This window comes from Perna viridis, chromosome 12, assembly GCF_037379345.1.
Source record: "Perna viridis isolate PV_CMFRI_1.1 ecotype Kerala chromosome 12, ASM3737934v1, whole genome shotgun sequence".
In the NCBI taxonomy this organism is placed as follows: Eukaryota; Metazoa; Mollusca; class Bivalvia; order Mytilida; family Mytilidae; genus Perna; species Perna viridis.
In genome coordinates, this window is record NC_142456.1 from 3,273,464 (window position 1) to 3,384,488 (window position 111,025).

The 111,025-nt window shown below is 32.7% G+C and overlaps 3 protein-coding genes across 7 annotated transcripts; 1 reads left to right on the top strand and 2 right to left on the bottom strand.

Annotated features, from left to right (window-relative positions):
* Positions 1-2,130: 2,130 nt before the first annotated feature.
* LOC148600786 (ubiquinone biosynthesis protein COQ4 homolog, mitochondrial-like) lies at positions 2,131-12,259 on the top strand. Its single transcript, XM_088556616.1, has 6 exons — positions 2,131-2,531; positions 4,814-4,963; positions 6,876-6,972; positions 8,566-8,668; positions 11,038-11,261; positions 12,071-12,259. Exons 1-6 carry the CDS (start codon positions 2,234-2,236, stop codon positions 12,240-12,242), a joined length of 1,044 nt encoding a protein of 347 aa, XP_088412742.1. The 5' UTR covers positions 2,131-2,233; the 3' UTR covers positions 12,243-12,259.
* An 8,003-nt stretch (positions 12,260-20,262) lies between these two features.
* On the bottom strand, positions 20,263-50,130 carry LOC148600787 (uncharacterized). Of its 4 annotated transcripts, none has more exons than XM_088556606.1 (13): positions 50,045-50,130; positions 48,167-48,225; positions 43,858-43,966; positions 43,378-43,548; positions 41,225-41,353; positions 40,826-40,901; positions 37,771-37,871; positions 35,409-35,466; positions 33,849-33,928; positions 29,966-31,327; positions 29,388-29,744; positions 28,625-28,758; positions 20,263-26,547 (listed from the first exon to the last, which is right to left on the bottom strand). In XM_088556606.1, exons 2-13 carry the CDS (start codon positions 48,197-48,199, stop codon positions 26,506-26,508), a joined length of 2,652 nt encoding a protein of 883 aa, XP_088412732.1. In that variant the 5' UTR covers positions 48,200-48,225; positions 50,045-50,130; the 3' UTR covers positions 20,263-26,505. The 4 variants fall into 4 exon arrangements, with proteins under 4 accessions (XP_088412732.1, XP_088412730.1, XP_088412731.1 ...); XM_088556604.1 differs by having other exon boundaries at positions 50,015-50,071; XM_088556605.1 differs by lacking the exon at positions 50,045-50,130 and adding an exon at positions 49,706-49,996 and having other exon boundaries at positions 35,409-35,463.
* A 3,315-nt stretch (positions 50,131-53,445) lies between these two features.
* On the bottom strand, positions 53,446-95,681 carry LOC148600788 (uncharacterized). Of its 2 annotated transcripts, none has more exons than XM_088554514.1 (12): positions 95,429-95,681; positions 88,227-88,337; positions 85,229-85,331; positions 83,509-83,655; positions 81,321-81,452; positions 77,018-77,090; positions 74,725-74,810; positions 74,391-74,442; positions 73,408-73,505; positions 69,555-70,475; positions 65,596-65,988; positions 53,446-64,292 (listed from the first exon to the last, which is right to left on the bottom strand). In XM_088554514.1, exons 2-12 carry the CDS (start codon positions 88,257-88,259, stop codon positions 63,973-63,975), a joined length of 2,358 nt encoding a protein of 785 aa, XP_088410640.1. In that variant the 5' UTR covers positions 88,260-88,337; positions 95,429-95,681; the 3' UTR covers positions 53,446-63,972. The 2 variants fall into 2 exon arrangements, with proteins under 2 accessions (XP_088410640.1, XP_088410638.1); XM_088554512.1 differs by lacking the exon at positions 95,429-95,681 and adding an exon at positions 88,745-88,801.
* Between the last annotated feature and the right edge of the window lie 15,344 nt (positions 95,682-111,025).

The following is a 111,025-nucleotide window of genomic DNA, read 5'->3' on the forward strand; positions in this document are numbered from 1 at the left end:
TTTTAGCCACATAAAATGATTTCTTATTATTTTTGGCAAAGGATGATCTTTTCCCTTTGTATCATCTGGACACCTCATTAACTACAGAATCAACTCGGCATCAACTGAATATGAAAACATATCAACAAAAATCAAACAAATAAGATGAAAAGAATTTACCAATGTCCAAGAGGCCATACTTGCCAGTACAATGTGAGATCAGGGGCTGGTTTCATAAAAAATCTCAAATAGAGAATTTCCTCAAATCCTTTCTCAATTCAAATTCCAACCTACCAAAATGCTTTTACATGAACATGATGAAGATTTGAAGAAAATTCTTCAGGATTTGATGAAAATCACAGTATGAGATGTACATGTTAACTGTGAAGATCATGGTAGTGATGTCACTTATAGTGAATCTTAGAATAAGGAATAAATATTTCTTTGTAAGAAGTAAATTTATACTATATACTAAATACTAAATTGACACAAATACATCAACATGCAATAAATGGGTAAGACCCAGTACAGACAATTGTTGTACATTTTGAACAAGGATAAACATTATTCAATTAATATCGTAATTAAAACATCATTAGTATTTAATGCTATAGTATAGTAAAACAGTTACATATGAAAGAGGAAGTCAGTCTGAGAGCTTCACTTAAGTACATGTAGGTTTTTGCCATTTTTCAGTGTCCCTATCAACTTGCTCCTTATTAATACCAAAAAAATGAAAACAAGTTATAATCTTATATTAATCTTTTGCCAACAAATTCATGTCATTCTTCTGATTTTGGAATCAGCTCCAGTCCTCCATCTAACACAACTTTCTGGACATTTTCTCCCTTATTTGCAAGTATCTCTTCTATTGTTCTGAAATAAGGAAAGATAACTTGTTCAAATGGTCCACCAGAGGCATTAACATGTATAACCACATGATTAGAATATTTGTGATAGTTTTAGACTGGATTAAACAAATTTACATGATTAAGCATATGCCTCATAACAACTTAATGTGAAAATACTGTTGTTCATGGGGTACCAATTTTTTCTGGTTTTCATGGGTGAGCTAGACTTAGGTTTCTATGAAAAAGGAGATTCCTATTGATGTGTTTACTGAAACCCTCAGAACCACAAAGTCAAGAATCCACTAACTTGTGTATATTCCCTAATCCACAAAAATTGGTATCCACAAATAAAGAACTTTCGGAGTAATTGGTAAATGTATTAATTTTCATCCTGCAATCATGGTCTCATTTCATAAATACAAGGTGTTGGATACAGCTGTACATGAATAAGCCACATCACTAATTTTCTGGTAATACTATGAAGCCACTGTTTGAAATTTCCAAATTATTCAATGAAACAATGTCAAATTGATTATGAAGGGTGTAATAGGGATAACAATCGTAAATCAAATAAATTCAATCTATATTTAAAATTTTCAATGCAGGATAAAAACAATATCTAAGGTATTGTGAAAAGGTGACAATATTTGATCATGTACATGGATCAGAAAACGGACTATTGACAATGAGCATAAGGTATGCAATGTGTTATCATTGTTAGCTAGTCTATTTGCTGTAAAAATAACATTTCTGCATGAATCTTTAATAAGTTATTTTTAACTCATAATTTAGTGATTAAATGAGTTAATAATGTAACAAAAATTATTTAGTGATATATTCTTAATTTAAAGCCACTGGCTTTTTGAGCTATCAAACCATCAGACTATTGAACCTTCGGCTTATCAGACCTTTGCATTTATGAACTGACACAATCAATATAACCCTGATATTGTATACATTTTTTGTATTTCTAAAATGCACATTGTATACTTCTCATGTTAACAGAATCAAATCCCCATGATATAGATCTAGGAGAACACATTCACACTTACTTTCCTTTGACGTCTTTAAACCAACCAAGATGATCAGCAATCAGATGATTATTTTTGCACCCCTTACAAGTGACTATTACAACTCCCTTGGTGTAGGCAAGTTTAGAAAATGTCTCTTGATTAGTAACATTGCATACTTTACATTTGTAAGATAAAAACAATCGTCCTTCCAAAGTTCCAAGTGGCAGTCCAGTGTCTTTGTTAGCGCTGCTTGTACAGTATGATTTAGAAGAACTATCTGAAATTAACCAAGATTTTTGAATAATTGAACACTCAATGTGTCCTTGATCTAAGTACTGTCCGCAAATTCCAGACTTAAAAAGAGTCAGTTGTCTTGAAGGGCAGTTTCTTATGCAGGATAGATCTCGGATCACTAAATATGCTCTTTTAGGATTAAGTGTACGATGCAATATCCTGCATAAACTCATTTTTCTGTTACATCATTTGCCTATGATCCAACTTTCGTTTTCACTCACATGCAAGTTCCGGTGTCATGCGCATGTGCTCAAAGTCAAAGTGAAAGTAAGGATGACAGCAGTAGCTTTGACATTTACAAGATACAGATTCCTGCAGAATGTGACGAAGAGGTGTTCAGCTGTTTACCACAGCAAACGACAAGCATCAACAGAGACTTCAAAGGAGCAAATAGGTTATCTCGGATTATGTTAATTCTTCAAAATTTTGGTTTTTTTTCTCTTAGTCTTACACTTCTTGAAGTTCTTCAGATCAATACCAAATGGTGAACTGCATAATGGGGTTCACCTCTGGTTCTCCATACTCTCGTTGAAACGTTGGCGTTTCCTATGTTGGACTTAATTTATCCTGTATAATGTGTTTGTTTACCATTTGTTTAAATACACAAAAGGAGCATTCATTGAAAGAGTAATCAAGGGAACCAAGGTTATAGCGGTAATCAAAAGAATGTAATCCAGGGACAAAGACCAGACATGGAAACTGACACACACAACAAAGAACACAAGCAACCAAAATCACACATACAAAGTAACAAAAGCAAATGAGCAACTCGGACGCCACTAAAAACTGGGAGCATGGACCAGGCGCACCGGTAGGGTAAGCGTCCTCAGGTTTTCTAGAAACTCCCGCCAAGTTGTTCATAAAAAGTCAAGTCCGGGGTAGACAAACGAGGGAAGGAAAACTATGACCCGTTGAATAAATCAGTTTTCATGGTGCTGATGGATACACCATAACGATCCATGAGTTCATGATAACGACCATAAAACTTCTGTAGTGATGACTTTGAAACACGTCATTAAAATGTTTTTAAACACCAACATTTCATTGTACAATAGAAGCATTCGTTTATTTTTGTTAACTCATTACTTTTTTCAGCAATTATTTTTGATGCTTTTACCATTACTTTTTTTAATATTATTTCCTCTATCGAAAATATTTTTTTTTATTTTTTCATTATATGTATGTAAATATAAGTATTAATATTTATCATCATTCATATAGGATGCTGTTAAACACGTGCTATGAACATTCATTTATCATGCGTTTAAATGCACCTTAAGAGCCTTCGTGTATAGTGTGTTTAAAAGCATGCAAGGAGCATTTGCATATTCACATGGCAAAGTAATCAAGGGAATAAAGATTTTAGTAGAATTCAAAAGAATGCAATCCAGGGATAAATACAATGGCAGACATAGAAAACAGACAAACACAACAAAGAACATAAAATAACCAAAATGATACATACAAAGTAACATTTAAGTAAATGAACAACACAGACTCTATTAAAATCTGGGAACATGGACCTGGTGCATCTGTATGGTATGATACAAGCATTTGTTTAGCATTTTGCGTTCGTTTATGTATTGTGCATGCATAAACCCTCAATGTCAAAATGAGTGAAGAGCATAAATTTTACAGTTTATAGTACTTTTTGTTATGTATTGGGTTAACTATGGGTCAGTAAATAGTAAATGGTAATTTATTAAGCTAGATTTGTATTAAGATTAATGTTGTATGCACAGACTTTCTCTCAATCATATGTTGATTGATCCCAGCATCACAAGATAAAGATCTATAGTTTTATTTTGATAACATTTTATGACACTATCCCCTGTTGAACATTACACTGATTTAATTAATTGTTTTTGAAAAGTAAATATTTTGGTTTGATTGAACTTTAGAAAGTTAGCCATTGGTCAGAGTTTGAATTTTTAATGTTTTATTTATAATTTGTGGGAGGAGTTTTTGGTGTGTTATATTCTCTGCACCTTTTGTATCTTTAGCTTACCATCATGTTCCGCTCTTCTAACAGCAAGCGTTACTTATGTTATTTGTAAAATATTGTACCATATTCTTAGCATAATAAAAGAAATGATATATTTAGAACAATGGATAAAATATTTGAAATTGTGGAATGCCCAGCTCCTGTTCATTATTCAGTTGACTTTTCCGGACTTATAATTTAATAGTTGAACAATGTGTTCCCAGTTGTTTACATTTCAGCTTCAGATAAAATTCAGATATCAGTGGTGGTAATCCCTTGGGAGTTCAGTGTACGAAGCTATTTTTAAATTTCCTGCCACTCCTTCTGGATACTGTACCAAACTTTTCAAGCATAAGAGGTCTCCTGCCCCTCGTCCACCCTCTTGCATCCATGTGAGGATACATGTATATGTACATGTATATACAGATACATGTTTGATTATAATTAAATTTTGGCTTGTATATTCCTTAGAAATCTAAAAAAAGCTTAAATGTACAGATATAAGTTTTATTTTAAAAAATTTAAACATTTTGAATTTTGATTACAAATATCTTCTTCTACAAATGTATGTGTATAGTTTAATCCAAGATCTTCTCAATTTGATAAACTTAAGATGCTATTGATTTATATTTATTAGTTTTTTAGCTAGTTGACCAATGAAAATTTCATATATGTAATACACGAATTCACAGGTGAAGAATTTGAAGAAGAGATGTTAAGTGAAAGGAGAGAAATCCAGTATGATCAGATGTATTCAGGTCACATTCCAACATCTCTGTTCCAGAAAGTCTTACTCTCAGCAGGATCAGCCGCAATGTCTTTGTACAACCCTGCTAGAGATGGTTAGTATACAAGGATACAAGGATATATACTAATACTTAATTCACAAATCAGTTGCCCACTGGGGGCATTGTACAGAGTAAACTTGTAAATACAACAATTACAATAAGAAAATAAGAGTATACAGACTATTAATGCACATACAGAACATATTGTTTATATATACAATTAAATTTTTCTCTAAGTGTGTAACAGTTATTTATATTGGTTTGATAGACACAGCCTCAGATGCTATTTTTAGCTCACCTGACCAAAGGCCATATCTCAGATATTGCCATCACTTGGCGCTTGTCATTGTCATCATAAACAATTTCTTCTTTTCAAACTCTTCTCCTCAGACACTACTTGACCAATTGAGACCAAACTTGGTATGAATGTTCCTTGGGGTATCCTGCATAGAACTGATGTGAGAATTTCAGATCTGTTGAAAAACATGGCCACCATTACTGAAAATATAACATAGGAGTCAGACAGCAGTTCTATCTTCAAAACGGTTAGGTTTAGCCAAAGTCTGACACGACTAAAAGTGTTCAACCTGACGAGATCTATCTGTGGTCAATTTTTTATTTTTAGCCATTAAGCCATGTTAAAGTTATTGCCCTTTTTCAACATTTTTTTGTTATTTTTAATGTTATTTCTTTCCAAAATTTTCTCCTCTGACACTACTTGACCAATTGGAAGCTAACTTAGTATAAATGTGACATGGGGTATCCTGCATAGAACTGGGGTGTGGATTTTTTATCCAACAAAAAACATGGCTGCTGTTACTAAAAATAGAACTTGGGGGTCAGACAGTAGTTTTTCTCGTATATATCCCAAATAATTAGGTTTAGCCAAATTCTTTCAATTGCTGAATGATCATTATCATTAGGCCCACAAAAGTTTCCAGGGATCAAAGATGTCTGACAACTCCATGTAAGAGTAATTGCCCTTGAAAGGTGAAAAATGACAGTTTTTTATCAGTTTTCAGCCAATATGTTGAAAACTATAATAGACAGAAGAAAACTTTCCATTGATGAAATGTTCCTTATGATACATGTAAGTCCTACTAAAGTCTCCTTGAGTGAAAATTGTCAGACAAGTCCTTGTAAGAGTTATTGCCCTTGAAAGGGAAAAATTTAACCAGGTGTGTGATTCAGGCTCCATGTGAATGGCAGCAGATCAAATTATAGTAGGTTCAAGGTCAAGGACCCTTAATATCTGACCTAGGAGCTTTGAAATTTCAGTTACTTAGATTATATACCGTCAACAATTTCATTGAAACTGTTTTGAGGATTTACTGTTTTTCTCAAGTGGACTGTGGATTTGATACTTACCCAAATCCAGTACCTTCATTCTGTGAAAGTAATTTGAACTCCTGAACAATCAAGAGGCAAATCCTGAAAAACTGCAGTAGATTTTTCTTCTTGAATGAAGTAGCCATACTAATTTTCAAGTAATTGTAACCTCAGCTTGGGATATAGTTTATTTTTTGCTCCCATACCTGAAATTCTTGATCCACTCTTAAGAGTTAACGCATCATTCAGTGTTCCTAATGATAAACCTAAGGCAGAGATGAAGTTAGCATTACTCAAGGTCAATAAAAATTTCTGTTTTTTTTTTAGTCTTCCAGTATAAAAAAATCAAAATTGCTCTTCATTGTATGAACATGTACAGATCGAGAAATGTACATGTCTGTAAAATGTAAATTAGTCCTTTTGTTTGGAGCTGGTATTAGAAATAACAGAGATTTAGGGCATTTTTTATGGATACCTATATTAAAATCCTATTGCCAAAATTTATATTTTTCAATCCCCCCTAAAAAATTGTGACCCAAGTCATATGTTGCTACACTCTTTGATATTTAATCTGAATCTTGATATTTCAGACTTTATATACATGTATATTATTTATTATTATTTTTTTTTTTTGTAGATATGATAGCCACTCTAGGGGAGACAACTGGTCATTTTGCATTAACAAAAATCAAACAGAAAATGTTGGATGATCCTGTTGGTAGAAAAATAATTGAGTAGGTAGTGAGTATTAATACATTGATGATAAAGACAGATCCATGTCAAAACTATAAACACACAAAGTAGTTAAATTTATAAATTATTGGGATGTTTTTATTATTGCAAAAATATTAAATAAGTCACTGACTGAAAATCACAATACTTTGTATTGTGGAAGCTTTGATTTTTCTTGACCTTGTGATCATTCTTGTATGGCTATATAAATGGGCATTTCAGTGGATTTCAGAAAGGTATAATTGAACATTTTATTGACAAATAAAAAGCTTTTCTGAGCACAGCATGATACAACCCTTAAAAGTTGGAGCAAGTGTGGACACAATATTAGTTTTTGGCACACTTAACCATAAGGACTTACAATTCATTATGTACACATCAAATGGTTTATACACTATATTGCACAAAATTTTCAATTAGATTAAAATTTTCAAAATCAGACCAAAAATAAAAAAGTCACTTTTTTTTCAGGTGAGGCCCCTTTGACACCTTAAAACTAAAACAATGTAAGAGATATCTGAAGTATGATTGTAAAATGCAGTTACAGATTTTTATGAGGAAGCAAATGAAGAAAAAAATTTGAAATCCAACGAAAAAGTTAATTTTTTGAGCTGTGGCCCCTTTGACCACTTATAACTGGAGAACCGTAATAGACATCTGAAATCTGATTGAGCAGGGATACTTATGAGGAATCCAATGAACAAAGAATTTTCGAAATCAGACCAAAAATTAAAAAAACTTGAATTTTTTGGACATTGCCCGACTTTGACCCCCTCTAACTTGAAAACGATTCAAAACATATAAAATCTGCAGACATTTTTTTACCAGATTTAATAAAGGAACAGAGTAAAACAGAGTAATTGAAATCGGAAAATATATACTACATGGGTTTATTGAAAACACATATTTTTACCCCTTTTGGCCCCTTTTTCTAAAATGGCAGGGGTTACAAAGATCAGTTTTAATATAAACCTTCCTGTAGTGGTAAGTAAAATTTCAGAACATTTGGTCAACCACAACTAAAGTTGTCGCATGAAAACAAAGTGTCCCCTGACATATCAATTTCCAAATAAAACAGAAGGTTTGCAGAGTCAGAGGAAAATTGGACTGTAGGTTTCTTATTGTGGATCTGAGGTCTCAACCCCAATTTCAGATCTATCCTGTAGGAACTTTTGAATTTCATCTACTTAGGTCCTGGATATTTTAGCGTTTTACATTGTTCAAGTGGACAACTGCTTTTGAATTTGGAAAAGTTCTGAACCTTTCACTCTTTAATGTAAATTTTAATCAGGCGGGACAATTTGCTCTTTTTATTTTCATGCACAATTAATTCTCCAGTCCTGTTACAAGGAGAAAAAGAATATTTTGTTGTAGATGAATATGTAAAAGATTTTAATGGAGAATAGCTTATCATTTTTATAGCCTTTTTGGTGAAAACCGCTGGTTACAGGTATAAAAGATATTTTGATTCTATATTGATGCTAAACGTAGTTTATAAAGATTTAAAAAAAAAAAAAAAATTAATTCTTTTTCTGCTGAAATTGTTTTGCCAAATCATATATACACGAGCTCTAAAATTTAAACTTTGCTTGCAGAGAGGAGCCAGAAATCAACACTGACACTGTAGATATAGATTATCTTGGCAGTCTGCCAGAAGAAACATTTGGTAAAAAGTACTGGAATTTCCTTAGTAAAAATGTAAGCTTTTTATATAAACAGGACTTCAAACATCTACTTTCTTGGAGACAACTTATCAGTGTTCAGTAATGCTTCCCACTATAAATGATACTAAATTTCTTTGTGTTTTAAAAAAAATGTAGTGCTTATTAGCTCACCTGGCCATTTCTTAAAACAATATTTTTCTATATACAAATGTACCAATACCTTGATTTATTTATACATTCCCATGATCTGAAACAGGCTATTTTGCTAAAGGAAAACACTATCAAGGGAATATAATAAAATGGAGAAGTGAAGCCTAGAAGGGCTAAAGAATAACTGAATTAACTCAAGAACCCCGTGCAGGTCTGGGTGTCAAAAGAATAGGCCTGCAGTAGCGCAAAGCTTGTCATATAAGGCGACTAAATAGTGCTCATAAACCTAGCCGGTGGCTAGGCACTCTGCCCACAGAGCAACTGGGATGTGTGCCCCAGGTGGTGGAATGGGGTACCCCTGGAGTGTCACATGTTGGGGTTGTCAGACTAAAACACCTGACCGCAAACTATAGTGGTGCACTGTGTTGGAAATGATGCCACGTTCCTCGCACATTAAAGAACTCTGCTGTGGTATTCGACAGGAGTAGGAACTTTTGCGCCCCGCCACAGGAGGCTAAATTGCCCGACCCTACCCATCCCTCTCTTTTCTCTTGTGGCAATCAAAATTTCTCGACCCTATTATCCTTGTGTCCCATCCCTTGTTTCATTTCATCATTTCATGTTTATCGTCTGAATATAGCTGAAATATTGCTGCTCGGGGGTTAAACCCCAACAATGAATCAATCAATCAACTCAAGGCAGTAAAGCAAAAATATTTATGTTGCCATCTTATTGAATAACTTTTCACCTAGATGTTTGATAAAAATTTCAAAATTTAAAAAAGTTATTTCCTTTTTTTACAATATTAACTATATAAAAAAACAAATATATCAGTTCTTACTCTTTGTCTTTTAACTCAGCAGACTTCTTTCTAGTCTTCTCATTAAAATTGTCAAAAAGGTTAAAATCAGACCAAGATTTTTCATGGTAATGTCATCATGGAATTTCACATTTTTTGTAAGTCCTTTCTTTTTCCTCATGATGTTGATCTTGGCCTGCTATAAAAGGTAAATTTGGATACTAAATTTCATGGTTTTTTAAAAAAAAAAATTTGGTACTTATTAGCTTACCTGGCTGTAGGCCATGTGAGCTATTGCCATCACTTGGCATCTGTCATCGTCATCGACGTTGACGACAACATCATTAACAATTTCTTCAAAGATCTTTTTGGCGTCCAAATTTTGACATGGTTAAAAGTATTCAGCATGATGTGATCTATCTGTGGCCAAAATTTAGTGCAAATCTGTTGACCCATGTTGGAATAATTACCCTTTTTGGACATTTTTTGCTGTTTTTTTTTATGTTATTACTTTAAAAAATCTTCTCCTCAGAAACTACAGTACAGAATTCAGTGAAAGTTGGTATTTTTGTGTTTTAGGGTATCCTAATTAAAATGACTGCTTGGATTTTTGTTCAGTTAAAAAACATGGCCACCGTTACTTAAAATAGAATACAGGGGGTCAGACAGTAGATTTTTTGCATATATCTTCAAAACTTTTAGGTTTAGCCAATATCTTTCAATTGCTGAAATGATCCTTATTATAAGGCCTATAAAAGTCTCCCAGGGATCAAAGTTTTCAGATGACTCCATGTAAGAGTTTATTGCCCTTCAGAAGTGAAAAATTACTTTTTTTTTGTTTTCAGCCAATATCTTGAAAACTATGATAGATAGAATGAAACTTTCAGTTGCTGAAATGAGTCTTATTATAAGGCCTACCAAAGTCTCTAGGGTTCAAAGTTGTCAGATGACTCTATGTAAGAGTTATTGCCCTTGAAAGGCAAAAAATTACATTTTTTAGCAGTTTTCAATTATTATCTTGAAAACTATAATAGATAGAATGAAACTTTCATCCTTATAATAAATTCTACCAAAGTCTTCATGGAGTTGAAATAGTTGGACAACTCCCTGTTAGATTTATTGCCCTTGAAAGGCAAAACTTAAACCAGAAGAGCAATTTTGGCTCCTGGGAGCCTTTTGTTTTTAGTAATTTTCAGATACTGTGATTTTATGGCGTTTAAAAAATTGAGGTACTTATTTTACTGTATATGAAAAAAGTATTTAAAGGTATTCAGACCTTACAGTTTGCAACATTGATTGGTGTCTTTAATGGAAAATTTAAGCTTCACTAATATTTCCCTTTATACAGTATTTCCAATGAAATCAAATTCATATTGGCATACTACAATGTCTCTGTTGATACATGTACCATTTGTTTATAGTCAGTGATACTTATATTTGTGTTTTTATTCTAGGGATTTTCACCTGACACTAGATTACCTGTACACTTCGTAGATGATCCAGAGTTACGTTACGTAATGTTACGGTATCGACAGACTCATGACTTATTTCATTCTGTTCTTGGCATGCCACCGCATATGTTAGGAGAGGTTGCTGTGAAATGGGTGGAGGCTATTCAGACTGGTCTACCCATGTGTGCTCTTGGAGCATTCTTTGGACCCTTAAGACTTGGCCCTGTGTAAGTGATGTTTTAATTTTTTAAATTGACCAACGGTTCACAAACACATATTCAGCCACTGTAATCTTCTGTTTACATTCATGGATGTTACTCTCAGGACTTAAGATAGTAACATCGACATCAGTGTTGTTAGCAATATTAGCATTCATATAAGTAAAGTTCCATGGTGAGTGAACCCAGGCTCTGATCTATACATACTATATACAGTGTAGATAGGTGAGGCAGTTCAGTTGTACCATGGGCATTCCGATGTGTTGCCCATACAAATATATACACACATACAGTATTATGTTTACACTTCTGATCAAGGCAACACATTTTTCTGATTCTAATGTCATCACGCTGGCTAAATGACTCTTACATTTTTTGTTGGATTTCCCGCCCAACTGTGGATGAAGTATTGGTAGCAATAAAAGCTTGAATGATTTTTATTTTCACACAAGTCTGTTAACAGGGACAGGGGCATCACCTATGGTGTAAGCAGGTCTAGTTTAGGAAGGAACAATCATAGACTAATGATTATTGTCTGAAAAGGGCCTTAACTCTTTGTAAGATTTCCTTCAAACAGGATAAAGTGTTGATAACCATAAAAGCTTGGATGTGACGTTGGAAAGATGATCATGCTCAATAAGGCTTACTTATAATGTTTTCTCTTCATTTTTTTAAACTATTTCTACCTCCTTGTACTGAGATAAAAATAGAAAACATCTATGTCTATTGTATAATAATCTTCATATATTTGTTCACATTGTTGCATGCTTGATACATGTAATGGACTCTATATGTAAACTTTTTTTTTATCTTTTCAGAAATCGACAGCAGTACATCAATACATATTTACCCTGGGCAATAAGATGTGGAAGGAATGCAAACTTTCTTATGGCTGTGTACTGGGAAAAACATTGGGATAAGAATTTATCAGTGCTGCAAGCAGAACTCAATATAGAACCTGCTCCTAAACTTGAGAAAAAGAAGAAATAAATGCTATATTCATGTTACCATATCTTATATGTTCTTAATTACATTTAGTTGCATTCATTGGGAAGGAATGACTGTAGCATCATATACAGCTGCATTCATTGGAAAGAAATGACTGTAGCATCATATACAGCTGCATTCATTGGGTAGAAATGACTGTAATGATATACAGCTACATTCATTGGGTAGAAATGACTTTAGCATCATATACAGCTGCATTCATTGGAAAGAAATGACTGTAGCATCATATACAGCTGCATTCATTGGAAAGAAATGACTGTAATGATATACAGCTACATTCATTGGGTAGAAATGACTGTAGCATCATATACAGCTACATTTATTGGGTAGAAATGACTTTAGCATCATATACAGCTGCATTCATTGGAAAGAAATGACTGTAGCATCATATACAGCTGCATTCATTGGAAAGATATGACTGTAGCATCATGTACAGCTGCATTCATTGGAAAGAAATGACTGTAGCATCATATACAGCTGATTCATTGAGAAGAAATGACTGTAGCGATATACAGCTGCATTCATTGGAAAGAATTGACTGTAGCATCATATACAGCTGCATTCATTGGGAAGAAACGACTAGCGTCATATACAGCGCATTCATTGGAAAGAAATGACTGTAGCATCATATACAGCTGCATTCATTGGGAAGAAATGACTGTAGTGATATACAGCTACATTCATTGGGTAGAAATGACTGTAGCATCATATACAGCTGCATTCATTGGGAAGAAACGACTGTAGCATCATATAATACTGCATTCATTAGAAAGAAATGACTGTAGCATCATATACAGCTGCATTCATTGGGAAGAAATGACTGTAGCATCATATACAGCTGCATTCATTGGATAGAAATGACTGAAGCATCATATACAGCTGCATTCATTGGGAAGAAATGACTGTAGTGATATACAGCTACATTCATTGGGTAGAAATGACTGTAGCATCATATACAGCTGCATTCATTGGGAAGAAACGACTGTAGCATCATATAATACTGTATTCATTAGAAAGAAATGACTGTAGCATCATATACAGCTGCATTCATTGGGAAGAAATGACTGTAGCATCATATACAGCTGCATTCATTGGAAAAAAATGACTAGCGATATACAGCTACATTCATTGGGTAGAAATGACTGTAGCATCATATACAGCTGCATTCATTGGGAAGAAACGACTGTAGCATCATATAATACTGTATTCATTAGAAAGAAATGACTGTAGCATCATATACAGCTGCATTCATTGGGAAGAAATGACTGTAGCATCATATACAGCTGCATTCATTGGAAAAAAAATGACTAGCGATATACAGCTGCATTCAATATGATAAGCCTATTCTCTAATTTTGATGTACTACTCCCCATTACTGAACTAACTAAGAATACTGTGAGCCTACACAGGGAATATCATCATTACAAATAGACATTTGTATTGGTATAGCATGTACATTTGTATCTCCTTTGCAGTCACTGGACAATAGTTATCCCACATCATATATATATTTAATGCCTTTCTTTCCTATCAAATATCACTAAAATTGATTTAGCAAATTAAAGTGACTTGCATTTTAATTTTAAAAAAACTCGTAGTGAAATGGCAGGGATAGTTGGAATATCCTTTCTTGAAGATAAATATTTAGAAAATGTTAAAATTCTTGTATATAAAACAATTATTGTTGAAATCAAAGCAAGTATAAAATCAGCTGGAAAATGGATGCCCAGAATGATCTTTTGTCATCACCATTCAACTTAAAACACCTATTTTCCTGAAGGAGCTAAAATCATTGGGAACATAAATAATAATTTCAATACTGCCAGTCAACTCAGAATAGCATGTTTATCTTATGAGTAGCTCTCATTTTCATTATTCTTCTATAGTTGAGGAAAATATAACCAAAAAAAAAAAAGTATTTTGACGCCTTTAGTAAGGATGGCCAGGCTTTTTGGCTGATGAAAAATTTTAAAGAATCAGTTTGTGCAGGAAACCCCCCAAAAATTATGCTAACTTTTAGGTTACAGACCACCAATTCAACCAATGAGCATTTGGAACGTACGCAAAAATAGTCCTACGCAGAAATTACCCCTGTTCCTCATAGTGCTGTGAAAAAAGTTCTCATCTTGTTTAAAAAAATTTCTGAAAGGAAAAAACATTTCTGTACATTTTATAGGTGCATTTTGCTTCTTGTGATGTGAATCCTAATCTCCATAATGATTTGTAAATATACCCCTTGTGAAAACACTGGGATTTCCCATGCTATTTATAGACACTTCAGTATTGCACTGTAAGTCTGCTAACCTCACATGCCATTCTGAGGATTGTGAGCTGACATATGTAGAATCATGCTGATATATAGTCCTCTGCAGATTAAAGTTAAGGTAAAGTCCAGAGAAGCCATTGAATATTGTGAAATTTGCATAGAAGCCTATGGGAAGTGGAATTAGTGGTTTCTAGCCTTAAGCTGAAGCCATGGCAAAATGAAAAGTTTCTTGGAATAGCTTTAAAATACTTGAAGATCTTGTAAACTTTGCTATGAGAGGAATACACTACAAAAATCCTTCATAATATGCATTTTTTTAAGTTATAGGTCCAAATTATGGAAAATTGGTCTTTTTGGCTGATTTTTATGTCCTATCTTGTGAAAAGTGTAGAAAATTTAGTAAAATATCAAATATTAAACTTTGAGGGCTATGTTTACATAAATATGGTGGTAATCAGCACTTGAAATCAAGTTTTGTGTAAATTTGAGCAAAAATTTGGCTTGAAATGAGGAAAAACTCACTTTCATTACTGCGGTTAAGGACATATAAGCATTTCCCTATGGCAACATGGAAAATCCATTTTTGAGTACTTTTTTTGCTTTAGGTGCCCTTTACTGGTCATGTTTTAATGTGAAAACACTGTATTGACAAATTTAAAGCCAAAGATATCACCTTTTATGAAAATTTAAAGATTTAGGGTTTTTGACATGTGATCAAGAAAAAGGGGGAGGCATGTCAGACCATTTTAAAAATAGACCAATTTTTCAGAAAATGATTACTTTTAAAGGCTATCTCTTTATTAATATTGTTAAAAAACAAGTCCTGATTGATTTTTTTTATTTGAAAAGTCAGAAAAAGTTCTTTGCAAATATTCAATGCATTTAAGTATGGTAGAATATTGTCACTTTTTTGCTCGTGCAACTTGGTTACCCTATATTTAAAAATCGAACATTTTAAAAAGTGCTTGTCACATTTCACTGAAACTTTGCAAATGCATTCAGTATGTGTATAGGAAGATACTTGTATAGTTATTTATTTTTTCTAAGACAGAAAGTGACTCTTTATTAAATTTTGTTGCAATTGGTTTCAGAGAGTTGTACACATTAAAAAAATGACAAAAAATTTTATTTCAGGGCCATAACTCCTATCTACAACAGGCAACATGGTTATGTTGCTATAAGATTGAAGTTACACTACAGAAGTTTTCTGGTCATCATCATGAACTCCTGGGTCGTTACAGTATATCCATCTGCACCATGAGAACTGATTTATTCAAGGTGTCATTGTTCACCTTTCCCTTTTCATCTACTCAGGACTTGACTTTTTTTTAGCAGCTCGGCTAGTGTTTCTAGAACAGCAGAGGATGCTTGCCCTATTGGTGCACCTTGTCCATGCTCCCAGTTTTCAGTGGACTGCACGTTACTCATTTACTTTTGTTGCTTTGAACTTATAATTTTGGTTATTTTAAGTTCTTTGTATTGTTGTATGCGTCTGTTTTCCATGTCTGGTCTTTTCCCTGGGTTACATTCTTTTGACTTCCACTAGAATCTTTGTTTCCATGATTACTCTTTCAGAAATTTTTATATGTAGATAAGACTAAAAACATAATTACCACTTAATCTCAAATTAAAAGCATTACAGTGTTTAACCAAGACTGCTTCTAAAAAGGTTCCATTAGCAACACAAGAGTAGTATAAACAAAAGTGCTCCAGTAAAAATTACGAAAATCTGAAGATTTTTTGTGTAGTATACATTAATTACACACAACGTTATTTGTGAGTAGTGAGACAAAAGTAGAAGCAGTATGGGTATCGATGTTTGCCAGTGGAGGGCTAGAATCGGTCTTTTCACCCACCCGATGAGTAAAGTCAAATGTCCCGCCATTTTGTCAGTACGCACGAACAATTTACATTTGACTATGAGACTTACTTTACTATTTAGTGTATTATAACTTTGTGGGGACATCGAAGCAAACCCGGGTCCACGTACACAAGACTCCGAAAAGTCAGATCGTCCTGGAACACGCTCATTCTCTCAATCGTCTTTGCACCAAAACTGGGAAAAGGTGAACAACTCCAGTGATATTGAACAAACATTACTCGAAATAAAAACACAGATGATGTCGATTTCACAGGGGTTAAATGACGTTAAAACTGAAATGTCCAGTGTTAAAAACAGTGTTGAACACCTAAATCAAAAGCTTGATAATAACATTGAGAAACTGAAACATGAAAACAAATCGCTTAAGTTACGGGTTTCAAACTTAGAAAGTCAAGTTGAGAAGTTTGAAGCAATTCACCGTAAAAACAATTTGATTTTTATCGGTATAGACGACAATATTACAAATGACAACAATGAACCAGGTTCGACCGTAAATACACAAAACTCTGATGGAACCAAAGAATCGTGGTCTGATTGTGAACGTAAAATTCGAAAATTTATATGTACCGTATTAAATATGGGCACAGATTTTGCTGATGGAGTGAAAATTGAAAATGTGTATCGTATCCAAGGTTCAAGAAAAAAGCGGCCTATGATTGTGAAATTTTTGTCCAACTACGACCGTAATATTATTTTGAAGCACGCAAAGAAGTGTCTCCGTATCGGTGATAAATTCCGTGTTAATGAAGCTTTCTCTCCAAAAGTTAAAACTGCTAGAAAAAATCTTAGTCCGTTTCTATTAGAAGCAAGAGAAAGAGGATGCAAAGTTTCCATGCGATATGATAAGCTTATGATAGACAGCAAGCTGTACACTTATGATGACGAATCTAATGGACAAGGAGCTTCCAAAAAGATAGGAAACAGGCCAAGGCCCACGGTTGTGTACATATGTTCATGATTCTAGTTTTTTTGTTACTGAACCTTGTATAAATGTTATTAATATTGTTTCATGGAATATTGAGTGTTTAAAGACGAAGCTTTATAGAGATCGTAACTCAATTGACCAAATACTTGTGTCACATGATATTATTTGCTTTATAGAAACATTCCAAAAGTTTGAAGGTGAATTTATAACTGTTTTTTCCTGAATTTGAATGTTTCGAAAATTTTCGCAATGTAGATAATCAGACTTATGTTAAAGCTTCAGGTGGTTTACTTGTGCTGGTAAAGAAGTCACTTTTAAAATATGTAAAAATCAAACAAATACTTGAAAAATATTCAGACATGATTATTTTACATTGTCAAATGGGAAAAAAATGATGTTATTTTTCTATTTTTGTACATCCCACCTGAAAACTCAATTTTTTATAATTACCAAAATACAGATAATGGTATAACTATTATTGAAGATGTATTATTTGAAATTCATACTATGTATGGTGATATAGAAATTGTTTTAGCTGGTGACTTTAACACTCGAACAGCAGAAATATTTGAATTTGCATCTGAAGACAATGACAATTATAATCCTGGTCTTCAATATATTTTTGGTAATGGCATAAACGAAGAATCAAACATGCCCAAACGTAAAAACAAAGACAAAATTGTGAACACTTTTGGTAAACCTTTAATTGATTTATGTAGTATGTATGATTTGTGTATTATAAATGGTCGAAATAATGGTGATATAGATGGCAATTTTTATACTTATGTTTATTCAAATGGAGCTAGTACAATAGACTATATTATAACTAGCAATAGTTTGTTCAAAAGAGTCACAAATATGTCAGTTTTAAATTGTGATTTATTTAAGCATTTTCCTATATATATATTGTGCTTTAAAACTTTTTTTTGTAATGAAAGCATGAAAACGTGCACAGAGAACACAGATGAGTTGATAAGATTCAGATGGAATGTTGATAAAAGCCAATTTTGTAAGGAGCTTTATGAAGATACTGAATCTGCAGAAGCAGTTTCAAATCTATTAGATTTACTTGATGTAAATGTAAATGAGAGTGTCAATTGTTTAACAAGTCTTTTGCAAAACATTTGTAAAAAAGCTGGTTTGTTATGTATTAACAAAGGTGGTAAAAAGATGTGTAATCAGCCTGATTGGTTTGATAAAGAATGTCAAGACTTAAAGATTAGAAAATGTAAACTTCTAAATGATTTAAGGGCTACTTCTGATAAAAAGATATTATCTGAGTACATAGAAACAAAACAACATTTTCAAAAATTATGTGATGTAAAACAAAAAGATAAAAAACAACACAAGAAAGAAGAAATTATTAGTGCAGCTTCTAGTAATGATGCATATAAATTTTGGAAACTTGTAAAGTTATATGTAAATTTTCAAGGTAAATCTGAAACTGATATTTCTTGTGTTGAGTGGAAACAATATTTTAATGATCTGTTAAATCCAAATACTACAGATAAAGATATTGATTTTTCAGACTTTGTAAATTTTTTTGTGAACAATCATGACAATAATTGTCAATTATGTGACGAGGAGTTATCTTTCTTAGACAATGACATTACTGAAGATGAAATTATATGTGAATGGTTATTAGGAATTGGTATGAAAACGAACAATAATATTGCTAGAGGTGAATGTGGTCGTTACAAACTTTTCACAAATTATCTGTGCAGACCTATAAAGTACTTTTTATGTTTACAACGACTTGAATCCAACCGATTGCCTCAATTGTGTTATAAAATGATGTATGAAGCAAACAGTCATGGGCGTAAAAACTGGTGTACAAAAATACAAACTGTATTATTTATCTATGGTTTTGGTGAAGTATGGGAAAATCAAAGTGTAGAAAATGAAGTATTATTTTTTGAGATTTTTAAACAGAGGCTTAAAGATGTATGTTTGCAGAATTGGTCAGAATATTTATCAAATTCCTCTAAATGTGAGTTTTATACAAAAGTTAAAGATGGAATATCTGTAAATGAAAATATTCAAAAGTTGTCTTATAATCTACGTTGGTGTATATATTCTATTTTATGTTCAAATCATAAACTTGCCATAGAAAAAGGTAGACATGAAAACAAACCATGTGAAAATAGGCTTTGCCAATTATGTAATTATCAAGTGGTAGAAGATGAATATCATTTTGTTTTAATATGTCCAATGCTAGCTGATATTTGAAAATGTTTTTTACCTTCTTGGTGTCAAAACCATGTGTGTACAGAGAAACTTGTAACTTTGTTCAAGTCAAAAGATGTGAACATTTTAAGAAATCTCGCAATTTATATAAAAAAAGGCATTGTAAGTTCAAGAAGAAATGCTGTCAATTTGAAAATACTTGTCAATTTGATATTTTGTATTATGTTTTTAATTTTTTTTTTTTTTTTTTGCAAACATAAATAATGTTATGTGTACTGTCTGTATGAGCTTATAAAGCTATTGTATAATATGTTGTGTTAAATATTGTTCAAATGATGTAGTTGGCATAAATTATTAATTACTTATTGTAAATTGGTACCGTGGGCTGGAGGCCTTTATAGTACAATAAAACATATCTTATCTTATCAAGAGTAGTATTGATCAGTATAAAATGGCAGACTAAAGGGGTTAGGGTTCTTATGTTAGGATCCTTCCCCTTTTTGAATTTTTGTTGATTATTCAAAGGGCTAATTGATTACAGATATACAGATCTCAAAAGGGTATTCATGACATTAAAAACCCCCATAGTTTGGAATCCTCCCCCACTTTTTTTTGGAAATGTTAGTTAATTGTACAAAAGTCAGCAAATGATGGCATATAGAATTCTACATGTACACACATGATCAAAGATAAGAATATTCTTCGGAAATGCAAAGAAAGGGTATAAAAAACAACTACAAACTGAAAGCACTGTAGTTTTATTTTATTAAATACATAGGCAATACATGGATATAGATTAGTTGATGACACTACAATCATTTGTTCTATTCATGGCCTATCTTTGATTTAAGCCATCTTGGGAATGAAGATAAATAAGTGAATTATGAACATTTGCAAAGTATGCTTCAGAAATTGGCACTTATTTACTAAGGCTAGAAAAAAAATTTAAATATATATTTCAAAATTTAAGTAGAGTTTTTTACCTTGCTTCCATCATGCAATCATAATGTTTTAACCAGTGCACACCCAAAAACAAGAATAAAATTGTCATAGTTCACTCCCAGAATAGGGAACCCCAAAACACCCATTTTTTCCAAAGAAAGCAAGAACTATAAACAATATGTGGAGATATGAGCAAAAGATCAATAACATACCCGGTACATGTATATGAAGTTATTAAGCAGATAAAACTATTGTTAAAAGTTCCTTCTAGGGAATGAAAAATCAAGAACTTGAGAGCTTTTCCTGAAAACTAAAAAACATCATCAGTACAGAAAAAGATGATGAATGAAAAATTAGGCAAAGAATGGAGCATATCTATCCCACCTGTTAACCCTCCAACATTAAGGGGAGACTCCAAAATCAATGAAAAATTTAGAATCTCATACATAAATATGTAAAATTTGTTGCAGAGTTTTGGTTAAAAATTACTACATTTCCTGTGAAAAATACTACATAATAGTTATTTCCAATTTCATTTATAAAATCTCCCACATGAGACTTTTCAAAAGATTAACTGTCTCTAAAATATGGGGTTAAATCCAAAAACCCAATAAATTATAAAAGAGGGGTTACAGGCTATCATTTGCTTACTTTTTAAATATTTCCCCTAACTTTGCACAAAACTAAACCAAATTTTACAACAAAACAAATTCCTACCCCAAGAACCCTTGCCTGGACCCACCACTGTAGCCAGAAGTAGTTTTTGTCCCTTTGAACTTTTCTCCCTCACCAAACATCAACAGAAAAATCTGTGTTGAAAACAATGCAAGTTCCATCACTGTATTTATTCCAACAGAGTATCATACAAATAATATGAGACTTAAATAAGTAGTGCTCATACATAATCATATAGAACATAATATTACAGATGCAAAGCAATAGTTAGATATAAAACATTAAAAAAAGCTACATCTACTCTCGCTGATAATTTATTTTACATTTAACATTCATTATCTGTTTAGCAGGCAATTTTCAGTGTTTTTTGTTGATAGTTATTTTTTTTTTTTTTTTTTTGGAGGGCTAATTTTTAGTAATAATTCATTTTTGTGTTTCTGAGATTTTATGGGAAAACAAGAATTTAAAAATTGAATTTTGTACACAATGAAATAAATAGTATTGCGTAGAAAAATAATTTATGACATTTGAGATTTAGTTTTTTATACCTCTAAAAAATGTGTCAATTCAGAACTTGGGGTTATGTTCATGCACCAAAATTGCAATTGTAAAAATGCGTTCACTCTTATGTTAAAGAAACGGTACTTGTAATGCCATGGTCTTAAATGAGTACTCAATAAAGCATCTAACCAATATTTTCGCTTAATATAAACTTGATTAATAATAATTATTAAAGCTATTGTACCTTCTACTTACTTTATATATAGTTAATGACACAACAGCAGTAAAGACCTCACAAATTGAATATAAAAAATACAAGTGGTATTCCACCCCATATGGCCAAAAGGAGTAGGTCCCATAAGGGCAAAATGTTCCCTCAAAATCAAAGTGTACCAGAAGAAAGTTGTATGATGTTTCTCAAACTCTTCAATGTATATTTAAGTCAATATGATTGGGTCATAGTAATCAGTTGAACATACATGGTCATATAAACCCTTCAAACTTGGATAAAACTGATAAAATCTGTGAAAATTGCCAAATACTGCATAGTTTTTGCCTTTTTAACATTGGCTGCATATGTGTTCACTCTCAAGCTTCGTATATTTTGTGTATAACTCATATGCAAATATCTTGAGTGAATACATGTCTGGCCACTTCTATTTAACACAAAAAAACATGGTAAAATTGCACATACAACAAGGTCAAAAAGGGTCCTTACAGGATCTACTCCTTTTAAATGGAATAGCCCTGATGGCTTCATGTGAAAAAATATTTTAATACAATTATTTAAATTTAAACCAAATATCTAGACATACTGATTTTTGAATGCATTTCTGTTCTATGGTATATTTTTGATGGTGAGGGATTACAAATCTTGTGGATGTACAAGTTTTCATTGAATAAATAGAATTCATTTAGTTACTGAACTTTACAATAATATTACTTTTTGAAAGTAACTGGATCACAGTTAGTTACTATAAACATTAAATTTTAAAATCAAAATGATCTTTTTATTTACATAAAGAAATTTTTATCACGGTTTTCAACTTCAGTGAAGTAGGAAAGTATACTTTACTCTAATTTCCTAGGGGAAAGACAATTTCATACTCTGTTTTCTTTTTATATTTTAATCTCAATTTGAATACATTTATACAGTTATATACATGACTTTGAAATATAAATCACACAACATAATTTAAAACTTTTTTGACATGATTGTGTCTACACCATTGAACATATAGGTTTTGATTTTTATATTTTACACAATGTATCAATTTCTGAAAACAGTTCATAACTGGATAAATCATCTAAAATCATCCTTAAACTAAGTGACCAACACCAATTCTATTTTGTTTTTAAGGGGTTCTAGTTCCAAGTCAATTTATAGAAAGATAATTGATTCAGAATTCATTAAGAAGGACTTTAATTTCTATATTGTAATAAAAATTCATCTTCATCACAAAGCCAATATATAATTGCAAAAATTTTAGAATACAGATCTACTGCAAAAATTAAAAATTCCAACCAGGAAAAAATATCCAATAACATTTAGATATAAAAATCACAAAATAAATACAAATGTACCACACGTAATTCAATATTATTCAACTGGTCAATTCACTGCAAAAAAAAGAAAAAAGAATTTTATTTATGTATTTGGCAGGAAATTTTCCCTACCTGACAATAGTAGAATTTAGCAAAAATATTGATGTGAATATTTGCATAACCCAACTTTCACTGACACTTTCAATGTTGAAAACATTGTCTATTAGAAATTCCAGTCAAAATATTTTTGTGAAGAGATTAGCATGTATTAGATAAAACAAAAATTTTCGAGCATTAAGTGGGAATGACCTGTTTTAGTCTCATAAATACCTGAACAGGCCAAGTACTATTACTAGGATTTATGAGTAATAAACTATAAGACATTCAACAGTTACTAAGTATTGCACGTCAACATACTTATTACACAAAAAAACCATTACATACCTTCAAATAGACTACATGAGGCAAGATTGTATATGTAATGTGTACAGGGACTATACAACATGATATTGCACTCTTGGCAACACATTTCTTTTCTGTTTACATTACAATCAAGAAAAACTGATTTTTAATGAGTACATGTTTAGGACCTACAAACATTCTAATTGCAGCTAATTTTCCATAGGCCAAAAAAAAATAGAACCTGTAAAATTGATCTTATGCACAATGATAACTGATTTAATTTGAAAAATTAGGAAGTTAATGACAGAATTATAGAAAGTAAACATATTTTCATAGTATAATGTACTAATAATAATGTACAAATAATAATTCACAGGATAACTCATATAGACTGCATTGATTTTATCTATCTTTTAAACATCACTTGAACAACCAGGCCATGATGTTTATTGGAAAGCATACATAAACATGACAAGACTGTGTTATTCAATGAAAATGATTAACTTAATTATAATGAGATCTACCACCAAGAGCTACATATTTACCAATAGAAGAAAAAATTGATCAGGTTAAATGCAACAAATGCACAAGTATATAACTTAAATCCAAAACAGTTAATATCTTCAGAGGTCGTCTTAAGGCTTCAACAAGTGTAAACACACCTCTGAAAGGCTCTAACAATAAAATTAAAAAATCCACAGTAACAGAATGATAACAATTCCTAATGATCAAGTTTAAAACACAAGTTTCACCAAGACAAATTTTGCATTCATAGAAAGTAGGAATGTATTTTTTCCTTGGCACATTGTAGATTCATCTCCATGGTAAAAAAAAAACACTCACCAATCAATGGTTGAATAAATAATAAGTGTTTCAATTAAATACATTCAAAGGTAAAATGAAGACTAGAAGTACAATGTAAAACAAATAACGCTAAAAAACAATATGAAAACCATTTCTAAAATGGATACAAACTTTTACATCATGAAAAGCATACTTAAACAAGCAGAAACTTGGTTGAACAAAGCATTAAAAAGCAACATTACATTTAAATACTGTTATGTTCATGGATACAAATTTTTGTGGTTAATATTGGGTATGATGATCTATCTTAATTTAATGCATGACTTAACATTTGTACAACCTTATAACTATTATATACATGTACAACAGTAGAATGAGTACCAGATATAGGCATGTTTTACTACAATCTGTGTTTTTTTAACATTAACATGATATTATTTTAGCACTGTAAGGAAAATCCTACGTCTGGCATACTATAGTATTGAAGAAAAATAAAAAAAAATGAGTTTCCATTATATTCACAACCTTATGCAATTGATTGTATTTGTAAAAACAAAACATTAATCTTACAATAAAGAACAAACTTTAACAGTTGGGTTATAATCAACTACATAAAAAAACATACCTTTTTCATATGCAGTGAAACAGTAAAACCTTTCTAAACTGAACTCTGAAAAATCTGAAAACCTGTCTAAACCAGACAGTTTTAAAAGTTCCTATTTAATATCAGTTTAAATGTGTTTTTAACCTTGATAAAGCAACCATCTGTCCTCACCAAACCACCCATCTGTACTAACCAAACCAATTCTAACTGTTTGATTTAAACAAGTTTTACCATACAATATATGTCTAAAAAATGAAGAGACAAATGAAATCTGGTGATTCAGTCTGATTTTGTTTCTGAATTACAAATAAAAGTGAATTTCAGGTTTATTGAGAAGCATGTATCACCTCCTGTCATATATTTACAAAGCCAACTTTCAAATATAAGTATATCTCTAAATACATCACAGAAGAGACAATTTGTCAAGTATTTTACAATCACATACAAAATAAAAATGCCCTTTTTTCAACCTTTCCTTAAAACTGTAACTAAATGTTAATCTTTTAAGAAGAAAGGTTTGTAAATCATCAGCTTATTCTCCTAGGTACTCTTTATAAACCAAGTAGAAATCTTTATCATTTTCAACAGCAAGAAATGTCATATTTGAATTGAAAAATAAACTGAAAGTATTTCATGTGACTTATCAGTATACACAATGGAAAACTGTTCAAATGTTTACAGTAAACATGCACAATGTATTTAAACATACATGTAAATCTACATTAAAAATTCAACTCAGACCAACATTTGTTAATTACTAGAATTTCATCCAGTCCAAATAATGGAGCATGAACTGGTTCAATGTTTTATATATAGTTAAGACTGGGTGATCTAAACCTTGAATTCACTCAGAACCTTTCTACACATGACACTTTTTAATAGTCTTTCCATACGAGTTTAAATGTACTTTAACCTGGATAAACCATATATCTGTCTAAAGTAAACACATTAATCAGTTCAAAATTAATCAGATCAAGAGGAGTTGAGTTCAGACAGAATTCACAGTACAAAACATTACCAACTTACATTTCAAAGAAATTATAAATTAAACAAAATTCATTTCAAACCAAAGATCTATGATTTGTAATGGTCCAAACAGTGATGAAAATGTAAGATTAAACTGATCATTTGACCTTGTTCTATAAAAATAAATACAAAAAAAAAGATTAATTGGCAAAAAAAATTGTCTGTTTAAGGTTATTTTGGATGATAAAATAGGATAGGTAGGAAGGTTAAAAAGTTTTAGTCTTTTTAAATTATCTTATACAACATGTTATATCACTTCAGGGAAGATTTCTTCACTTTAATAAAGACCAATAAAAAATGATAGTTAAGAAGAATTTCATAAAAAAAGTTCCAAAAAAAGGTATACAGGGTAGGCAGAAAAAAAAGAGTACATATACCTTTAAACAGACATTTTTTCTCTGGCCTTAGCAGCCTTACACAAGTACTATACATTTACGTAGGTACAACAAATGATGATCCTTGAGATTTACATGCATAGTCCTGATATCATGATCTTTGTTCTTCGTCATTATTAAGTTCAGCTGAGTTCTGAAATGAGACAAATGTTTCTCAATAACAAACATGAAGTTGCATGCGTTATTGTGCTAGGTATACCTCCACTTATACATGAGGTTGATATCGGACAGTACCTAAAATCTGTTACAACATAAGCCCCATCTATGTAAAGCAGCATACCAAATATGGAACTAATCTATCCATTGGGAGCAGAGATTTTTATGACGAAAACAATTTCTATATCATTCCATTAAGTGAAAAAATGGCAAAGTCCCATGGAACAGGAAGTTGATATGTAAAAAAAATTCCAAAATTGCTTACAACTTATGCCTTATCTATATAAAACCACACATCAAATAAATCAATCCATTCATTTGGAGACGAGACAATTGCAAAGAAATTTGAATGGACAGAATTACTGACAAAAAGATTCCAACATACCATCCACTCTTGGAGTGCTGTAGAAAAGAACATAACATAATAGTAGTGCTATGAATTACAGCTTATAAAATGGTGATGTTCAGGCGATAGAGTACGTCTTACTTTGATTAAATGACAATCACATGAATGTATGCTAGAAAGTTTTAAAATCTTCCTGTCATTTGTCTATTTCATTACCAAAGGCAGCTTATCAGGAGAGTGTCATTTATTCAAGAAAAGACCAACTTTATTCCTCGAAGTTAAAAACATTTACCTATTCTTATGGGACCCTTTATTCTGATCTCCCCATTTTGGAAGTTCAATTTACTTTTTCTTATTTTATCATAGATAGAAAAACTCTATCCACTGAACATTACCATGGTATGTACTATAAAGAGGCAAGCCTATTTCAAACTTCGCCTTGATATGAGTTGTTGCATTACAACTATGGCCACCTTGGTTATGTCAGGAGTCAGATCTTTGTAATATAACTAGAGGCTAACAGTTTTTGAACAGTTTTTCAAAACATAAAATGTCACTAATAATTTTCCATGAGCCCTGGTGAACCAGAAATAGTATTATATTGTACTGTGCTATTTTTCTAATGCATTACTTGTATGAAATGTCAAAAATAGTGTTAAAACCTTTAAATGGTAATTTTTTGTTAGATACTTAATGTTACTATAATGCTGAACCATTATACTGTTAGGTACTAATTATTGTGGTTTTCATACGTAGAGTTGAAATCCAAGAAACAATGATTTTCGTAGCGTAACACAGAGGAAAGAAGCCATAACGAGCTGTCATCCTGTCACCCTTAATTGTCTTATTAAACATGATAATAAAGGTTGTATAGAACCAAATAGCCTTGGGGCTATCTGTGTTATGTAATTTCAGAGTTTACCAAAAATTGTACAAGTGATGTTCAGTATTCTCTGCTCTTTTTATCTTTTCACTGATAGTGGTTGTTGTCAAAGTGTCATTCAGTAAACTAAGGGTTTCACCACTTCTGTTTATCATACAACTAGCAATGGCCCTCAAGTTTTCATTTGCAAAAATTTAGACTTGGTGAAACTTCATAATAGGGGAATTCCCTGATAAAGGTATCATACATTTTTTATTCATAATCAAATTAATTCATGCACCAAAGCACAAATGTATTTCAATGCCATTGTGGTAAAACACCTGCCCACAAAAAAATGTTCAAATGTTTAAATGCTTTCTTTAAAATATTGAGCACAATTAGCTCTGCTTTGTGATGATTTGCTAAGAAGGCAAAGGAATTTAAAAGTTTGTCTATTGACCCACAAACCATAAATTCAAGTACCAAACAAATTGTTGTTTTTCCTCTAACATGAAAATTGATACTAACAAAAATAACTGAAACCAAAATATTTACTTTCCACAAGTTTTACTTTTTTACCAAAAAAATTCTTAAAAGAACAGCTGTGCCATTAACACATAATATACCAGTCTTCATGATGGAGTTACAGAAAAAAAACTAAAACTGGAACTTTTTCCTGTTAAAAGACCACTAGATCATCAAAACAAACAATTGTGTGAAGTTTGAAGTTTACTGAACAAGGGATTCTCAAGTTACGATGTGACATGTTTACCCGAGCAGAGAGATATTTGAATACTAGAACACAACCTGATAGGGTACAAAAATAATTATTTTAATAATGCATACAAATGCCTGTGAACTGGTATCTGTTCCTAGGCTGCTCTCTTCACTACTGGTATTTCCCTGCGATGCGGGGGTACAAACAGGATGACCTCTTGAGGTAACATTACTCCCTAATTGGCTTGTGTTCAATCCTTCATCTAAAATACAAAATTATGGTGCTTACTTCTTTCTAAACTACATTGTATACCAATTCATAATGTTATTATTTAATTCTATACAAATTTTGTAACATTCAAACATATAATACTATTTTGCACCTCAGTTTCAGATTTTTCTTTACTTGTTCAATACTTATCACCATCTTATTCATAGTCATATCAGTATTCTGTATATAAATCAACATCTTCAATGATCCAAATACAGTCAAATGCTTTAACTACATTCTGACATGGGTTTGCAATTCGTGTCTTTAAAACAAAAAACAAAACAAAAAATTTAACGTCCTGTCATCCTTTTAAGAATTCTTTTACAATCTTGTAAAGTGTTTTTATGTTCAATAGTAAACAGCTGAGATTTCACTTCCTGTCACCAGGGGCAAGTGAGATTTGGGTGTGGGAAACTAGTTCATAAATCTCCACTTTACCTTTGACAAGTAGAAAACGACTTTTTGAAAGGATTTATTGGAAAGCAAACTTCAAATGTGGGAAAGTTAATCTTCATTTTAGAGTTTGCCTAGAGTTTGTGGAAACTTAGAATTGTGAAAAATTCCTTGAACACTGATACAGTGTGCAGAAAAAGGACAAAGCTATTAGACACAATAACTTACAGGAAACTTGTTCCTCTGAAGTATCAGCTGTATTTCCAATATTTGGTACTGCTTGAGGTTCTTCTAAAGTCACTGAGTCACCAATACCTTCTGATGATGACTGTGTCTCCTCACTCATACCCTGACCATCTTCAGATGACTTGTCTAAACTAGGCATATTAACAACTAATTCAGCCGGAGTTGTAAGTGGCTCCAACTCATTACGAGGAGTATGACTAGGTACAAATTTTTGGTCGTCCTCATTAGTTGCCTGTTGTATATCCAAGCCATTAGCTGTAGTGTTGGATGGTGGGAAATCTTGGTCTGCATTAGAATTGTCCTGGTTCGGAATAGAATTAGTTCTAACCATTGGTGGAACTGAAATCAAACAAAATGTCAATAAACAGCTATGCCAAAGGTAATAACTGTACCCTAATCCTCAATTCATTAAGTTCCATATCTCTGACCCCAAAAGCACAGAAAAATTACACAAGGGAACTTTGTACCATCAATACAATCATTTGATCAATAATAACTTAATGCCCAAAAATAATTCAATAATCATTTCTCTAAAAATGGTTCAAAAATTTAACACCAACCTTGACAAACTGGTTTAGTAGTCTTTGGAGATTCTTTCTTGTCACGACCTGCAGTCTGGTTATCAGATGCTTGTCTATTACCTCCCTTTGTGTCATGGCTTTTGGACTTTCCCTTTCCTGCAGAATCTCTGCTACTTGGAATTTGAGGAACTACAGGGTGACCAGCAGTTTTTGCACCAACTGCAGCATTGGAAGCACTACAAGGAGAATTATGACTACATGAAGCAGCAGAGTTAGGTTGTTCTTGTTTTTTTGAGACAGGACTACCTGACCTTGCTATTGGATTTCTTGTAAAGGGGGTGATAGCAGTGGATTTGCTGGTTGGACTAGTACTATTCTGTGTTTCTTCTTGATTTTGTGGCAAGTTATTTCCCTCTGACTTGCATGGATTTTCTGAAGAGCTGGCATCACGAGGCAAATGGTTGGTTATGGCATTGAAACATGATGCAGGATAAGGTGTCTGAACATTTCTCACTGAGGAGTTAGTTCCCTTTGTCATTTCTAAATTTCTGTTTGTTGAATGACCCACATTTTCATGTTCAGAAGCTTCTCTAGTGTTTCCAGGAAGTCTGGTATCAAGTGACTGAATCAAACTTGGACTAGGGAAATTCCCTTGTGAACTTTGGTTTGGCAATTCACCTTCTAACATTGTAGACATTGTTTCACGATAATTTGCACTAAAAATACTACTATCTGCAAGAGAATTGAACTTGACAGAGTCATCATCCTTTGTACATGTATCATGTGTTTTACTATCAATTCCAGGTTTACTATAGCGGTTTGATTCTTTTATATCTGTCTTATCTGTATCTGTAGTAACTGTAGGTTTTATACTATCCTGATTCCTTGCATTTACCATGGGTTTACCATGGCGATTCGGCTGTTGCGGATGGTGTTCATTTCCTATTTGGTTGCCAGGGCCATTAGGCTGTTGAGGAGGGTTACCATTTCCTATCTGGTTGCCAGGGCCATTAGGCTGTTGCAGATGGTGTCCATTTCCTATATGGCTGCCAGGACCATTAGGCTGTTGCAGATGGTGTCCATTTCCTATATGGCTGCCAGGACCATTAGGCTGTTGCAGATGGTGTCCATTTCCTATTTGATTGTGAGGGTCATTTTTATTCCCTATTTGATTGCCCTCCACATTTTGTTCTAATTTCTCCTGAATAGTTCCATTAGAACTATTACTGTTTGGTCCAAAACTGGTCTCAGTTTTATCATTTTCAACTGAAAAAATGGTACGTTGATTCTCCATCGATATCAAAGGATGTTCTGATTCATTTCTTATCACTCCATTGGCATGAACATCATGACCGTGTTGGCTAGATCTGCTGTGACGCCTTCGACATTTATGAACTAAATCTACAATAAGCAAACAATATTATCATTAATATAATTTTAGGCTTTGCTCATGAGGGAAGAAGCTATTTACACTATGTAAAAGGCTTTGTTGATAATGATGAGGGATGTCTCCACCCAAAGAGGAATTTCTACGCCATCCAATCTTTGCCTGCCAAAAAGTTCAAACGATTATTTCTGAATTACCAATGTCATTTCTGATAGAATGATTTAAAGCCAATCATATTTCAGACCTTCTACATGTATATGACGTTGCTCTGATGTAATGATATAAAGGGTTTGGTACTGAGTGATTTGGGCAAAATTGTTACCCTGGGGTTCAGACAACACTAAAATCAAAGTGTGGTTTCCCTCTCATTTTCAGACTTAGCCAGAGATTTGGACTGTACTCTGTCTTTTTGCAGTATTTTGACCAGGGTTATCTCTTTTCTAACAACAATCTAAATAAAAATGGCACCTGATCAACCAAAAAATATTGTTTAAATCTACAACATCTATTAAATATTCAGTATTTTTATCAACTTTTCATAACAAACTCTGAATACAGAATGCAGAATGAACATTCTCCACCCTGCATACAATAATTGATGTTTTATCATTCATATCTTATAGGGAAGATACAAATAATTTGGTCATGCCGTTGATTGGGGTAGATTTATCTCAACGGATAAACCAGTAGAAAAAAACAAAAAAGCATTTTACCAGTATTTGATGCTCTTGTATCATGACTTCTCTAGTACAATGGAAGATTTGTTAAGACAAGTTCATACTGACCGCTGCAATATGTGTCAATAAAATTTCAATCTTGATTTGTCAGTAATAAATTTTGAACATGAAACTGACACTCATCTATGGACAGGACATATGACTAAGAAAATGATATGGATTAAGTGGAGCCAGGAAAAAAACTAGAGGCTCTAAAGAGCCTGAATCACTCAGCTGGCTTATAATGGTGTTGGAGATATATACAAAAAACTATTGTTTGCCCCATCCTAGTATGTTCTATTTTTAGTAACAATGGACATTTTTTTTATCAGGGATAAAAAAAACCCAAAAAACATACATTTAATTTGTGCTGGATACCCTATTAAAAATTATATCAATTTTCATGGAATTTTGAGGAGAAGATTTTTTAAAAATTGAGACAAGACCACGATGATGGACGCAAGTGACGCCAATAGTACTTTGGGTCAGGTAAACTAAAAATCAAACAAACAGTAGCTAATGTATTAAATACTGAATCAATAAAAATGTTTTCTAAATAAAATCATAAAAAGCCCTATTCTTTATATATAAGGATGCAATACCAAAATTATTTGTTAAATATTAAGTGGGTGGGGAAATTTTTTAAATTTCAAAGAATGGGGAAAATGTGTTCGAGGAGCTTCACAGAGTAACATCGTTCTATCACTATGGATTTTATTACTTTTATTTTACAGCCTTTCAGAGCTTACTTGAAAGTGTTTACACTTATTGCAGACTTTTTGGTGATTTCTGTATGTATTTACAATTTTTATAGAGTTATACAGCAGTGCGTTTGTTGTTCTAAGAATTCCCCACTCAACCATTTCAGTCAAAGCTGGGAAAGTGAGATACAGTACAAGTCATCAAGAGAAAGCAATACACTAAATATTTAAGCATCCCTCATGCTCACCTGCATAAATTTTTGCCTTTCAAGGGCAATAACTCCAACAAGCAGTTGTCTGACAATTTTGACTCAAACAAAAATTTGGTAGTATTCATCAAAAGGATCATTTCATCAACTGAAAGTTACTATTATCTATTATAGTTTTGAAGATATTGACTGAAAACTTCTAAAAACATCATTTTTAACCTTCAAAGGACAAGAATTCTAACAAAAAGTTGTCCAACAACTTTGATCACACACTTTTGCAAGCCTTATCATAAGGAGCATTTTACCCAATAAACGTTTCTTTCTAACTATCATAGTTTTTAAGGATACTGATTGAAAACTGTAAAAACATCATTTTTCACCTTTCAAGGGCTATAACTGTAACAAGGAGTCATCTAACTTTTTTAAGCCTTATAATGAAGATCATTTCAGCAATTGATAGAATTCGGCTAAACCTATGGGTATTGGAGATGCATGCAAAAAAAACATGTCTGACCACTATGTTCTATTTTCAGTAACAGCTGCCATATGTTTTGAGTGATCGAAAATCCCCACATCCATTCTATGCAGAATACCCTAAGGAACATTCATACCAAGTTTGGTTTGGTTTGGTCTTGTTCCAGAGGAGAAGAGTTTGGAAAATTCTTAATGACAACGGACACCAAGTGATGGCAATAGCTTACGTATTATATGGCCAGATGAGCTAAAAAGTGTAACAGATGGATGGACAAAGTGACCGCAATTTAGCCCCAACTCATTAGAGTGGGAGTAAATATTAGACAACAAGTTCTAACACAGTAAATCAAATATTTATGTTGATCGCACACCAGAGCCATCAAGAAACAAATACATGGATATAAATATTTTTGTCTTACATACATAGGTATTTACCTTTGATTCTGTCTCTGAATATACAAGAGAAAAACACAGCCAGAACCAGAACAATAGCCAAAACAATGCAAACTATCACCCTGTAAATTAAAAAAAAAATATGTACATTAAAACAAGTCCACACTTTAAAAGTATAAGATTATAACTTATGAGAGCTTTATATAAAAGGAAATTAATCAAAGGAAACGTCATACACATTCAATGACTTTGTTACAACAGTGCTCTAGGACTTTTGAAAATTTTTCTAGTGGGAAACTTAAAACAAAAATTTAACTTTTCCACAATTAAACATGCTAAAGTCTATTCATCCTTAACAAGTCTTTCAGAAATTCATGTTTTCTATCTGTCAAAGGTAAAGTGAAACATACTGTTTCCCTAATTTTTAAGTGATTTTCACACCTCCTGACTGGTGTGAGAAAAATAGTTCTTGTCTCCAGAGAAATTCAAGTTCTGAGACAGTGATTGGATGAATTTGTTGTTCTGTAATTGTACCAAATTGTCTATAAAACTATTGGTTGATAGTGACATTGTGATGTTTATAGTTTTTCTCCTGTAACAACTGTTGACATTATACACAGAGGATAGCTAATATTTCCACCTTAACACAGATGCTGAATGAAGCTTAAGTTTTTGCTTTGAAAAATTAAAAGAAATAGAATCTACAATTTTAGCTCACCAATTATTACATTTATCACATCTGGGAAATAAATTTTCATACTCAACTCACTTTCATTGTTGATTCATTAACAACCACACTAAATTTGACAACACATAACATGAATAAACCATTTAGTGCAAGTATCTGAAAGTTTCAGGCAAAGTGGGAAAAATCAGAAACATGTATATCAAATCCCTACTGATCTGACAAAATAATTTCACTCAAGAATGCTTCCTCCATTTGAAAAAGATCAGTATTTGATCACTGCATCATTGGGTTTGCTTGTAGATTTTTCAATAGAATGTTAGAAAAATTAGGTTTTGAACAAAGTTATTTGCCTTTTAAATGTTCTTTTTCAGTACATTTCAATGAAATTATATCTTAATGCAGCAACAAGATATGGAAAATATAGTTTTTTTCCTTGATTCTGCTTGCGAAAATAGTTGAATTACGCTATCAAAATGATGATTTTTTTCATACCATGTTTCACCCACTGCCTGATTCTTACAGAGACTGACACTTAAGCATATACTAGTCAGCCATGAAGCTTCAGTGAATACTGTCAAATATTGATTCAACCAAGAGTGCAACACCTTTTTTAAAACTTTTTCAATTGGATCCTATAACATTAAAATGTACACTAACAATCAATTTTAGAGTATTTTAACCATGATTACTTTCCATGTCCATAGTTATCTATTTTCAGCTGTTTTTCACGCTCAGATGAATTTCTAAAAGCATGTCATAGAGCGTCTCGTATACCATTGATTGCCAAGACCATATGCTGTTCAGAAAATATGCATATGGCCTGGACTGGGCTGTTCAAGTCAATTTGGTTGAATTACAAATTACAGTACTTATATGGCTAAGTTATACAAAAGATTAAGAAAACTATTACAAACCCATCAGATAAAGAACTGTCCTCTATATTTACTGTTTCAAGTACAGTTGTTTTCTCTTCTGAAAAAAAAATCAAAATGTGCATACTTTGATGTTCTGAGACATTGTGAACCCTGAAAGTTAAACAGTCATAAATACAATGTAAGTTAAGGGAGCTGGAATCATCAAATATTTTTTAAACTGATATTAGACTACTGTGAATTAAATTTATGGAATGATCAAATTTAAGTTATATTATCCAAATTGATAGAACAAAATTTGTAAAATTTAAGAACATACACATAGTTATTCTGTTTAACTGAAACATTCAACTGATTAATCAAATATAGATTCTTGAATTCAAGATCTTTATATGTTTAAAGTTGAAAATAAAGTGAACCATTTGTTAGAACTTCTCCATACATTATTCCTGTCAAGTTCGGAAAAGGCCAAATAAGTAATAGTCTTGTTTCCTGCTACCCCCCTATTTTTTTGTATTTTCCATAATTGTTATTACTCTCTTACAGATTTGGGCATTTATACATATAACATAGTGGTAGCCATGTCAACCACCAGTGCACTTTCGATTGCCATGTTAATACATGTAAATTGAACTAGCCCAATATATGAATTTAAAGAGAAGTAAATTGGGGGTATGTAACAAAAGATAAAAGACATTGTGTCAATAAAATCACATTACCGTGGTAGAGCACTTGTATAAAAATGTCAAATCAAGCAATTTTTAAAAGATGAAATTATTTTCTGACCTACATACCCTATTTTTTTATGGCTGGTAGCAAGACTATTTTTATTTTATTTTAGGCCTAAGACTAAAATTCCTGTAATAAGGGACAGACAGACAGGGTGGTTCATATATACCTCCCAAAAATTTTTTGCAAAGGGCATACATTTTGTAATTAGTGCAGCTGTTTTCATGTAGTTAAGTAAAATGTAAATCAAAGTACTGGAGGTTTTTGATTCTTGTGAAAATGTAGCATGAACAAAATTCTAAAGATTGCAACTGGAATAATACTTTTGCATTTTTCATATCATTTAGAATTATTTTTTTATATTATTTTGAACTGTTTTTTCCTAATATGTATAAACTGAATGTCAATCTATACTACTGAAGAACATGTATAAACTGTAATCAATACCACAGCAGGACTTTTATTCCTGGGTACCAATTTTAATGGTTTAGGGAAAAAATATCACTTCCTGGATTCTTTAATTCATAGATTTGAAACTCTATCAAACAAACGAATGGGAAATTTCCTTTTCGTGGGAACTAAGTTTTGTAGTTTACCAAGCCCACAAAAGCCATAATAAAGAGCTGTGCTTTAAGCGGATGATACACCCGTTCTCCCTTTTAACTTGTGCTTATGCTTTTAATGAATTCATACGATCAACTAGAAATACTGTGAGCCCTGTCAAATACCCCCCAAAAAAGTAAATAAAAAATGCATAAAAAATTTGGCACTCTCAAGGCTACCTCAAGTTTAACTAAAGTTGTTGTCTTGATTTTTCACCCACACATTTCTATCTTGTTCAAAACACATTTTTCTGAGAAGGTTACTCAGTACCTTTTATATTTATTAGTCAATCATCATAACAAATCGTCCGTTTTCAACAATTTTTCAAGTTTAAACTTCATAGATATGAACAATTCACCAAAGTTCCATAGATGTTAGTGAAAGTGTTTTTGAGTAATTGTACGAAAATTTGAAAATCCCCCCTTACTTTTAGTATAAAAATTCAAAACATGGAAATGAAATTTATAAAAATTGAAAGGGAGCCTATGTCAATAGATATGAACAATTCATCAAAGTTTTATAAAACTTGATGAAAGTGTTTTTGAGTTATTGAGCAAAAACTAGAAAATAACTCTTTTATTAAGCATAAAATTCATAACATGGAAACGATAAATCTGAAATTTATAAAAATCGAAAGGGAGCTTACGTCCATAAATATTAACAATTCACCAAAGTTCCATAAAAGTTGGTGAAAGTGTTTTGGGGTTATTGTCTGAAATGTGGACGATGGATGGACAGACAATGTTATACTATAATACGTCCCATATTAGATCAATTATTTGATCTTTGCATACTTGGATTTGCTCAGAAATTTTTCAACAGAATCTAAGAAAAATGAGATTTTTGGAAGAGTTATCTGCCCAAGAAATGTTCATTTTCAGTACATTACAATGAAATTGTAACTCAATAGTCCAGCATGACATGGAAACTCTTGTCTGTTTTCCTTGATTTTGATTGTGCAAATAGTCAAATTACACTATCAAAATGATGGTTTTTTTTTCATACCAAGTTTCACCTACTGTCTGATTCTTACAGGGACTGACACTAACAGTAATTTTATTTTTTAAGTCACCTGGTTTCAGAGTTGTAGATGGTTCTGCAGTGGCACTTTTCTCACATATCCTATTACTTGTTGGAGATCCATGAAAGGTCACTATTTCATTTGACTTACAACTGAAACAATACAAGAATTTGCGAATAAAATCTGAGTCATCCTAAAAGTGCTCTCATCTGTTTATATTTATCCTTAATAAATAGGTATTGAGTAAAATTTAAAACAAGAGTTTTCAAAACTAAGCAGACTATGAGCAATGCCCTAACTCCCCCATTTGAAATCATGCACATTCTGACCTCAAAATTGATTTGATATCATATTAAAAATGAGAAATGCACAATGGATAAATGTAGTAAATATTCTGTGAAAGTGCAAGCAGGGGGTATAGTAAAGCTAACCTGAGATGAGCTCGTCCATTTAGTAAATTTCTAGATGCTCAAAAATCTGTGAGGACTAGTTATCCAATAATTACAATAAAATGCTATGCAGCTTGATGCAACCACAGAGGTCGAACCCAGAACAGTTTGAGGTAAGTATGGACACACCATTCAAGACAGCTCTGAATTTTGATTGCAAATAAATATTTGACACAGGAAAATAATTGGAACAGATTACAGTGGCCGCTTCTCGGGTGCTTAACAAGCACAGCCCCAAACATCAACCCCAGCCTTCATTTGGAAGTATGGCAACTTCGGAACGATTTCAAAGAGATCCATTCACTTCCAGTCAAGTTATTATCTGTTCATCAAGATAATGCTTGTTTCTGACCCCTTTTTGAACCCCCATTTTTTATCAGTTCAAGTCATAACCAAAATCAATCCCAGCATTCCTTTTGTGGTATGGTATCTTGTACTACAATTTTGAAGAGATCAATTCATTTATAATCAAGATATTGTCCTTACGTCATGAACATGCTTGTTTTGACACTTCTTTGGCCTCTAATTTACAAACAGTTCAAGTCTTCACAACCAAAATGAATGCTTTGGTGATATGGCACCCTATGATTCATTCACTTATAGTAAAGTTATTGTCCACATATCATGAAAAAGCTTGTTTCTAGACCCTTTTTTGGTTCCTAATTCATAGTGCTAAATCTAGGATCAGAAAAGGGCATGGTAATTTTTTTTTTTCAAAGGGCACTTTTTGTCGGGATGTTTGATTTTTAGGGCATATTGATTTGTTTAAAAATTGTTATACAATTTAAAAAATCAAAGACACATCTGAATTAATACCTTTTTATTTGAACTAAAACTTAATTAGAGAAAGTCACATACCTCTCAACTTTTGAAAATCCCCATGGGGTTTTTAGGTGGGACAATGTGTGAATCGACATTTTCAAGACGTATTTTGCAAACTGCTTGGGTTTTATTGTAGTAATGTATGAATGAGACAATCACTATAACATTAAAGGGCCTTTTTCAGTTGAACAACATGTGCATGCACTATGATTGGAGGTTTGTAAGCCCCCCCACCCCTACATTGTGTTGGATTCCTCCAAACCTATTTAAAATTCCTAAGTTTTTTTTTTTCAAATTCAAAAATGTAAATGAGAAAACTTTTATTTAAATTCAAATTCATTTCTACTATTTGAAAATTGATACAATGAACATGTTTCCTTCTTTCTATTTATGTCAGTTGAAGAGGAGTTAGTATTCATATTGTGAACTTAAACAGTTCAACAAGTATTTTGGGACCTAAATAAATCTTAAGTAGAATATATGACAGCAGGATGCTGCACAGTTTCTAGAGTACAGTCTGAAGAAAACTTGGGCAACTCGTACTTTTTCAATAAATGCACAACATGAGGTGCAGTATATGAGGAATATGCAAGAATGTTCACTATATGAAAGGAATACTATTTCTTTTAACTATTGCAAACAAAACTTGAGAAAAATACTGTATTGTTGAAATTTCAGAAAATGTGAAGACTGCAGGGGAGGTAAGTCATTTTGTATAATTTTAAAATTTGTTTACACATGTGGTTCTTCAAATTTAAGATGTGTTAAAAAAAATGACAGTATTGTCAAATTAATTGTGGAGTAGAATTTAAGCTTTAGAAAATTATTAGATGTTCATAAAATAGTAGTAGATCCAACCAGGATTCATTCTCTAATCAGCTGGTTGCTCCTTGGCGATTATTTACCCATCATAAAACGTACCCTTACCTGTTTAGACAGCAATTATCACTTTTTGTCAGATTAATTACTCTTTTTATTTAAAAAAATGAGATTGAAATGTAAATTAGGGGTTTGATTTAGGAGTTTTTAGATAATTTTGACAGAAATCAGGAATCAGGAATCAACAATCCCAATGGTCATTTTGTGTGGGATTCCCTAAGGAACATAAACTCCTACATCAGTTGACCAATCGTTTTGAAAATTTTGGCATAGGTCCGTCTCATGATGTTCAACAATTTTACCCTGCAGAAATTTGCTAAAGGCAACAGTTTTTGAGTTATTTGCAAAAAACTGTAATCTGACCCCTATGTTCTATTTTTAGTAACAGAAGCCATGTTTTTTCATGGATCAAAAATCCCAACAGTCATTTTGTGCAGAACACCCTAAGGAACAATCCTGCCAAGTTTAAAAGCTGTCAGTCCAGTAGTTTCAGAAGAAAAGATTTTTAAAAATTTGTCCACGACGACAACCACGACGGACACCAAGTGATGGCATAAGCTCACTTGGCCTTCGGCCAGGTGAGCTAAAAATGGTCCCAGCTTTTCTTTTGTGGTATGACACCTTGTGGTTCAAATTCACAAGTAACTGTTCGTACATTATAAAAATGCTTGTTTTTGGCCACTAATTACTAAACGGTTCAAGTCAAAACCCCTAAAATCAATCCTAAGCTTCATTTTGTGGTATGATACCTTGTGACAAAGTTGTGGTATAATTTCATAATGATCTTTATACTTATACTAAGTTACTGTCCAGACATTAAGTGGCTATGAACAACGAAGACAATCTCATAATACCATTATACAACTGCAATTTTTTTAGGGTGGTATGAAAACATTTAAATTTGTGGGGTAAGATATGATTGCAGACACCTAACTGCATTAATTATGCCCACTTACACAGTCCTATTTCTACACTGTCTGTACAGGCCATCCTCAGGTTTAAACTGGTGAGAAGGACATAACTGACATTTACCTACAAAAATCATTTGTACAAAACAATACACGTATATGTGGCTGACATCCAAATAGGGTCAAATTATGACATCAACAATTGTTTTAAGGGAGGCAACTCTGACAGCAATATTGTGTTTGATATGAAAATCAATGAACAATTTTTTGCAAACATTATTTACAAATTTTATGCTCAAGCACATGTTTTGATATCTACACTCTGCTTTTGATTATATTTGACACCTAACTATGAAGGCTGTTTAATACTCACTATTTTATAATTTCCTTAATACACTACTACTTGGTCTAATGTATATACATGTACATCTAAAAATAAATTCTTACCATTAATATCAAGCTGATGGCCAGCTTTATTACAGTTCAACTGATCAAAGCGGCAGTTATATCTGTCTGTACCATAGAATCCTTTGTCTAAATCACACACACATTGGTAATTTACCAAAGTCACCTCATCTGCAACAAAACACAAAAACATTCCTTATAATTCAACTTCTAATGAATTCCAGCCTAAATAGTAATCAAAATGTTATTTTGCTGGGGGGTAATTTGAGCTGTTAATGGTGGACCAACTGAGGGAACAAAACCAAGTAACAAGTTAAACAAAACAAAAGTAGTTGGTTCAACGATAACCAACCAAATAAAAAGCCATTCAAATATTATATATATATATATATGTTTGTGTGTGTCTGACAAACATAGGCACAACATGAACAAATGAAATGAAAATGTAAATGTAAATGTATATATATCGGAGTCGTACTAATCTGGAATATAATTTTTGTTCAAGTAAATTATTTGATCCATCACAGATGATGACAACTAATTTCTGAATTTGCAACTATGGATCCAGCACAAAAAAATATGTTCTGACAGGACAGACATTTCTGGAATGCTCAAAAACTCACAGGCCAAATAACTTGTGTGTACGAGAAAAATTTTTGCAATAGAAAGTATAATTGTCATTCATTAATTTTGAAAATCCTTGTCCCTTAATAATGTATCATGGTAAATAATCCAGTAGAATCATATAAACTACTACTGAGTTAATATGTCTTAATTATATAATGTCAATTGGATATTTATATCATATGTTAAAAATAACAGTAAAAATGAGACCTAAAAATTAACCTGTACAGTTAACCAAGCAGTGTTTTCGGTATTCAATATTCGGTACTGCCAATGGTCAACCAGTGAACCATTTCCATCCCCTAACAGAAATTGATTTAAGATATGAAAGTTTAAAACCAGATAAATTGAAAAGTAAGTAGCCTGTGCCTTTAGCCATATGAACTAATTGGGTAGAAACAAGGTGTTGTATCCTATATACATGTTGTGCTTAGAATATCCCCACTCAATCATGTCAACATTTTATGCTAAATTAAGTTATACAGTTATTAGGAAGACAATAATCATGGGTCCTGGAAAGGTACACACGGTACACAATTGGGTAAGTCATCATGCAAAAGCAATATACCCTCCTAATAGAAGCTGAGGAATCTGTTAAAAAGTCTCTATTATGCATCACTTAAAAGTATTAAGTCACACAGTAAACAGGAAGTATAAATGTAGATAATCATGGAACCTAGGAAGGGGATACACACTAACTGTCACGCATAAATGTAGATAATCATGGAACCTAGGAAGGGGATACACACTAACTGTCACGTATAAATGTAGATAATCATGGAACCTAGGAAGGGGATACACACTAACTGTCACGTATAAATGTAGATAATCATGGAACCTAGGAAGGGGATACACACTACCTGTCATCATGCAAAAACAATATACCAAACATCCAAAAATTCCCTCCAAGAGAAATCTGTTATAGAAAAGTATAACTGACTGATGAACAGATGGATAAGTTAATTACACTGAAGCCCTTTTGTAATGAATGGGAGACCATGTATAATTAGGAAAGTTATTGGGTTAGTAGCTGTAAACGTTATTGTTAAGAACTAAAGTAAGACATAATAGACAGGCAGGCAGAGGGACAGATATACCTGAATTTTAATTGAACTAAAAACCAGATTCAATTTACATAAACTTTCCTTTTAAGGTAGGTCATTGTTCTCAGAGATCCACTCTCCTTCACACAGGCAAGGTACAATTTTGGTGTGGGAAAGTTAGGTTATTACATTGTAAGTTTCATTTTCTATTTGAAAAACACATAATTTAATTTCTGAAAGAATTTGTTAAGTTCAGAAAGCAGATTTTTTGTAAGGGAAAATTAATCTTCAATTGGAGTTGTCCCAGTAGAAACCTAAAAATAATTAAATCCTGGAACACTGAAAGTTTTTGCTTATAACAAATGAATTTTGTAGCAAGTTTAGCTTTAATTTCTAAATACTATAGAAACTAATGCAATATACCAGCAAAGATTTTTCCTGCAAACTCAAATAACACCAATTGGAGGCATGTAATGGTTTCTAAATGCATTATAACCATATTTCAATGATACTTTTACATAGCATTACCTCCAGTGCAGCTTGGTATAACCACACATATGTCTGGCACTTCTTGATATGTGGCTGGATTACCATATGGAAGTTTGCTTGTATCTATAGGATCATTTGTATATGTCCCAGTATCACAGGGTATACATTGATCTGAACCTCCATCATAGTCACAGTATTCAAATGTGTGACCTGTAAAACACATATAAAAAAAAAGAAATATTGTAAATGAAAAAAAAAAGAGTTATTTTGAAGCATTATTGAACTAGTACAAATCAGAGCCTGTTTGATTGGTCAACCTTTCTCTTCCTGAAGTGTATGATATATCTGCTACAGGACATTAAACCACTTTTTTGTTTTGTTAATTGTGCATGTAGGTTTTTTTTAATATATGCCTTTCTCTTTATTTTTTTGTGTTTTAAGTAAAATTAATCCAAAACAAAAATCTGGAGAACAAATGAAAAAGATAAGGACTCCTTCATTCTACTATAATATGCTTACTTTTGTTGCAAATAGTTGTTTTACAGCATACTTCTAATCCATTTTTGGTAACCCTACTCTTCTGACCTACTCCACACTGCTTACCTGTTACACCAGCAAGCACAATGATCTGAAAGACAAAATAGATTGCAGAAGAGCTTAGAAGACTACTTTCCAGAATTTGCTTGATTTAGACGGGTGTTAGATTTAGACTGGTGTAAAATGTAGGTTTAGACAGGTGTAACATGTAGGTTTAGACAGGTATAACATGTAGGTTTAGACAGGTATAACATGTAGGTTTATACAGGTGTTTGGTTTAGAAAGGTATTGGGTTTCGACAGGTTTTTGGTTTAGACAGGTGTTAAGTTTAGACAGGTGTTTGATTTAGACAGGTGTTGGGTTTAGACAGGTGTTAGGTTTACCATTGCACAGGAACATTTAAAATCACTTTGTAGGCCTTTTGTAGGACTTGTTTTTAAAAATTAGAATTTTTCTTTACTTCTGAGCCAGCACTCCACAGTTTAATTTAGTTTCATACTTTTGGCTAAGGATGAAAAATGACATTAATGGAAACCGGTGGTTGCTATAGTGATAAAAACATTTTCTGAAAAAGGGGACTTTTCAAAGTATTTTCCAATGTTTTATATATTTTCAATGTTGAAGGGGCTTTTTTCAATGACAATTTGACTTCATTATGAAAGTGAAAGTAAGTCAATTTTTTACCATGCTATAGTTATGAGGACACAATTAATTTTGTAGTGCATTTCAACAGACCCATCTTGACATATAAAAAAATTCCACCACTCCAAACTCATTCAAACTTCATCAATATGTAAACATGTATAAAAGCAGATTTCTATAAGAGTGCCAGAAAAATTTACCATCATTTTTTATTTTTAGCAACTTTGCTTCGGAGACCCCGTAGACATAAAAGTGACCACTGCCAAATGTCCTAAATTTTGACCTTTCATAGGACCAAATCATAACTTCCACATAAAATTACAGAATGAAAAAAAATCCCTTGTAAATTTGATCCTTGCCCTACATTTCTGCAGTTAATACTAAGCAATAAAGTTTATCACAGTAAAGAAAAAAAATCAGGAAGAAACACACTAAAAAAAACAGAACTATATTCGTATACAACAAAAAGTCAAGGGCAATTAATTGTGATCTCGTACCTGCTAAATTTAGTAAGTGGATTACAAAGTGAAATAGCTCAAAATCTAACCGGCGATGCCCATACGAGGATGGAGTTTTCGAAGGAAAAAGTTTGGACAGTTTCAGGGGATGAAATAAAAATTTAAAGATATTTTGCAGGAAATTTTATATTTTTAAACCTGATTTTATGAACTTTTTTGCAAATTTTTGCATGGTTTCTATGGTAACCCTATTTGCTGTGGGTAATTTTTTCCAGAAAATTTTTCTGCATCCTGAAGGCCTTCGCTTGAGCTTTTTCTAGATATATAGATTTACAGATACTTGACAATTTTTTAAAGTGATAAATGTTATAAAAATGTTATCAAGCATCAAATTACAAGACCAAAATTAGGCAGTTCTACAATACTGTGGAGTGCTGGCTGACCGACAGCCATCTCGGAATGGAAGCCATTTCAAAACTTCATTACTCTCAATCAAAAGCTCATATAGTGACCTATTTCTATTCCAAGTGTGATTTTACTATGGCGTAAAGTTCAAAGGGCAGCCATATTTGAAATTGTAAAATCATGGTCACATCTACAATGTACAAAGTTAAGGTGGATGATGTTTGTGCCCAATTTTGTTTTATTCCATTGAACTGTTTCAAAAGAGTTCTGCGAACAAGACAGGTTAGACAAAAAAAAAAATAATAAGAAAGAGAGTAAAAAAAAATATTTTCCCCAATGAGTGCCCCAACATCCTTATGGAACATAAACATGGGGCTCCCAGTAGCCTGAATTGCCCACCTGGTTGAATTTTGCCTTTCAATTTAAATTAAATTTAACAAGAGGTTGTCCAACAATTTTGACTCGAGAAGTCTTTGGTAGAGCTTATCATAAGATCATTTCAACAACTGAAAGTTTTTTTAATCTATCATAGTTTTCAAGATATTGACTAAAAACTGTTAAAAAAAGTCATTTTTACTCTTTCAAGGGCAGTTACTCTTACAAGGAGTCATCTGAAGTCTTTCGTAGTCCTAATAAATTATTAGTAATAATAAGGATCATTTCAACTATTGAAAGAATTTGCGTAAGCCTAATGGTTTTGGAGATATATGCGAAAAACTACTGCCTGACTGCTATGTTCTATTTTTTGTAACAGCAGCCATGTTTTTTGACGAATAATAAATCCCCATAACAGTTCTATGCACCATACCCCAAGGAACATTCATACCAAGTTTGGTTTCAATTGGTTAAGTAGTATCAGAGGGGAAGATTTTTGAAAAGAAATAACATTAAAAATAGCAAAAATCGTTGAAAAAGGGCAATAACTCCAACATGGCTTAACGGATTAAAACCATAATTTGACAAGAAATAGATCTCATCATGCTAAATACTTTAACTTGTGTCAGAATTTAGCTAAACCTAATGCTTTTGGTGATATACAATGCATGCAAAAATCTGCTGTCTGACCCCTATGTTCTATTTTTAGTAACGGCAGCCATGTTTTTCGACCGATCAAAAATCCCCAGACCAGTTCTATGCAGGATACCCCAAGAAACATTCATACCAAGTTTGGTTCCAAATGGTCATGTAGTTTCAGAGGAGAAGAGTTTTGAAAAATTGTTAACGACAACAACAGACGACAAAGACAACGACAGACGACGACAACGGACGCCAAGTGATGGCAATAGCTTACATGGCCTTCGGCCAGGTGAGCTAAAAAAGAATTGTAATGGTAAAATCTGGATTTGAAACAGCAGAATTCCACAAAAAAGCATGCCTGTTAATAGGATTTCTGACAAATTTTCAAGTTGAAATGGCAAGCAAATTTCTCAGTTCAAAGGGCTTTAACTCCAACAAAAATTAGGGGATAAAATTTTCCTGATAATATGCATAATTAAATATGATGTTCTTGCTATAAACCATATTTCTTAAAATTAGGTTCAATAGTTTCAGAGGAGTTGCACTGTCAAGGTAATTTATGAGGATTTTTTGGCAAATTTCTAAGTTCAAAGGGGCATAACTACTAAAAAAACTGGGGGATCAAAATTTCCTGGTAACATGCACAACTTATGATGTTCTTACTACATACCAAGTTTTGTTAAATTTGGTTCAGTAGTTTCAGGGGGGTTGCGCTGACAAACTTTGTGACGGACACGGACCCACGGCCAGACAGACAAGCCAAAAACAGTGGGGGGAGACATATTTAAAGATGTGATGTGCAGAACATGAAAATTGATACAACATCCCAGTGTTTCAAAAGGGCACTCTAGTGTGCTGTTGAATTTTCAAAAAGGGCATGTTAAGCAAGGCCTAATCTAGGTATTGATGACAAGGAGAAGTTTTAGTAAATTCTGTTTGAAAAAATGTAATCATGACATTTTTGTCTATATAGTCTATTATAAAAACTTCTCCCTGTCAAAGTCAAATGGGAGAAGTGAGCACAAACAAAGGGAAGTTTTTGCTCATTTTTCCCTCTAGATTAGGCCCTGTTAAGTGAAATACATGTAAGGTTTACTCTAACTTTTTTTATTTTCACAGAATTAGTAAAAGGGTATTAAAATTTAAAAAATAATCTGACAGAGCTTCATGACACTTTTTGTTGCAATCAAAATATTGATGATTGTGATCTGTCTGTTTCATCTTGTTTCTACATGTATGAAAACATTTCACCACTTTGACCTGAGAAAACATCTCTCTACTTCTGTTTAAAGCTGCATTAGCTGCCAAATTATTTTGAGTCAGTTTGTCTTCCTTCAATCCTTGCCATAGATTAACCACTTCTGCTTTGCAATCAGATTTTTTTTAAAGAATAGACCCTTACAGCACATGCACAGATTAAAGTCACCAGAAGTTACATGCACACTAATTTATATAGATCGATTTTTTTGTCTTGCAAGACAATAAATGTATGGACACCTATTTCACGTATTTAATGCATTTTATTTGGGGATATCAATTAAAATTATACAGGAAAAGTACAATTAAGTAGAAATAATTCAAAGTTAAGGCATATTTCAACAGGAACACAAAATTACGAAAATGACAATTAATGCAGCTTTAAATATGTGGCAACACAGCAGCTGTACTCATTAATGGTCCAGAGAAGAAACATTTCTTTTTCATTTGGTGAATTAAAGGACATAATTCACATAACTTTTAAATTAAATATGGAAAAAAAATACACTTACCAAAGTAAAAAAAATGGCAAGACTGTGACCCATCACATGTTCGCAATTTGGAGAAAGACCTGAAAAATACAAGATCGTTGTACCGGAATGGATATTGTGCTACAGTGTCAGATTCAAAGAGGGAGGTTCCAGGCTATTTTTGGTAAACTTTTACAAATGTGGGACAATCAAGTAAAAATGACAGAGGAAATGACCTGATTTTAAAACTTTGGAAAAAATCAGCAAAGCAGAATGAAATGTAGATAGATTTACAATGTACGTTTGTACATACTAAAGTCAGCTCAATATCTGCAAGCATTAGGAAAAAAGTGTGAAAACTCAAAATTTTCCATAAACTCAAGACCCATAACTCAAGACAAAAATCAGCAGAGCAAAACGAAACATAAACTTGATCTGTAACTCATCAGGGTAGACTCACACACTTAAAATCAGGTCAAAATCTGCAAGCCTTTAGAAAAACAGTATGGAAAACTTCAAATTTCAGTAAATTTTCAAAGTTCAAGGGCCATAACTCAGACAAAAAGCGAAGTGGAACGAAATCTAAACCTGATTTGTAACTCATCGAAGTTGACTTATATACCAAAAATCAGTTCTATATCTGCAAGCATATAGAAAAAAAGTGTGGAAAACTTACATTTCAGTTAATTTTTCATAGATAAAGGGCCATAACACACACAAAAATCAGAGGAGCGAAATGAAATGTACACTTGACCTGTGACTCATCAGAGTAGACTCACATACCAAAAATCAGCTCAATATCTGCAAGCAAATTTTTCAAAGTTCAAGGGTCACAACTCAGACAAAAATCGGTGAAGTGGAACAAACAGTTAACTTGATCTGTAACTCATCAAGGTTGACTCATATACCAAAAATCAGCTCTATATCTGTAAGTGTTTGAAAAAAGTGCAGAAAACTTCAATTTTTTTCTGGACTAACAGACAAACAGAGTGCAAATCTAAAGTCTCCTTTAGCTAAAGCTGATAGGAGACATATAAATAAAAGTTACTTTTATAAAAAAAAATTAATAAAGTTCCAATATCGATGCATTAGATATGTGTAATCAATTAATCAATGATTTGGTTCTAATGCTGCTGATGAGAGGTTACTCATTGATAGAAACATGTGTACAGCATACTGAAATACATATGTAAGCAATATTTGCATGTATTTAAGGTCTTATTGTCTTATTATGAAGAACTAACAAACTTATTTAGAAATTTTATCACTCAGCCAAGGGACTGTCAGTGTTTCCACTATTTGTACAAAATGTATGCTTAGCACGCATCTTCAAAACGAGTTAACAAAAAAAATAATCTACACTACACCCTTTTGAGGCAATGACTGAAAATGAAAGCAGACACAGTTCTATGGAAATTAATGCATGTTACATCTGAGGGGGTCACGGTAGGTACATATAAATATGTAAATATAAAGAGGGATATCTCAAGGTTACAACCATACAAGTGGATCAGGCAATATTCCAAATTAAGGTAAACATTTTAATCTGAATTTGACATGCAAAAAATGGCAGATATCTACCTTTTGTTACAATAGAGGTGGTGACCATTTTTTTTAAATGTAATAAATGTCTGAGGCTGTGTAGTGAAATCAATCCAAACCTTGCTTTTAATACATTTTTTTTCTATATGTTTTAACTTTGAATTGCTTGGTCGCGTCCGTAAGTGTGGCATAAACGTCAGATTAAAAATAAATGCCTCGATCAGCGAACGTCATTATATACATTGTATCATGTATGTGCTTTGTACTTGTTCTGTATATTATAACTGGTTGTAATCTTATTATTTGGATACCAATACATAATCTGACTTTGTCTTTTTGATAAAGAACCTAGCAACACAATTTCAAAGAGATCCATACACTTGTAATCATAGCAGTTGTGTATTTTTAATAAAATGGTGAGTCAAGGGGTTCCGGGTCGTTTCGCCCTTTTTCCCCTTCGTCCTTCGCACTGAGTTGTTTCGCCCTTTATGGTGGGTCGTTTCGCCCTTTCCTTATTAATAAGGAATTTCTCCTTATAAATATTATTTACTACTATTTTAGCCTTCGTTCTCGATGTGAGTCGTTTCGCCCTCTCTAATTCGTTTATAATATTCACTCCCTAATAGGTTATAGGTATAGTCTAAAAAGTGTAACCCGTACCCGTACCAAATACTGTTTTTGGCAATTTCTTCTTTATTACATGATATTTCCAACTGAAAGTTGGTACATATTTACAAAATGATATGATGGTTGGGCTAGATTTAATGATTTTTAAAATGTTTTTTTTTTCGATTTTCTCATTTCAAGAGGTCTAAAATGTGTAACCCGAAATTCCGGTAACCAAAAACCAAAGTCTGGTATTTTTGTTATCTGTACAATTTAAATGCATATTTGACATTAGAACATCATGATATTATTAAAATTATCATTGACGATAAATTGAAATCGCATCAGACCCTGTTTATGAGACTGTTTTTTTTTTCATTCTGGATAAGATTGTATCCATTCATCGCTGGGACTGTGATTGACGCTAGATACGCTACGGAATTCAAACTTAATCATTTCTTTTCTAAAACAATATCAAATATTTCAAAACTTTATCCAAAATCTTAAAGTGAAGTTTTAACCTCTTAGTGATTTTAGAAACCCGTAATATTTGGATAGGAAAGTGAGAAATAGTCAATAATTAATTTGTTACACATCTAGACCTTTCGACTTCAGAAAACCGATCTAACAAGAAATATTAGACAAATATACATCATTTTCTTTATTAGAAATTAATTTAAACGGACTTTTACACATCTCATGCAATTTTCAGTCCTTAATATATCGTAAGAATGAACATTTTAGCAAAACATCGTTTGGATACGGGGGGGGGGGGGGGGGATTGGTACGGGTACGGATACAAATTACACATTTTAGACCCAATTTAGGTCATAGGGGACACCTCACCCCACGTAAAAATAATCGGCCCAGGACAACTCGGACTGTCCTCAAGAAGGCCAACAGTTATAGGGCCATAGTGAAAATTTAATAAATCAAAAAAGAAAGTGAAATATTAGAAATGAAAGGAATCATAAATGCACAGATGTTGTAACAATGAATTGAAGACCACTGAAACCAAATAAGGAACAAAACAAAACAAAACAAACATACAAACAACACAACAAAACAAAACACAAAATTTACTTGTTTAGTGACTCAATTTGCAAACTTAATAGCTTTGTTCCTTTATATCCAATTTTAGTTCTGTAAAGTATTTCATTTAGATAATAATTCATATTTTGTATGTGGACTCATGACTCATTTACTTGAAAAATAAATTTGAAATGATATTAAATGTAAACTTCTATTTTCATATAAAATTATTTTTAAAGTTCTATGCTAATATGGCCTAATTACTGACTATTTATTTCAAAATTCCATGGATGAAAAAAGTTTTATTGGCAGTGTAGTGAAACCTGAATTTTTCAATTATCTAAAAAAAGAAAAAGTTATGAAGATTTAAGTTTGATGCCCCAATGCCACTCAATGGATTTTTGCCAACTAAAACCAAATCACAGGTGAGTGAAGAACTCTCCTATTTGGGTCCAACAATTTGCCAGTAATGAGAAAACCATATGCCATTGCTTGCACCAATAAAATTGAAAAGAAAGGATTAAATTATAACCCAAAAATAGTACTATTTCACATTGAAACCCGAGATATTGTTTCTGTTAAGACACAGGCCATTTTCTATTCGAGGGGTGGGGGGGGTGGGGATATGTCGAGTTTAGAAAATTTTAAAATATTTCTTTTTTACATTTTTAGTATTAAGAATGGATTTTTTTTTTTTTTTTTTTTTGCAAGTTTGTTATTTGTACTTCAACCTTTGTTCCTCAATAAACATACATTAATATTGTAAAATATGCATGTTTATCTTTATGCCAATGTGTCTACATATGTTTAGCAGAATTAGAAAACACAGACTAGGATTTTCATAAGGAATGAAAAAAAAAACTACAAAATAAACTACATTAACATCCTAAAGAGCCTGAATCACTCACCTGGCTTGATAAGCAACATTCTATTTTTTGTAAGAGCAGTTTTGTTTTTTCTTGGATAATAATTCCTAGTGCCCATAACTCTATGAACATTCACATCAATTTTTATTCAATTCTGTCTATTACTCTTTGAGGAGAATTTTTTAAAAAAAGTAATATCACTAAAAGTAGCGAAAAATTGTCAAAAAGAGGCAATACCTCCAACATGGTGAATCATCAGAATTCAACCTATAACCTAACGGTTTCTGAAATATACATGAAAAACATCTATGTTCTATTTTTAGTTACAGCAGCAATGTTTTTCAATGGATCAAAAATCCCCACATCAGTTCTTAGTTGCACAATAACCTAAGGAATTTTCATACTAAGTTTGGTTGTAATTTGGTTTTGTAATTTGAGAGGAGAAAATTTTGAAAGCAGTAACACCATAAGTAGGGCAAATATTTTAAACGTAAAAAAGGACAATATCTCCAAACATGGCTAAACAGATTTAAAATGAAAATTTGACCACAAATAGATCTCATCATACTGAACACTTTTCTTCTTGTAAGAATTTGACATATATGCGAAAAACTTCTGTCTGACCCCTATTTTCTATTTTTAGTAACAGCCACAATGTTTTTCAACAGATCAAAAATCCCCACATCAGTTCTATGCAGAATACCCTAAAGAAACATTCATACCAAATTTGGTTCAAATTGGTCTAGTGTTGTCAGAAGAGGAAATTTTTTAAATGGCAATAGTTCCAACATGGCTTAAAAAATTAAAACGAAAATTTGACCAATGTTAGATCTGATCATGCTGAACACTTTTTCCCAGTCAAAATCTTGCTAACTGGAATAAACTTCTGTCTGACCCCTATGTTTTATTTTCATTAACAGCAGCCAAGTTTTTTACGGATCAAAAATCCCCACATCAATTCTTTGCATGATACCTTAAGGAAAATTCAAACAAAGTATGGTTCTAATTGGTTAAGCAATGTCAAAGGAGAAGTGTTTTGAAAAACTGTTAACAACAATGGACGTGGACAATGACAGATGATGATGTACGTCGACAACAACGGACACCAATTAAGTGATGGCAATAGCTCACATGGCCTTTTTAACTAGGTGAGCTAATAAATTGTTAATTTGTTAACGATGACGATGGAGGCCAATTAAGTAATGGCAATAGCTCACTTGGTCCCATATGTTGCTGATTGGAAACTAATCCAAAATAGAAAAAAAAAACTCATCATGAAGACAACTCATATTTACTGAGAAAAAAATTATCACAAGTTTCATAAATAGAAGCACAATTACAGATAAATTACATAACAACTCAATCTCTCTAGCAACCCAAAAAATGTGTTTCCTAATCTTACAGATTTGTACGCTTAATTTCGTTTGGGAATATGGATGCATTTTCCAAAAAAAAATTTAAAAAAAGTCATTTCATAACTTCATATCATTTTACATCATTTGGGTTACATAAATACATTTGTAATGTTCAGCGAAAAAAAAATCTGGTAAGGTTAGCAGAAACATATTTTTTTCAACCCTGCAACACACACTTAAAACATACTGGCACTGGCATGTCAACTTAAAATATGGCACAAAACAAAATAAACAATGTTAAAATTACATTTTTTCACTATCATTTAATCTAAGAATCATGCATAGACAGAAAACAGGCTTCAGAAATCAACCTTTCTAGACAATATGGACATGGTTATTCATGGTGGTTAAAACTGATATATTCTGGATTTTACTATTGGTATGAGGCAGGAGTTATTTCTACATTTCGTCATGCAATAAATTGTTCTTTTCATATTCGAGAATTTTGGCGTAATATTCCAAATACAGAAGAAAGTTACGGACAGCAGAAATTTGCACACACCCATATACTGTGAAAGTTAACTTTAATTTGTGGATACTAATTTTCATGAATAAGGGAAGAAACACAAGTTTGTGGATTCTTGAATTTGTGGTTTTGAGGTTTTCAGTATACGCATCAATGGGATTCTCCTTTTCATTGAGAACCAAATTCAGTGGTTTGGCCTACCCATGAATACAAAAATTGGTACCCCACAAACAATACAGTTCTTTCACAGTACATGAAATACAAGAAATAAGGACAGATTAGACAACAGACTCTCAAAATACCTGAATCGCTCACCTGGCAAACCATGCCAGATTAAGTAAGTAATTGGCATCATGCTTTGTTGCCAATTTGTTTGACCAAATAATTGCAGAAAAAGAGCATATTTTGATGAATGCCGTTCAAGTTCAACTGAGTACTTAAGGCACTGTAATATGTTGGAAATACTTTCAAAGTGCTTTTAGAATCTCTTGAAAAAATTTAGGCAGGGGTCTCCTATGCCCAGCTATCCCATTGGGTCAAAGGTGTCGGGACATAAGCCCACTATATATTTGCCGCAAAAGAACATAAAATGAACTTAAATTATGGCTATACAATATTTTCATCATCTGAACATTCAACTCAAGAGACCACTATATAAACCAAATAACACTGAAATCAAAGCAAATATAAAATATAGTGGGATTATGACAGCCATTTTGAAAATGACCATCCACAACAAACTTTCGTCATCACCATTCAGCATAGAATGCCATGATTCTTACCGAAACAAAAATTCATTGGAATCTAAGCAAGTGGTGTAAATAGCCAAAAAATAGCAGCCATTTTGAAAATGGCCACCTAAAAAAAAAATTATACTGCCAGTCAACTCAAAATATCATGTTGATCTTTTGAGTAGCTTTTATCTTCATTATTCTTCTAGTTGAGGAAAAATTAGCAAAAAGCATTTTGACCCCTATGTTCTATTTTTAGTATCAATTAAATTTTAAACAACCAGCTTAAGCAGGACACCCTAAGGAACAATTATGCCAAATTTTATTAAATTTTGTCGCATAGATTCAGAGAAGATTTTCAAAGTTGTACACGTGAAAAACAACAAAAGAAAAATCTGTTTCAAGGGCTATAACTCGTACATTAGGTCACAAATTATTTTGAAAATTTTTGCATTGGTCCATCTTCTGATGGTGAACAATTTTAACTGATGTCAGAATTCTGTTAAATCTAAAAGTTTTTGAGCTTTTTGCAAAAAACTGTATTCTGACCCCTATGCTCTATTTTTAGTAACAACAGCTATGTTTTTCAACCGATGAAAAAAATTTAAATGATCAGTTTGTGAAGGATACCCATAGGAAAAAATTGTGCAAAGTTTCAGTTCAATTGGTCAAACAGTTTCATAGGAGAAGATGCGACAACAGATGACGACGGATGCAATATGATGACATTAGCTCACAAGGCCTTCAGGCCAGGTGAGCTAAAAAAAAGACCAGATATGGTGAAATACAACAAGTGCACCAACAAATAATCTAATACAAAATAGTAAATAGACAAAAGCATTTCTAAAAACACCCAAACTGTTTGCTGGAGGCTATTAAAATTGAACTAATAATATATCTACTAAGAAAAAGTTTCCAGCAGTCCTGGAAAAATAAGTTAGGGTGGTTGTTAAAAGGTCTAATCTATCAAAAGATGAAATCACAAGATGACTGAGCTTCTGAATGATTTTAGTTGGAACCATATACACAAAGCATGGCCAATTTTCTTTTCAAGGAGTGAGGGCCTAGGATTTTATGTAGACTCAAACATTTGAATTTGAATGACTCCTTTGTTATGTAAAGGAGGAAGTATTGAATCATTTTTTTCTATCCACAGCTGAGTAATAAAAATGGCTAGTGCCAAACACTTTCATTTTAATTTTTCTTTTAGTTTTTGTGTATACACTGAAATAACTCAAATCAAAATGATACATGTATATGACAATATTTGCCAACTTGATGTTAACAGATACAGAATTCAATATGAGTAAAAGAAGTACTGTGAAATAAGTCTTTACCAAGTAAACCCTGAAAATTCCAAAAACCTGTCAAAACCAGACACTCTTTAAAGTCCCTTAATATCACTTTATATGCACTTTGAACCTTGGTAAATTAATCACCTCTCTTAACTGAACAGAATTTAAAGTAAAAAGGATTTCAGTTTAGACAGGTTTTACGGTAGATTACTGGCTATATACCACACAACCTCATAGGATATGATATTTGTCAAATTCAAATCAAAATGGTCAACATATCAATACAATCATTATACTAATAGGGAAAATAGGAACATTTTACAAAAATGCAATATAGGACACTGACCAGTGAATTACAGTAGAATTCTGCTTGAATTTCAACCGAACTCCAGTTGAATTCCACTGGAATTTCAACTGAATTACAGTGAATTCCAGTGGAAATTCCATTGGACAATTTTGCCCAAATTTTCACTGGAATTTCAGTGGATTTCACTGAAAATTCAACTGAATTACAATGGAAATTTCCCTGGAATTCCAGTGAAATTCTGAAGAAATTTGGGCAAAATTGCCCACTGGTATACCAATGAAATTCCACTGGAATTTCAGTGTTTATTTTCACTAGGGATGTAAAATGCAAGAGGCACATTTTAAAAATATAAATTAAGGATGTAGACCTATGTTAAGGGACATAACTCTTGAAATCAGTGGTATGTTGGTATCACATTCAATTTCACCAAAGCCTAACAGGCTTTCATTTGAAGCAGAATGAAATCAATCTAAGTTACTTTGATGCTTACATGTGAATGCTGAATACAAATCCAATGATTTGTAAGAGTTGTATCCCTTACCTTAGTTCTACCTCCTTAAGTCAAGTACAAGATTAATCCATCAAATATGAATTTCAGACTAGTAATGTGACTTCTGATATACTGAAAGTAGATGATGTACACAGCCTGTATCATACAAACAACTACATGTAACTTATAGAAAACCATCTACATTATATAAGGAATGTAACTAATATCTGAATTTATCCTGCAATGAGGTAATTTGTTAAACAAACAAAGGTATACGGTTATATTTTCATTAGCAGGTTATCAACTTTCTGGCTCCTCCCACTCACGTGATCGGCGGAACTACTTTTTTCTGGTATGCATAAATTAATTATGGCCACCACCAGAGATAAAATATGAACAAATTGCGATTGCGTATCCCGTTAATCTTTTTTTTCACTGTTTTGTTTCATTTTCACTTTTTTTGAATGAAATAAAAGGTTTTATGTAAACCAAATAATGATTTTGTTTGTATTTTTTTCACCATCATATATATGGCAAATCCCAAATCGTTCAGATTTGATTCATTATCAGTTTGCAGACGACTTCCCCTGTCATTTCAGTCATGTCGGACTCGGAGCCAGAGTGTCCGTCACAAGTTAACATAAACTGGTCCCCACTTAAAGAAATTGTAGCATTACAATATGATAAAACTCTTGAAGAGACAAATGACCAGGAAACTGTTATGCTCTTGGATTTATTACTGCCTAAAACCCAAGATAATGAATCAGAGGAACACTACATTATAGATCTGCCCATACAACTGCCTCCTCTTTTTCAAAAATCTCAAACAAATATTTCAAATCCCAAAGAAACTTTTGCACAAATTTCACCCTTGAAATCTACTGCCATATACCAAACAGAAACAAGTCAACTTCCACCTCGAAATTCAAAACCTTAATGTTCTTAAAATCGACTTTACAACATTTAAAATATTTGTATTTATTGTTCATTTTACTTATTTGTCTCTTGGAATTAAATAAATTTTGATACATTGCTTATTTTCTTCAAACAGCTTTGACAGATTATATGGTGCAGATTAAATTTCAATATTTACTGAGTCATGCGCCATGCGTATTAATTTTTTTCTTCCCATTTAACGATCAGGGCTCCTCAGGGGATATGCATTTTAAAATTTTATTTTAAAAATGTACACACACACAAAACTATTAATATAACAGGATAAAAATAATATAGGTACATTGTCGAAAATTATTGAAGATATGTGATGAGGCGACGGAACGGGTAGGAAATGTGAGGCTCCGCCGACACATAGCCTGTATCATAATACAAACAACTACATGTAACTTATAGAAAACCAACTACTTTATATAAGAAATGTAACTAATATCTGAATAACTTTGGTTTGATTTATGCAGAATAAACCGCTTATTCTGCGTAAATCAAATAATTTTTTTGCAAAAACTATGATAAATTCATATCAATATATTCCAATACACATCCTTTTTATAGACATGATTATTTCATTGGTGAAAGTAGTCCAGTAAAAAAGGACACTGTTTAAATTTCATGACCTTTTTTATTGATCAGATGATAAGATAATTTAGTATCCAAGATAAAATAAAATGTTGGAATCTTTTCTTACGGTAAAAAAGGTCATATTAAATCATACATGTATATACATATTCTTATAATTACATCATTAAACAATTAAAATATACCTAATTGAAAATTTGTAGAGTATTTGTACACTATTAACAATATCTAACAACTAATAGGGAGGTAAGTTTTTTAAACTAAGGTCTCACTAACCACTTCTAACGTTTCCATTACTTTACATCTTAAAAGGTAATTTTCAAAGTTTCACTGTGAATTCCCAGGACAAATGACATCTTAAAGTTGCATACCATTGTGAAGCTTGGAAAATAAAGCTGTCAAAATAATTATACTAATTTTATGATGATTTTAGAAATTCTTCATAAAATTAACTTGCATAAATACTGAAAATCCACATTTTACCTTTGTGCTAAATGACAGCATGGAGGCGCATTACTCACACATGTAAACAATATTCATACACTTTTTTAGTAAATTACAAATAAGATTTTTAAGTACACATTCTCAGCATTATTTTGACTACTTTTAATCAGAATACACACAAATAATGCACTTAAAATGTGTATGTCTACGTTCAGTGTGTTTTTGGTACTACATAGCAGGATGGCCATTTGACCCAGAAATATTTAGTGACACCTAATTAGGCACCCCATCAAGATTGGGGATTCAAATTACACTAATTTCAGCACCACTTTCTGAGCCCCATTCTTTATGGGGTTAGTCTTTCACTTGAGGTATAAATATGAATGCCAAATTTCCCAATATGAAATGTCTTGATTCACATAGGAATTTGTTAAATGAAAATAAGGACATTCAATAAAACATATATATAATAAAATGTAAAATGTAAATTCAATATACCGGTAATAAGAAGCACATGTAACACTTCACAACACAGAGTGGCATCTAAACAGATAAATTTTGGTTTAAGTTAATGTTTATAAATTAAAAAATCTTGTTTCTTTAAAATGAATATAATTCAGCACTTAAAACCATAATGAGCATTAATAGAGAGAATTTCCATTCGTTTTCATGGCACATCTTGATACAAAAACAGCCTGAACAATAGGGACAAATATGGACACACCATTCAAACTTAATGCAGTTCTGAATATTTGGCACAGGATAAGAATTTGATTTAGTAAGAATTGTATTGGCCCCTTTTTGGCCCCTTTTTGGCCCCTTTTTCTTAAAGTTTTCAGACACAGCACCCAAAATCAGTCCTAACCTTTCTTTTGTAGTATGGCACCTTGTACAGTTTTATAAAGATCTGTACACAATCATTTTGAACTTATCATTCATACATGAAATATCTATAAGTAAAAATGACAACAGCATCATACCATTATACAACAGCATCATACCATTATACAACAGCATCATACCATTATACAACACATACCATTATACAACTGCATCATACCATTATACAACTGCATCAAAATCAAAAGAAAATAAATGTATCCTTTAACTGTCTTTGTAAGAATCATGCAAAATCTGAAAAATATGATACACCCCCAAAAAGGCTACACATTTCTATTTTTATAATTAAGTTGTTTTATGGGTCTGTATTGTGAGATGTGTAATTATTTATTCATATCTGCCTGCTCTTAGGAGATAATTAACATTCAAAATCCAACAGATTCTATTGTATTTGAGTGTCATTTACAGAGTTATCTCCATTAATTTTGAACTCTACAGTGCAATCTATATAATTTTCATCTCCTATGAATATGGGTTATATTAAAAACCACATGTTACTTTCTGTTTACTATGACATATTAAACAAAATATCAAAAATAAAAATATGTAGGCTTTCCAACCATGAATCACATTGTGCATGATTCTTATGTGGAGTGCTACTTAATAATTTTTTCACAAAATTGTAGAAATAAAAGGTATAAGCATAAAAAAGGAAAATATGAAAAATACAAAAACAGAAATTTCCAGGATTTTGAATACAGAATATTTTAACTTAATATGAAACTAAAAAACAAAATACACATAAACAATGATTGATTTGAAACATCACTTGAAATTAACCAATTTATTAAGACATATTTACATTGAATGAAGTATACATCATACATGCAAATCTCACGTTTTCAATGGTTGCCACCTGTTCTTCCACTTGGGGAATCAAACTCCGACTTACAAAAAAAAAACATACTGTTTGATATCCAATTCAGTTCACATCTGACACATTACACCAACCAGTTAAAGGTAACAAACAATACAGTTTTTTAGGTGACCTTTTCATATGTGACGTGTTTATGCCACACTCCAAGCAATGATCACTTTAAGATAATTAAGAAAGTTGAATATTGCTTTCAAAACACTTTAGTTAAGACCCTTTGAAATCTCTTGATCTGAGTTTCAAGGTATATAATACATGTATGATATATACTTTGTAAAATCTCCAAGGAAAATATATGAAAGACTATCAATAACAAATTGCACACACCTCTATAACTCATAAGTGATTAAATTTCTTTTTCCCATTTTAAGCCGGTAATGAAAAATGCAAACAACTTTTTCACCAGCGGTAAGAAATGAAATTTCTACTAGAGGTTTCCTGCCATTTTACATTTACAAGTTTTCTACCTGTTCTGAAAAATTGATTCTCCATGAGCCTATTCTTAGTTTAAACTATTTCTCTATGGTAAAAATTTTTGATCATGTTCACTCAAACTAACATATTTTGTGGGAAAAACTTATTCTTCAGCCTATACTAGATTTTTAAAAACTATTTCTCCACTCAATATGGTAAAATTAAAATTTTAACATGCTTGCTAAAGCCTGCATGTTGAAAATCTTCATTTTATGTTTAGTAAAGAATACTGTTCTTCGCTCTGTGTAACTGAACGAAGAACAGACAAAAGGAATGGAAACCTCTACAATTACTGTGAAAGTACTTTAATTCATGGTTTTCAAGGATAAGGGAAGAACAACAAGTTCATGGATTCTTGAATTTGTGGTTTTGAGGTTTTCAGTATATACATCAATGAGATTCTCCTTTTCGTTGGGAATTAAATTTCATGGTTTGGGCTACCCACAAACAACAGTCCTTTCACAGTATATACCCCTACTCATCACAGTCCTGTCCCATCATTCTCATCAGACATGACCATGTGAATAATTTTGATCCATATAAATTGTTATACATACCTATATCTTACATGTTTTAATTTGATTCCCATGTACACTAACAAGCTCAAACCAAAATACCGAAATACAAAACAAAAACTAAAAAAAAAACAAATTCAGATCTTAAATTACAACAATTCTATAAAAAAGTTGGTCTACATATAGTGACAGAACTTATCTGGCTTTGTTCACCTAAAGCTGTATAACATCAACTCAAGACTGCTAAAGCGTACTGTAAACGTATAAATTTTCACTGTGTACAAACTTTTGCTATTTTTGCAGAGGATAGAAAAGCCATACCTGTATAAAAGCTCCCAAAAAATCTATGAAAAGAAAAGCTTTGCCAAATGCAGCTAGATAGGCCTGCAAAAGTCAAACCCTGAACAGATGGGACAGATATGGACACAAAATTCAAGCTTGATACAGCTCTCAATTTTGATTGTGATCAAATGTATGATACAGGATAATATTTTGACCAGAATGGAAGCATACAACTTTTATACTTATAAAGATAACATGAACAGACAAATAGATGGGTGGACAAATTTAGACACTCCCACAAAAAAAATGTAAGATTTGAGGACGGTTTTGTCTAAAATTACCATATTTTCTCTGAAAAACACTAAATAATTGTAATTTCCCGTGTCAGTGAGGGAGAATCTTCCACATGAACTGTTCCAAAGGTTATCAGGTATGCAAACAGTGTCAGTGAGGAAGAATCTTCCGCATGAACTGTTCCAAAGGTTAACAGGTATACAGACAGCGTCAGTGAGGAAGAATCTTCCACATGAACTGTTCTAAAGGTTAACAGGTATATTAATCTACCTAAAGCTGTTTAACAACAAATCTGGTCGGTTTTAACATACTAAGTTATTCATTACATCAATTTTATCTCACAATAATTTTACATTTATGTATTTTTTGTTTAAATGTAAGTGGGTGTCATTGGGTTGCACATACCAAATTTTATTTTTTTTAAAAATCACCCATTTGAGGTATCAAAATCCATCTTTTCTACAGAAATGGATGTTCTAATTTACTAGAATGATAAAAATAGATTAAATTGTATAAAAAGGAAAACAAAATTGTAAAATGAAGATAAAAAACTCTTTGATCTGTTCATATTTGTGTTGATTCGTTAGGGAATTGTGAACTTAAACTCTGAGTCCCCTACTTTTAATATAGTATGGGCCCCCTATCTCAAAAATGGTGTATGAAAGAGTAAATTTGTTAAATACTTCTAAAACCCTTGTAAAGATGAACATTTGCAAACAAAATCAATAAAATTGATGTAACATTTCTTAAATATGATCATTAAAGGATGTTTTCAGGCCTTTGACCCCTTGTAACTTGTAGAAATTGGTGAGAAATATTCAAAAACTGATAAAAAAAAAATGGAGGCAATGATTTTCATGAGGGTTTTCCTTTACTAAAACATAATTTTAGTAATAATTTACCCTACCGGTGCACATGGTCCATGCTCCTAGTTTTTAGTGGAGTTCGAGTTGCTCATTTACTTTTGTTACTTTGTATGTATAATTTTAGTTACTCTATGTTCTTTGTTGTGTATGTCTGTTTTCCATGTCTGGTCTTTGTCCCTGGATAACATTCTTTTGATTACTGCTATAACCTTGGTTCCCTTGATTACTATTTGTAAGAAAGAAATTTTAATAAAATTGTCAAAATTCAATGAAAATTGGCTAAACCTTCCACATCAACTTTAGATTTATGTTGAAAATAACAATAAATTATGGAGAAAATCTATAATCAATTCTCTATTGTAAATAACAAAAAAAAAACATAATCACTTGTGCCAAGTTATGAAAGTTTTAATATTTACTAGTAAATAGTACTTGTTAAATCAGGACATTCTTCATTACTCATAATCATAATTTGGTTGTTCCCTCTTTCAAATTAACTATCCTATAAATATTGAAAATATTACTGATACTTAAATAAAAAAAGAAATGGGTATATATTTTGAAAACACACTCTTTCCCACTACATAGTACCATTTGAAAATTATTTTCAACTACCTACTGTGAAAATACTATTGTTTATGGGGTACTAATTTTTGTGGTTTTCTTGGGTAGGCCAAAACATTAAATTTGGTTTCCAACAAAAAGGAGAATCCCATTGATGTGTGTACTGAAAACCTCAAAATCACGAATTCAAGAATCCACAAATCTGTGTTTCATCCCTAAACAACAAAAGTTGATATCAGAGAATTAAAGTACTTTCACAGTAACTATTACTGTTCTTGAAGCCTGCCCTTGGAATATCCTTTCTTTATCTAGTATAAAAGTGTAAACCAGTTTATAACTAGATCCTTAATTATCAAAAAGGAAACTGTCTTCTTTGTGTACTTTCTTCAGATACAGGTGAAGCCAAGGGGTTTCCACCTTCTGAAATAGGTGAATTAGTAATTATATGCATTTCCTGAGCAGGGTCTTGATGAGCAATTTCTTCATTTTCTTGGTTTTCATGCTGTGGAAATGAAGGTGCAACTCCACTAACATCCCTTTCTATAGACAGAGCAGTCCTGGTGTTGGTTGTCTCCCTTTGTACTGAATTACTATCACTTTCTTCTCTTCCTGAGGCAAAAGACTGGTTTTGCTGGCCTTGTGCCTGATTGATAACATTTTCTTGTTCGGGACCTGTAATAAATGGACAAGAAGTTTAATTTAGTAGAGAATGTTGGCTTGTTTTCAAGTACCGTATAGCAGGTTATTTTGGCCAGTGTAAAAATTGGCAATTTTGAGGCAAACAAATTTTGGTCATTCTAATTATGGCAAATGCTAAGTTGTCCTCTAAGTACCTAAGATCAGAGATAATTTTCACGGAATTTGTTTTATCGTGTTTAGACAGACCGCTAAAATATACCAAAATTAGCACCCAGCAAAAACTACCCACTATACAGTATTGGTTTGAACTTACTCTCTTAATTCTACAACCCTTCACCAGTTAAAGTGAACAATTTGGTACAAACTAATAATGGAACACAGATCAGTATTAAAACTAGAACAAACTGCTTAATAGAAAGCACCATTGACCTATTGATCATAGATATTCTGATATCTCAGAACCATATAAGCCTATATGCAACTCCTATTTCTCATCCCCTCATCCTAAATGCCAATGATTTATGTGAGTCATTTTGATTAAAATTTTGTTACTGTAATTGTACATATTTAGTGAGTACATGTACTTAATTTCGCAATTATTGGTCAATGAACAAATTCACTGGTACTTATTTTTGTTGAAATCATAGGTTTTGCATAAAGAATAATGGTAGATATTCTCTTTCGCATGTACTTATTTTCGTGGACAAAGAATGACTATGAAATTTTTGAAAATAAGTATCACACAAAAATAAGTACAATTACAGTATTTGGTTGTTTAATGCATTGAAAGAATTGGGATTGATACTGCATACTTTTTTTTGGTTTAAATTGTTGTAGAGCTGGCATGCTGGTTTTAACTGCTAGTAGTCTTCTGTTTGTACATTTGCATAACTTAATCATAATCAATTTAGTTATTTCTATTCTAACAAGGGGCTCAAACCTTTTTGAACTGATTTTTAGGTGTACTTAATTGTGTAATATTTTTTTCCACAGTGGCCAGATATAAAAAGAGGGAGAGTTGTAATCATGCCAAAGTAATTTAACCCTGCCACATCTTTTGTGCCTGTCCCAAGTCAGGAATTTCTGGCCTCTTATGACTTGTTTAGTTTACTTTTATATTGCTGGAGTCTATAAGAGCAACTATTTCACTGAAACAGTGTACAATGCTGTTTTGCGGCCAGCTGCCCTGTAGTGTGAGGGTTCCCTCATCATTCAATGAAGACCCATGGGTAGCCTTGAGCTGACATTTTTCTTCTCGACGGAATATTGTCTCTTTGACATGTTCACCATATTCATTCTCTTTAAATGAGCAGGCTTTTTTGCTTCATGTTCTTACCTGGAAAATTTGCAGATTCTGGTTGCTGTGACAAAACTGGCAAACTCGGAGTACTTGAGGAACCCCTTGCAACTTCAGCACAATTAGGATTGGTTGGTTGTTCCACAACAGCTTCAACATTATCATCTGAACCTTCCTCCTGATTCAACAGCCCCTCTTCATCTTCTCTTTCTATAGGAGTTACATGTTCTACAAATGTTTCTGGGAATTCATTTAATACAGTAGGTCTTCGTGAATTATACACTGCCTTATAGTTTTCATTATTTAAGGCTTGAGCAACTTCATCTCCATTCTGTGATGTTGGGTTGTTCAGCATGTCTGCTTGAGTTGATATTTGGTGAATAAGAGGTGCATTGCCATTACTTGCTGTCGAACTACTCCTAATTGGTATTGCTAGAAAAAAGAAATTGCTAGTTACTGATTTTTCTTCTTTTAGGGAATAACCATTTGACTTTTATGTGGGTCTAGGATCAAATTTTGAAATAAAAAAGTAGAATTATGATATATCCAGAATAAACAACAGGGTAAACTAAAAAAACAGGATGTAAGTGGTAAAAAAAGATCAGGATATAAAATTAATAATCCAGGACAGGCTAGAGTAGAAAATAAAAAGTAATCTCAGAAATTATACTGAAAAATAATCCAGGACACAAAATATGATCCTAACCCCCACCCAAGTCAAATGGTAGCTCCCTTACTACACCTAGCTTACAATGTTAATTCAGAGTCATTAATTATACTCACAACTGTCTGCAGTCCTACCATAACACTTTTTACTCCCGTAGTGGTATTAATTCAATGTGGATCCTGAAAAATTTGAAAGATCTTTTGGAGACAATCAGTTCAAGACTATTATCAGAATATAATAGCATTAAAACCTATGATTTTTCAACACTGTATACTTCTATTCCCGACTTAATAACATTATACATCGTTGTTTTTTTTTTAAAAAAGATGGTACACCTAGATACAAATATATAGTTCTTGGTAGAGATTCCTCATACTTTGTAAGAAATATTTCCAAATCACCTACCAAATATACAGAAGATGTTTACAAAATGCTGGAATTTTTAATCAACAACATGTTTGTGCAGTGTGGTGGACGTGTTTTTCAACAAACGGTCACCATTCCAATGGGAACAATTTGTGCTCCTTTACTTGCTGACCTATTCCTTCACTCTTATGAGGCTGACTTTATAGCTGATCTGATCCGAAAGAAAGAATATCGTTTGGCTAGATCCTTTAATCTCAGTTTCCGCTATATAGATGACGTATTATCTTTAAACAATCCTAATTTCAGGGATTTGATACATTGCATATACCCCAAAGAACTTGAGATAATGGATACTACAGACACTGTGAAGTCAGCCTCATATCTTGACCTACACTTAGACATTGATGGTAAAGGAAAACTACTGACCAAACTACGACAAACGTGATGACTTTTCATACAAAATTGTCAACTTTCCTTTCATCTGTGGCAACATCCCTGCAACACCTGCATATGGAGTGTTCATATCACAATTTATACGTTATGCCAGAGCTTGGCAGGTGTTTCTAGAAAGCAGAGGATGCTTACCCAACCGGTGCACATGGTCCATGCTCCCAGTTGTTAGTGGAGTCCGAGTTGCTCATTAGCTTTTGTTATTTTGTATGTATGATTTTAGTTACTTTGTGTTCTTTGTTGTGTGTGTCTGTTTTCCATGCCTGGTCTTTGTCCCTGGATTGCATTCTTTTGATTACCGCTATAACCTTGGTTCCCATGGTTACTCTTTCATACAATAGAAAAAGTTTTATATAAATTGTAGGGCCAAATAAAAAATTGTGCGTGTTTCTGGTTTCACTACCTACCCTATTTTTATTGTCATTTTGGTTTGAGCACTATTAAACTTGAGATTCTGGCCCCATCAACTCAAGGTAAAAAAAAATTCGTAAAAAAAAAGAAATCATTACCTACATTTACCTACCCTATTTTTATAAAAGACATACATTTTTTTGGCCTACCAGTAAGTGCTGACAATGATGGTAATGCAGGTCCAGAAATATTGCAAACACATGCCAAGATTTAAAACCTACGTTTAATGACAAAAAGATTATGGTTCAGACAACTGATAGAATAAGAATGATTACATGACCTGCATTACCATATAATATTTGTCAGTACTTATACATCTTTAATATGAACAGTAATTGAAAAAGAACAGATATGTAGAAACACGACAAATGTGTAAGTGTCACACCTATATATGAAATAACGAGAATACATATGGTGATTATGTCAAAGAGACAACAACCCCACCATGGTGAAAATGTCTGCCCAAGGCCACCCTGATGGGTATTCCTGACAAAGACTCTTGAAATCTTATTCAAAATGTTATCTGAACTGCAAAATTATTAGCACATGAAATGCACTGCAATAATTCATCATCTAAGAAAGATAAATGTAAAATAATTTGGTTGAATGCATTATGAAGAATAAAATTACATTCTCCTGGGATTTGTCATTATAGTACAGTTTAACATATTCATGTATAGTTTTCCCGATTTTCAGGGGTATTTTTTCACAGGTACATGTATCTGTAGTCACTCATAATGACTACTTCCTACTGTAGACATTGTTCAATTTTATTTGAAAGCATTATGTGTGGAGCATTAATATTTCTGTGTATGTTGTACATAATGTTTTCTGTATATGATGTTATATACCCGGTATAAATTAGGTCATAGCCACATTGTCATGTCTGGCTCTCCACTTTCATAGTACTTATATTCTTCCTTTTTGACCTGTTTTACAGACATTAATAAAGTCATATGAGATATCAGTTATGTTATGCCGTATTTGGTATGTACAATGTAACTGTATACTATGATGAGATATGGCAAGCCAAAGCGGACAAAAATGAGCATTTTCTAATATTAAAAAACTATTTTTTAATATTACAAATTTATTTACTAATATTACAAATTAGATTTCTTATATCAAAAAACACTATTTAATATTAAAAAAATCATTTTTTAATATTAAAAATTCAATTGCAAAGTGATTTTCTAATATTACAAATTCATTTTCTAATATTACAAATTCATTTTCCAATATTACAAATTAGATTTCTAATATTACAAAACACATTTTTAATATTAAAAATCAATTGAAATTCTAATATTGAAAAATGATTTTTTAATATTAGAAAATGGATTTGTCGTATTCAATTATGATTTTTTTTTGATATAGCAAAGTGATTTTTTAATATTACAAATTCATTTTCTAATACTACAAATTCATTTTCTATTATTACATATTCAATTTGTAATATTACAAAATGAATTTCTAATATTAAAAAATCTTTTCTAATATTAAAAAAATTATTTTGTAATATTAAAAATTCATTTTCTTATATTACAAAATGTTGATTTTTGTCCACTTTGGCTTGCCATAATGAGAGTTTTAACCGCGAGAACTAAGAAAGATAACTCACATTTCCCCTATCATTCTATTGTAATTTTCTACATCCTCTGACAATTCTAAGATAAACCAAATATCAATTCTTCTTCAATAGACCATTATAATAATTATGTGTCCACATTGTCATATTTCTGTGTTTTTTTCTGAGCATGTTTTACTATATTTTAATTTTACATATATCAGCAAATAAGTATTCAGTCTGTTCTAATCTTACATAATTATTAATTTATACCTAGGCCTTTGACTTTCAAAAGTTCATATATATATATATATATAATACCTCATATTCGAATAGATTCCAAAATCTCCCAAAAATTTGATTTACATACATTAGTATCACTATATTTATACCTGAATAAATGTCTAACCTTCTTTAAATTTACGCTTTTAAGATATGTGGACAGTCATAGACATACAAACATATCCCAAATTTTGTTTGCAAGGAGTATATAAATGGCCAGTTCATGTACAAATTTATAGTTAAAACATTACTTACCATGCCCTACAGGTAATCCATCAATTTGACCTGAAGCTTCAGGAAGTTTGATTTGTTTGTTCCTTTTCGTCTGGAATGTGTTATCTACCTCTCTGGTTGAATTTTTTGTAGGATCTTCAATTTCTCCAGAATTACCACACTCAGATAATTCCACACTTAATAAGTTTAAGTGAGGCATATTGTATTCTTCCCTCCCTGTGGTTACAGGTCCAGGTTGAGGAGGTGTAACCTCACATGGAGTGATTACACCAATGTCTGCTCCAGTCTCAATGCCAGTGTCTTTGTCAGGATTTGAATTTTCAACACATTTCACATCTGTACAGTCAGTTAAATCTTTTGATTCAGATCCAGACAAATTATCAAATCCTTCATGATTTTCAAACCCTATTTTTCTAAGAGTTTGCTCCCTTTCTTCAGACAATTTATTATATTCATGCTTATCCTTCTCCGTCTCATCTCCAACAATTTCAACACTGTTTTTATTACCAGTCTGACATGCATTTAGGTCATCTTGCCTACTACAATCAGAGTGTTTACTAGATGGCCACATTGCATTGTTTTCTTTAGAATTCAGATCCCCAGCCTGAGAACATTTAGCTTTGCTATTAAGAGAATTAGATGTAGAGGAATTTTGTGTCATAGGTAATTTTCTCGATTCACCAAATTTGACAGGAGTCAGAGATTCATCCAATTGGCTAGCTGATGTACTTGTTTCATCTACAACATCTATGTGGACCAAATTTCCTTGCTTACTGGTTTCGTTTCCTCCAGTATAATTTGAAGAATTTCCATTGTTTTTTCTTTTATCAAAATATAAATTACCACTATCATCAGAACCAGGTCTACTTTCAATAAGTGGATTTTTCTCTGGGTCTGATTCACTGAGATTGCCATCATCTGGTTTTGTTTCTTTTCTAAATGCTGTAAAAATATCACACAAATGATAAAAGTACATAATACATTCAACACAGAATGTAAAAGTATACCAATTCAACAAATATCCATCCAATATTCATATTGGCCAAGTTCTGACCAGTCCAATATTAACTGTTTCTTTGTCATCTGGATTTACAGGTGAATTTTATAAAAAAAAAAAAAAACTTTGATAATTCACATTAAAACTGTCTGTGCAGAATAATGGGAAAAGTGAGAAATGTTGACAATGTGAGTGATTGAATTATTTGCAAAGTTCATGAAATATTTTGATTCTCATAATATTGGCTTAGTTAAAATTTACATAAGACTGGGAACTACAACATGTTAGACTGGTTAGACAATAATTGTATAATTGTGTAAGGTTTTCCACATTGGTTTTGTTAATGGTCCTCAACTAGCCACATTGGGATTGGGTTGTGCATCAGTCCAATATGGCAAAACTTAAGGCAGATTACTTAGCCTATATGGAAAACCTTGTGCAACAATACTTTATATATACTATTATATTGCAATCATTGTATTTACAGTACATGAAAAGGGGTTCATCATATCTTTTTATACTACTTAATGACAATCCATATCTTTTCACTGTTACCTCAATGGAAATGATCCGTAAAATCCTGAACTTCCAGAAATTTTAACAAAGGTACTATGGTGATATTCACAATAAGTAGAGCATAATTTGCAGTCAAAATTTGTACAAAATACAGAAAATCTGTATAAGTAAACACCTCTGGCATATACGAACTTAAACTTTATAATGCTACCATACGTATCAATTCAGCCTGGCTCACTATTCTGTTTCACCAACAACTCAAAATATTGCTAAGCCAAATACATGCTGATTCATCTGTGGGGAAAACTGATGAAAATTCGCACATTTACTTTACATTTTATATTTTATACTGCAATTGAAGAAAAGTGTTTTTTTCAATATGAGATTTCTACATACATTTGTATTTAGCACAAAACTGGGAAAAGGGGTTAGAGTAGCCTGACATGTCTTTTATTTCTAAGCCTAAACCATACAAATCACAAAATGAAAAAAATAAAAAGCTTCGCTGAGGCTTACAAGATACAACCACAGCCAGTTGAACTCTGTTCACTTGGGGCAAGCATGGACACAATATTGCACAATATTTTGAAATTCAATTTAAGAAGAAAGTTCTGCTTTCAGGGTGTTTTCATGGATAACTTTGTATTCCATTATCTCAAAACAAGTAAAAAAATAGAGTAAATTTGCTAGTATATTTCCTAAAACACTTGTAAAAAAAACACAAATACAAAAAATATTCATCAAAGTCAAAAATTAACTGACATAACAAAAAAAACCCATAAAATCCATTCAATGATACATCCAATTCTCTACATTTGATACCTCAACAAAAATCGTATAGATAAGTGAGATGTCTACTTATATAGAATGCTCACAGAAAGCTAGCTCAGAAATTGCACAAAAACAAAGTGTCTACAGATGACGACAACAACTGACCTATACCAATATATGACCGCAAATTAAATGTTGTTCATTTTGTTCGTTTTTGATGGATAACTTTAGTTGTAGTGAACCAAATGTCATGAAAAGTTGATAAATTATTACTTGCTGTTAGAAGAAACTGCTATTAATATGGGATCATTAGTTCCGATAGTTCTGCAAGAAAGGGGCTAAAAGGGGTTAAAAAGGTGCTCAATTAAAGTTGATATAGACGGTTTACTGGTATTTCTCATTCAATTTGCCAATTTGACAAACTGAATGAGAAATAAACCTTCAATGACAATGAAAACTATGCTGGCAACAACACAATTGAATAACAATAATGACAACTGCTTCATTACATAATGCAACCGCAAAAATTTGGTTTTATAAAAACTATACCATTATTATTGAGTTAACAAAAGAATGCACATGCATAAAAAGTATGTTTCTGAGTTCACAACAACTTATAAAAGTGACTACCATATATTTTAGAATAAAGTCGTGCACCGAAGATGTCTGCATTTAAATGAGTGTGTATATGTCGACAATTTTTTCAGAGTAGTTACATTCCTTACCAGTGCATAGTGTGTATTTTTACTTTTTAAAACTGCTTATTTTAAAAAACACAATACATATTTAAAAATGATAGAAATGAGATTTTCTTTTTTACAAATACACTGTTTTGGAATTGCATTGTCACATTGTTCTTATCAATCCTGGTCAAGGTGTCATAAAAATGGAATAAGTCCAACATATAAAAACAAATCGTTATCGTTATTACCATCAGCAGCCCAAATTTGTATGATATTATTATGGATACACAGTTCATTTAAACAGAAATCACTGAAAAACAACACACAGACAAAAAACACATCATACACAGCATACACAACTTATGTATAATGTAACAAATAACCAACATTATAAGTAAAATAAAAGAAAATACAGTACTAAAATTTATATATATATATAAAAAATTCATTTATAACAATGTCATCATGAACTTGTGGATCGTTACAGTGTTTCCATCCTCACCATGACAACTGATTGGTTCCTAGTTTTCTTTCCTCTTTTTGTCTACCCTGGACTTAAACCTTTAATAAGCAGCTCAGTGGGAATTTTTAGAAAAGCAGAGGGTGCTTACCCTACCAGTGCACCTGGTCCATGCTCCCAGTTTTAAGTGGAGTATGAGTTGCTCATTTACTTATGTTACTTTGTACATATTAGATTGGTTATTTTATGTTCTTAGTTGTGTGTATTTGTCACTGGATTACATTCTTTCTGATTTCCACTAAAATCTTGGTTCCTTTGATTACTCATACACACAATACATGTATTTTCTCCAGAAGGTTTATCAGGAAAAGAGTGCCTACATGCATTTTAGTGCAATATACATTTGCTGCTGTGTGGAGCTCTATTTTGCAGGTCTTATATAATTACCTTTGCATCTTCGATGTTTGTAGCAGAAAAAGTAGCCTACAATCACAGGCAGCAAGATGAGTACACAGACAGCTACACTGCAAACTATATATATTGTCCTAAAAAAATCAAGTTGTAATTTTGTATAGCACCATAACGTTTGCTTAAGAAATTAAATTATTATATAGATAGCGGTGATTTACCGAATGTTCCCAGTGCAATTTTTTTCAATAATTCACACTGTGAAATAAATTTGGTAATTTCACTCTCGTGCTTTCTCCCACCAAAACGTCATAACATGAATATCAATCCGCTGTTCACAAAATTTTAAATTTATGTTGAAAATACCAATGAACAATGCTGGAAATCTATATAATAAATAGGATAATCAATTGGTTATCGTGAATAACCAAAATATGATCACTCATGCCAAAAACGCATTAAAATTTATAAATTGTGCTCTGAACAAGTTCCGCACAATCATTAAATCTAGGCATTCTTCGGCACTCGTGATCATATTTTGGTTATTCACTCTAGGTAATTTCACTCTCGTGCTTTCTCCCACCAAAACGTCACAATGTGAATATCAATCCGTCGTACACAAAATTTTAAATTTATGTTGAAAATACCAATGAACAATGCTGGAAATCTATATAATAAATAGGATAATCAATTGGTTATCGTGAATAATCAAAATGTGATCACTTGTGCCAAGAACGCATTAAAATTTAACTTGTGCGCTGAACAAGTTAAGCACACTCGTTAAATCTAGGCATTCTTCAGCACTCGTGATCATATTTTGGTTATTCAGTCTTTCCAATTAATTAATCTATTATGCTTCACAGGGTGCAGCTTGATATTACCACATTAACCCAGGTTTTTTTTTTAATTTAATTAATTGTTAATCACTGCTTCAATATCTGCAATTGTATACAGTAATTACAGAATAACAATATGCATGCTACTCAATAATTTGAATAAAAAATGGACCAATGAATACTTACCATTTACTAGTATTATCTTTATCATCTAAATCCTTAGTAGGTGAGGTAGGAGCTTAAAAAATATGAATAAAGTACATAAATTGCCAATCAACAGTTGGGTATCAAAAAGCCTAGAGAAAATTAAAGCACTGAGTCACTAGTAAAAAATAATTTTTTTCACACAATGAAAAAATAAGTTTTGTAGCATGCTCAGTAGTTTAATGAATACTTAATCTGGACTTATAAATAATGTCTAATATCTTTCTGGTTTGATTATATTAATTTCCTAAGATGGTTAGATAAATCACATCTGTATTTAAACTTATTTCTAGAGTAATCATTATGCACTGCATACCTTGTGTTGATATTGTAGTTATTTCAGTACAAACTCTATCACTTTTTATTGAACCACTGTCAGTTTCAATCTCATTCTCTTTGCATCTAAATAAAAAAGTTGATGTGAAGAAAAGTTTGCATTTTAGAATTTTTACAAATACTAGCACTAAAGGAAATTATGGCCCAGTCTTCTAATTGTGATATGACACCTTGGAATACAATTTCAAAGAGATCCATCCAAGTTATTGTTAGGACACCAAAAAATATAGATGCTGAATAATGCCGCTGATTCTTTTTGGGTTGTACAGAAATCCATGAACAGTTTAACAAGGAGTTATGACATTGTCACCATGGTTACAGTCACATAATGTTCCTGCAATATTCAGGACAACAATATGGAAACTCAAAATTCATTTAATGACAAATCACAATATTGGTTATGCACATTGTATGGCACAAACTAATATATCGTCGTTGATTTGTGACATTGCTTTTAGTGCAAAATTTGCAAAACAATCTAGGAACACCAGAAAAAATAATATAGCTTTACAACAAGGATGTTTGTTTATCGACAATTTCTTCATCAAACTTTTTTTTGGAAAATCAAAACAGATGATCTAAATTCTTTATTACAGGATAAGGGTGCCATATTTCTTATTCCATAAATCTGTGCTATCCTCTTTTGGTCTCTCTACCAAAGACTATGATTGGGATTAATAGTCTATGTACTGGATTCCTAATATCCACAAGAATCCATACAAACAACATTAGATAGCTGGATCTCCAAAATTTACCACCAAACCTCTTTCAAAACTTTTAACTTCTAAACTCACAGCTGTCAAAGAGGGTCTGCAGTCATACTACAATACTTGTTACTCCTGTAGTCATATTAATTCAATGTGGATCCTGAAAAATTTGAAAGATCTTCTGGAGACCATCAGTTCTAGACTATTATCAGAATATAATAGCATTAAAACCTATGATTTTCCAACACTGAATACTTCTATTCCCCATACTCAGACCCCAACATAAAAACATTACACATCGTTATTTTTCCAAAAAAGATGGTACACCTAGATACAAATATATAGTTCTTGGTAGAGATTCCTCATACTTTGTAAGAAATAATTCCAAATCATCTTCCAAATACACAGGAGATGTTTACAAAGCCCTAGAAATTCTAATCGACAATATATTTGTCCAGTGTGGTGGACGTGTTTTTAAACAAACGGTCGGCATTCCAATGGGAACAAATTGTTTTCCTCTACTTCCTGACCTATTCCTTCACTCTTATGCGACTGACTTAATAGCTGACCTGATCAGAAAGAAAGAATATTGTTTGGCTAGATCCTTCAATCTCAGTTTCCGCTATATAGATGACGTATTATCTTTAAACAATCTTAATTTTGGGGATTTGATACATCACATCTACCCCAAAGAACTTGAGATCAAGGATACTACAGACACTGTGAAGTCAGCCTCATATCTTGACCTACACTGTAAAGTTAAACTATTGACCAAACTTTACAACAAACATGATGATTTTTCATTCAAAATTGTCGCCTTTCCTTTCATCTGTGGCAACATCCCTTCAGCACCTGCATATGGAGTGTTCATATCACAACTCATACATTATGCCAGAGCTTGCCGAAACTATGCAGACTCTTTTGTATCGCGCTAGACTTCTAACAAGAATCCAATGCTTCTTACTGCAGTTTACCTAGCTTAAGGATGGGTTAATTTAATTGCTATGTAAACATATGCTACTCATGGTTACTGGTAATTGATTTGCTCCAATGTCACAGTTGATGAACTTGGCTTAAAAGACTGTCATTTGTGTTTTATTAAAATCTAATAACCATAAAGATATTTTTTGCTAATAAAGTTGTCCAAGCCATTAAAGACACCTAGCCTTTACAAAATATTAGCTTGTGAACCTGAAGTATGGTTAAAAATATGATATAATGAACATGACATGTTAAAATCTGTATCACATGCGGTATCAACCCTCGACCTATATCACTCCACGGGCCGGTCTCAGGCTGATACTGCATGGAATACAGTTTTCAAATTACAACTTGAACCAAAGTACATTAATGTTTCTAGGGTTTAACTCTATATGCATGTCACACATTAATCTTGCTTTTACCCAAACCTACCAATACTAAATTGGCTAAATTTTTGCATACGTTACATATTTTGGCACTTTTAAGAGAAGGGCCAAATCAACCAAAACAAAACCTCGACCAAGATACCCCAATTTACAGTACTTGATTCACCCTATTTTGACTCAGTCAGGACCTGCATCTTACTTTGTTTTGGCTTTACAAAGACTATTGTCATTGCTGGATTTATACATTTCCATTCCACAGTTGTCACAATTGCCTGAAAAAAAAGGATATGAATATAACAATTTTGAGATAAGTTACTCAGTTAAGCACAGATTCATGTAAAGAAATCTTTAACTCTTCTAAATCTAATGTTCTATCTCAACATAATTTTGTTCAGAAGTTTTAAGATAAAACAAGAGGCTCCAAGGAGCCTAATTGGCTCAACTGGTTAATCTTTTGCTTTTCAAGGGCAATAAATCTAACAAGGAGTTGTCTGATAATTTTGACTCATGTAGACTTTGGTAGTACTTATACAATCAATTGAAAGTTACTCTATCTACTATAGTTTTCAAGATACTGGCTGAAAACTGCTGAAAAACATCATTTTTGCCCTTTAAGGACAATAACTTGAACAATGTGTCGTCTAACAACAATGTCCTTGCAGACTTTTGTAGGCCTTAACATAAGGATCATGTAAGCAAATGAAAGTTTCTTCCTATCTTTCATAGTTTTCAAGATATTGGCTGACAACTATAAGAAACATAATTTTTATCCTTTAAGGGAAAAAAACTCTTTCAAGGAGTTGTCTGACAACTTTACAGACAATACAGACTTTTGTAGGCTTTATAATAAGAATTTAAAGAATTTGACTAAACCAAGTTGTTTTGGAGATATGTATCAAAAAATTTGACCGAGCCCTTTGTTGTATATTAAGTAACAGTAGCCATGTTTTTCGGCAGATCGAAAATCCCCACATGACCTTTACATGGAATAACCTAAGAAATATTTCTACTAAGTTTGGTTCTTATTGGTCTGGTAGTTACAGAGGAGAAGATTTTTGAAAGAAAAACATTATTTACTATTTTTAATAAAAGAGCAAAATAATGTTGAAAAAGGGCTATTACTCCAACAAGGCTTAACAGATTAAACAGAAAATTTACAAATAGATATTCATTCTGCTGAATTCTTTAACCCATGTCTGAATTTGGCTTAACTTAAATGTTTAGGAGATACGTTCGAAAAAATCTGACTCCAATGTCCTATTTTCAGAAACCATGGCCATGTTTTTCAATGGATCAAAAATCTCTACAACAATTCTATGCAGAATACCCTATGGAACATTCATACCAAGTTTGGTTCCAATTGATCAAGTAATGTCAGGGGAGAAGATTTTTGGAAGGAAAAACATAAAAAAAACATCAAAAACATGGCTATAAATCCAATATGGCCTAACAGATTAAACAGAAAATTTACTAACAGGTAGATCTCAACATGTTGAACCCATCAATTCTTGATAAGAATTTGGCTAAACCTAACAGTATGCGAAAAACTACTATTCCACTCCTATGTTCTATTTTTAGTAATGGTGGACACGTTTTTAGATGGATAAAAAATCCCCACTTCAGTTCTATACAGGATATTGCAAGGAACATTCATTTTCTGAAAATGAAGCAAATGCTATGGTTGATACAGACATTACAGAAGTTGAGAAAACTGAAAATGTAGAGGTTCATCCAAATAGAAAGCAAAATAATAAGGCAGTGCCTGGAAAACAAAATGAAAACAAAGGTAACCGTCAACAGAAACAAGGTAGTGGTACAAAAAAGGACAAAAATCAAGGGCCAATAGACAGGCATGTACAAACACCTCAGATGGCAGGAAGACAAACACCAAGATACAAAGCACAAATTTAGATGAAAATAGTCCTGAAGCGAGCTCGCCAATTCAAAGCAAAGAAAACATGGCCTCTTATTCCGGAGTTGTAATCAATAACAACACTTTAAATGCTGAACACTCACAACATAAGACGAATGATGATGAAAAATATGATTCTAGTAACTTTGTCAAGCCTATTTTTATTAAAGATGTACATGGCGCAACAAAGCCCCCAAGGTCTCTATGGCTAACCAACATAGAGATATGTAAAGCCATGGGACAACAAATCCCGCCTGAGTGCATCAAGGGAATTCAGAGAGTTAGAGAAATGTGGAAGGTGTATCTCAATAATGAGGAGGACAGACTGTCTATGTTAGTGACAGGGGTCAATCTTCGTGGCAGGAAGATTCCTCTGTACTCGCAAAATCCTTATAACCCTGGTATTTAACACCTGATACCATCAAAATCACAGTGAAAAATGTCCCTATCTCAGCGGATGTCAGGCAGATTAAACGCACATTGACCTTAAATGGATGTGAAATAGTTAATTTTTCACGAGAAAGGCTAAGGGTAAATGGAAAGTTAACAGACTGTCAGACTGGAAATAGAGTTGTGATAAGTAAAGTCCTGAAAATGCCCATACCAAGAAACTTACAAATAGGGAAATATATGGCTCTAGTGTTTCATGCAGGTCAACCAGAATTTAAGGAAAAATTGTCAGCAGAAACAGATAAAAAATGTCACAAATGCTTGAGTCCAGATCATTTAATATATGAATGCCCAAATGACTGGGTCTGCAGAACTTGCCATGAGACAGGACATAAAATGATAGATTGCCCTAAATCGTTTAGGGAAGAGGAACATTCATACCAAGTTTGGTTTCAATTGGTCAAGTAGTGTGAGATAAGGAGATTTTCGAATAATAAAATAACATTAAAAAAAACAAAAAACACACCAAAAAAGAGCAATATCTCCAACATGGCTTTACAGATTAAAACCGAAATTAAACCACAGATAGATCTCATCAGACTGAACACTTTTACCTTGTCAGAATTTGGCTAAAACTAACAGTTTTGGAGATATATGCGAATAACTAATGTCTGATCCCTATATTTTTAGTAACTGCGGCCATGTTTTTTGACAGATCAAATATCCACACATCAGTTCTATGCAGGATACCCCAAGGAAAATTCAAATCAATTTTGATTCTAATTGGTCAAGTAGTGTCAGAGGAGAAGAGTTTTGAGAAATTATTAATGACGACAACAACAACAGATGCCAAGTGATGGCAATGGCTCGCATGGCCTCCAGCCAGGTGAGCTAAAAAGGAAATGATGGACGGTAGAAGAAATTCTGAAATTCTGAAAATTCCCATTTTTACATTTTTTTCAATTTTACAGTAACTGTACCCCCAAAAGAAATCTAAGAACCTGAATTGATCAGATATGTTGAGTATATCATTATCTTAAGTGTAAATCCCTTAAATATGATTTTTATACGGTATGCTATGAAAGAGAATTATGTTTAATACTGAGACCAGTTTTCCAGGGATAGGGGTAATATTTTTAACAATTTTTGAAAATTCATTCTTGAAAATTAGTTTTTCGTGGTTTATTTATGCAGTGAATTAAATGAACTATCAAATGATACCAAATCTAATTGTTTTAGTTAAGCAATAACTTTGAATTTATATGAATTTTTACAGAAAAAATAAAAAATCACATTTTTCACCATTTTTTTTTTTAATAAATTCTGACTACGAAATCACCACAATTTATCAACAGAACCCAAAAAGTATAAATTTTGATAATACTAAACAGAAAATACCAAATAAGCTATTTTCTACTGAAACATAAATACTCTAGGGGTTTTGACATGGAAAAATATGCCAATTTCAGAGGTTTATCAATGGGGTAGGGGAACATTTCTTCATTTTACCCAAAAACCCTTAATGTTACCGCAACTTTCTTGGTACCATTGTAAAGCTAAGACATTTGACTACATGATGATACATATAAATGTAGTTTACTTCACTTTGTACAAAGAAGAAGTCCAAAGAATAAAAAAAAACATAAAAAATGTATTTTTGTCTCAACGAGGTATAAAAAGTAGCAAAAAAATACAAAAATGCTTCAGTTTATTTTTTGGCAACAAAAAGATACACAAATGGGAGGTATAAGGGAACCTGAAAACATATTTTGGTTAATAAGTTGGGGGGGGTGCAATAGGGGTTATCTCAGCCCATGTACTACATCAAATTCTCTTAAAACACTTATCTTGCAAAATTGCAATAAGCATAGGATTACCTTTTTCATTACAAAAAATCCAGCCAAGTACAGTAAGTATGAGCTTACCATTGTTCCCTAACTTATATACTGCACAGTTATTACAGTTTAGACCTTTGTTTTCTAATTCATATCCTGCGTAATTAAATAGATTTACCATTGTTTCCTAACTTTTATACTGCACAGTTAATACAGTTTAGACCTTTGTTCTCTAACTCATATCTGCATAGTTAAATATATTTACCTTTGTTCCCTTACTCATATTTTGCACAGTTAGATTTTTTACAATAAAGCTAACCTTTGTTTTCTAATTCACATCCTGCACAGTTTTAGTTTAAGCTTACCTTCGTTCTTTAACTCATATCCTGCAAAGTTACAGTCATATTGTGCTTTTCGACAGTTATCTGGATCTCCATAGTAACCTTTGCTGCGATCACAGAGACATTGATAACTGATAGTGCTTAGGTACTTGGATTCTAAAAATAGAGTACAGAAAATGTATCAAGTATTAAAATGGAAATATAAGAGAACATAATCCAGGGATAATGTATAAACAACGAAAATAGACAAATTCAACAAAGACCATGCAACAACCAAGATAACTTGCACATAGGAACAGAAGTAAATGAGGAACCCCAAAAAAAACTGGGAGCATGGACCACGTGTCCTGGGAGATTGGCCCAGGTACACAGGTAGGGTAAGCAAAAATATGTAAAATAAAACTGACGTAGGAGCTCATTATTTTACGATTCCCAATTTTTTTCAGGATGTCAAATAACTGTGAAATTATTATCCTTTATAAGTATAAAATGAAAAATTAATCAAATGGTTTACAGGACACAGCTTGATATAACCTCAGTGGTTGAACCCAGAAAAGTAAGACAAAGATCATTCAAGTTTTATACAGATCTGTTTTATCTGTCAGAAAATATGCACATAAAAACATAAATTAAATACATGTCGAAAATATTGCTACCCACATTTTTACAGTTACCATTTTAAAATAAAATGCTTCAGCATGGAGTGCAGCTAGATGTACCTGTAGAGGTCAAACATGAACAGATGGGGCAAATATGGACACAAAATTCAAGCTTGATACAGCTATCAATTTTGATTGTCATTTAATGTATGATACAGGATAATATTTTGACTAGAATAGAAGCAGTCAAATAGCTTAAAAACTAAAGGACTATTAAAAGAAAACAAGACAAAGTACTTTCTATAAATCCCAGAATTTTATTTCTGTAGGGACTATGATAAATAAAAGGCAAAAACCTAGATCAAAAGAAATACACAATTCAGAATGTCAAGATATTTGGTGGAAGCATCTGTGAGTCCAAAAACAGGAAAATGGTGTATATTTGTATGAATTACATGTAACTCAAAAATGTAAAATCCAAAATATATAAAAATCAAAAGAGAGCTTACACTAATAGAAATGAACTATTCAACAAACCTTTATGAAAGTTGGGCAAACTTAAGTAATTCCCCTTTTTTATGAACAAAGTCCCATCAATTAAAAATGAAAAATCAAAAAGTTTAAAAAAAAAATAAAGGGAGCTCACATCAATGAAACAAAACAATTCACCAAAGTTTCATGAAAATAGGTGCAACCACTATTGAGTTATAGTTTGAAAACTATGACATTCCCCATCCTTTTTAATAAAGTCTGAATTGTAAAATCACATCAATCAAAGGAAACAATTCACCACAGTTTCACAAAAATTGATGGCAGCATTTTTAAGTGATTGTGCAAAGTGGGAATGACAGACGGACGGACTGACGGGTAGACACCAGTATACCATAATTCTTTTAATGTTTATTCATTGAACTTGTGCTGAAGGGAGCATTTATCTTGTAATACCTTTATAAAGAATTCAAGTATCCAGAGTTCTCCCCAGGGCAATATGGTGCTGTGGGACCCAACATATTTGTGAAATTTTCATATATACCACAGCACTTTAATTGGCCATAGCACTAATTTAGCAGATACTGTAACTTTTAAATGTAATTAATTTTTAATAGTTATCTTATTACGTTCAAAATAAAGGGTTGTGCTGCGCTACATTTTGCTCCTTTCAAAATTCCTTGGGAATTCACTGTATAATACTAGTGTTTAAATATTGTAATATAATTGTTTAGATCACTTAAATACTTTGAGGAGGAAAGTTGTATTACTGTGAAAGTACTTTTATTCATGGGTAGCAATTTTCATGGTTTAGGGAAAACTTACCAGTTCGTTGATTCTTGAATTTGTGGATCACACATCTTTTTCATACAAATGAATGGAAAATTTACTTTTCTTTGGGAACTAAATTTCATGGTAAACCAAACCCACTAAAACCATGAAAATTGGTACCCAACGAAAAAGAATACTTTCACAGTATATAATGCTCATATTGCTTTGTCTTCAAAGAAAAAAACAAATACATGTATAATTCATTTTTGCCAACAGCTTCAGTGAATTCAGTTGTACAATGTAATAATTAAATCTCTAAGTTTTAAACTCAGTCTTTTTAGATTGTATCTCACTTGTGTCACACTTGGGAATATTCTGACAGACAGAAGTCTCCCCCTCTGCATCAACTGTGTTGATTTTATCCAATGTGAACTGGTCAGGGCCACAATCATAGCAGGAATCATAACCTTGGTCCTTCTTACAGAGCGTAAACCCTTGACCTACAATATTTGAATACAATAATGGAGAATGAAAGGGAAATGTCTTCAAGACAACTATAACAATATTAGAATTAAAATATAATTTATACAAAAATATCAAACAGCAAGAATTTTACTTCAAATTCAAAACTGTTATATACAGATCAAAGAACAAAGAACAGTATAAAATGTTTGACCTGGTTGTAATGCATTGAAATAACTTTTTCAGAGACATTTGAGGTGTTTCAGAAAACCACCAACAAATATTACAGAAAAAATGAAAAAAGGTAGACCTTAAAATGCATAGAGAAGGGATCAAGTGGCAGATATGAAAAATTGGGAAGATCTAGAAACGGGGCCATATGAAGACAGCTTCATGGCTGCCTATGCCCCAGAAAGGGTAATAGTAAGATGCAATGAAATGTAACTGAAATTGATTAATGAATACTCTGAACTGTAGTTTTGACATTAGAGGTATAGATATGGAGGATGACATTTTTACAGCTTAAAGTGATGGGATTTACATGCCTTTTTTAAATCTTTAGATACCAATTGAATGCATTTTTTTGGTGATACATTTGTACTAGTATTATAAAATGATAAATGATAGGCATTGAAAATTAGAAACAATTCCCTTTTTGCTTAATTGTGAAGAATGGTATAACACATTTTCAATTGGAGAATGGATATGGTGAATATGCAATGCACTGCAAAAACAATTAGCTATTTTCATTTTAACTTTCTTTTCAATTCTGCCTCAGCACTTACATTGGCATTGAAAGGTGGCATTTACAAGTGAAGAATGAATTCAAGCACTATATCTAAAACTATTAAGGCTTACTATTATCTGCCTGATTTGTACAAAAGTGTGTCCTTGTTTTTATAGAGTCCACATATTTCTTATTGGAATTAAATTAAAGTTTTTTTGCTTTCAAAAACTTATGTCTCCCCCATCTGTTTGAAGGGGTATAACTTAAACAAAATTAAGTGAATCATTAATTCCATTTAATATGCACAACGTCATATCATGTCCAAACTACCTACAAAGCTTCATGAAATTTGTTCCAGTAGTTTCCAAGAAGCTTACAAAAATGATACAAACAGAAAGACAGACAGACGGACAGGGCAAAAACAATATGTCTCCCCTAAAGTGATGGGAAACAGTTAAGTCAATTTGTGGAGGCAAAAGCAATCAACTCCCTGTTGCAATGATATATAATCTCAATGTATAATGGTAATTGGAAATCAATGAATGCAAAGTTTCATCAAATTCTTAAAAAAATACTGCATAAAAAACCAAAACTCAATGAACACTAAAACACTATATGCCCCTGTCCTTTTTTCACTGCTTTAATTCCCATAATTCTTTTGTGGAAACATATAATACCTAAAATAAATAGCAGTGTTCCAGGTCATCCACCTCACAACAAATTCCATTTAAAAAAGAACATGTAGCTAAAAAGGACCACAATTATTTGTGGCTATATGAAAATCATTTTTAGCATTATGATTGTTATATGATGTGTGGATGTACAAATGAGCAGTAGAACAGACAAATTGGTATCTGTTGTAGATTGGTCTTTTATAGTCTTACTAGTATTGCAAATAACCGTAAAGCAGCATATGGTATTTCCACTGGTGTCTTTTCTTTGTTTCTGGCCTATTTTACAGTCTAGTGCTAATGTCACAGCAAAAACCTGAAAAACAAGATGTCAAAATTAAGCATATTTGTTTCCTAAAAAGTTCTTTTATATCTCTTTTTTTTTAAGTCCCTGTGTACTCATCCTATTTACCAAAAATATATTGAGTTATAATCTAATGTTACTAAATTAATAAACATCCTAGTGCTAAGGCACTCACCATTTTATTAGTGATGAGGAGAATGGGATAAAAAAGAAAATTATACCAAATTTCACCCTCCCCTCCCCCACCCCCCCCCCAAAAAAAAAAAAAATAATTCTTAACAACGTAAAATTATTAATAAAAAAATTAAATTCAGTTGCAGCTGGAAAACAAATTTTGACACTTGTGTGAAGTATTTTTCCTCACTTAGCATAAAATCCCAAAACCCCCCTCCACCCCTTTGAAATAAAAGGTCTTTGCCTGATAGCTCAATCAATCACAATTTACATTCATTCATATCACTCAAAATACCATGCACATAGCTGAAAAGCTCAATGTTCCAATCACTATTCTAAACTCATTTATAAAATGATTAAAGAACCTTAGTGAGGACACTCACATACCCAACACACCCACATTTTGGACCCTCAAATAAAAAATGTTTGAAATAAGAGGTTCCAAGGAGCCTGAATTGCTCACCTACTTAATTTTTTGCCTTTGAGGAGCAAAAACTCCAACAAGGAGTCGTCTGATAACTTTAACCTCTTTCAAAACTTTCAACTTCTATACTCACTGTCAAAGAGGGTCTGCAGTCCTACCACAACACTTGTTATTCTCGTAGTGGAATTAATTCAATGTGGATCCCAAAAAATTCGAAAGATCTTTTGGAGACAATTAGTTCAAGACTATTATCTGAATATAATAGCATTAAAACCTATGATTTTTCAACACTGTATACTTCTATTCCCCATACTCAGTTAAAATCCCGACATTATACATCGTTGTTTTTCCAAAAAAGATGGTACACCTAGATACAAATATATAGTTCTTGGTAGAGATTCCTCATACTTTGTAAGAAATAATTCCAAATCATCTTCCAAATATACAGAGGAAGATGTTTACAAAATGTTGGAATTTTTAATCAACAACATATTTGTCCAGTGTGGTGGACGTGTTTTTCAACAAACGGTCGGCATTCCAATGGGAACAAATTGTGCTCCTTTACTTGCTGACCTATTCCTTCACTCTTATGAGGCTGACTTTATAGCTGACCTGATCAGAAAGAAAGAATATTGTTTGGCTAGATCCTTCAATCTCAGTTTCCGCTATATAGATGATGTATTATCTTTAAACAATCCTAATTTCGGGGATTTGATACATCACATCTACCCCTAAGAACTTGAGATCAAGGATACTACAGACACTGTGAAGTCAGCCTCATATCTTGACCTACACTTAGAAATCAATGGTAAAGGAAAACTATTGACCAAACTATACGACAAACGTGATGACTTTTCATTCAGAATTGTCAACTTTCCTTTCATCTGTGGCAACATCCCTTCAACACCTGCATATGGAGTGTTCATATCACAACTCCTACGTTATGCCAGAGCTTGCCGAAACTACGCAGACTTTTTGTATCGCGCTAGAACTCTGGAACAGGGTTATGTTGCTACAAGATTGAAATCATCACTGCATTAGTTTTAATGGTTATCATCATGAACTCGTGGATGGTTATGGTGTATCCATCTGCACCATCAAAACTAATTTATTCAACGGGTCATAGTTTTCCTTTCCTCATTTGTCTACCCCGGACTTGACTTTTTATGAGCAACTCAGTGGGTGTTTCTAGAAAAGCAGATGACGCTTACCCTACCGGTGCACCTGGTCCATGCTCCCAGTTTTTAGTGGAGTCCGAGTTGCTCATTTGCTTTTGTTACTTTGTATGTGTGATTTTAGTTAACATATGTTCTTTGTTGTGTATGTCTGTTTTCCATGTCTGGTCTTTGTCCCTGGATTACATTCTTTTGATTACCGCTATAACCTTGTATCCCTTGATTACTCTTTAACCCAATTTAGACTTAATGATTTAAGGATTATTTCATTAATTGAACGTTTTTCTATCTAATATAGTTTTCCAAATATTTGACAGAAAACTGCCAAACAATCTTATTTTTCACCTTTCAAGGACAATTACTCTGTCAAGGAGAAGTCTGACTACTTTGACCCAATTCATATCTTAATTTCTAGGTCTTATAAGGATCACTCCATAATGGCCTATGTTATATGGTGATTTTTTGTTACCTCAGTCTAATTTTTGTTAATTTCATATATTTTTCCCACTATTTCCGAGTTATATTTACTAAATTTACATCAAGATACTTCATTGAAATGAGTTACTTCACTCTAGCATGAATAGTATGTTTGACACATGTCATGTAATCACTTACAATATGGCCGGTGCTGCTGACAAAGCGCAACATACTTTTACCCTAATAGAGCACCTCATGTCACATCCGTTTTTTTTGTGGGAGTCCATATTTCTAGTGCTTTAGTTTTTTGTGTAATGTCTTGTTTCCCTTATCTTCAGTTTCTGTTTTTATTGTGATATAGATCTTCTTTGTTTCATGTGTTCACCTTAAGGCTATGTTTTGTCCCACCTCTAACACTTCCATATTTTTTTCCTGTTATTCATTGATTAAAAGTTTTTTCTATTTATTGTAGTTTTCCAAATATAATGCCTTAAACCTGCAAAAAAAACTTTCTTTCGCCTTTCAAAGCCAATGTCATCTAATAAGTTTGACCCAATGTAGACCTTTACAGGCCTTTTCATATCGATTGTTATGCTGAAACTGCAATAATTTGGATATTTGGAAAAGATGATACATGATTTTTCCAACTGGTATTTATCCAGAAGGTCAAGTTTTGCACAAGTGACAACAAGAACTGGAATTTTATTTTTTACTTACCATAAGTGTGCTAATAATAAAATTGAAAGTCATGTTTTCAAATCTTCTTTTCTTATGGCTGGTTCCTTTCTTTTATTTGCTTCAGGGGAAGAGATCTCTGCATAAGTCATTCTGCAAATAAATAATACTTCATAATATTTTCAGATAGTGCTTATATAAAACATGATTCTTAGAGTTATGCTAAAATCCATACATAATATTATATATATTGGATAACAATTTAAAATGAAAAAGGTTTAAAAATAAAGTCAATCTGAAACATCATTTAATAAAAAAAAAAAAACTGTGATTGCAAGCCCAAACGTAATACTCAAATAACACTAAATCTGTCTTTGTTTAGTATATTCGTCGTAAAAAATGTGGTGAATGTGAAAGTGAACTCGTTGTGTGAGGTTTTATGTAGTTGTTGTTCTTAATGTTGTGCATGTTGCGCGATTATGAACCCTTATGTAATATGACTATGAAGACGTGTTAAAGATTTCGTGTTAAATATTATAATTAAATGAAGCTAGACTTACAGTAGGATTGATGCAAACCCCTTCGTCAAAAAACATGGAAAACCCCATTCTATTTTTGGTTTATTCAAATACGGTCTCACTAATTAACGACAAGAAGCGATGAGAAGTGTCAAGAAGCGACACGAAGCGTCAAGAAGTCTAGAAATAGCGACAAGAGGCAGTAAAAAAGCTCCAAGAAGTTTTTTTTTTTATTTTAGTTAAAGTGAAATAAAAATGAATTTAAATTCCGATAAAGTGTCAAGAAATGAGTTCAAGATTCTCAAAATACAACTTTGAACGCGTACGGAAGAGTTAAAAATAAAAGAAAATAAATATAAAAAAAACATTGAAGGATGACTTGAAAAAAAATCGGAAAAGGTTGTAAAAATAGAATTACATTTTATATAAATATTTTTTATGGATTGAAGGTTATAGACATAGTTATAAAAAAGATGAAAAGTGAGAAAAAAAATCCGAAACAAAATGCAAAAACTCTAGTTAAAACGATTCCCTTTTTTGCGTGTTTTTTTTTTTTTATATATATAACCTTGTATGGTGTAGTTAAATACACGTGTATACCAGGCCAATTAGATACTGTCCGGAATTTTCGCGTGGATGTATTTAGAGCAATAAATTTTAATTATAACTTAATTGTTGGATGTCAAGCGACAAGACAAGACTAGATGTTTTATTATTCTCAGACACATACGTGTACAAGAGGGCATCAACGAAATACAAGCACGAACAATCAACAATAACAGGGGTAAATAAATTACATTCACGATAAAGTCAATCAAGCGTTTCGTTATACAATACTAAGTCGCATGACTTTCATTCTTAAGTATAACCACGCGGTTATGAATGTATTTCTCAACTCTACCATCATAGGGTATTTGCAGACATAAAATAATGGAATTCATCTCCCAATATTTTACAATTTTCACAAAGTCTTTCTTGTTTTGGGATACTTAACCACCTTCCTGTTTCAAGAGGAAATTTTAAATTTGAACAACGGAACTTACACATCAAACATCTATTTGCTTTGTTAAGCCTAAGTAAGTAAGGCTCAAGACAATGTTTTTATAAAGAAAAAACTCCACGAGAGGAGTTACACAGATTGCATAAATTGGTCAACTTGTTTCTGTCTCAACATCGATTTTAGTACTTTTTTTTCAATGACAACCACTTGAAATTTACTTGATCACTCTGCTGAAGTTTCAACATAAGTCAAGATAGTTTGTTTTCGTGTTTTACGATGCTGATCCAAAAAGTACACATTCTTAGCTTGATACTAATTTCAATCGGAAAACGTCCAAGTTCTCCATACACCATATAGCTCGGTGTATTGTTCCTCATGCCAAGATTTTTTTTTTGGCAAAACTGTAAGTGCAGTTTTTCTATCCCCTCTTGGTTTTCAAATCCCCTGATTTCACAAAAGTAATTAAGTATTGATGCTATTAAAACATCGAAAAGTATCAATTGTACATCAATAGGAATCGCAGTATTTTGCAGCTTATGGTTGAATGCATACATTGCTTTGTTCGCTTGATCAATTATTTCTTTCTACCAGCACAAAAGCTACCATTAAAGTAAAATAACAATCCTAAATAAGAATGACAATCTACAGTTTCCAATTCTACTCCGTACAACTTTATGGGTGTTCTCATCTTGTGTTTCCTTTTACTGAAAACCATAATCTTGTCTTTTGAGTATTAACTCTTAATTTCCACATCAATGCAATACTCTTCAAATTTTGATAATGACAATTCATTCTCTGATTCAGCCATATTAATCATATCATCTGCGTACAATATCAGGAAAAAATTATGCATAGATGTAAATTTTCTAACAATTGTGTTGACGCAGTTTCAAGACTCTTTACATTGTTTTTTAACAAGTAGTTTTCAAAGTCGATTAAATACATAGAAAACAGGAAAGGAAACAAGTTCTCTCCCTGTCTTACACCAATTTCACAATACAAATATTGCAAATACTCAGTACCATGTCGTACACATGATTTAATATTTTGATACATACAGTAAATAACTTTGAAAATCTTTCCTTTATATTTGACTTTTGCAAATTTCTGCCACAAGCCAACTCTCCAAAAAAGTATCAAATGCACTTTTGAAATCAATAAAAGAACAGTACAATTTTTTTACCAGAGCTAAGATATAAAGTTATAGCCACAAATGCATGTAACTAAAGACAAAAATATTATCCACTGTAGAAAATCCTTTTCTAAAACAATCTATGGATCACCTTGTTCAAAGCAATAAAATTTAGTTATTAAGACAAACATATAAATTTCAAAATATTTATGGATAACATTTATAATAACAAAATACTGAAACAAATGAAAAAGGCCCTATGATTGTTAAGATCAGCTTTGACGTGAAAGATAAGAGATTAAAACATGTTAATTTAGTGGAGGTATCTTAATATTGATGAAAACAATGAAAGTGAAATGTTCTGGCACAATTTTCATGGATCAAAAGGCATTGATGACTTTTGTTTTGTTTTTGGTTTGTTTGTTTGTTTGTTTGTTTGTTTTGTTTTGTTTTGTTTTGTTTTGTTTTGTTTTGTTTTTGTTTTTGTTGTTTTTTGGTTTGTTTTTGTTAATATAAAATATAGCTTCGTAGAGTCCGTGCTCACCCAAGCTTAAAGGAGCCACACATCAATTTGAGTTTTACATGAATGCTTGATCGCGAATCTATTTATATGTTGTTTTTTTTGTGTAAATACGACTCTGTGCTTTTGCCTAAATAATTTTGTTTTTGTTCATGTTAATTGGATAAAAAATATGCAATCATACTTTTCGGCATGCCCGGGTGCCTTGCGCAGGATGCCGCCTAAATAATGGTCTTTTGGTTTATACCCACTAGTCCTACATTTGTGAAAATATACCGCCCAGTTGTCCTACAAAACCATTTTACCTAATTAGATGGTTGTGATAAGGTATTAGAAGGGATATAGTCTTTTTCATAAAAAGATATTAATTATTTTCATGTTTTAACATTAAATTCGGCATATTGTTTTCAGTAAAATGCAAGGAAGTACATCTATTATTTAAATTACTGTTATTTGATTTGATTTTTAATAAAAAAAAAAAAGAAAGAAAGAAAATGTAAGAAAATATTGTAAAAATAACATTTAATGAATTTGATTAAATAATAATACTTTTAAAAAAAATAAATGAAAATTTTAATATATTTTATTCTGCTTAACCTATGTAGAAACATTGGTATACAGATAAACATGCATTTTTTTACAATATTAATGTACAGTTGTTGAGGAACAAAGATTGAAGTACAAATAGCAAACAGATAAAAAAAGTAAGAAAAATAAATACACTAGTAACAAATTTGAAGTATAAATAACAAATCTAACAAAAAAGTAAAAAGGTAAATACAAAGATAAGTAGCACATAAAAAGATGTGGATTTGTGTGTGGTGGATACATTATGTAAAATCAAGGTGATGAGTAAATGGCTAAATGAGAGAATCCATTTGACAGTTCTAATAAATTGACACAACTTACGCAGTTCAGACTTCTTTGTTGTATTCATTTATTTAGTTTAATGAACTTTAAAACGTTGAAATTCACTTTAAACTTTTATTCATATATACTTTTCTTTCCACCTCGAAGGACTTGCATTTTAACAAATAGTGATATTCATCACCTATAACGTCATTCCCACAAAAGGGCATATTCTGTTATCTCTTTTTGTTTCTTAAACACTCACTTTCAACAGGAAGTTTATGACATATGAGTCGAAATTTACAAAGCGTTGCAATATCTTTATCATTAAGTATATCAAAATAATTTTCAATACCATGATTTTATTTTGAAGTCGGTACTTCAATATTTAAGCACCATTTTCAGTATTTGATTACCATCTTTGGATGAAGTGGTCATGAAGAGTTTTTTTAATGATAATAATATTAATTATAGATTTAAATTAGAAATCGCCATTTACTTGAATATTTTAGCATTTGCGTATGATATATGATAAGTTGTTGTTTTTATTAATTAGCTTGTGCTTGGTATACGTACCATCTTGTTTTATACTTAGATTCTTTATTGGTTGTAAACTTTTACACTTCCTCGCCATAAGTTGTGATTATAATATTAATATATTCATAACATATTAACATGAAAAACATTGGAATGGAGATTCCCTAATAAATATACAAAAATGAGCATATCTGAATTATAGAGGTATAACCAGAAACTTTAAATTACAGTCCATTGTATTTAATTAGAGTGGCAAGAAAATAAGCTTCTTGTCTCAATTTCAAAGCATAGTCAATAAACTTCCCTACTTTACCCTGGAGAACGTTTGATTCTGTACATAAAAGAAACTTAAGCTTGTGAATACTAGGCCATCTATTATATATTTCGGTAATATTTTACGTCTAATATTCCTTTATGTAGGACATACCAATAAAGAAAATGGTATTCCTTCTCTATTTGATTGTAGTTACATAATTTACAGAGTCTTTGTTCCCTTGGTGTGCCACTAAATCTTCCCTTTTCTATTTCGGCATATTACGCACACTTTGTATCCATCTGCGCCATGAAAACTGATTTATTCAACGTGTCGTAGTTTTCCTTTCCGCTTTCGTCTACCCCGGACTTGACTTTTTATGAGCAACTCGGCGGGTGTTTCTAGAAAAGCAGAGGACGCTTACCCTACCGGTGCACATGGTCCATGCTCCCAGTTTTTAGTGGAGTCCGAGTTGCTCATTTGCTTTTGTTACCTTGTATGTATGATTTTAGTTATTCTATGTTCTTTGTTGTGTGTGTCTGTTTTCCATGTCTGGTCTTTGTCCCTGGATTACATTATTTTGATTACCGCTACAACCTTGGTTCCCTTGATTACTCTTTAGTCACTGCGAACATTGCCTTCGATGTGACGCAACATGTTTCTAAGTTTCCACACATTTTCCGTTATATGATAGCTTTTGTTCCAACTAAATTTATGAATTAACAATTTCTATATCATTTCCACCAAAATCAAATATACAGTCTTGTAGTCTGTAAGCATTGAGAAATACTTCAGTTTTTTCTGTATTGACGATAAATATCTGCCTATAAGCCCTTCGCAAATCCCGCTTGAAAAAAAAGACAATTCCGTCCATGTTTTTAATTAAGTCTACAAAGACGTCAACATTAGGATATTTCAGATTTACTTCCTCACCTAAGTAAAAATTTTTATCAATGAAGCCGTTAACACCACCGCTTCCTCTTTCAATCAAATCTAAGATGACCTTCCCTCAGAAGAATCTTTCTCCGGAACACTATTTAAGGGTGATATAACGATATCGTGAGAAAAAGGATTAGAGTGAAAAGGACCAATCACTTCTTTACATTCGATTTCTTTTCTCAGATAATTGTCAATATCGCCTGGGAACTCAACCGCTACCTTGAGATTGTGAACAACAGGATAATTTTTTTTCTGAATTTTCATAACCAATCGGATAACCATATTTCATACCCTGCCAACATAAATTTGAAATAAAAATCGATATTTAAACGCGACAAAACAGGAATTCTGCAGTATTTGTAATTGTACTTTTTAGAAAGAATAATACATTCAAGATCTGCAACCAAAAATCAAAACAATTAAACCAGCCTTTGTCCAGCTCGTAAATTTCATGACAAACTTTACAATCTGAACCAACAGACTTGTCAGAACCCAACATAAGATTGTTACTCGTGACGGAAGAATCTGATGTAAGAGTAACTCGCTTTAGATATGCGGGGTAAAAAGTTTCGGCCTCCGGGTTCAAAGCAGAAGACGACTTCGGTGCTATTCATCCCGATTTAGGAAAATAAGGACAAGAACTGTCGCATTCGGGATGAAACAATTTGTTTTTTAATCTTTTTTAAAGTAGACTGCATAGATATGCTGCACTAATCTTTGCTGACCTTTAATAAAAGTGTTGTGGGCCCCTTTTTGCGTACAGCGACTCCTATTTAATAAAGTACAAAACCAGGCTTGATCACTCTCTGCTGGTTTAAAAAAAGGAACAGAAATCTTTGATTTAGGAAGCACATACTGTGTACGAATTGGGACTTCTATAGAAGACAGATCGTCATCCCAAGACTTCTGACCCAACTCAATTTTTCTCAACCATGCCGCGTAAAAAGACAGCAAACCTTTCCATGCATATATATTGCTGTAATATGTAATCTTTTTTTAGCAAATTTAAACGTCCATTTCGCTCCTTCTCAGAAATGCATTTACTGGTGATTATTTCTAATTCAATGGCAGTGAAAAGCTTCACGTCCAAGTCGTTGAACGACACAGACTGGTTCACAAATTCATATTGGAGGGCAGACTGGGGCCAGAGCAACTCGGTTTTGACTGTCAGAAGCCTTAGCTTTTATACCCGAATTTGGTCTCTTCTTCTTTTTCTTAGATCTTAACTCATCACTGTCAGAGCTAGCATCCGTACTAGCAGAAATTTCAAATCTACCTAACTTCTTTTTACTGCTTAATGCCCTTTTGTGAGAGTCGTCACTTGACAGTGACGAACTGAAATCAATAACCTGATCCAGAAGACCTAATTTAGACAATTTTGTATCTACCAAAGCATTCAAACACTCGAACTGTCTTCAATCATTCAAAGAAATATCTTTAGAATCTGTCATAAACGAATTAGCTGTTTTCTTTGACAACACATTTCTCATTCTCACCTTGCTCTTTCTGTAACTCTAACTGCTTCTTGCTGAGCTCTTCTCTAAGTTTCCGTTTTTCTTTTTCTAGCTTCTGCTTTTTAATTCATCCTCTGTAGTCTTCAAGGCTAACTTCAACTGTACCATCTCTACATCACTACCATCATCTTCATTAAAAGGTGGATCTAAGCTGTTAGCCTGATCTAGCCTTTCCTTAATGCTACATGGGGTTTTTATCTCCGATTTCTCCAAATTTACCTCTTCTTTTTTAGCCGACATCAAACTGGAAGCATCTGGAAAACCATATTCTGAAAGACTCAGATAGTTAATTCCAGGGATATTTCGCCGAGGTCTATCAGCAGCCATAATCAAACGATAGTCAAAGAGATTTCAAACGATTCTAACCGAAAAATCTTTTTCGTCCAACCACTCTAACAATTTCTAACATAATGACGAAAATATTGGAGTGAGTAGTATTCGACTATTCACTGAACTGTAGCGATAAAGCGACATTTCAGGTCTAAGGGGAATAACCAAGCAGACAAAAGTTGCGCTGAGTAATTACTTGTTTTTAAGATTATCTTCAGAGTTAAATTGTTTAAATTAGCCAGAAATATTGTTCGTGTGTACATCATAATCAAATACTTCTAAAAATCTACTCATATCTGATTCTACAAATACACCGTTTAGAGTTCATATCACCGGACAACAAAATTCCACCTCAATTTGTATATATCAATATATCAGTATATAATAATTCATGAAAATCAATATCTTAAATCTTATAGAAAACTGAAGGTTCAGGAAATATATATATATATGTCTGAAAAATATCCACGAATCCCGCGGAGGGAACGACAAAAAAAAACGACTCTATGATACAGGGAAGATATGTAAACGTATAGAAAGCTCTGAAAAATTCCCAACGATGGACTTTGTGCAGTCGGTGTTGCCATAGATGTCACAGCAGTACGAGTTTCAGGAAAAATCAGAATATCGCTATTGTTTATTTTATCACATAATTCACTTTCAAGTAAACTGTTTTCTAGACCATCAACGTTCCATATCAAAAATTTCAAACACTGCCTCTGTCACGGAAAATAAGTTCCACCATAATATTTATTCAAAGACAATTCATTATTGAACAAAAATTCCAATCGGAATCTTTTTTATGTAATATATTTTCCAAATGCATAATAAAAGTGCCGATGCATCAAAATTAGTATCATATAAAATAAATTTCAAACGGAATTTTTGTTACATTATAAATTTTCTTTGGAATAAATATAATGGCTTATCATTTTCATTCATGTCTACATAATAAAAGAAAACAATGTTTTAGGATTTTCATTTATTTTCTTTTTTTTTCTCAAGGATATGAAATATTGAAAAAAAAAATTAATTGAAAAAAAACATGTTTGTAGTGTATTTGGTCTTCAGAAATATCTATTTTGTACAAGAACATAATTCTACTTTTATTCAAAATGGTAAAAATAATACACAAATATAAATATCTTTATTTAAAAAAGTATAAATATTATGTAATATTTGTTCCGAATGGTAAAAGTATTACAAAGTATTTTTTTCTGAATGGTAATAATATTCTAGAATATTTGTTCTGAATGGTAATATTATTATAGAGTATTTCTTCTGAATGTTAAAAGTATTATAGAATATTTGTTCTCAATGGTAAAAGTATTATAGAATATTTGTTCTCAATGGTAAAAGTGTTATTACTTTTTTATTTTTTCTGATAGTCACAATTATTCACTTGTTTGCATGTAAAAAAAATGTAAAACAGTTTTTTTCATTGAAATGTAGCTTTAGATCAAGGCTTAATTTGTTACTAAACTTCAACTGAAGATCCATCATTTAAGAACATATTTTTTTTTATATTTATCAGCTTCCATCTTTGCTTTACATAAATATATTGTGCACAGGTATATACATCTAACTCATAATGAACACTATTAATTGTCAATATGAAACCATTGATTAAAACACCTTTCTGATTTAGATAATCAGCCATGTGTAAAAAAATAAATGCTTATCAGGAACAACTGTTATATCAATCAAACTATAACACAAGTTCCTTATATTACAGAAACAAAATATAATATTGAATAATTTCTGCAGACCATATATGATTATAACATTGTTTTTGGAATAAATATTATTTCGTAACAAATATACGTTGACAGCCTCCCCGATTTCTCCTATGAATTCCCAGTCGCTCCTTATACTTGTTCCTCATCAACCGCCACATCATCATCGGTAGACACGTACGGTTTGTCCCGTACTAAGACAACCTTTCTAAATCGGCGACTATTTCTCATAAAATTTAACCGCTACGTCAACCGCGTCTTCATCCTCCGTTTCGTCTATATAATGAAACAATAAATTGTTACGTAGGGCGTTGTATTGTAATTCACGTATATTCTTCTTAATTGAATCAATGTCCTTTGCAGTAATTTGCACGGTTTCAACTGATTCTTTCATTTGGTCGGTAATTGCTGAAATAGTATTGTCAACTGCAACGTCCCTAATTCTGATTTCTGTTATATTCTTTTTTATCGCCGATAAGCGCATATTTATAGTGTCTATATTAGATACAATTATTGAAATATCATCAACTTTCTTCATACGTTCAATCATTATTAACATTTGATGCTGAAAATAGGGAGGAATATAAGTGTTCTGCATTTGTTAAATTTGTTACATTTGTTGCATATTCCCTTTTGGTCGGGCCGTTTGGTCCGTAATACATAGTCGTGGTTCAAGGCGCAAACGGGGATCAGTATTAAATCTCAAATCCATCGCTTCAGGGGAATAACGGGAAATCGAATGTTGTATGGAGTGTTAGTATGGAGTGCTAAATGCAGTGAGTTGTGGTGAGTTTTGTTTTGGTTCAGGTGAAATTTATCAAGTTAACACTTTGAAATCTGACTAAGAAAACAGCAATACCAATCTTACCATATAAGTAGTGTGTTATTCTTTTAATAAATGATGGAAAATGTTCGAACATTCACACTTATGTATTCGCTTTTCTAGATTTTTCCGTGTCTATATCAACTACTTATATTCAGACTAAATAACCTTATTAAGACACCGTGTTGTGTGGTACGTTCGTGCACTGGGTTCTGTAACTATAACACTGTCTAAGTGAAAACTCCATTAGAAACACATAGTTTATTTGACCAAGTACAAAACCTTTGATATAAAACAATGGTGCATATCGCTTATAAATGCATAACGCACCACTATGGTTTGCGGTCAGGTTTTCCGAATTATAGCCTAACAACCCCAGCATGTAACACGCCAGGGGTACACAACCCAGTTGCTCTATTGGCAGAGCGCCCTAACCCTCGACTAGGATTCGGAACACTATTTAGTCGCCTTTTACGACAAGCTTAGCGCTGCTTCGGGCCTATTCTTTGGACACCCGGATCTTTTCGGGGCACTATTTCATTTGGCATAGTATATCTGAAGCTTGGCTCTGTTCAAACATACTGATAAGCTGACTGATTGAGAAAACATCAAAGGCATAATGGCTAATGCTCAGATCAACGTCGAATTCATAGCGAACAGTTAATGTGGACAAAGTCTTGTCTACAATAACTTCCGATTCCAGATAAAGTCACGTCGATATGAAACAGTATATTGGCACTGTGCCGCTAGAACCTGCCAAGCGACTATAAGAACTCTTAATACAATTTCCAATGATTTCAATCTTCAGCATAACCATGCATCTGATCCACAAAAACTACAAGTAAGCTTTCCTTACTCTTTCGTTATATTCCATCTTGTCAAAAGACAAAACTATCAAAATTTGATCTTTCTTTACTAAGTGTAGAATTTAGGTTGCACTATACAGATGGGACTGAGGTGCACTGTTTTGTAAAACTTTAAAATAAAGGATGAATCTTGGTGGAAATATTGGTTGTGGGTAGTAGAGCATTCGTTCACAAATAGATGCAATACTGGTGAATGTAAAGAGGTGTAAAATACATGCATTTAGCTATCCGGAAAGATTCAGGTCTTCGCCGGATTGGGTTCTCTTCTTTGAACCAGCTGGCTGCTTTTCAAAAATACAAAATTTCGCACGAACTGTAAAAATTAAATTCATGAACAAATGAGCAGAGAAAGGTACACTTTTTATTTGTTTTTTACAGTAATATATACTTTTTACAGGAAAAATTGTTGGATTTACTTGTTTAAGTGTCTCAATATAACTTTATTTCCACAAATTGTCGTAAAGTTATCTGCAGTGACCTTTCTATATAGTGGAACCTTAGCAAGAAATCCGTCAGGACCCGAGAGGTATCCGTCCACCTCTCCGCCTGGCATACATTGTAACAATGAAAAAGCTGGTGACTGATGATGTAAAAGAAGGAGAGTCATATAATTGATTTGACAATCGATGGAAATTATGCAGTAAAATATTCTGTGGACTCTAATGATTTAAATCAAAATGTATACTGTGATGTGATTTTAAAAATAATTATTCATAAAACCATTTCGTTTTTCTCTCTTGCCATAGAAATTAAGCCTCATATATAAGCAATAAAAATCACGCTACAAATGGTGGCAACGGTGCGATAAACGGTTCCAGTGTTGAAGTGGAGGGATTTGTTTGTTAAAAGAATTTATGTGAGGATTAAAATATTCAGATTGAAATTCTCATATGATTATCGGAATGTGTTGGAGTTGTAACTAAATAGAAAAAAATTCAGGAAGACGTAACGGATTTCAGAATGTATCTCATGGATTTCACAAATATTGACGGACTTAATCGCGGCAATCCAAATAGTTATGAAAACAGAAAAATCTGATTCTTTTCACCGTCTTATTACTGTAACAGATACAGTCTCCACATATTTCGAACGTTGACCGTCAGCTAAACGGAACTATTCCGTTTACCCCCACCCGGAGTAATCAGATCCGTGGATGAATAGGTATAGTTCAAGTGAATCTGTGAAGATGCAGTTCAGTTTTTAACGAGCATACCTAAGCCTACGAACTCTAGAGTATTTCAACGACCCCAAAATCTTTATAAAATACCAGTTCTGTGGACAGCTTTCCTTTGGTAGTGGATTATATCTGTTTTGGTGCTATGTGCATTTACTGGATTTATACCATATAGACATCCCCAACATGATTTTGAATGTTGGTTATGGGAAAATAGTGTTGTGATTCCAACAACTATGTAAATTCTATTTCTGGTAGCGGTGACATTTAAAATAGTGTACCCAGATCAAGCAATGGAAGACTGTGATGTCCATTCAGATGATGCATGTACTCAATTAGATGATAAGGATCGGCGGAACGATTACAAAGCGAGAAAGAAACTGAGATTCAATAAAGATGTAGTGGAAGGAAACGACAAAAGTCCAACAGTGATTAGGAGTTCATCCTATTCAAGCCAATCTAACATACATGTTAAGAGAACATTTAGTGGATTTAAGAAATATTGCGGGTTTGAATGATTGGAATAAGGAAAGGAAACAGCGCGTATTCACGACAACATTGAGAAGTCAAGCGGGCGATTAAGTTCATGGTTTAAAAGAAGAATACTTGCAGAAACTTGGTCGATGTTGAAAGAGAAAATTGAATTACGTTTCGGACATTCAAACATGAAAGAAATGTACTTAGTTGAAGCGTCGAAAGATGAAACCAGGGGAGTCACTCAGGGATTAAGAACAATCAATCGAAGATCTTTATCGCAGAGTATACCCAAACAGCCCGAATACGGTACAGGGCAATAGTATTAAAACATTCCGTGATGCGTGTAGTAAATCTTAGGAATAATAATGTAATAAGACGTACGAGACCAAAAACTTTCAAGAAGCAGTAACGCGTGCAATGGAAGAAGAATGTATAAGAATCAGTAAACAAAACCACAGGCCTTTACGCAGGAATGTATATTCCGTCAATAGTGTAGAAGGCTTGAAATCGAAAGAGAAATATAGTGAGAAGAAAAGGAAACGCCAACAATAAACCGTATTCCGCATACATTAAAGAGAAAGACACGACAAAGAACAACGAATGTAGTGTGTTATAAGTGTAGTGAAAGTGGACATTACAAAACCAACTGCTTACATAATCCGACTGATAAAAGATCCACCGTGTCTCCGCAAACGAATCCGTCAGGAGATACAGACAGGTCAACAACTTTTAATGAGAGCCGGTCGGAGCCGAACAGAATTTTCACGAAGCTTAGCACAGCAAGCAAAGATGAGGTTGAGTTTTCTAAAGGGAATTATGTGACTCCAAGGAAGACATGCATAAGTGGCAGTCATTGCACAGAGGATAAGAGTGTAGTTAACAGCAATGAGTTGCTTCATTCAATCGAAGATCTTAATAGGTGTAAAACCACTATTAAAAGTCCCATTACTTTCTGTGTTGAATTAAGCAATTTTCAAGGTCTCAATCTTTTTTAAAATTTCTTAAAATGAACTTTAACAGGTTTTATCATAGAGGGGGCCCTTTAAAGACTCTCTCATAAAATTTGCAGCATACCTTTAATGGCTTCTAAGAAAGAACGGTGAAGTGAAAGTAGACAGGTACTAAAAATACTACTTTCCTTTTTGAAATTTGACAAATCAATGGGCGTAAGATCTAGACTCTGACAAGTTATTCTCTACATTAGATTTCCAAATTGTTGTATTCAGTGTGTACCTGACATGATAAGCTTTCAGATGATACCCAGTTTGCATATGCTGGCTAAATCTAAAAAAAAAAATATACCATGCATCCTAAGAACTACTATGTTTTTACGGACTATTTTCTGGTATGTGCAGGCGACTGGTTCCCTTTAATAGTGGTATTATACCTTAATAGCACAATCTGCAATGTCGACGAGTCGCCAAATATATCTCATGATGCTAAACCCAAAGAAGAGAAAATGAATGAAATTTCTTCACACGCATATAAACTACAGAAAAGTGAAGAAGAAAGGACAAACATTACAAAGTAAACGTAAACGGGAATGCCTCAATAAAAGTAAGGGCTATGAAAGAAGGATCTATGATTATATTGAAAGTTGATACAGGGTCCAAGAGAACGTTCATTACCAACGAATACTACTACTCAATATTGCCGAAATCTAGACCTGTGCTGAGCAAAGTGGAAACGCAATACAAAACAGCAGATGGAAACTTATTGGAGATACAATAAACATTTATTTCGACGAATTTGGTTGTTTATTTGAAATCATCGTTGGAAATGTCAAAAACAATTTAGTAGGAGAAGACTTTCTTGCAAAATTTCAGTGTAATTGGAATTATATGTTAAAATCGTTGGAGGTTAAAGGCAATATGATTCCATTTCAATCAGGATCCAAGTGATATACGGTCAAGTCGAGTAATTTCTGTTGAAACGGTTACAGTGCTATATAAACGTGAAATCAATGTAAAGGCCAAGTTAACCAGAAAAGTGTGTAGTAAAATGAATGACAATTTATTCGGGGTGTGTGTCCTGACAACAAATTTATGAAGGAACATAGAATGGCTTTGTGACGAGTTCTTGTTGATGTGTCGGACTCTGAATTTTATGCTAGGATTTTAAATCCATGTGATTCGGATGTTATTCTTTACAAAGGAACTCATATCGGATCATTTGTACCTATATCACAATTGAAGGCCTTAACAGCGGATGATAACCCAGGAAATATGTATCAAGTTGAAAACCGTTTGACAAGAGATGATACATAATGTCCAAAGCATATGGTAAATATGTATGAAGAAGGATGTAAAGAGTTAGCAAAGGATGAAGCTAAAGATTTCAAATCACTTCTGTAAAAGTACAAGGATGTGTTTGCTGATCCTTCAGGAAGTCCAGGGAGGACTACACTTGGAACGCATTCTATCAGATTTACGGATGATATATCATTGAAAGATCCGCCTTGTCGGATTTCAATATAAAAAGGCACATTATTGATGATGAAGTAAAGAAACTAGAAAAAAGAAAGTGATTTAAAATTCAAACAGTCCGTATTCATCAAGTTTGGTTCTAGTTCAAAAGAAAGATGGAACTTGGCGTCTTGCCGTGGATTATAGGAAAATAAATGACAAAATTATGAAGGATGTGTACCCTTTGACTAAGAAAGAGGACAATATAGACACACTTTGTGGTGCGAAATGGTTGTCCGTACTCGACTAAAACATGGCATATCACCAGGTTCCAATGAATACAGCAGATAAGGAAAAGACTGCGTTTGCAACCCCGGTCTACGAGGAGGACTGTACCAGTACATAACAATGCCTTTTGGTTTGTGTGATTCTGGAGCTACGTGTCAATGGATAATTGAAGCTGCTTCAAGTGGACTACAGTGATATATATTAGTTTTATATTTAGATGACATAATTGTATTTATTGACAGCTATAAAATCATTTACTGAATTCAAACAAAGTATTTGAAAGATTAAAAAGTGCTGCTTTAAAGTTGAAAGCTTCGAAGTGTTATTTTTTTAAACATGATAAATTTTTATGGATATATTCTGTCATCTGACGAAGTGAATACGGATTTGAAAAAAAAAATAGGAGTAACTTTACAGATGCCGCCTCCGACGAATCTGACAGAATTGAGAATTTATTGGATTGATGTCTTACTATAGAAAATTCGAAAGTTTTTTTTCGACTTACTACAAAAAGGAACAAGAAATGAATGGACAACTGAGTGTGGACAAGCTTTTAATGTCATTAAAAGTAACTTGACGGAGGCCCCAATATTTACTTATCCGCAAGAAAAAGGCAGCGAATTTATTATGAATACGGACGCAAGTTCACATTTGATAGGTGGAGTTCTATCGCAAGTACAAGACGGACACAAAAGAGTGATCGCTTATGCAAGTCGAACACTTCATAAGACGGAAAGAAATTACTGCTTAACCAGAAGAGAATTACTGGCGGTAGTTTACTTCACAAAATATTTTAGACACTATTTATTCGGACGTCCACTTGTTCTAAGAACAGATCACGGATCATTACAGTGGATTTATAAATTCAAAAAATTCTCGACGGACAAGTAATGAGATATATGCAACAGTTGAATAGTTAGGAGTTTAGGATTGTTTATGGACCAGGACAAAAAGCTGATGCTTTATCAAGAGTAAACATAGAGGGGAATAAGAGTATAAACAATGTAAGTTGCCGTTATACTATACATTCGATGATTGTTGGGGTTTAACGCCCGAGCTGCAATATTTCAGCTATATTCAGGCGATGAACATGAAAGGGATGACAAAAGGAACATGAAATGATGATGAAATGAAAAAAGGGACGGGACACAAGGACAATAGGGTCGACAAATTCTGATTGCCACAAGTTAAAAGGGAGGAATGGGTAGGGTCGGGCGGAGCGCAAAGGTTCATACTCCTATCGAATACCACAGCATGGTTCTTTAACGTGCGGGGAACGTGGCATCTTTCCAAACACGGTGCACCACTATGGTTTGCGGTCAGGTTTTCCGTATTATAGCCTCACAACCCCAGCATGTAGCATGCCAGAGGTATCCCATTCCACCACCTGGGGCACACATCCCAGTTGGTCTGTGAGCAGAGCGCCTAGGCCCGGCTGGGTTTCTGGGCACTATTTAGTCGCCTTTTACGACAAGCTTAGCGCTGCTGGCCTAATCTTTTGATACCCGGACCCGGACCTGATCATACATTCGGTGAAAATGGTGCTATAATGTCTAAAGCAAAATTCACGGAAACAGTGATGACTATTGAAACAAGAACGAGTTAGACGAGTGCATTTCGATGGTAAGGGGCGGAAAAAATGGACCAAACTTCAGTAAAGAGAAGAGAAAACCAGTATGTGAGGTGTCAGGAAATTCAATGTATTAAATACAAAAAGATTGCCAAGAACTAGAACCAGTTATTAGATTCAAAGAGTTGTGTAATAAGAAACCTACAGCGAGACAAATTTCTATATTCAGTTCAGATACAGTTTTGGATTTCCAAAATGGGACTTTATAGATTAAAAATGGAGTCCGATATGTATTTTGGGAAGATAATGAAAAACAAGGTGGGGAATTTGTGCGCCAAAGAAGATAGAATAGTTTGTTATGTGGCATCTTCACGATTCTCCTGTTTCTGGACACCAAGGAATAAATCGAACATGGCTGAAAGAAAAGCAATGTCCTTCTTATTGTTGGAAAATGAGACAAAGTGTTATAGATTATGTTAGATCGTATGATATCTGTGAAAGGAAAAATATCAAGACATTCAAAACGCCTGGAAATGAAGTATTATGTAGCTGGCGAAAGACTGGCCTCGGACTTCGCCTGACCATTCCCAGTATCAGAACACGGAAATTCCTGCATTTTAGTTATTGGTGATTACTTCACTTAATTCACAGAGGAGTACGCTTTACCAAATATGGAAGCGGAAACTCTAGCTGATGTTGTATGGAGAATTTGGGTAAAACGGCATGGATGTCCAATGGAGTTACACAGTAATCAAGGCAGACAGTTCGAAAGTAAATTATTCCAGTCTTTATGTAAAGCGTTAGAAATTGACGAAAGACGAACAACACCAGGAAATCCAAGATCATATGGTTTTGTAAAGAAAACCTACAGAACGGTAAAAAAACATAGCTAAATACGTTAGAAGTGATCAGAGATATTGGGATAGATTTATTGATCTTTTAGTAAGAAATGCAACACCACACAAAAGTACAGGAATGTTGCTCTATAAGATGACTTCCGGAGAAGAGATGAGGATCCTGTGAGATATAGTTATACCGTGTTTTGAAAAAGATAGTGAGTTTATAAATTAACATGATTCTATAGTGAATTTCAGGGAAAAACTACATAAAATTCACGGAATTACTCTTGAAGCTTTAAGAGAAACTACAAAAAGACAGAAACGACATTATGATAAAAATACTAAACGGCTAGGCTACAATATAGTTGATATGGTAAAATAGTTCCAGCCAACTGTAAAAAAGAAATTAAAAAGAAATTATTAAGAGCATGGACATGACCATGAGTTGTAGTTGACAAATTTACATATGTTTTAAACTATATAAAACATACAAAGATTTCTCCTTTGGTTATAATCCATGCGTACATTATTAAACCGTTCTACCGCACAAGAACACTGAAAAACCTACATGGTACATAAGGCAAAATACGAAACTCGAAGCAGAGTATCCTAATGTCAGTGCATTTGATTGGTTGATTGATTGTTGGGGTTTAACGCCCGAGCAGCAATATTTCAGCTATATTCAGGCGATGGATGATAAAATGAACATAAAATGATAATGAAATGAAAAATGGGATGGGACACAAGGAAAATTTTGATTGCCACTGGAAATAGGAAGAGGTGGGTGGGGCGGAGCCCAAAGTTTCCTTCTCCAAAAGAATAACACAGAAAAGATGCGAGGAACGTGGCATCTTTTCCTACACATTGCACCACTATGTTTTGCGGTCAGGTTTCCGTATTATTGCCTGACGACCCCAGCATGTAACACGCCAGGAGTACCCCATTCCACCACTTGGGGCACACAACCCAGGTGTTCTGTTGGCTTAGTGCTGATTCTTTTGACAGCTAGACCCGCACGAGGCTCAATGCATTTGAAGTTTGATACTGGAACAGAAAAGGAGTTGACGGTTTCAAACGCAACCATCAATGATGAATCCGATTCCGGTAGTTTTGATGTTCTGTCTGAGGTTTTTGAATATGTAAAAACTCCTTCACCAGCAACAAGCCGTATTTCCTCTGATCCATCTAATGATCCGATCTGTAATATCCTATGTCCAGCAGATACCCTAAATATTCCGATCAATACACCATCGAGCATTCCGCCTGAAGGTAGAACGGTACTACATTGTATTTATTTCTCATAGGCGACAATAGTAAAACGTTTGAAAAATTCACCCCTTTAAAACAATGACGGAGCTAAGCTGACTTTTTTTCACTCATATCTTCATTTTCCTAACTAAAATTGTGAGCAAAATCATAGCATAACAGTTTCGTTTGTTTGGTATTTTAAGCAGATGATGTTTGGGGTCTAAGTTCCCCCTTTCTCTGCAAATGCCGAAGGGAGCGTAAATGGTTGCATTATCAACTAGGTTCTGCATACTTAAGGGAAAAAACAAACATCAATATCCGGTATGTACCTTCATTTTCATGAGGAGAAAAATAGCATCATGGCAGCTCCATTTGCGTATACTTGTATATATGCGACTGAAGGCACGATACCACAATTAATTTTCAAGTGCATTTCAATATACACATTTGAGCAGATTAAAAAAATTCCACCGGTCAAACTGCATAAAACTTCTCTGGCCTAAAGATAAGGACAAACAGGATTTTATACATAAATTGTAGAAAATTTAACCATCATTTTCTGAAATTAATACATATAACTCGGAGATGGGGTAAACATGACAAATTAACTGAGTTAAAAGTCCTAAATTTTAACCTTGTTCTACTGAACCAAATCACAATTTTTAGTCAGAATTGATTAATGAAAAAAAAATCCCATGTAATTTTAAACTATTTTCTACCAATTAGAGGCAAAACTTCAGCAAATAAAGTTTCCAGTAAAAATATGAAAAAATGTGGAAGGTACCTACTACCAAAGTTGGAACTATATTCGATGATTAAATACGAATCGAATCATAGCTTTTCCAAGATATGGCTGGCCATAACAGTACGCAGTATGGGGTCCAGATGTTTTTGAAAATTACGAAATCAATATTTCCCATATTCTTGGGTACTGAAAAATTGCGAAACGGTAACGAAACAAAACGAACCGAAAATAATCGATAAAAGAAAAAATGGAAACAATTCGGAAAAATGATTCAAAGCGAAATAAAAACAAAATTAAACGATACAAAATCGAAACAGAATGAAACGAAACTAAATTAAATAAAAGAAATCTTTAAACACGTTTCGCAATTTATAGGAATCATAATGTTTACCAGTGCCGGACAATACGACCCAAAGACATTTCGGACCATGACAACCCATACTTCCTTACGAATGCCGGACATATTTGCCGAAAGACCTATCAGACCATGACAATTACTACAATGCTTTAGGGCAATTGCAACGGTATATCATTACAAAATTACGTAAATCATTGTATTTATTATTTTTGTGTAGTTCATTTTGTTTTTTCTTGTATAATTCAGTTTGAAGAATTAAGTTGAAATTTTTATTGGGGTTTTGCTTAATTTAATGTCTAAAACTTTTATGAATAGAATTATACTAGTTGTTGAAATAAATTCTAGCCTCTTCTAATATTGTACAGTTGATGTTTTACTTTTTTTCACAATTTTACCGAACTTTGAATGCATGGTGAACGGTTTTTCTTTTTTTATTATTGATATTTTCATTGTCAATAAGGTTATTATTTATTCAATGTTTATGTGTCGCGTGTATTCAACCTTAACCTACAAAGGGGATCCTTAAAGGTTGGGGCGGAAACGACCCAATAGGAATCCCCTCAAGTGTCATAATAGTAAGTCGTTCTATAAATAGGTAAATATAAACTAGAGGCTCTAGAGAGCCTGAATCGCTCACCTGGTCCAAAATAGTCTTTATAGCTTTCTAAAGCTGGACTCTTGGCTTTACCGTTACTTATTGTCACAGGACTCATTTTGATCAATACAGAGCATATTAGTTATCCACCCGGTTTTCATATTATAAAATAAATCCCTAATTGTCATTATCTCTTCAAATGCAATAACTCCAATATTGAGCAACATATCTTTATGAAAATGTCAGCTTAGGTCTGTCTCATCATGATGATCAATTTCCCCCCAAGAAAATAAGGCTAAACCATTTGGTTTTCAAGTTATATCAACAAGTCGTTAATTTTTATTTGAGGTGGCCGTGTTTTCGACAGATAAAAAAAATTGTTAAGGACATCCTCACAAACATTCATGCAATGTTTGGTTACAATCCATCCTACAAGTTGTCTAATTGGAGATTTATAAAAAAAAATCCATTTCAGGACCCATAACTCATTCATTTGTGAACGGATCTTTCAGAATATTTCGGCATTTAGGTACATGTAGGTAATCCATCGTGCTAAATAATTTAAATCCCTGCCAGATTTTAGCTAAACCCATTTGTTTTTGAGTTATTTGCATAATTCTTCAATTTGACCCCTATGGTCTATTTTTGGTAACGGTTGCCATATCTTTCACAAGATCAGAAATCCACACACACAGATTGTTCAACATGTTCTACATTACATTCATGCAAAGGTTTGTTTCAATCCATACTGCAGTTTTCGAGGAGAAGATGTTCAAAGTTATAAATGTAAAATTCGAGAAAAAAATTCTATTTCAGGACCCACAACTCATTCATTCGTCAACGGATCTTTCTGAAAATTCGGCAAAGGTCCATCCCATCATGCTGAACAATTTGATCCCTACCAGATTTTAGCTAAACCCAGCTGTCTTTTTAGTTACTATAATAATTGTTCATTTTGACCCCTACAGTCTACTTTTAGTAATGGCCGCCATGTTTTTTGCCAGATCGAAATTCCCCACACAAGGATTGTTCAAAATATACTAAGAAAGTTTCAGGCAAAGTTTGGTTACAATCTATTGAGTAGTTTCAGAGGAGATGTTTGAAAAGTTAACAGACGACGACGACGGACGACGGACACATAGTGATGGCAATAGCTCACCTGGCCGAAAGGCCAGGTGAGCTAATAAAGGGTAATAACTTTCATTGTATATTTTGTTTGTTTTATTTCTACGGTTTTATTACTTTCAATTGCTTTTAATTATTTTCTGTAATTTAATTATTTGTATGTGATTTAAGTATCTTTGTCTTATAATGATAAATTGGTTGTAATATAGCCTACTTGGTCGAGTGGTTTTGGTTTTTGGACTTTGTGCAGGCGGTGTTCCCCTAAAAGCGATACCAGCCTTCCTTTTGTATTATTTGTTTTACGGTCATTTAAAAAATTTACCCAAACTTTGTGTGTCTCTGTGTTTCATGTGTCTGGTCTTTATTTCTGGATTACATTCTTTTGATTTCCGCTAGAATCTTGGTTCCCTTTTTTACTCTTTCAAGAATCCAAACGACTAAAGAGTCTTTTTTCTACTACGATATGGGCATTTTCAATAAATGAAGGCGTGTTACTCGAAATCAATTTCACCTCAATTCCAAACATTGTAGACAACTAGAAAATGCGAGACCAGTAACAGTTACACGTACATATATGTCTTGTTAATATCAAATCAGACTGCAAATGTAATAAAATATGTTTTTATTTATCTTTTTTTCATCTAAAAAAAACAGGAATGAAGCGAATTATATATAGAAAGCAGTGATTTATCGAATGTTCCTTATGTAATAAATATCGATAATTCACAAGTGAAATTCACTCTCGAACATTCTCCAGTCAAAATTTCAATCCGTCGAACACAAAATGTAGTAGTAATGTTGAATATAACAAAATATTGTAGAGAAAATCTACCTAAAATCTATCTAATAAAAATAAAATGATTAATAACTAATATATAAGTACTCGTGCCAAGATAACATGTGCACCGAACAGGGTTTTACAAGTGATCATATTTTGGTTTTTCACTCCTTCCAATTACATCTAATTACCTTACTAATATTAATATAATTACCTGTAAAA

Excerpts from the sequence above, each read along its gene's own strand:
- LOC148600787 (XM_088556604.1), bottom strand. The coding sequence starts at position 50,042 with ATGGATCTCTTTGAAATTGTGTTGCTAG. Across the intron at positions 37,872-40,825 it reads CAGTGTAGAAATAGGACTGT|TTGTAAGTCAAATGAAATAG; the intron begins GTAAGTGGGCAT and ends GTATTGTTTCAG. Across the intron at positions 35,467-37,770 it reads ATCTACAACTCTGAAACCAG|AAGAGAAAACAACTGTACTT; the intron begins GTGACTTAAAAA and ends TTTTTTTTTCAG.
- LOC148600788 (XM_088554514.1), bottom strand. The coding sequence starts at position 88,259 with ATGACTTTCAATTTTATTATTAGCACACTTATG. Across the intron at positions 83,656-85,228 it reads TACGGTTATTTGCAATACTA|GTCAAGGGTTTACGCTCTGT; the intron begins GTAAGACTATAA and ends CAAATATTGTAG. Across the intron at positions 74,811-77,017 it reads CTTTGTAAAGCCAAAACAAA|ATGCAAAGAGAATGAGATTG; the intron begins GTAAGATGCAGG and ends TTTTTTATTTAG.
- LOC148600786 (XM_088556616.1), top strand. The coding sequence starts at position 2,234 with ATGCAGGATAGATCTCGGATCACTAAATATGCTCTTTTAGGATTAAGT. Across the intron at positions 2,532-4,813 it reads GACTTCAAAGGAGCAAATAG|GTGAAGAATTTGAAGAAGAG; the intron begins GTTATCTCGGAT and ends ACGAATTCACAG. Across the intron at positions 6,973-8,565 it reads GTTGGTAGAAAAATAATTGA|AGAGGAGCCAGAAATCAACA; the intron begins GTAGGTAGTGAG and ends CTTTGCTTGCAG.